The 144,179-nt window shown below is 39.9% G+C and overlaps 4 protein-coding genes and 1 pseudogene across 10 annotated transcripts; 1 reads left to right on the forward strand and 4 right to left on the reverse strand.

Moving 5' to 3' along the window:
* Positions 1 to 19,203: 19,203 nt before the first annotated feature.
* On the reverse strand, positions 19,204 to 21,779 carry PIGM (phosphatidylinositol glycan anchor biosynthesis class M). The gene has a single exon (XM_003767876.4). The coding sequence runs from the start codon at positions 21,693 to 21,695 to the stop codon at positions 20,433 to 20,435; it is 1,263 nt and encodes a 420-aa protein (XP_003767924.2). The 5' UTR covers positions 21,696 to 21,779; the 3' UTR covers positions 19,204 to 20,432.
* Positions 21,780 to 31,492: 9,713 nt separating this feature from the next.
* On the reverse strand, positions 31,493 to 56,833 carry KCNJ10 (potassium inwardly rectifying channel subfamily J member 10). Of its 5 annotated transcripts, none has more exons than XM_031966846.1 (3): positions 56,550 to 56,833; positions 42,781 to 42,837; positions 31,493 to 35,586 (listed from the first exon to the last, which is right to left on the reverse strand). In XM_031966846.1, exon 3 carries the CDS (start codon positions 35,584 to 35,586, stop codon positions 34,447 to 34,449), a length of 1,140 nt encoding a protein of 379 aa, XP_031822706.1. In that variant the 5' UTR covers positions 42,781 to 42,837; positions 56,550 to 56,833; the 3' UTR covers positions 31,493 to 34,446. The 5 variants fall into 5 exon arrangements, with proteins under 5 accessions (XP_031822706.1, XP_031822707.1, XP_003767911.1 ...); XM_031966847.1 differs by lacking the exon at positions 56,550 to 56,833 and adding an exon at positions 55,792 to 55,925; XM_003767863.2 differs by lacking the exon at positions 42,781 to 42,837.
* A 16,031-nt stretch (positions 56,834 to 72,864) lies between these two features.
* On the reverse strand, positions 72,865 to 73,186 carry LOC100915247 (annotated as a pseudogene).
* Positions 73,187 to 93,215: 20,029 nt separating this feature from the next.
* On the forward strand, positions 93,216 to 109,615 carry KCNJ9 (potassium inwardly rectifying channel subfamily J member 9). 2 transcript variants are annotated; one of them, XM_031966851.1, is made up of 4 exons: positions 93,216 to 93,408; positions 94,028 to 94,099; positions 96,328 to 97,261; positions 106,333 to 109,615. In XM_031966851.1, the coding sequence occupies exons 3-4, from the start codon at positions 96,352 to 96,354 to the stop codon at positions 106,662 to 106,664; spliced, it is 1,242 nt and encodes a 413-aa protein (XP_031822711.1). In that variant the 5' UTR covers positions 93,216 to 93,408; positions 94,028 to 94,099; positions 96,328 to 96,351; the 3' UTR covers positions 106,665 to 109,615. The 2 variants fall into 2 exon arrangements, with proteins under 2 accessions (XP_031822711.1, XP_031822709.1); XM_031966849.1 differs by lacking the exon at positions 94,028 to 94,099.
* Positions 109,616 to 125,551: 15,936 nt separating this feature from the next.
* On the reverse strand, positions 125,552 to 133,761 carry IGSF8 (immunoglobulin superfamily member 8). Of its 2 annotated transcripts, none has more exons than XM_003767861.4 (7): positions 133,507 to 133,761; positions 129,461 to 129,835; positions 128,533 to 128,994; positions 127,666 to 128,073; positions 126,556 to 126,969; positions 126,194 to 126,323; positions 125,552 to 125,897 (listed from the first exon to the last, which is right to left on the reverse strand). In XM_003767861.4, exons 1-6 carry the CDS (start codon positions 133,556 to 133,558, stop codon positions 126,208 to 126,210), a joined length of 1,827 nt encoding a protein of 608 aa, XP_003767909.1. In that variant the 5' UTR covers positions 133,559 to 133,761; the 3' UTR covers positions 125,552 to 125,897; positions 126,194 to 126,207. The 2 variants fall into 2 exon arrangements, with proteins under 2 accessions (XP_003767909.1, XP_031822712.1); XM_031966852.1 differs by lacking the exon at positions 133,507 to 133,761 and adding an exon at positions 129,945 to 130,106.
* Between the last annotated feature and the right edge of the window lie 10,418 nt (positions 133,762 to 144,179).

Below are 144,179 nucleotides of genomic sequence, written 5' to 3' on the forward strand. Positions count from 1 at the left end.
TTTAGACCATGGGATTCTATATGTTCTCCCCTTGAACCTTTTAAAATCTGTTCTTCCCAAATCAATTAATCAATTTTAACGAGGGCTTACAAGATGCCATTCTTAATTACAATGATCACATGGGAACTATGGTGTTGGCCTCTTGCCACATATGATTCAAGGCTAAAGGGCTTTTAAAAACTCTGATATGACAGAGTCCCCTGCTCAGTGGACCTTTACAAAGAGGAGACATTTTCTAACTAGGACTCTGTTTTAAAGGGTTCACCAATTTAAATCTACCTAGTTTATCTACATTCTGCATGGGAAATAGCAGTGGCCTAACCAGGATACCAGAAAAGAGGAGGATCTAAGTTTCCTATTAATTACTGAAGTCCACCTGAAGAATCACAATTAAGAGGGACCCAATCAAAATAAGCTTCTTTTAAAAGATCCACTGAGCTACTAACCCCCACTTCCCGAGTTCAGCAGCCAAAAGGAGACTTTTTTGTCAACTCAGAATGTGATGTTTTGCCCTGAATTGTGCATAGTATCAAAACTTCCATCTGTTCAACTCCAACCAACAAGAGCAGTTCTGTGAAAGGAACAGAACCTAGAAAACATTGTACACAGTAACAGCAATATTGTTGGATGATGGACTGTGAATGACTTAGTTATTCTCAGCATTAAAATGATCCAAAGGACTAATGATGATGAATACTATCTGTCTCCAGAGAAATGACTGGTATTGATTTGAATACAGACTAAAGCAGGCTATTTTTTATCTCTATTTTTCCTTTTTTGAGTTTTCTTGTATAAAATCACTAATATGGAAATATTTTACATAATTGCATATGTATAACCAATATCTGCTTACTATGGGGGGGGATATAATAAAGGGAGGAAGGGAAGGATAGAATTTTAAACTCAAAACTTTAAACAAAAATGTTTAAAAATTGGGGAAAAAAAGAGGGAGAGAAGTAAGGGAGGAAGGAAAGAAGAGAGGAAATGAAGGAAGGAAGGAAGGGGAGAGGGGAGGAAGAAATAGCCACAGCCATCCTAACCTTCAGCAACCCTCATCCTGATCAATCAGCAATCATCAACTTGGAGGCAAGACACTCCACCAGCAAAAAGATTATGACTTACTTCAGGTTTGGACAGTGGTTATCATTTTTTAAAAGCAATAAAGTATTTTTAAATTTTAAAAATGAATGCTAAAAAGAGGGGGAGCTCTGAGTCCTTGTTACAAAGTCAATCAAATAGGCATTGCTAAACACTATGCTGAGTAATGGAAATAAAAGAAAAAGAAAAAAAAACAGACCTTGTCCTCAAGGAGTTTACATTCTAGTTGGGGAAATAACATTTATATAATTAAGTAGGTACAAAATACATAGAGAGTATTGAAGGCACTGGGAAAGATTCATGGAAGGAATTGGGAAAGCCTTCTGTAGAAGGTACCATTTGAGCTGAATCTTGAAGCAAATCAGGATTCAAAGAAATGGAGGTAAGGAGGGAGAGCATTCCAGGATTAGACAGTCAGAGCAAACCTAGGGCACAGGAATTTCTCTAGATCTCCTAGATTAAAAAATGAACAAAAATCATTAGAATGCAAAAGTTTTAGAAATATCTAAAGTGTAATAGCAAATGCTACTTTTTGACTGAAAGTGGGTCTTAATCCATTTTATTCCCAGAGGCAACTAGGTGACACAGTGGAAAAGTACAGGGTTTGGGATTAGGAAAATTCATTTTCCTAAATTCAAATCCAGCCTCAGACACTAACTCTGTGATCCTGGGCAAGTTACTTAACCCTGTTTGCCTCAGTTTCTAAATCTGTCAAAAAAGCTGGAGAAACAAATGGCAAATCTGTATCTTTGCCAAGAAAACTCTTAAAGTAGAATCATAAAGAATTAAACATAATAAAGAACTCAACATCAAATCCTCCTCCCACCCCCATTCCCAGCTAAGGACTCCCAGAAAGATCAAACTTAGGCAGCATCTATGGTAGGTTAGAATATGGAAAGACCTGTATAATCTAGAATCAATCAAATATTTGCCAGTCTTATGCAGTCACCTTGTCCTTCCCAACTTCTACAGGTCCTAGCAGTTTGAGTTCCTAGAAAGGGATGATTTAGTGAATATATTACTAACCCTTAGAGGCTGGTGTTTACATTATTGTTACTTATGAGTCACCATTCAGTATGCTCTCCATGACAATCAACCAGAAGAAATGTATTAACCTTTAGAGAAGGGATTTGTTGAGAGAGTGTAGCAACAACAGATGCTATAAAATACTTTTCTCAAACTTTTTCTTTCAAACTGGAGGTCTATACCTCCCCTTCTATATACAAGGGCTCCAGGACTCAAACTTAGATATCCCATTTGACCAAAGGGTAAACTCATAGCTCCTAGTTCCCCAGAGATTCTTTCTCCCTTTGAGAAATCCTCATCAAGTTACTCTTAGATATAGGTGTAGCTTTTTGCAGGGCTCTGCCAATCAGTATCTTTAAATAGTCCCAAAGCTTCCCTTTTTTATGTTGTTCTCAGTATCTCAGTACTTAATATAGATACTATCAGCTAAGCTCTAAATCTTTCACAAGGTCATCCATCATCTTTTTTTTTTTTAATTTTTATTTTTATTTAATAGCCTTTTATTTACAGGATATATACATGGGTAACTTTACAGCATTAACAATTGCCAAACCTCTTGTTCCAATTTTTCACCTCTTACCCCCACCCCCTCCCCTAGATGGCAGGATGACCAGTAGATGTTAAATATATTAAAATATAACTTAGATACACAATAAGTATACATGACCAAAACATTATTTTGCTGTACAAAAAGAATCAGACTCTGAATTATTGTACAATTAGCTTGTTTTTTTTTTTTTTTTTTTTTTTTATTTAATAGCCTTTTATTTACAGGATATATACATGGGTAACTTTACAGCATTAACAATTGCCAAACCTCTTGTTCCAATTTTTCACCTCTTACCCCCACCCTCCCTAAATGGCAGGATGACCAGTAGATGTTAAATATATTAAAATATAACTTAGATACATAATAAGTATACATGACAAAACATTATTTTGCTGTACAAAAGAATCAGACTCTGAATTATTGTACAATTAGCTTGTGAAGGAAATCAAAATGCAGGTATGCATAAATATAGGGATTGGGAATTCAATGTAATGGTTTTAGTCATCCCCAGAGTTCTTTTTCTGGGTATAGCTGGTTCAGTTCATTACTGCTCCATTAGAAATGATTTGGTTGATCTTGTTGCTGAGGATGGCCTGATCCATCAGAACTGGTCATCATCTAGTATTGTTGTTGAAGTATATAATGATCTCCTGGTCCTGCTCATTTCACTCAGCATCAGTTCGTGTAAGTCTCTCCAGGCCTTTCTGAAATCATCCTGTTGGTCATTTCTTACAGAACAGTAATATTCCATAATTTTCATATACCACAATTTATTCAGCCATTCTCCAACTGATGGACATCCATTCAGTTTCCAGTTTCTAGCCACTACAAAAGGGCTGCCACAAACATTCGTGCACATACAGGTCCCTTTCCTTCTTTATAATCTCTTTGGGATATAATCCCAGTAGTAACACTGCTGGATCAAAGGGTATGCACAGTTTGATAACTTTTGAGCATAGTTCAAACTACTCTCCAAAATGGTTGGATTCGTTCACAACTCCACCAACAATGAATCAATGTCCCAGTTTTCCCACATCCCCTCCAACAATCATCATTATTTTTTCCTGTCATTTTAGCCAATCTGACAGGTGTGTAGTGGTATCTTAGAGTTGTCTTAATTTGCATTTCTCTGATTAATAATGACTTGGAGCATCTTTTCATATGACTAGAAATAGTTTCAATTTCTTCATCTGAGAATTGTCTGTTCATATCCTTTGACCATTTTTCAATTGGAGAATGGCTTGATTTTTTATAAATTAGAGTTAATTCTCTATATATTTTGGAAATGAGGCCTTTATCAGAACCTTTGACTGTAAAAATATTTTCCCAGTTTATTGCTTCCCTTCTAATCTTGTCTGCATTAGATTTGTTTGTACAAAAACTTTTCAGTTTGGTATAATCAAAATTTTCTATTTTGTGGTCAGTAATGATCTCTAGTTCTGCTTTGGTCATAAAGACCTTCCCCTTCCACAGGTCTGAGATGTAAACTATCCTATGTTCCTCTAATTTATTAATGATTTCATTCTTTATGCCTAGGTCATGAACCCATTTTGACCTTATCTTGGTGTCTGCGTTAAGTATGGATCAATGCCTAGTTTCTGCCATATTAGTTTCCAATTTTCCCAGCAATTTTTATCAAACAGTAAGTTCTTATCCCAAAAGCTGGGATCTTTGGGTTTGTCAAAGACTAGGTTGCTATATTTGTTGACTGTTTTATCCCTTGAACCTACTCTATTCCACTGATCAACTAATCTATTCCTTAGCCAATACCAAATAGTTTTGGTAACTGCTGCTCTATAATATAATTTTAGATCTGGTACAGCTAAGCCACCATCATTTGATTTTTTTTCATTAATTCCTTGAAATTCTTGACCTTTTGTTTTTCCATATGAACTTTGTTGTTATTTTTTCTAGGTCATTAAAATAGTTTTTTGGGAGTCTGATTGGTATAGCGCTAAATAAATAGATTAGTTTAGGTAATATTGTCATCTTTATTATATTTGCTCGCCCTATCCAAGAGCATTTAATATTTTTCCAATTGGTTAGATCAGACTTAATTTGTGTGAAAATGTACAATTAGCTTGTGAAGGAAATCAAAAATGCAGGTGTGCATAAATATAGGGATTGGGAATTTAATGTAATGGTTTTTAGTCATCTCCCAGAGTTATTTTTCTGGGCATAGCTAGTTCAGTTCATTACTGCTCCATTAGAAATGATTTGGTTGATCTCGTTGCTGAGGGGTCATCCATCATCTGATCAATGGAGGGAAAGAAGGAGAGAAAGAGAGAACTTCATCTTCCAATTCCTTTTTGACTACCTTTTGACTACCACTTATCTGGCCTGATGATGAAATGTTTATTGTGTTATATATGGGTCCAGAAGTATATTTGATTATTTCAACTAATCACAAGATAGTCCTTGAGTAGCATCATATGCTTATATCCAGTAATCCCAAAGCATCTAGGATCTTCACAAATTGATAAAAGATTTATTCATATGTAGCTTTTTATTGATTACATTAATTGAGGTGGGGATAAAAGCCTTTGCCTTTACATATATCATAGGTATGTTCAACTAGGTATCCTTTTGTGGGCAGATCCATGTCTTATGTACTACTATGGAGAGAAGCAGAAGAATAAGACATTGTCTCTGACCTCTGGAATTCTTATTGTATGCATTTGAATATAAGGCAATGGAAAACAAAATTTATAATCAATCATAGTCAAACAAAGATGTACACATGAATTCACAATAATGAGAAAACTGACTTCTCTAGTCTCAACTGGGACTCGATTGGGTCAAGGTAATATTAGGGCATCACGAGAAACGGTTGGAACATCAATCTTCACATTGGAGTGAGAAAAGAAAGATGGCCTATAAAAAATCTTCAACTCTGGAAATTTTACTTCCAGACAAATTAAAAAGCAAAATAAAATGTGCTGAGACTGAGCTAGAAGCATTTACATCCATTTTCACCTTCCCCCCTCTGTACAGATCACAACAGGCTGGAAATGAAGGTGAAAAGAGGAAGGTTATTACTGAAGTTGTCAGTTTACACCAGTCCTTTCCCCGATATGCCATTCATGCCTTCCTTCAGTATCACCAGGAACATGTAGCATATCCATACAAAAACTATTCAACATAAGTGAAGTCAATGGGGCATAAGCTACACAAGTTCAGGATACTTTGTGGGTCCACAGCCACACAAAAATCTTAATTCAAATGTTTCCACTGGGGCTTTGCTTTTTTTAAGTCAAAAGGCACACTTTTTAAAGGCATTTAATGTAATAGCATAAGAAAATAGAATAAGAATATTCCTTCTCTAGAACTCCAGATTTTTTCAGGGGATGTCATTGTGCTGTTCTCTGAGCAAATGAGTTAGAAAAAGAAAAGGTAAATTACTCCAGTATCTTTGCCAAGAAAACTTCAACTGAAACAACTAAACAACAAGAGCAATAGAGATATACCATAAACATATCCTCTAGATTACTGTAAGCTACCTATAAATAGAAAAGCATTTTTAAAAAAAAAAAAGCTGTACAGTGCAGAGCCATGGTAAAATGAAAAAAGGCTTTTTAGCAAACTGTATCATGTTTAAATATTTTAATAATCTATTTAAAATTTCAATCAATGTATACTTGTGTGTTAAGCATTTCTTATGCATAGAAGAACTAAAAAGCTGTCCTATACCTGAACACTGTGTGTTGCGTACCTTTTTATTTCTCTCTTTGAGGAGTTCCTAGACATGTCTAGGACATGAAACAAAAACTAAGCTTAAATAATTTTTAACTCGAAGCATTGGGATAGTGTTAAGAGCCAAGAGTATGAAAGAGAGACTACCCTCACTCTCCCAGTGGAGTGAGGGTGAATGCTTAACAACAGCTCTCTATAAAGAACTGTATCCTCTGAGCAGAACATTCTTTGAAGTTTAATCTGCATTACTGATATTTTTTTCATTACTTTTTTCAATAGAGACAATCAACAAAACAATAAATCAAACCCTAATTTGTAGCATTTGCCAATTTCCAAGTTAAATATGTTTACAACTAAAAAAATTTAACAATTGGTTCTCACAGGCAAATTCAAACAAGTGCCAGCATACCCCTCAGCTATCTCCTCTCATCAAAGACCAGAACTAAGTTCCCCCAAAGTTAGAAATTGATGAACCAACAAACTAAACAAAAAAGACTTTTAATAAATTTTTTAATAAACTGATGCATGGGTCCAGAGTATAAGACACTTTAAAGAACAAAGTCAATCACCCTTATCCCTCTAAATCTAGATGCTGTATATAACTGTCAGATATACAAAGTAAATGCAAGTTAGGTAGCTCGGTAACAGTAGATAGAACACAAGAAATCTAGAGTTCAAATTCAGCTGTATGATATGGAGAAAATGACTTAATCTCTGTTTCCTCAAATGTAGGATGGAAATCTTAATAGTACTTATTTCTCAAAGTTGTTTCAAGGATCCAATGAGATAATATTTGTAAAGGACTTAGCACACACTGCCTGATACATAATGGCTACTATAAAATGCCATTATTATTATTATATTTATATTATATAGCTTTATTGAAGGAATTGCCAGCAGCAAAAGATTGATGGGGGGAGAGAGAAAAGATAAAAGAAAAGTCTTAAGCAGCAGTCAACCTTAAAAGGAACTTAGGAATTCTAAGAGATTGGAGAATCTAAAGATGTAAAATCCAATAATGTGGGATAGCTTATGCAAAGATGTGCAAAGATGTGGCAAATAGGTGGCACAGTGGACACTTCCTAGGTATGTGAACCTAGGCAAGTCACTTGACCCCAGTGGCCTCAGAGGGAAAAAAAGATGTGCAAAGATGCAAAGAGGATGCATGAAAAATAAAAAGAAAATAAGCTATGATTTTTTAGCTTTATCTCAGAAGTTTTGAAATATGATTCATTTGTGAGTTCAATCCCAAAGAAATTTCTTCTGAAGATAATGAAAGAATTCACTAATTGAACAGTTAAGCAAATGATAATCATGTTTAAAGATTATGGAGAATACAAAACATATCCAAAGATTTGAAGCTGGTAATTGTCACAGTTTTTAAGAAAGGATGCCATGTTGCCCAATACCCAAGGTTACTCTGAACTTCTTTGACTGGGCAATACTTAACTAAATAGCAAAGAATAAGAGGGAATTCAAAATTCAGATATTCCAGAATTTTATCTTCCCATCTTTCATCATAGTTTACTCTTTGCTAATTTGTGCTATGTAAGGGTTTGAGGGTAGGGTGGGAAGAGGAGGGGGAGATACTAGCAACCAAGTTATAAGCCTACAGAGCTCTCTTCTCGCTCCATTATCCTTCTTGGGCCAGTTATGAAATGTAATAGTTATTCAAATTTTCAGCTACACTCATACTCTTTTAGATCACTACCTCACTCTTATCAAGTTCCAAATAAGCTGCAATTTCTAAGCTTTTTATTTCCCTTCATTCTTCCTTTCTAATCTCACTTTCCAATATCCAACACAGCAGAAAACAGAGGCTAGAAAACTTCTGTGATGAAATATCCCTCTGTTTCCCTCAGTCCAACAATGTCTCAAAACTCTGAAAAGAAGTTTAAAGGCTGATGAGACTAACTTCAATTTCTGGCAACATTTTAGAATTTATTAAGTGATGGTAATTTGTAACCTTACAGAAAGGAAAAAGGCAATAAGTAGACTAATAGATGAGAAGAATATTTACATTTTAGCAAACCACTTGATAGTATCTTGTGATATCTTTTATGAAAAAGATGAATATATGTGTATAGATTATAGTGTTACTAGGTAGAGTTGGAAACAGGTGAACCAATAAACTCAATTTTTTCAAACAGATTGATATCAGCCTCGAGATAGCTCTCTAATACAATACCTCAGGGATCTTTAATTTATGCTGTTTGACATTCTTATCAATGACATGGATGAAGGCACATATGACATGATCATCAAATCTGCAAGTAAAGCAAAGATGAGAACAATAATATATTATAAAATACACAATCTATTTGAATCCCCAAAAGTTTTTAGAGGAGAGTCTGATGGTCTAAATTTAATAAGAGGAAATACCTACCCTTCCATTTAAAAAATAGATTGCAAAAGCAAAAGAAAAGGGAAAAAATGATCAGACAATTTGTGTGAAAAAGATCTGTGAGTTTTAGTGAATTATAAGTTCAATAAAAGCTAATAAAGTGGTATTTTAAAAAAATCTTAATCTTAAAAACCTTTTTAATTGAAGCATAATGTTCAGAATGAGAGAATTTATAACCTACTGTTTTCTTTCCTGGTCAAAGTGAAACATAGGGTAGATTAGTCGAGCTTTGCTCCAGAGCACCAGAATATAAAGAGTTCAAAAACTGAATAATTGTGCAACTGAAAGAGTACCATTTGCATTTTGGCAGTACTTTCACCCTGTCAGCCACATAAAAACTAGTAAGAATAGTTCACTAAACTTGGAAGCTCTCAGGTTGTGAGCTATGGCCTCACCATCAGGTGAGTTCCATCCTGATAGTGGCCCTGACAGTGGGACTGAACTGCTTGGAGAGCCAAAGTATTTTCACCTTTTCAGTCTCCCACAATCTTTTTTTCTTTGTGGTTAACTGAATTTACTTGAGCTGTTTTTTATTCTTATCCCAGATGCCAAAATTCCAAATGACAGTATCAATCCCCATCAGACCACTTCTGCTGCATTCTGTTCATCTTCATGAGCTAAACTAAGAAAGAATTTTGACAAATTAGTATCTATCTATCCAAGGATGGGGGTGGGGTGTAGCAGGGGATAGTAACTAGTATAGTGAGAGGACTAGAAACTGTTCTGTAATAAATTATTTGAAAGAATCTAGAGTTGTTTAGCCTGAAGATAATAAGAACAACAATAAATGACATTTATATAATGCTTTAAAGTTTACAAACTTCTTTCCAAGGGCACGATTGCTTTCTTTCAGTATTTCTGGATCTGCCTTATAGAAAAAAACTATTGTTCTTCTTGGCTCCAGAATTAACATGGGAGTGAATGAGTAGGAATTTCAGAAAGGTAGATTTTAGCCTGATAAAAAGTAAAAAGCTCCCTAATAATTAGTGTTGTCCATAAGTTGAATGAGCTACCTTGAGAAGTAGTGAGTTGCTCCTAATTGGAGGTCTTCCAGCAAAGACTGGGTGAGTACTTACTTCTCTGCTATATTGTAAGAGATATTTTTTTTTGTTCTACTATAGACTGGATTAGATGGCCCCCAACTCTTACCATTTCTGAAATTTTATGACTTAATAGGGAGGTAAAAACAGGAGGTTTACATCTTTAAGTAAAGAACAAAGTGTAGCAGGAAAAGCACAGTATTTGGAGACAGGAGACTTAGGTTTGTATGCTATTGTATATTCTATCCTCAGCTTCAGTTTCCTCAAATGCAGACCTAGCCAAGAATATTCTAAAACATTCCTCCACCTGGTCACATGAAAATCTAATGAGTAACTAGGCCATACAATTAGTCAATCCATATCTCCTAACATTAGTATTTGTTGGGTAGATTGTGACCATCCTGAGTTACTTAAAATAGGGACATTTTGGTGGCAGTGTGGTAGGATTTTGGGGCGTTCTCTTTGTATCTCCGGTATTTATATTGTGTTAAATTAAAATATTTTGTCCATTGTTCTCCATAAGGACTACGACATCAGGGAGGGGATACCATGACAATGCAAGTGAATTGGATTTAAGTAAGAGCCGGCTCACTTTCCCCTCCAGTGGCCAGTAATAGGCACTTAATAAATGCTTGTTAAATGATTGTTATCCAGAAGGTCCCCTGTGGTCTGCCTAGCAACACATCCCTTTCCTCTCCATCCCCCCCCAAAATCCTAACAAGTTGGGGTGAAAGACAGAGGGACCTTATAATAAGCCTAGAGAGGAAAAAACTGGAGGGGAGCAGGAAGGGGCACCCATCCTTGGAGGGCAAGATAGGACTGTGTTCCTGTGCTCAGAGTACTGCTTGGTTATAAAGGGGCAGGAAAGTGTCAGTGTTTAACTGGTGCCCATGAGAGAAAAGAGAGATCTAGGCCACAGCTTAGTTCCCTGAGCTCTTCCCATCCTGCTCAGGGAAATTCACCATTTATCAACAAACTTGTATGAATCGCTTATTATGTGCAAAGTATTGTGCTAGTCCCAGAGAGAAATAAAGAAATTTTTAAAAGATAGGTCCCTGTCCTTTATCATTCTATGGGAAAATGGCCCAACACAAAAAACCTTAAATATGTATTATTACATGGTAAGTGTGCTGGAGATTTGTAAAATGAAGTCCCTGAGAAGTGATCTGGGACCACCTCATGAAGAAGGGTTTTGGGGTGTTTTTTAAAGAGGTAGTTAAGTGGAATAGTGGGAAGACCTAAATTCAAGCCCAGCTTCAGACACACCTCTTAGCTGTGTGCCCCTGAGCAAATTACTTGATCTCTGTCTGATGCTGATTCTTCAACTATAAGAAGTAATACTAATTCACATTATTTATAATATCTATAAATTTTATTGAAAGTAAATTTTTTAAATTTTGTTTTGAATTTATTATTACTATTATATTATTAAAAAGCTTTTTTTCAAAATATGTAGTTTTCAACATTCACCATTACAAAACTTTGTATTCTAAATTTTTTTTCTCCCTCCCTTCCCCCCCAGACAGCAAGTAATCCAATTTATGTTAAACATGTGCAATTTTTCTATATTTTCACAATTATTATGCTGCACAAAAAAAGCAGATCAAAAAGGGAAAAACATGAGAAAGAAAACAAAAAGCAAACCATAAAAAAGGTGAATGCTATTAAACTGGCCTGGATCACCTCCTTGTTGAAAAGAGCCATGTCCACCAGAATTGATCATCACATAATCTTGTTGCTATGTACAATGTTCTCCTGATTCTGCTCACTTCACTCAGCATCAGTTCATGTAAATTTCTCCAGGCCTCTCTGAAATCATCCTGTGGTTTATTTCTTATAGAACAATAATACTGATGGTAAATTCTTCCATTGAAAAGGCTACAAGCCAAGACTAAAGTGGAGGAAGTGTTGGTGCATGATTTTTTTAGTTTGCAGATGATTGTGCACAAAATGCAGTCTCACTCTTGCATAGTCATCACTGTCCAGCAGAAGGACAGAGTCAAGACAACTGATGATGGCTCAAGATGCAGTGAATGAATTTAGCATCCTTGATGTCTAACCCAAAGTACTCCACAGCACCTTCTTAGTCATTGGAACAAATTGTTTTCATCCAACCATTCCACCAGGGAAAGTCACCATATGCTTGGGGTAAACTAACCGATAGGCTTGAGACCCCTTGGTTATCTTCAACCTAATTTAGTCCATCTGCCAAAATGGTTTACCAGAGTGTGGCCTCTGTGCATGCTACAGCTTCTTAGAGCCACAGGTGAGAGGATCAGATGATCGGTTGGACACCAAAGGTAGAAAGCAGCCCTTGAAAAGGGCTTAGCAACAGTCACACCAGGGGTATTTGTTTTCCCTGAACATACCCTACATCCCAAATAATACATTTAGTACATGAATAAAAGGTAATATTTTCTCATAAGGAATGACAAATATGAGAAGTACATTTAAACATGGAAGACTTAGAAGATAATGAAATGTCAACTGTAGTTTCTTAAGGAAAACAACTGAGTTAAAACTGTCATTTTCGAGAAGATTAAGAGACAGTTTAGCAGTTATTCTTGTGAAAGATTAAACTGTTTCTTAATCTTAGAAAGAGTTAGCTGTTATCTTGTGAATGAATCTGAAGAAACACTGTGAGAGAAATGCATTTAATTCTTATTTTGTGAAGAGATATTTTGAAAAGAATTTCTGAAAAATGTGAATTACAATTCTAGGTGACCTCTATTTAATGAATTGAGGAGGATTCAGTCAATGTGTACACAAGAATATTGTATTCCATTTCGCCTGCTCTTTAAGAGCACAAAGGTGACTCTAGCTGTGAACATTACTTACTGCCAATACACTAAAAATATTTATCTGTATTCTTTTCTTCTGTATTAAATTACACAAGCAATACATGAATGTTGAGATCTATGAATATATATATATATGTATATACATATATATATATATATATATATGAGATCAAGAAAGTTTGAGAGAACAAAAGGTTTTGGAAACAGATTTCTCTGTTTTATCTATAAACTGGGGTAGAGGTTCAGAGAAAACTGATTAATAAGAGATATATCTTATTTATGAAGAAATATCAGAACAGACTGACTTGGAATCTGAATAGACAATTAATATGGATATGAAACTGATAGCAGGAATAAAAAGATAAAGGATTAATGTGGTTGTCGACTTATGTACATATACTCACAGCAAAATCTGTTATGTCTATGTAAAATATTCAGTCATATTTTAGTTATATTTGATCTTTCATGACTCCATTTCGGGATTGGTTTTTTTTGGCAAAGATACTGGATTAGTTTGCCATTTTTTTCTCCTGCTAATTTTCAGATAAGAAAACTGAGAGAAACAGGGTTAACTTACTTGCCTAGGATCATACAAGCTATTAAGTGGCTGAGGCCAGATTTTAACTCAGTAAGGGTTCCTGACACCTACAAAACAATCTGATGTAGTTACCTATCCTCTAACTAGGAGTTTCCCTATATAGACAAACTATACAGATTAGATGAATTGAATAAAACCTCATTACAGTTTAGGTCTGGGTTCATTTTGTTCTTCCTAGACAGTGTGTTTAATCTGTCCCTTTCTCCAACATGTTATTTGTCAATTATTTCAGGATCTTTGGTCACCGAAAAAACGATTAAAATGATTTTTAAAAAATTGGGTTCCAAGCCACTTTTCAGCTTCAAGTTAGATCTTGGATTTTTCCTCCTTGCCACTCAAATCCTGATTAAACAATATCTGACTTAAGTGGTTTCTTTTTGCCATATAGAGCTTGTCTGAAAAAGCTTCTTCTTCGAGATTAGACTTGTCACTCATTATGTCATGTTCTTCACATACTCCCCTAACAGAACAGCTATGAGTAACCCTTTTTATGATTGTTCCTGTCCCTTTCATATAGGATTATGCAGAAAATAGCATTTTCAGAAGCTGCATTTGACATGCTGAAAAAGGAAGTACTTTGGTTAAAGAAAAATATCACAGATGCTAGGAAAATGGGAATAGAATCTTGTTACCTTCAGCTACAAAAATAAAAAAGAACAAATTATCTCAGATATAAATGCAAACAAACATCCTTTCCATTGATAGGTCCTATGATAAGTTTGCAAACTTCCTCCAAATCTAGTTTGTAGAAAACCTGAATGCAGCTAATCACTGGTATTTTTTAACGTGAACTCATGGATAGCAGATTTAGTTTAATTGTTGTTGCTCTAAATGCCATCTTCCAGTCCAATAATGAACTGGAGAGTTAAACTGGAACCCTAAATTTGAAGAAATCCATGGAAGATGATGAAAAATGAAGTAATGTGAGTTGGATTAAGGCACAGGGAGTGAAAAAGAGAGAAAAGGGAAAAAAGGAGAGCAGAAAGAGGAATGGAGGAAAGAAAGGAGGGAGAAAAAGGGTAGAATGGAGGAAAGGACAAAAGATAGGATGGAAAGAGGGAAGGAGGGAGGGAAGGAAGGAGAGAAGGCTGGCTTTAAGTATTTTGGGGTGGGTTGTTCGTCCATTATTTTTGAATCCAGAGCGATGTCTTACATATGATTTGGATTTAAGTGAGGCAGAGTTGTAGAGTTGTCAGACTCACTCTCTTTTGCAGTCATTGAAGTCTAGTGGCAAGACAAAAGTCAGGATGACTGGTGATGGCCTGGGATGCAGTGGATGACTGGCATATTCGACATCTGATCAAGCTCTAAATTCTCCACAATGCCTGCTTCAGCTGCCTTCATGGCCACTGGAACAAATTCTTCTCATCTGCTCATTCCATTAAAGAATGTCTTCACAAGCTTGGGGGAGGTCTGCCTCCCACTCCCCCTGCTTCACTGATAGGTTTGAGACTCCTCAGTTCCCCTGAACCTGGTTTGGCCAATTTTCTGAGACAATTTTATAGCAGTGGGGCTAACTGTGTGTGCTACAATTTCTTGGAGGCACAAGTGAGAGTTGGGAGACAAGTGGACGCCAAAGTTGGATAAGCAGCTCTGAAAGGAGCTTGGCAAGCCCTCCCATCGATGATGCTAGTCCTTCATTGTTACTGGGGGGTGGGGAACTTATTTAGAGTGTTTCCCCTTTTAAAGGTGGACATTTAATTTGCTGAAAGTGGCAAAAAAAAAAAAAAAAAAAAGGAAACATCCCTATGACAAAAGCAGTTTGAGACAGCTCTAAGGACAGGAGAGAAGACCACCCCTCAGATAAGTGTACTGAAAGGACCTGTTTGAAAGCAGCTTAAAGGCATAAATAGTGACTGAAGGGAAAATGGTTACAGGGCATTATTGTCCATCAGTTAATTTACATATGACAATTTTTCTAGTTTTGAAATATAGCTGAGAAATTATAATTCAAATTTGTGTTGAGACTTATGAAAAAATCATGTATTATTTACTTTTTTATATATGATTCAACTGTGAATTTGGGACTTATCAACTTGAGTTAGAGCTAGATTATTATTGAGGAGGTCATGCTTTAGGTCATTAGAAACCCCAAAATAAAAAAATGAGAAAGCCAATGAATGATCAGAGGAACAAGACACAATTGCTGTGTGGAGAGCGCTGACTAGTGAATGATTTTGCAATTCTCTGCAATACAATGGGTCCAAGAGTACTCTGAAGTACTCTGAAAGATGCTATACACACTCAAGAGAAAAAAAAGAGAGAGAGAAGATAGAGACAGGAAAGAAGAGAGGGAAAGATAGGGGAGGAGGGAAAGAGAGAGATGATACTCCAGCAAGTAAGGAATAAATGTGGCTGGGCTTATTGACCTCTAGCACCATCTACAGGCTGAGAGAGGGAAAACACATCAGAAGGCCTACTGCATTGCCTTCTTACTGCCCTTTCTGACTTGAGAATGACCAATTCCTCAGAGGTCCAAAGAGCAAACGTGAAGAGCTTTGCAGTTCTATAGTTTAAGGGGGTCTATTTGTCCCTGAAAAAGATTAACACTTTTTCAGTGCCCAACCAAAGATACATATTTGGAAAGCTGAAAACTTGAAGCTTCAGGCTACTGCCTCACTGAAAGAATATCAGGCTTCTGCTTGAAACATACATACACACACCTTCATTGGCCTGACAGTGGCAAGCAGACAAGTGACTTTATCCATTTGTTCCCTAAAAAGGACCCCAACATCAAGCCTTCAGTCTAACAGTCCAAAGTCATGGGTTATTCTGAGCACATGGAATTTCCTTCTCATGCCTCATTGCTAGATTTCTGAATACTTACACGCTTATATCCACTCTATCCTTATTTTCTCCCCTTGCACACACACTTCATGCTTAGGTGATAGAAACTCAGTTTTTTAGGTAGACTTATGGCTTGATCATTTTTGATCATCTTTTGGATAAATGTTTTGGTTACTGTTTTTATCTGATCATTTAACAAATGTTTCATGTTTCAAAATCAATGGTGTCATTGAGACTAATTTTGTATAAATGGAAAGCACACTGGTGAGACTCATGAGCTATATGCAGAAATGAATAGTTAGTCCTGGGACTCTGGAAGTAAATAATAACCCTCTGAGGAACTTTAGGATGAGGGGCCACCAAGCAAGGCCCACCCAGCCCAGGGAAATAAAAAGCCTGAAGGTTTTGGTAAGAGCCACATCTGGAGTTCATCTGGGATTTATTATGCACTTTTTTACATTGACAGAGATCTACTGGAGGGATGATTTATTAGTTTCCTAGGAATTTTCTAGAGAAATGAAATGATGGAATTTTTTGAAGTTTTTCTCTATAGGATAAACCAATTTTTTGATATAATTTTGATTATTTAATACATCTTTTGATTTTATGAACTTATCAAATATGAAGGCTCATATCAGTAATAATGTAATACATCTACAGAATTGGCATTAAGCAATGCAGGTAGTCCTCTCTCAAAGGAATGCTATCTAAAAAAAAAAGATATTTACAAGCTGCTATTAAAAATGCAAAGAAAAGTGAGTTGATATGAGAAAGACAAACCTTTCCTTTCCATATTTAAATTATCTGAGAATGTAAACATTTCTAAAATTCTTCATAAGACAGGTTTCAATATTGCAAGTGCTTACTGATGGATCTGCCTGCCTCAATTCTATCCCTATTCAGCTAGCAAAGTGATTTTCCTAAAGTCCAGATCTAACCATATTATCACCCTACCTTTCCCATTCAATAAATTTCAATGGCTTTTTATCACAACTGCCTGTCTGGAATTCTAAACCCTTTATACCTGAGCCCCCTCCTACCTTTCCAGTCTTCTTACACTGTACTCCCTGTCACCACCATTTTCTCTGGCTGTCCCCCATGCTTAGAATGTTCTCCATCTCTGAAGTCCCTGATTTCCTTCAAGTTCCAGTTAAAACCCCATCATTTGCAGAAAGCCTTTCTCAAGTTTTTCTGCTGCTGGAACCAAAGAGAACAATATAAATCTTAATATATATAACATATTTGCATATATAATATAAACATTTAATATAATTCTTCTAACTATAAATCTTTTAACAAAGTGAATGAGCTCAAGGATGAAATATGTCTACAATTAAGAAAGTCAGAGGCCAGAATTTAGACACTAGGCTTCTCTCTTCTGTGAGATTCTGAGGTGGTTTTATAGATTTCAAAGAAAACAAAGACTATTTACCACCATTAACAAAGAAAAACTAGCAAAACACAAGGGAGTTCAAAGATGCAGCACCCTTAACTTCTCTGATTTATATCCTTGCTGATAATCAGGACATTGCATTCTGTTAAAACAAAGTTATATTTTCAATTAAAAATAGCATTTCAAATTGAAGTCATTCTGCTGACTTTTCAAGCTAATACCTGATGCTTAATTCAGAAGTCTTCAACATCTTTATCATTCCTATTTCCCATGACAACATTCAAACATATGAAGACAATCATTTTCTCTTCCCAAAAATTCTCCAAGAAACATCTGCAGTTCCTTCAATTGGGTCTTTATTACATTGCATCCATCCATTATCTTGACTATCCTTTTCTCAATGTTTTCCAATTTTAAGGCTCTTCTTAAAATATGGTGGCCAGTACTGAACACGATTCCTAGGTATGGGGAACTACATTATCATCCTTGTTTTAAGTGCAATGACCTTTCTAAGTAAGACTGAAATTTGCTTTTATGGATGCTATGTCACCTTGGTGGCTAATATTACACTTGTAGCTATTATCCATAGTTTTAGCTCTGCCACTTTCTCTATAGGTCTTTCCCATCATCTAGAAGAGGGTTAGACTGGAGGTTTCAAAGATCTGTTGTAGCTCCAAACCCTAGAATTTTTAGTGAATTTTAATGGCATCATGATACTACAAATTTCTAATAACGTCTCATTCCAAAGTTGTTCCAAGGACCAACTATTGTGATTTTGAACTTCAATTTGAAATCATAGTTATTTATCCAATTCAACAAATATTTACTGCACTTAGCATATCTAAGGCACACATGTGAGTGTCATTTCTAATAACAACACTCAGGTACACTCACTTTATTAGCTTCCAATTTGCCACTAATCTCCTAATCCTCAACCTCAAAGGAACCAATGAAACCATGAAAATTAAATCTTTAGTGATGTTTTTCATCCATAATATTATACATTCAAATCAGTAGCTTAAAAGCCTAAATAAATTAGGTTGGGTCCAAAGTCTCTTGAATTGTTGGTAAGAATTTTATTATAAATTGAAAATCCGACTCCATGTGGGTTCTCCTTTAGATTCTTCATGTTGACTGTGAATAGATGTATTATAATGATGTAATACATGAGATTTAGGAATATTTGGCAGACTGACAGAATAATTTTAAGGGGAGTAAGGTTGAAAATCCTTTTGTGGATGAAATGAGCTTTAAATACTTCTTAGTAATGCTACAAGGCATTTTTAAAATTAACATCATAAGAAGTGTGGCTTCTTTTATGTAAAGGGCATGGTAATTAGAGAGCCTAGACTTTTAGCTATGTTCATATATAGCCTGATTATATTCAAGGAAATGAATAGGCTTGCCTGTTGCACCAAGTTCACAGCTTAGTGTTGAAATATGTGCCATCCTGAGCTCTTACTATTAGAGCAAAAATTATCTATACTATGGCTTCAATAGGCTTTTAATTCATTGACTTGGAACTCAACTATTTGTAAGATAATTTAAATGTGGAAATGAATTTCTGGCACTCAATAAAAAGGTTAACAAGGGAGCTCAGGAAATACTTTCCACTCTGTAGATGCCAGCCCTCTACTGGCCAGTCAATTCATTTCAATCATATAAACTAAAAAAAGGAAGTGAGATTTGTGCTCATGTTATCTGTAAAGAACATTTAAAATTATTATTTTTACCACTCAAACTATAAACATTTTAAGAGATTAACTTTCTTTTAAACTAAAAAATTTTTTTTAACAATTAAGAACTAAAAATGTATGATAGACACATAGTTTATTTACCACTTCCCTGTTCCAGAAACAAACACAAGCCTGAAGAACAAGTATATTTGAATTTATAAAGACATATCTCAAAAATATAAGTTTCTTTCAATTTTAAAAATGCAATAATTTTTATTTATTGAAAATCAATTGCATGTCAATAACATTAGTGTTAAAGTGCAGAAATGACGGAGCTTGGCAAACCAAACCAAACCAAATAAGGAATGAAAAGGCACGATTTAACAAATGAAAAAACACTCATTAAGCACTTAAAACTATGCTAACTTCTGAGACACAGACAAAAAAAAGTAAAAACAGTGCTAGTTCTCAAGGGGCTCACATTTGAAGGTGTCAAATAGGTTTTAGCAGTTCAGCTTCAAGTCATACGGAGAAGTCCAAGATAAACAATTAACATTTGTTTTATTCATTACTTGTGCCCTGAAAACTCCCATTCTATTTTATTTAAAAGAAAAAAGTATTGTGCCTAACCAAATAGTGTTTATTTAGCACTTGTTATCACAACTTTGTAGGGCTAGTGATTACTAATTCCGTTTTATAAACAAGAATACTTGGAGGTTAAACTATTTGTAAGAATATAAACTCTCTGGGTTTATTAAATCTAGTCTATTGGGGCCAAAATCCAGTTGGCACGAATATTGCAGCAAGTGATTCCTATTCTTTCTTCAGAAAATGTCTTTGTTCAATATGTATGGGACTTCACCTGCCATCTAGGGGAGGGGGGAAGAGGGAAGGAGGGGAAAAGTTGAACATTAGTTTTTTCAAGGGTCCATGTTGAGAAATTACCCATGCATGTTTTGTTAATAAAAAGCTATAATTAAAAAAAAAAAAGTCTTTGGTGACTGAAAACACACTTATTCCTTTACAATATAGGATATATTCCAAAAGGCTCAGTATAATGGCTAATATAATCTATTCAAGTTTAACACTGCACTAAGACTTTGGAGACATCTATAGTCAAATTTGTAACTTTCCTTTACTAGTGTTCTTCAATGGAATTGCATCCACAAGAAGCAATAATAGCCTCCAAGTTTTTCCCTACATTCTACTTGAGATTCCTAGCGTAAACTGAGTTTTGTGCACCTCTTTCTTTTCTTTGGGGGGTGGGGGGGGTGATTAAAATGCTCAAAGTGTAAATTACTTTTTTAAAGCACTTTGGTGGCCCATACGATGGGCATGAAACACAGAAACTTACTAATATTATCCATTACTGCGGTTTGATTTTCTCGGTCAACTGTCTCAACTGATAATGAGAAATAATCTGAACCAATATGTAACAGTTAATAAAAAGAAATAACAAACCAGCTAACCAGATGAGCAAAAAGGTGTTTTTCCCTTGGAACTCAAGGAAATAAGCAGGAGCCAACCATAAAGCCTGTCCCATAAACCACAGCCCAAGGAGGAAACCGGCTCTCTTCCAGGACATCCTTATCCGTGGCATCACAAGAGGTAGCAAGCAGAGGTACCACAAAAAATACTGGGAAGTGCAGACCTTATTAAAACTCACAAAAATGGCAGTGTGAAGGAAACAACAGAAAGCAAGGTCCCTATAAAAAGCAAAAGACACAGCGACGAGTAACACCGCCTGGGGCACAAACGCTGCTAGCCCCAGGGGAAAACTCCACTCGCTCTCTGCTGTCAGATAGAGCATGTAGAAGTAAGGGGAAAAATTGTGTCGGATGTCGCGTCTGGTGAGGTGATAGAGGTAAGTGTGCTCCAAAAATTCCCAGCCGTATTTGTAATAAAACCCTAAGCCCAGGGCAAAGAACGTGAGCCCTGCCCCGGCTCCGAAGAGCACCACCTCCGGGCCACAGAACCCGCGGGCCAGCGCCCAGAGCCGCGCCCGGAGGCGTGGCGGGGAGCCCGCCGCCGCCGCCGCCCGCCCCGGCGCCGCCGCCGCCCGCAGGTAGAGGGCTATGGGGAAGCTGTAGGTGGCCGGGTACACTTTCAGGTGCACCGCCAAGCCGTGGAGCAGCGCGGCGCCCGCCACCTTCCTCCGCTCCAAGAGGTACAAGGCCGTTAGCACCAGGGCGGCGAGGACCGACTCGGCATTGCCCCGGCTGGACACCACCAGGGGCAGCGGGTTGAGCAGCCACCAGGCGCAAGAGGCGCGGGCTCGGCGGAGGCTCAGGCCGGACAGCCGCAGGAGGCGCAGCATCACGAGCCCGGCCAGCAGGTCGCAGCCGACGAAGAGAAACTTGCCGAAGAGCTCCGAGAGGCGGACGTTGGGGGTGAGGAGCCAGGCTAGCAGCGGCGTGTAGCGGTAAGTGGCTCGCCGATAGGGGGAGCGGCCCTCCGTCACCAAGCGCGCCGCGTCCGTGAACACCCGGTAGTCGATGTCCGTGAACTTCACCACCAAGGTACGGTCCTGGTAGAGGCCGTAGAAAACCAAGACGATGCGGGCCGCCAGGGCAACGCCGAACACTCCGGCGGCCCCGCCCCGGGACTCGGCTGAGCGCTCAGCCTTCATCCTCGGCTGCCCCTCACCGCCCCGTTGCACCGCTCTCTCTTCCAGGCATACTCATCCGCCCGACCGAACCCAGCGGAGCGGAACTACTGCAGCCGCTTCCGGGAAAATGGTCCCGCCCCTAGAACCCACTTCCTGTTCTGCCTTGCGCTTTTGATTGGTTCATATGCTGTCGAGCTCGGCCCTCTTTCCAACGGAAGGGTAAGACTTCCCGTGTCGTAAGCGTCCCGCGTTCCCTTTCAAAGGAGACCGGTGGGAAGCTTTCTCTCCAGCCCTCAGAAACCAGAGGGGGCGTGGCTACGTTTGGGCGGGGTAAGGGCAAGAGAAACCAGAGGGGGCGTGGCTACGTTTGGGCGGGGTAAGGGCAAGAGGAAACGTGCATTCCCCCCCTCGTGGTAGGGCCCCTCTGAAGGGCGTTCTCGTGACGTTGTTGAGCTCTGGTTGTGAAAGAAGATGAAGAACTCCACTGAGGGAGGGCGGACGATGTGGGGGAAGTGGCGTTTTAAAGCTTGCAAGGCTTTTTGCAACTATCTCATTTGACCTTCCGGTTCCGAGTTTACTACACCGGAAAGGTGGGAGCGTGTTGCAGCTAACAGATTACCTGCTGTCGGTAGAAGCTTAGATTTGGACCTTGGAGGTCCTTTTTTTTTTTTTTTTTTTTTTTTTTTTTGGAGGTCCTTCTTTGTATCGCAGGCTCCTCTGGCAGCTTGATGGAGCCCATGGACCCCTCCTCATAATAATGTTTTAAATGCACAAAATAAAATAAGGAGGGTTACAAAGAAAACCAACTACATTGAAATAATTATCAAAATACATTTTTAAAAAAAATTCTTGGGTCCCAGGGCTAATCCCCCTGAAAAAAACAATCCCTTTATCTTACTGGTAAGGGAACTGAAGCTCAAGTGTTAAGTGATTTCCCAGGGTCTCACAAGTAGAACGTGTAAGAAACAGAATTCGAACCCAGCCTCTCCGGCTCTGGATCTAATATTCTTTCTACTACTGCCAACTAGCTCCCTTTTGCAAGTCACTGGATAAAAAAAGTATCACGTTATTTTTGTGCATAATAATGGGAAAAAAAAAAAAAAGTGAGCACTTAGTACTTGCATTTTCCCTGCGCCAGATAGCTCCTGATCTTCCCTTTCCCTTTAGGAATAGGAGGATTTGAGGATTCACTCACTGTTTCCTGGTTCTTCAAGGTTCAAATAGATACAAAAATTGAAACATCTTTGGTTCTAGAAAGTTTTTCTTTGAGCCTCAATGGGCCTCCCTGTTACTTCTATTCATGTTCCTAGTTCTGCCCTGGGGGGCAAATAGCCATATTCCACATAACGGGCTTCAATTAGGCCATCCTTATCTTTCCCCTTATTCTTTTCTAAATTAAACATCCTAGCTATTGTCCCACCAAATTATCACAATCTCTTATTTGCTGTATTCTCTACTTCCAGTATTTCCTAGTTGTAGCCTCCCCAGAGCTATCAAAATTCTCCCTATCTGAAATGTCTAGCCTCTTCAAAGCATCCTCCACAAAGCTATCATATGGTTATTCAGAAAACCCATGTCTTATTATGTCATTCCAGAGCTCAAGAAGTTTCTGTGGCTCCTAGGTAGCCAGGTGGCTGAAATCAGGAAAACTGGAGTTCTAAGCTGACCTCAAGCCCTTAATAACTAAGTGACTCTGCAGAAGTCACTTAACTTGTTTGCCTCAATTTCCTCACTTGCACAATGGGGATAATAATACCATCTACCTCCCAGGGTTCTTCCTTGTAAATCTCTTAGCATTGTGCCTGGTACATATAAATATATGCACATTTAAATGAGTATCCTATGAGATAAGCACTATATAAATGCTACCTATTATTATTAACTCCAGATTGCTTCTAGATAAAATACAAGTTCCTTTTTTGGTGTTTAAAAAAAAAAAAAACAACACAAAATAAAACAAAAATCTGTCACAGTCTAATTTCCAATCTATTTTCCTTGATTGTTTCTACATACCCTACATACCAGTTAAGTTGTCCCTTTTACTGTTTTCTATGCATGCAGGGGGGAGGCTGGAGCCAACTCTAACCAACCTGCAATAACCCATTGTTAAATTTTCAGTTGAGCATCAATACCTCAAAATTATTAGTTGTTACAAATCAGTTTTTGATTTATTGTTGTGTTGATTTCTAGATTTAAGAAAGTGATGGGGAAAATGTGGTAACAATGAAGATTAATGTAAAAGTATTTATGCATACTCCCCCCCCTCCTTGAGCCCAGTTGTTAAACATTTACCATCTTATGGCTGTATTACTCTATAAATATCGCTTGATCTCAAGAAAAATGCAGTAAAGACTCAGGGAATGAAGTCAGGTGACTGTAAGCTAACAACAAAACAATAACTGGTGTTTATAAGGTGCTCTGAGATTTGGGAAGTGTTTTCCATCTCTTATTTCATTTGAGCCTTACTACACCCCTACATGCATGATATTGCATTTCCTACCTCCGTGTTAGACATATGTCTTCTGTGCTGTCCCTCTATACCTCCAACTCCAGGAATCAACTCCCTCCAATGTGCAGTTCAAGTGTCATCTCCCACAAGAAACTTTTCATGATTTTTCTAATATTAGTACTCCTCTTTCCCCCTTGAAATAACTTTGTATTTATTTCTCAGTCATCTCACAGGATACTCATCTAACCTGCATTCATTTTGAGTTTGATTCCCTCTCAAAACAGGTCTACCACTTCAAGTTCTAGGATTAGAAAATTCTGTGAATTTTCATTTCAAAAACCATAAATCTTAAGTCACCACTTGGTTGTGGTATGCTTCCCATTAACAACTGGTCAATATACATGGTTGGCTTTTAACAAAAACTTTTATTTACTAAGACTGAATAATATAAATAGTGGCTACAAAACATTTTCATTACCTCAGGAACATAATCTCCCAGAAGTACACACAGTGTATGTGAAAGAGTGGACATGAACAGAGTATACTGGTAATGTGCCAAATGGGTACTGAATATGTGGCCAGAATAATCGACACCTTCGGCAGGACCTGGAAGTTCTCACAGAGCTCCCCTGGATGCATTGTCTGCTGGTTAAAGAGTTTAAATGTGCTTTTGGGATCAGCTTTTCTCCACGTATCAACCCTCAAATGTTCCCCTCAAAACCCTCAAAACTCCATATATGCTTCTCTTTTCTGCTTCCTGGAGTCCATTTCCTCAATCCTGCTAACTGCTTCAGTGCACTTTCAAGATTTATTTCTGTCCAAAGTGTATGGCTCTGCTCCCTCTACTATGCATTGAATTCTCCTGAACTAATTCTCCTATTACATTACTGGATGAATCTTTTTGGACAAGTAGCTCTGAGGCTAAACTCCTTAGCCAATAGAATGGGATAGTTTGAAAAGTTTTCCCCAAATAGGGGATCTCTGCAAAAGTAACATCTAGTCTGCATTCAACTAAACTAGTCAACTTTTTTAGTTATTTAAAGTTCCCTCAGGCATGTAGCTCATTTTCAGCCCTGAAAATCATGTGGCTTTATCTGATTAATTCAGAAAAGGATGCTCAGATTTTCAAAAGGTCATTGAGTTAGCCATCAAATCCTCTTTATGTCTGTTATCTACAAATTGCTTGCTGAGATTGTATCAGCTAGAACAATAGAAGGGAAGGACCAACTATATTCCCCTTACATTATTTGTCCTTAAACGTGTTTTTTTCCAGTTGAATTTAAGCTCCATGAGAGCTCCAGAGACTTTTTTTTTTTTTTTTTTTTATCACTGTAGGTCCAGTAACTTGCATAGTGGCTGATACATAATAATTGGTACTTAATTAACCCAGGTCTGATCATGTCAAATCCCCTATTCCACCTCCCTCCTCCCCACTTAATAAGTTCCAGTGGTTTTCTATTGTTTCCAAGACTAAATACAAAATATTTGTTTGGTATCCAAAGCTCTTCATAGCTTTTCTATTCCCCTCCTGCTTTTCTAGTCTTTTTAAACTTTACTTCCTGATTCAGTAACAGTGGTCTGCTGAATGTTGCACCCATAAGACATTCTATCTTTCCACATATTTTTTCTGGCTGTCCCATGATCTTGGAATGCTCTCTCTCCCTGCCTCTGACTATTGGCCTCCCTAACTTGTTTTAAGTCCCAAGTAAAATTCTACTTGCTACAGGAAGCTTCCCCCAAACTCTTATTTCCAAGGCCTTCTCTCTTTAATGATTTTCTATTTGTCCTATACATAGTTTTGTTTTGTGTGAGTCTGTGTATGTGTGCATTTATTATCTGGGGATCCCTTGCCCCTGTCAGCAACTTATTACCAAAGACTTTTGATTCTTCTTTCAAAATGTCTCAAAAGCTGCCTCTCCTTTTAGTTGGTTTATCTATCCCTGGGCCTTGGGCCCCCTTGTAGAACCCATTCAGCTAAAATTATGCAAGGAATCTTCGTCTTTAGCTCCAGTACTGTCATATTTTTATTACTGTCTAAGCCTTCTCTGATCACTAAACCTAAATGGAACACTGCATCTCCTGCCTGCCTTTAGCTTGACTGTAGTGATATGACTCAAACCATAGTGATTCTATTCTGCTTCTGCCATATGTAACACCATATGCATTTTGGTGCTCAATCCTAGCACCCATTTTCTACTTTTCCTTCCTTCTACTTCCTTTCTCCATTCCACATACAGTGTCCACCATTGCCCACAACCCTCTAAAGTGTACAACTAGATGAAAATATAATCGGGATGTACTTAGCTAAATAAAAATGTAATAAAACATAAATAATATTAATATGTGGACTCATAGGGATCCTTATTATGGTTCAGTGAACCTTCCATTTCTATTTGAGTTTGGCACCAGTGTGCCAAATACGACCATAAGAGCATATTTTATAAGGTTTGCTTACAAGGCAAAGGTTCCTACTGCCACCAATTGTTCAGCAGGGCTAAGCATATATGGCCAGAGGACAATGCATGACTCTGAAAAAGCTTACTCTCAGATCACGGTGTTTCCCACCAGTTAAGTCTTTTTCGGATGCCTCTTGTTGTGGAAATGATCCTGGATTCTTGGAAGCTATGCCAGTACAGCATGCAAGGCTTTGAAGGTGACAAGTGTCTATCTGGTTTCAAAGAATAGCCTTGTTAACTTTGTGGGGCTCATCACCAGGTTGGCAGCAAAGCGATGGATTTTTTTTAATACAAGAACTCTCAAAAATAACCAAAAAACTTAAAGAGGAGTTGGGATCTGCAGATTTAGAGAGAGAATTATCAACAAAATCACAAAATCTTGAAACATAAAAGTAAAATGGAAGTGCAGTATATGTGTGTGCATATGAATGTAAATATATTCAAAAATAATTGCCAAGCTGTTAGTATGAAATGTAAATAAAAAGAGAAATCTACATAGTCTCACAGACTTGGGAGTTTCTATTAAGCTAATAAATGGAACTAGTGTTCTGTGTGTTTTAATTGTTCTTCACTTGTTTCTGACTCTCTATGAGCCCCATTGAAGCAATTACAGTGGTTAGAGCACTGGGTTAGAGTCAGGAAATTATTGTTGCTGTTCAGTTGTTTTAGTGTCGACTCTTCTTGATCCCACTTGGGGTTTCCTGGGGTAGCTTGCCATTATCTTCTCCAGCTCATTTAACAGATGAGGAAACTGAGACAAATGGGGTTAAGTGAAATCACAAAGTCAAACAGTAAAGGTCTGAAGCCAGATTCGAACTCAGGAAAATGAGGCTTCCTGACCCTGCAGGCTTTGCACTCTACCCACTACCATCTAGATGTTCCAAGGTTCTCTAGCCTTTGACAAAATTATCTCCCAGAAGCCATGACAATGTTATATACTCTAAATCTCATACTTGGAAAGATATCATTTCTCTTAATCTGAAATGTCTAATCATTTTTGGGGCTTAGATGAAAAGGGCAAAGCAGGAACTGGAAACCAGGTATCCTAACTCCCAGGCTAATACTTTTTCTACAATACCACTACTTCATTTAAAAAAATTTTTTAAAGAAATTTTATTTTATTTTCAGATTCACATTCTCTGATTTTTATCCACTTCCCACCCTCAATTAATAAAGGAAGAAAACCAGTACCCCTGTTGTAAGCATATATAGTTAAAAGAAATAAATTCCTGCACTGGCTATGTCTCCGTCTGATGTTCTGGCAGCCGGTCTCATCACAACTCCTCTGGAATTGTAGTTGATCTTTGTTATATCACTAATTGTATATCATTTATAATCTGGATCATCCACAAAACCCTTATTATATAATGTGTTGTATTCTTCTCTATTAGAGAATAAGATATTGAGGCAGAAGCTGCATCTAAAATAATCTTGATGGACCTAGTATAGTGCCTTGTACCTAATAGATTTTAATAAATTTTTATTTACTGAATTTATCCCAAAGTGTCAGAATCACTGGGGATAACCTGTCACAGAGAAATCTTTGGTTAGAGCAAGAAAAGACCAAGTTTTGTGCCTACAAATGGAAATCCCAACCTAAGGAGATATTTAGAGGTTTGCTAGTAGACTTTGATTTCTTGTTTAAAGATCCTTGGTCTATGAAATAAAATCCAAATTCCTTAAGAATCACTGGATCTTTCCCTCTGACTTGAAGCTGAAATCTGCTTTCCCCTATCAGAAAATAAATTCTTTGAGATCTAGGACTATGATGTTTTTCTATTTGTAACTTCAGCACACGACTTTGCACAGTGTTGCATAAATTACTTTTTTCCCCCCATTCATTCATTAACTGAGCATTCAATATTCAGGGTTCTTTATACTCTCAAATTTTTCTTTAGGCTTATATTCTGCTCCTCCCTTCCAAAAAACTCTCTGCTCTAGCCAAATTCATCTTTTTAGTGACTCCTAAATATTTCTGTTGTGGTATAGAGGTATAGTCACTTTTCAGTCATATCTGAGTCTTGGTTACCCCATTTAAGGTTTTCTTGGCAAAGATACTAGAGCAGTTTGCCATTTCTTTCTCCAGCTCGTTTTATAGATAGGGAAACTGAGACCAGGAGGTTGATGTGGTTTGCCCAGGGTCCCGCAGCTAGTAAGTATCTGAGGTCAGACTTGAACTCAGGAAGAGTAGTCTTGCTGATTTCAGGCCTGACACTCCATCTACTGTACCATTTAGGTGGCCATTCTTAAATATACCTTGTGCATTTTTATCCTCTAGTCTTTGTTCATGCTATTTTCCCACTCAGAATGTGCTCCTAATTCCTTTCCCTTATCTAAATTCTATTCATTTTTCAAAGACCTGCTCAAGAATCACCTGATTTCTGAAGCCTTTTCCAAAGTGACATCTCTGTCCTTGAGACTTCTTGAGCATAATTATCTACCCATGGAAAGAACAAAGACTTGGAGTCAGAAGACTTGGGGCTTGGCTCCAGTATGTCCTACCTTAATCATTTGGACAAATCACTTCACTTTGTCGAGCCTCAGTTTTCCCATCTGTAAAACAGGGGTGATAATGCTTTCTCTGTCTCACAAGGTTGTTGTGAGTAAAATACTTTGTGAACCTTAAAGCACAATAGAAATGGGAGTAATTATTTATTTGGTACTTAATTTTAACTACTTACTATTTATTATTTTACCTACATCTCCTTTCCCCCCCCCCCCCCACTACTTTATAAGGGCAGAGACAGATTTTATATATTTGTAACATCAGTCTTTATGCAGACATAATAGGTACTCAATAAATGTTTATTGTTATTGTTAAATATTTATGAGACTTCACTTTCTCTTTCTTCCTTACCTGTTATCTGAAACAGGCTTTTGAATCTGTTTCCTTTCTTGGTTAAAAAAAACAAAACAAAAAGCCCTGTTTGGCAGGATGGGAATATACAGATCTCTCTCAGAAGTTCAATAATGAAAGGCAGAAGAGATTAATTTCTCTGAGATCTAAGGCAGATTCTGTGCCTAAGCCAGGGAAATAGGACCATGGACTTTTGATGTCCTTTCCAACTCTGTGATTTTGTGAAGATTTATCCACAAATAGAGGCAACAGGCCAACCAATTGTTTCAAAAGAGGGAAAAAAATAGTTTTGTGCTACTTACTAGATTGAAAGTGTCTAGTATCAAAGACAAAGTGACCTTTAAGGAGCATATTTTCAAATAAGACTTCAAAGGGGGTAGCAAATACTTCTTTTATCCTTTCTGAGAAAATCAGTGACCTCCCCTTTTTCCCACCCAAGGTATATGAGGCATATTGAGAAATTGTTGAAAGGGTTAAAAGCAGGTGGAAGGATGAGTTGCTTTAAACAAATACTTAATGGAAATGAAAGGAGAAAGGTCAGACCAAGAACCAGAAAACTATTCACTTGGTCAAAACCTCCAGATCTCTCTATCTCTTGTCTCCTCTTCTTGCCCATCCAACTTCCCCTATTAATAATACTTTATTATTGCTAAGATGGTTGTTTTTTCTCCAAGAATAGCCTGGATACAAATCATGGTGATGAAACATTTTATTTAGTAGCTTATTCTGTACAGAAAAAAAAAAATACTCAAGCATCTTTTTCCTGGATAAATCTGACCTGGTTTAGTTTTTAGCGCAAAGAATGGAAACACCTTTTCCTAGATAGTTCTGGTTCAGTACAATGGGCCATTACTCAGCCAAAGGCCCAAGCTAGCTTTACAGTGAAGGCAGCATATGTTACTTTATAAACAAACTAGATAAACCAAGTGAGGAAGGATTAGGGTAGCAGGCAGGGGAAGAGAATAGTATTCCTGCCATGCAGGATGGGGGAGTTGTAGGTAACCTCTTCCTTTTCTTCAGGCCACATATGAAATCCCCATGTGGTCTCATTAGATTTGGGAGACACTGAGGGGAATAATTGGAATGTGAAGGATACAACTGGCTATCCTTTAGAACAATTCTGTCCTCTCATCCTAGCTATACAGAAATGAAGCATCATCACTCATGATAGGATGATCTACTCATGATAGGCAGGTCTACTTGCCCTTGGGGACATTCTTCTCCTAAGTGCTGCTTTTAACCAGCATTTAGACAGATACCTAAGCATTTATCTTAGGAGTACCATTGGAACTACCAGCCCATTGACCCTGCATTGGAGAATTAGAATGAGGGACTCAGGGAGATGAGTCAGAATCCTCTTACCACAGCTCCTCTGCTCCCCTACTATCCCCCCCTCATATTATATGACAAGGAGGCCAAGGTGGAATCTCAGTGGTAGGGTTCCAATATGATAGTCATTATTCCTAACAGCTCAGGCTATAGTTGCCATCACCCTGTGAATTTAAAAGAATAAAGACTACCGAGAGGGACAAATTGAATTGAATTGTACTTTAAAAAAAGAAAGAGGAGGAGGATATGTGGTCTAGAAGCCAAAAGCTAGGATTCAGAAACAGAGCTAAGAAGTTTTCCACCAGACTGAGCTTCTATACTGAGAATAAGAACCAAAAAAACCCCTCTTCCTGAAGAGTCCTTTCTTATTTTCTCTGCTTCTTCCCCTACCCACCAGTAGACCCCATATGCGTTCTAGCAGCAGTGCTAGGCTGTAGGGAATGATTAGTTTTCTGAATATCACAAACACACAACAAATGCCTCTTTATTTCCAACAAGATCTAACCTTTCTCAGTCTCCACAGACCTCAGAGCAAATCTCCCAATTCTAGAATGTGACCAGAACCAGTGACCATCATGAGACAGAGTCTGGGCATCCGAACCACCCCTCCCCCCAGTCCCACCCTTTATCAGTTCCTCACTGTATGTTCTCCGTGCACTTTTCTGTACACATATTTACAATACATTTATGTATATATTATATATATATATTATTTTTTCTATCTCTCTTTCATAGGTAAATCTTCTATACATGTCATGTGACCTCTCCCCCCAAATCCTGCCTACACCTTTTTCACTTACCTAAGGTGTTTAGTGATGTAATTAGGTGAATGGTAATGCATAAAGGTTTTGTGGATTTCTGTGGGTTCCCTCCATACCACCATTTTCTTCTGTCTTCTTCCCCAGACACTTCAAGGACACCCCCCACCATGGGTTACCAGGCCATTCTCAGAAACATCCCCTTTCCACACTCTTAACTTTCTTTCTCCCTTTCCCCCCACATTCTTGGATGATGGTTAGTAGAGATGTGGTCCATTTCCTTAAGAACTGTCCATATTTATAGGCACATCTCATAGTTTAGAAGATAAATGTCTCATCTGGGGACAGAGACAGCCCTTTGTTGAAGGCATTTAGGGTTGGGGAGGAGAATGGGATCCTTGGCATATGGGTTCCAGACCAGAACAAAGGAGAACATGTCATATAAAGTGCAATATACAGGGAGATCTGGACTTGGGGGCAGGACACAAATAGGGAAAGTAGGGAAGTCAGTGAATTGGGTTCCAGGCAATTTCTCTTAAGTTTGCTAGTTGTCCAAAGAGTCTGGAAGTCTGAGAAATTAAGACTAAGGGAGTGGAGGGAGGGAGGAGAAATGACTCATATAAGGAGGTGGCAGCTATGTGCAGAAGAAACCAGATGGATGGGGACTGATTAGGTATAACATATAGATATGGACATTATATGTCAGTGTGTATGAGTCCTGTTCTGTATATAGATATATACAGAAGAAATCAGGGAAGTCGATTCCAAGAAGGAAAAATCTAGCAGATGGCTCTTTCCCTTCTGGTCCCTGTGGAAGGCTTTCAAGTATCTGTAAGCTTCATCTCTGTCTAAACTCCACCTAGGCCAGGGGCCTCTAGTTGGGTTTATTATGAGCAGAGATTGATGGGGAAGTGGTAGCAATCTCCACTTGGCAGGTGGGATTAGCCAAGGTCAAAAGGCTCTTCTTGGGTGGAACTTCACACAGATGTGGTCAGTTTGTGATTCTGAGGCCAACCTGGAGATGTTTTGAGCCTGTTTACAAGGCTATAGAATGAGCATATACATATAGGAACATTTAAATGCAAACACATTTTAGATTGGAATGTGATTTGCTGACCATAGGCTTATTATATAAACAACAGAGAGTTGCTTTCTCTCAATTACCTCATTTAATGATACTCCACAAGAATCCTGCAAAATGTGTCCCTGTTACCTGCCGATAAGGCTATCCTCCATGGATATGGAGGCTTTCTTCAGGCGAAAAATCTCACTGTCTATCCAACTTGGTCTCTGCCAGAGAATGGATCATATTTGGAGCTAAAAGAGACTTTAGAGGTCAGTTAGTTCACACGATTTGCAGATGAGGGAACTGAGACCCAGAGAGTTTAAATGATTTGCTCCAGATCACAAAGGCAATAAGGGGCAGAATCAGAATTTGAACCCAGGTCCTTGACTCCAAATCTCACATTCTTTCTACTGCATTATACTGCTTTCCTTGGATCCCATCCAAGTAATCCAGTCTTGTTCCTTTGAGAATACTTGCTCACTGAGCATTTGGGACTGAGTTCTGGGCAAACAGTGGAGTTAGGACAAGGGAGAGTCTCTTTCATTTTCTTCTGGCCCCCGGGAATGTCATGTTCTTCTTCCCACAAGCATTCAGGTATTTACCTAATGGTCTGGGAACTTGTACTTTTCAAAGGAGTACAGGGTGACTGAGAGTGGTAATAGTGACTTCCCATCATAGATGTGAGTTTCTGTCCAGTCCTCAATAGCAAATAACCAGTTCCTTGAAGGCAGCATACCCTAGAAGCTCAACCCAAAAGCCTGACTTATAGAAAACTTCCCACATGGTGGGATTTTTGTCCAATTCTACTAGAGCTTTTGGACCCTGAGAACTGGTCCTCGGTGTAGCAAAGAATAAAGAAAAGTCCTCTTTACATCCTATTCATTTTGGGAAATAGAGCCAGTATAGTAAAGGGAAAAGGGACATTGAACAAACTCATTAGAAGAGGGTACCAACTGATTAGAAGAGGGTACCTAGGTACAGCTTCTGTCTGAAACATCATCTTAGACACTTTCCTAAGGGTTCAGACACTTGAACCTTTCTTTGTAGAATGTAGTGACCAGGGTCAGACCTCTCACAGAAAACCTTGAGTAACCTAGGGAGATAAGCACCTGAAATTTGGACAATTTTTCTTTCCCAGTGATCCTCAATTTAAAGAATTTTAAACTCTTATGAGTATATGATTGTGGTAGGGCTACATGTTGTGGTCATTTATTATGAATTCCAATCTCTGGGGACAAAGGTATTAAAAGAGGGACAAGTCGGATCTGGGACATAGGGAGAAGGTCCACTTGGGGAATTGTGAAGAGAAAGTAGTACTCTGTTGGGGTTTAGCAGAGATACCATGATAGGTTGATGCTTTATCCACTGCCAGGTCCCAGTATCAGACAGATCTAAGAGTGTAATTCCCAGAGTGACCAGAAGAGGGAGCTTGATCTCAGGGAACTAGCTGTGGTGGGAAGGTAGAAAAGGAAAGTCCTCCATCCTTAAGGCACCAAGCTTCATAAATGGAGCAGAGTTTATCCATCCATCCAACTGCAAAGTTCTCTTATGGAGTCTCCAGTAATAGCTGAGAATTCCTATTCTTCCTCAGCCCAGTCTGCTGTGTCCCAAATACCCCAAACCTTGGCTCAGAGGTGGGACTCAGACTCCAAAGGGGGACCGTTCCCTCAGGCTGGCCTAAGCAAATGACAGGCCACTGGGGTGGAAGGAGATGGGATTAGGAGAAGGGTGATCCTGGGACTCTCTCCAAGGAGCCTGGGAGCTGAGAGAGAGAGAACAGGCATGAGACAGGGGGAAGGTAGAACCAGAGAATATCTCCTCTGGCCAGAAGGGTGAGGGAAGTGGGAGTCAAATCAGTCAGACATTGCTGATTCGTACACTGAGGGCACTGCCCTCCTTTCCTTCCTGTTCCCGGAATGATTCCTCTAGTTTGAGCTTCTCAGGATCCCCATAACGGACAGTGGTATCTCGGAGGCAGCCGGGAGGGGTCACTTTTACAACCTGGTCAAAGAGGCTGAAGTCAGCCACATACTTGCCACTGGCTGAGAGTGAGATGGCAGGTGTGAATTCGTAGCCCCAGAGGATCTCCTCTGGCAAGTAGGATGTACGCACTTGGCAGGTGGCACTGGTAGATTCCACTGTCCCACTCAGGATCAGAACCAGCTCAAAGTCCCCCTCACCACTGCGCAGGGGCAAGTCACGTAGAGGGCTGGATTCGTCCACCACATGGTAGAATGTAAGGGGCAGGATGAGGAATGGGCTGTCAGAGGCTGTATCCACCTGGAAGGCCACATTGACTTGATTGAGTCGGATGCTCTCCCCTTCCTTGGTTAAATGGGTCTGGAGCAGCTTACCTGTCACCTGGCAGCCAATGAGGAGGCTTTTGCGCATGTTGGCAACACGGATCATGAGGCAGGGTTTGCCATCATGGGTGGCCACCACAGCGTGCTGACTGAAGCGGATGGTCTCAGCCCTCTTCTTGGGCCGGGCAATTTTGGCCAGGAAGGTGCCAGTGATAAAGATCTCCAAGATGGTGGTAAGCACCAGCTGGGTAATGAGGAGGACAATGGCCAGTGGACACTCTTCACTAATGTAGCGGAACCCATAGCCAATGGTGGTCTGTGACTCAAGGGAGAAGAGGAAGGCACCTGTGAGCGTGTGCACCTGCACTACACAGGGCGTGTGGTTAGCGGGAGGCCCTAGCTCCAGCAGGTCTCCATGGGCCACAGCCACCAGGTACCACACCACACCAAAGAGAAACCAGGTGCCTGCAAAGGTGGCCGAGAATAATAACAACTTGTAGCGCCACTGCATGTCAATGAAGGTGGTCCATAGGTCCTTGAGATAGAGGAAGCGCTTGTCAGCAATGTGTTCCATGCGAATGTTGCTGCGGCCATCCTTAGTCAGTACCCGCCGGCGACGCAGCCCCGGGCCCATCAAGGGCCGGCTCTCTGTCTGGGTGGTCTGGCTGTAGTACACCTTGGCAACCGAAGTCATCTGGAGAGGGAGACAGCATGGCAGAGATTTATACAAGACCCTTGCCTTCCTCTGGCAGCTATCCCTAGAGGATGTCTGAATATCCTCTACTTTCTGATGGTGATGCGACCATCAACCTGGTCTCAGATTTGATCATAGTCTCACCCTAAGATCCCTTGAGATGAGAATGAAGAGAGCCTGAAATGGGACCCACTGCTCCTAACTAGCCCCAATCTCCATTAGACTCCATAACAAATTATCTGGAGCCTTTTGAATCCAAAGTAAAATTTTCCTGATACTAGTATATTTCATCATAAAGAGTGCAGAGAACCCTGATTTTACGGCAGAGCACCCAGGTGTAAATTCTGCCCCTGCCACTACCGGCACGACTTGGGGCATGTCAAACTTCTCTGGACCTCAGTCTCCTCACCTGTCAAATGAGATTCTCTAAGATCCCTTACAGCTTTCAGTCCATGACTCGGATTGTCCCCATTCCTAAAACCCAGCAAAAACACAATAGATATAATAACTGACATTTATATAGTACTTTAAAGCCCACCTCTAACACAGGCTGGATGTGTTCATCCAGAAGTCACTTGACCTCTCTGTGCTACAGGCAGTTTTTTTTTGTTTTTTTGTTTTTTTTTTTTTAATTGGATGAGTTTTCTAGGATATTTTGAGGTCTATCTTTATTTATTTATTTATTTTTTTATTTAATAGCCTTTTATTTACAGGATATATACATGGGTAACTTTACAGCATTAACAATTGCCAAACCTCTTGTTCCAATTTTTCACCTCTTACCCCCCACCCCACCCCCTCCCCTAGATGGCAGGATGACCAGTAGATGTTAAATATATTAAAATATAACTTAGATACACAATAAGTATACATGACCAAAACATTATTTTGCTGTACAAAAAGAATCAGACTCTGAATTATTGTACAATTAGCTTGCTACAGGCAGTTTTAAAAAAATGTAAATTGTAGAGAAGGTACTGATCTATATTGATGGATGGAATTTTTTCATCCAGGAGTTCTCTATATATCAGTGCAATTATTAGGCCTTATTCTTATATATTTTTGTACATTTTGCCACTTGATCTTTATAAAAATCCTGTGAAGCAGGTACTGCAAATTTTATTTTTTCTATTTGACCATTGAAGAAACAAGTGCAGAAGTAGTATATTTAAACCCAAGTTTCTCCTGACTTAAAATCCAGAACTTTGTCTATTATACCACAACATCTCAGAAACTTCTCCCTTTCCTCTGATCCCTTTGTCTCCAAACAATGCTTGGCGGTTGATCTCATACTTGAAGGATCCTATATCACAGATAAAGGTAAAGGCAGGGGCTCATACATGGAGATAGAACAAAGGAAGCTACGGTGAAAGAAGGAGCTCTCCCAAAGGTGGTGGGGCATTTTTTTGATAAGTCCTTGAGTAAGACTGGCAGATTTCAAGCTGGCCCAGGGAAGAAGGTACAAGAGGGATTGAGTGCTAATCATTGGCTGTGTCTGACTAGGCTTATATTCAGTTCTGCTGTGCATTCTGCTAGTAGAAAAGCAAACAAAGCATTGAAATAGGAGGAGAGAGTCTCCTCTAGATTGGACATCTGGCACCCCTGCCTGCCTGGGGAGTAACTTGTACTTTTCCAGAAGTAAAACATTGGTGAACCAAGCTTTTGCATTTGGCCTAAGGGCCTGACCTCCTAAGATGTCCTGGACCTGCCCTGGGAAGGTAATTTCATCTTGAGGAGCGGGGGTTAAATGAGCCCACAAAGGCCTAACACTCCCTGAAAGCCAGGCCACTAAAGCTTTCAGAGCATCCAGGGGTCTAGACAGCTGCTGCTGCCTTTTCTTTTCCTTATGATTTGAAATTTTTTTTTTAAAAAAAGAGAGCATAGAGGTGATTACCTCTGGAACATATCAACATAAAAACAACTGTGTTAGAACTTTCTAGCAGAGTTTTCCTCATTGCTCTCAAACTTTCAAGGGAAAATATTTCTGCTGCATTTGTAGTGACGCTAGAAAAAAAACAGGGCAGACACAGCCTCAATGTCCCATCTCACTCAGCTCCATCTCCATGAGTAGCAGGGCCCTTGGCTTCTAGCTGGCCAGTTTGCCACCTCCGCCTGTTGTGTCTGCCACCTCCAGTTGTTGTATCTGCTGGTGCCAGCTGTTTTATCTGCCTCCTTCATCTGTTATCTGATGCCCCCAGCTGTTGTGTCTGCCACCTCCCACACCCAAGTGAATTGGCTCCTGATGGAGAACCAGGGCCAGGAGTGGCTGGGAAAGGATCTCCCTCTCATCCCCTCCACCTCCAAACTGGACCCAGATGTGGGAAGGCAGGCAGGCCAAAGCTCCAGCACGTAAGGCTGTGTCCCCACTTTGCCCCCACTTCTGCCACCAGAGGGTGATATTGTCCTAGTCTCCAGGACTTAGACCAAAGGCAAACTCAGAAGGCCAACAGAGATCATGATCAGAATCACAGAATTTTAGACCCGGGAAGGGAACAGCGAGATGACAGGGTCACAGATTTAGAGCTGAAGGAGACCAGATATCATATATTCTAACTCCTCTTGTTTCACAGATGAGGAATGATTGAAGAGCTAGCGTAAGATCACCCAAGTAGTAAGTGAGAGAGTTGAATGTAGGGCAGCTGACTCTTGTCCGAGGGTCCAGCAAGTGGTCCTAACCAGGTTCAGAGCAGGTACTCTTCCCTACTCCTTGCCCCGTTTCCTTCATGTGAAATGGGATAAAACAGCTAGTCAACCACAACTTTTTAACTTTTTCCACTCAGGACCCCTTTTTGCCTGAGAAATTTTTATGTGATCCCAGGTGTATATGTATATAAAATAGGTACAAATCAAACATTTATGTGACCCCCCCCCCCCCATATTCAATTACATTTCTCACAGTTTAAGAAGCTTTGTTCTAATTTACCCAGATATCTTAATGCCCTGGTTCAAAGTGGTAAAATAATTTCCCTCCCTGGATCATTCAGAAAAATTTTAAATCCATTTTTGTCTCCATTTTACAAAAGAGGAAACAGAATCAGAGGGGTAAGATAACTTTATTTTTGTCACTTAGCTATCAAGTCAGTGCAATAAATGTGTCTTGTGCCTTTCTGCAAAGACAAAAATCAAATTAGTCACAACCTTGCAATAGCTAATCTATTGGAAATCATGCAATTTGAAATCATGATCTGCACCTAGTTTTCCTGACTCTTTTTCACTAAACCTTGGGGCTTTTTAAAGTGATTGGACAAGATTAAGGAAGCAATCTGTACCTGTGAACCAATTTCATATACCTCCACACCTTCAGCTAATCCACAGGGGAATCAAACACAAGATCAAGAACTTAGAAGTTTGTGTTCTAACCAGCTAAGCAAGCCAGTCTGCATTTATCACAATTTTATTTTTTAGCAATGGATTTGCCTTCTTAATTGAAGCTCCTATTAAAAGTAGGTTGCTTCTTCTTCCCACCCTGATTGACAACCAGGGGAGGTCTTAACCAAGTATGTTGGGAGGCAGGTAGAAGCCAGGTTGGGAGGAAGACTTTTCTCAGGGATAACAATCAGGACGAATGACATGAGAGGAATTAGAGGTGATAGCATTCTTTTTTGTTTCCTCTATTCATTGTTCCCAAGCTTTCTTCTATTGGCTTTTTAGACTATTTCTTTATTCTTTTCACTTTTCTTCTATTGATCCACTTCCCACTTACCCACCTCATTTTCTGATTTTGTGTGGTATCCTTTGTTTATTATTCATTCTGCTATTTTATCTCTCTCCTCTTTTGTCTCTATCTTCCCCTCCCTTTCTTCATGGGATTCCTCAGTTTCTTGTGGTGGATTTGGAGTCAGGAACACCTGAATTCAAATACCATCTTAGTTCAATTCAGCAAGCACTTAAGAAGTACTTACTAACTAACAGGAATATGTTAGGCACTGGAAAACAATAATTAAAATGAAATAATTCTTGCTCTATAGCAATTTATATAATTTCTTTCTTGTTTCCCTCTCTTTCTTGCTCTCCCTCTTTCTGTCTCTCTGTCTCTGTCTCTGTCTCTCTCTGTCACATAAACACACACATACATATATACACATACACATATATATCTATGTGAGGGTATGATTATAGTTATTGTGAAGATCACAGGAGATAATCTATGCAAAGTTCTTTGTAAATATTAATGTACTATGTAGATGACAATTAATAATTTTTTTGGTTGGATCTGTGATTTCTTTGGTGAAGGAAATTCATTATGATGGAACTAACTCCCTCATGCAATACAGACTGGCAGTTATTCAGCACTTAGGGTTTTAGAAAATTCATTGGGCACCAAGAGGTTAAATAATCACAAAGTCAGTGTATGTCAAAGCTATTCTTGAACTTGGATCTTCCTGACTTTGAGGCCAGCTTTCTGTCCATTACCCCTACAATGTCTTTATAAGAAAGAGATCATTTCAGAAACTTTGGAAAAACTGAATGGCAGAGCCCATTCCACTTTTGTAAATTTCTCATTATGAAAGTTTCCCCCTATTTGGGGCTAAAATTTGTCTCTCTTTAGGTTCTACCTTTTCTTCCTATTTATTTCCTCCGAAGCCAATCAGAACAAATCTGGTCCCTCTTCCATGTGACAGCCCATCAAATATTTGAAAACAATTAGATTATGTCTCCCCACTTCATCCCTTGTCTTTTCTTTTCCAGGCTAACCACCCTAAGTTTGTTTAGTAGATCTTAGAAATGTTATGCTGCCTTCTAGTCTTTTTGTTATCCTGGTCACTCTGCTCTGAACTCAGAATTTTTCCTTTCTGAAATGTGTCCCCACTTCTCCACAGGTGAGCTGAACAGACCAGAGATCGGGGAAACTATCCTGTCTAGTGCAATTTTAGTTCATTCTCATTTGTTTTGCCATTCAGGGAAATGAGAAATTACTCCACAATCTCCTTTTGAAGAGTTTGGCTTTAGATCTTTAATGGATTACCAATTCCAACTCAAACATCAGTCTGGCCTTATAAACTCTCCAAAGTGAATTAAGTACAGTGGAATGAAGAGAGATGAGAGAGAGAGACAGAGAGAGAGACAGAGACAAACAGAGACAGAGACAGACAGACAGAGATAGAGAAAAGGGAAGGGGTGGAAGTTGGTGTAAACCTCAGGACAAAGAAGAAAGCATTGTGGCTTAGGTTAACCTTTGAGTAAGAACAGGGTTGGATGTGGGATTTATTTCTTGAAGCAGCTTCATTTTTCATTAATTTCTAGAAAGATAGAGAAGTAAAAATGGAATCATATGATCAACAAACTTGGAGTGGAGGGGGTGGAGGAGGTGGGATGAAGGCTGTGTGTATTTGTATATATGTTCATGCTCATTTCTGGCTGAGTCAAAATTGTCTCCATCCCCATCCTCTGCCCTTCTTCCTTTTCCCTCCCATCCCTTGGCCCCAGTCTGGCACACAGGCCCTGGGCCCATAGCAGAAGAATAGGCTTTTCTTCCCTTGTGTCAATGTTTGGAAAGTTTTCATTCCCCGAACAAAAAAAAGAGAAAAAGCTTCAAAGTGTTTCCTGGGAGCCAGAGACCTCTGCCTGGCCCCTTTGGTTCTCCCATGTGCTTTCCGGTTAGGGGAAGGAGGGAAGGAGAGATGGGACCATATTAGGGGCCCTTCTCTAACCATCCAGCTCCTCTGTCTCATGGGCTGATCTTAGCCGCTCCCTCTTTTTCCCTTCCCCCCTCCATCCTAAGCTCAGTAATTCCCAATTTTTAGGCCATGCCCTCTGTCCTCTGGAAAGAGGGCATAATGTTCCTGCAGAGAGTTGCCCGGAGCTTGGCACTGCAGGACTTCCCTTTCCCAATTTGTAAATTGAGGGCACTAGGAGGGCAGGCTCCCTAGGGGACTCAACACATGGATATTGATTCTATGCACCTCCTTTCCACCCTTCAGAATCACCAGGCCACAGTGGGGACCACACCAAGGAATCCACTTAGGCTGGCAGTGCTAGTGTCCTGGCAACAGCTGGGGTTCTTTTTGTGGAACTGGCCTTAAAGGGTGACTGAGGACTCAGTTTAGTTGCCCAGGAGGAAGAGTTAGGAACAAAAATTTCTCAACTCTGAGACCCAGTATTCATTCTCCTCAAAGACAGGGCTGAAGTCAAGTACAACCCAGAAAATGGTATTCCATGGCTTGCCACCTTCCACCTTTCTAATTCATCTCTATTGAGGAATCAGAGGAAATGAGATTAATCCAAAACCGAAGAGATTGAAGTTAGTTATTGGGGATAACTACATAACAGGCAGTATGAAGGACCTTAGAGTAGTGGGTACTTAAGTACTTGTTGAATTGAATTGGATAAAGGAAGATTATAGAGTCCTTTTTGTGGAGGAATCTGAGCTGGGTAAGATTGAAGCAAAGGAATAGTTGAAATGACCTCTTCTTTCTCAGCCTTACTCTGACATATGGCAAATCTCTAAACTTCAGCATATCCCTCTCTATGTTTCAGATTTTCTCCATAGGGGAAACCACATGAAGTAGCCTTTATGAGAAATGGTCAAAGAATATTTATAAGGAGAGAAGAGTTCCTATGCATAGGACAGGGACACTACAATAACTAACATGTAAATGCCACTCTAAGGTTTACAAAACACTTTATAAATATCTCCACAGCATGTACTATTATCTCCATTTTCATTATGATCTCCATTTAATTATCTCCATTTTTAGTAGGAACTATTATTATTTCCATTTTACAGATGAGAAAACTAAGGTAGCCAGAAGTTAAGTAACTTGCCCAGATTCTGTCACATAGCCAGGAAATGTCTCGGGCCAAATTTGAACTCAGATCTTCCTGATTCCAGGTCCAGCCCTCTCCCTCGAAGCTCTATCTAATGGCTTCCTTACAGTCTCAGCTCCCTGGCAGAGATCTGAGAGCCTGGGCTGGAGAATAAAACTGGAAGAAGATACCTTAATCTTAATCCACCTGAAGTCCTTGCTGGAAAAATCAGTATCCAGCCACCAGAGGGCAGAGCTCTCTGGATTTTGGGGGTGGGATAGGGAGGGAGAGATTCATCGTTAATGTTCTTTGGATTGTCATTTGCCACAAGGACAATTCTTTTCCTTTTCTGAACTCTTCCCATAACAACTACTGATAAAATTTCTAGATTCCCTCCGAAGAAATTCAGGGCCACGCCAATACCTTGTTTCTCTGTCCTCTACTCACCAATCTCCAAGTCCAAGAAGGAGCCACTGGGCAGGGAGGCTGGGAGACCAAGGTATACTGAAAACAATATAGATGAACAAAGATGGAGAAAGTCAGGGCTCTCCAATCTACTTTTACCTCATCCTCACTTCCCTGGGCTCCTCCTCCCATATAACTCCCTAGGCAAGAGAGGGTCCTGCAGTGGGGGTCATTGGAGAAGTATCTTAGTTATTAAGATGCTAAATAGAGCTAAACTTCCCAGTTTTTGTCACTATCACCACCACCCCCAATCAGGGCATGCACCCTTCACCTTGTCCAGGCTTATGGCTCCAAGAAGCTGGCAGGCCCTGAATGCTGGTCTGTGGCATGGAGATGGCCAGGCCCCAGGAGATAAGGCCTAGGGGAGTGGAGGCCAAAGCTCTATTGAGCTGTCACCAGATCTGCAACCAGCATCTTGGGCCATGGCCCTATGGAGGAGCCAGGAAACCGGAGAGGGACCAAAGCTTGTCGGACCGGCTCCTCAGGGGCTCCTGGCCCCCTGGGCCCAGAATGAGGCCATACTGTCCTCCAGCAGGGAGAAGGGAAGAAGGGCAGGGGCACTGGCCTGTGTCTCATCCTTATTGTCCTCATTCTGTGCCTCAGTTTCTCTACCTGCAGGGTAACTACCCTCCAGATTATGAGGAAATAGTAAGACAAAAAGGCTTAGAAATCCTTGGTGGGGAGTTTTAGAGGAGGAAGAAAAGATTGAAGGAAAATCTTAAGAGTGATTCTGGGTGGCAGAAAGGATCGCATGCCAGTAGAAGAATACATAGGATCAGGTCCTTTATTTTATTAGGATTCTTTTTAGAACTGTCTGAGACTTCTAGAGACTTCATTTCATTCGTCCTCCTGCTTTACCTCTTTCAAACAAAAAAATTTCTTCTTTATTAAAAGAGGTCATGAGAGAACAAATGATTCCATATATGCTCCTGATCCATATTCAATTACCCATTCTAGGATCTGATACTCCCCATTGTTTGGATGTTCTTCCTTCTGTCTGACCTCAATTCCCCTTATTGCAGCTGCAGTTTAATCATCCAAGGACTTGGGGATTCTAACTTAAGTCTCTCCTCAATTCTCTTTCCTTCAGACTGAATTTAACACTTGCTTCCTGGCTTTCTCCTTTTCTCTGTATCTGTTCCTAGTGGTTCCTTTCCAATACACTTGGGAGTCCAGGTTTCTGGAGGAGTCACAGTCCTACAGGCAAAACTGAAGATCAGAAAGTGACAAAGATGGAGCCAAGAGATCCAGTATTAAGACTCCTGGTTTCCTCTAACAGGACTTTTCTCATGTAATGTTGGGAATTCAGGACTGGAGACCAAAGCCAGAGAGCTCTGGAGCCAAAAGATGTCCTCTAGACCCAGCAGGCATCTCCTCCCCCTCCTTGCTGCCCACAATCCCATGATACAGATTCCTCGATATAGCTGAGAGGCAGTAAAGGTCCAAGTTCCACCTGCCTCTGCCATTACCTATGTGACCTCAGGCAATTCCCTTAACCTCTAACCCCCCATTTTCTGATCCGTAAAACTAGAGAGTTAGACTAGGTAATCTCTAAGATTTCTTTAAATTCTAAATATATAATCCTAGTCCTTTATCAATAGAAAGGGAAACTGAGGCCCAGGAAGAAAGATTGGAAAGCTGAGAGAGACAGAAAAGGACCCAGCCCTTAGTTTCCTGGAATTCCCTGGAAGTTTTTACATTTTTTTCTCCCTCCAGATGTATACATAAGTGGACTTTAAGGAAGAGAAAATTTTTCCATAGGCAAATTAGGGGAGAGAAAGGAAAATAAGGCAGAAGCACAGATTGATTGGTTGTGGGAAAAGCACACGATAGATAATAATGTCTGACTTGGCTAGATTGTATGTGTCAAGAAACTAGGTCAGAAGGGGTCTGTCTGAAAACTACAAAATGGAATTCCATGGCTTCTTTTCCTAGATTGAGTCAACCTAATGGAACAATTCAACAAATGACCACTTTTCAATTCAGTTGCTTCATTTTTAACATAAAAAAGTCACAGGAATGCCTCTACTTTCCCCCAAAGCTACCACTTCTCTTTCTTGTTCTTCCCACAGGCCCCTGTCCTTGGGGATGCTCCCGGTTCCTGTAGAGTTCAGTTGTGCTGTCCAACTTATAAAAACATCTGGTTGGATTCATCTTATGTTTTCTTTCAGGTAAGTGGAATATGAGAAAGAGTTAAGAATCTGATTTTGATTGATAGGAAAGATAAAAACAGATGGAGCTAGGGATGTTGTGAAACAGGGCAGGCAAGGACAATTATAATTACAACTGTACACTGGATTGAAAAAAAGGGGAAGTCCAATATCACTATCCTTCCACCTCAACCTGAATTTGATCTTTTTGGTGACAGGGTAGGTGGCAGGAGTAAGGGGAAAGGGGCAAAATGATCTCATAACAGGACATATTGAAAATGCGGCAGAAAATCCCATAGCCAAAGGTTTCTGGAGAGCTTGCCTTAGCTTCTAGACACAATTGTCACTTCCCCATCATCCTGTCTGGGTCTATGCTCTTCACTAACATTTCAAGTAAGAAAAGAGAATTTCTCATCTCCTCCATGCCTGGGTGACCTGTGATCATTGGGAAGACTTTTTTCCCTTTTGAATTTTAACCTAAATCCCTTGTAGTGCTATCTAAGCAGATTCTTCCAGGTTTTTACAGTTGGCAGAAATAGAGACTAAGAGTAATCTTAAAACTCCCCCTGTTTTCATCCAACACACAGATCTGGGATCATACTCCCATTTCTCTCTCAGGTTACAGACCACCTTCAAAAAGAAATCCCATTCCCCCAGCCTGAAAATTTCCATTTAACTTTTTCCTCCATATTCCTCATATTGAGAGTGTCAGAAAGAGAAAACCCAAATACAAAAGCAGAATCCTGGAAGAAGCAAGGGAAAGCTCTGCCTAGAAAGCGGTGGGAGCAAGAATACCATCTTCTCACTATACCCAGTGGGTATGGACTGAAAAAATGATGAGATTTTCTCGGGGAAGACCCAGCCTGAGAGAAAACGGCAGGAGAAGAAAGGGAGGGAGAAAGGTACTGAGGCTGGGGGGTCAGTGAAGGAGAGATAAGGATTGAGGACAGGAGGAGAGGGGCAGAGGGCCTGGAGGACACTGGGGAAGGGGCTGGGACTTTCCATGCATTCTTCATTTTACCACAGGAAACATTGACAGTGAATAAAATATGCAAACAAGCAATGAACCCAGTTCTGGTGCTGCTGTCACTGATGGTTTAGAAGGTATTGCTCCAAGTCAGAATCCCTTCCCTGATCTCTGGCTTTAGTCCCTAGGGCTCTCTTCTTAGAGGCGATGGGGGAATTGTCCCTGTCCTTCTAGGGTCAAACTCTCAGAACCTTGATACCAAGCGGTACTTCATCCTTGAGGGATTATGAAACCTAGCTCTGGGTCTACATATATGAGCTCCATCATCAGAAGGGATTGAGATTGGATATGAGAAAAGACCCCTAACATAAAAGCATCTGGGGTCCTGGGATGGACCCCCTGGGGGTTGTGGGGTCTCCAGGAAGAACAACGGGCAGATGACCTTTCCAGGGTTCTCAGATAGGCAACCTCCATCATTGCCTTCCCTCTCACACCCTCCTGGAGCGGCGAGCCACGTGAGGGAGAGGGGCATCCTCAGCCCAACCTCAGCTTGGCGACAGTGACCACACAGCGGGACGTTGCCGAGCCCTCTCTAGGGGTGGAGGGAGGCTGGCGCCCTTTTGGGGGGGAGGGGGAGAAGGAGCCTGGAAGGGGCTGCTGTGCCTCGCTCCGAGCCCCAGGGAGTGTGCTCTGGTTAAAGTTTAAGCCACTGCTGGAATAGTGGGACATTCCCAGCCCCAGGGCCACATTCTCGAGGTCACAACAAGTGCAAACTTGTTACAACCTGTGTCAGAGCAGCAGGGGGCGGCAAGGGCACGAGGTGGGGGGGGGGCCTGAGGTGCCGGGGGACGGGAGTGGGGTGCGCAGGCGTCCAAACGCAAGAACGAGGTGGAGGAGGCAGGGGACACGTGTGCATCCTCAGAGCACAGGGGAAGACATCCACGACGGCCGGAGGTGAACCTCAGTGTGCCTCTAGGTGGGGTCATCCGTGTACCCGCAGATGCCTGTGTATGTATGAGCAGACACAGATAAAAAGAACTCACATTTCTATAGTGACTTACTGAGGGCTTTCCTCCGCACAACCCCAGGAGCTGGGGAGGGCCGATATTATTATTCCCATTTGACGTATGGGGAAACTGAGGCTCAGAGCATCTAAGTCCCGTGCCCAGGGTCACACAGCTAAGATGTTTCATAACTAGGATTCCTGCTCAGGCCTTCTAACTCCACATTCGGGGTCTTTATACTACACCCTGCTGCGTTTCAGTGAGCGTGTCTCTGTGTGTGTGTGTCTGCATATATGAGAATGTCTATGTGTATGTGGGCAAATGTGTGTGCATGTGTGAGTGTGCGCCAGTGTGTGTGCGTGCATATATAAGTGACTGAATGGAAGTGGGCAGGGGGAGGTGTGTCTGTCTCCATTCTAACTCAGGAGTTTGGGAGAAGAGAAGAATGATAGTTATGAGACCCTGCTGGGTATTTGTGACCATGTAGGTGGGCACCTCTGGAAGTGTCTCCTTCCTCCAGCCCGATAGAACCCACATTCCAAGCAGGAGCGGCCGCCCCCCAATCCAACTCCCACTGGGAATTCAGTGCTCGGCCTGCATCTGTATCCAATGAGGTCTGGCCTTGCCAACTACCCATCTTTCAAGCCTGACCCAGGGGTGGCAGTGCCCCCTGCCCATTCTCCCCCACCCCCAACGCCCCTGGCCCAGAGCCCATTCCCCCACTCTCCCCAACCCCTCCGGACACTGTTGGGGGGGGAGGAGAGGCTCTGAAAGCAGGTGACTGTTTGGGGGGAACTCAGGGACAGAGCCCCCATTGTGCCTGCTTCAGAGCCGCCTCAATGGAGAGCTGGGGCACAAAGCCGCTTTGACAATGGGCCCTGCATTAGTATGCAGGGCTGGCCCCTCCTCTGGCTCCCTGTCCCACAGTCTGGGAGGGTATGTGTGTGTGTGTATAGTTGCGGGGGAGTTAAGGGGGGAAGAGGATGCAGAGTCTTGGTGGGGGAGGTCTGGGTTGGAGCTAAGGAGGGAGATGGGGAGCCTCAGACCTGAGTCCCCTTAACGATACTAAACAGGAAAGAAAGAGGAAAGGATTGAACCCCTTGAGAGAATCTGTCATTCATGCTCCAAACTCAAAAAATCCCAAGAAAGGATTTTCCAAGAAAAAAAAAAAAGCCACAGAAATCCCTTAGAGATGAGAGAGGGAGGAGAGAATAGGCTTGGAAATATGGCATCCAGACATGCCTCCTAGAATAGGAGAGGGAATGGGGCAGAGGGGCTGGGACCATCCACTAGAAAGTTCTGCCTTAGTTTCCCAGACTGTTTTTAAAGGGGTTCTAGAAACTGGAGAAACAGAGCTCCAGAACTGTCAGAACTTGGTCCAAGGATGGGATTCTGAAGAAAGGGCCAAGAAGCTATTCCCACAGAAGTCTCCCTTCCCATGCTCCCCACCCCAATGGGCCTTTCTCATATGCTTCATGAGGACAGACCAAGGTAGAGAAAATACCTGAGTCCAGCCTTTAAGCCAGAGGGATCTGGGTTTAAAAGAACAATCTATTTGTGCTCATACTCTGTGGCTGTCTCTTTTTCTGTCTCCATCACAACCACTCTATGTGAGCGGCAAGCAGTGTCAGTGTCCAAGCCTGTCCCCATTCACCCATTCAACAAGCCCCTTCATCCCCAACCCCGCCTCCAGCTCCATCCCTGACCCAGGCTCCAGGACACAAAGCAGGGAGGGAATCCAGGAGGTAGTTACTGAGGACAGCTGGCATGGGGCAAGGCGCAGTAAGGGGTGAGACAGCTTGAAGGCCAGGAACAGAATGAAGGAAAACTATCTGGGAAAAGGTGAGAGGCAAGGGGAACAGGAACAGCATTGAGTCAGAGATGGACAACTGAGTGGGTAGTTGTGTTGCTAGAAACACAAACTCCTTCCTATCACTCCTAGCCCTACAATACCACCCAGACCAAGAGGTCAAGAAAAAGCAGGGATGCTGTGTTTAGCATATATTGGACTACTGACCATCTAGGGTAGGGCATGAGGGAAGGAAGGGAGAATTGGAACACAAGGTTTTGCAAGGGCTAATGTTGAAGAATTGTTCACATATATATTTTGAAAAATAAAAAACTTTATTAAAAAAAAAAAAAGAAAAGTTTTTGCACAAACAAACAAACAAGAAAGAGCAGGGGTTTTGGAAGTTAATAGAAGAATATCAGTTAGGGATCAGACCAGTCAAATATCAGGTTGGCTATTTTTCAGTTCTGTGTGGAAAGAATATTAGAATGGGAGGCAAAAGACTTGCATTCACTTGATTTCCAGTTATGCTCCTTACTAGCTATGTGGTATATGGCAAGTTATTTAATGTATCTAAACCTCAGTTTCCTGTGCTTTAAAATGAGAAAATAGGATACAAACCTCATAAGGCTACTTGAAGGATTAAATAAGGTAATATACATGGAGATACTTTGTATTTTGCAAAGCACTAGAAAAATGTAAGTTATTAAAAGTTTCCAAATTGTCATTCTGAAGTGCTCTGGGAAAATCATATTACCCTCCTATGAGTTCAGGCACATCATCATTCTGAGAGGACCTGCTTCAAAGTGACTCCATTTTAGTGTTCAACTTGTCCCTATGTGAGTCCTGAACTTCAAGGTCAGTTTAGAGCCAGACCAGTTTTGGTCAAGGACATACAGAATTTTGACTCAACATGACAAAAGCACCAGGATCCCCATGGCATATCCCCACATTAAAACAGTATAGGAGTGTGGGTAGAAGAGGGGAGAAGAGAAAGATTTACTTTGGAGGTTCTGAGAGACTGGTTCCTCCTCTATCTATGACCATTCAGATGCCCCAGAACGTTGACATTACTTTCTGGGATTAGTCAGAAGAGATTCTCACCTCCATTTGGATTTGAAACAGTTCAGATCTTTAGTCTTTTACTGGCTGTATGACCTTGGACAAATCACTTTTGTCCACATGACCTCTCTGTATCATACTGTACTTATCTATAAGGCAAAAGATTATTATTAATTATTAATTGCTTCCATGGTCCCTCTCAGATTTAAATTTGGATTCAGAAGAGAAGGGACCTTAGAGATTATCTAGTCTCCTCCCCCTCCTTTTTTTTAAAGACAAAAGCAGCAGTGAACATTTATTTACATGTCACTTTGAAGTCTGAAAACACTTTATCTATGTTATCTCACTTGATCTTCACAACAGCCCTGAGAAGTAAATGATATTACTCCCATTTTGCCACTAAGGAAATTGAAGCTAAAAGATGACCTTGTCCAAAATTATACAGTTAGTATTTGAGGTAGTATTGAAACTCCTCCTGACAAAGTCCAAGACTTTTTCCATGCAACACCTACTTTCCTCTGATGAGGAAACTGAGAGAAAGGGAAATATCATACCCAATTTGCAGAAGTGCTCTTCAAACCCACATTTTCATGCATTTAGTATAGCTTCTTCTATTAAATTATTAGCAAGCTGCGCATAAGGAAACACACTTTATAGATCTTTGTGTCTTCTCTACTGCTCTGTATAATGTCTTGCACGGATGAGACACTTAATCAATCTTTGTTCAATGAATGAATGATAAACAGTGAAAATGATCTGAAGTTCAACCCTTTCTCCACATTATAACTTATATTGTAGTTCAGTCATGTCTGACTCTGTGATCCCATTTGGGGTTTTCTGGACAAACAAACTGATTTGCCATTTTTTTCTCCAGCTCGTTTGACAGATGAAGAAACTGAGGTAAACAGTGTTAACTGACTTGCCCAGGGTCACACAGCTAGTAAGTGTGACTTACTAGGCCGAATTTTAATTTAGACGTCTTCCTGACTCCAGGCCCATCTCCTTGATACAACCTATAACTTTCTGCTTATTTACTCTCTGTCTTGGAGCTGGACACTCAGAGATGATCTCAGATAATAAGTTATACACAGGTAACTCCATGCCTGAGGAAGGAAAATGGGGATATATACCTAATATAAATAATTTAAAATGTTAACACCATAATTAAATCATAGGCCATCCTAAATGATAGTTGAGCCTGAGTATGAAGAAGAATGCTATAGAGATTCAGAAGCTTGGATGGAAATAATCTGGGAAGTCTTCATGGATAAGGTGGGTCAGGAATAGAAGGTCAGAGATGAAGGAGAGGAGAAAGTGAATCCTAACCTGGAAAGGGTGGGGAAGTGGTGATGGAATCTGTGTCATGTTTTAGGGTAGGAGAAGGTAAGTATGGGTGAACAATGAAAAGGTCTAGTTTGTCTGCCTAGAAAAGTCTCTATATGAAGGAAACTCTAATAAATCAGGATAGCGAAGGGTCCCAAGTACACAGGAACAGCTTCTATTAATTTAATATTCCTTTGCAATTTGCGAAGCTCTTCCATATACATTATTACATGTGATCTTCACAATAACTCCATCACAAAAGTGGGGGCAAACATTATAAAATAGAATTCCATTTTATAGTTCAGGAAATAGAGGCTCAAAGAATGATTCCCTCATCTCTGAAAGAAGGGGATTAGATTAATGCTCAATAAATTCCCTTCAGCTCTCAAATGCTATGATTATAAACTCTAGGCTAGACCCTGGGGCAATGGATCTGATTCTGAAAAGTCAGATGACCTGGGTTCAAATCCCAGTTTGTACCTGTTGCCTGTATGACTTTGGGCAAGTAATTGACTTCCCTGATTTTCAGTTTCTTTATCTGTGAAATGAAGAGGTTGAACTAGTAGCATCCTCCACTCCCTAGGGTCCTCCAACTCTATAATCTCAAGTCTCAAGGTAGAAGAATCAGGATTTGAACCAAATCTCTTGGCTCCAAATGCAATACTTTTTTTCCCCCCCTGTACATTGCCTTCAGTGGAAAAATCTATAATTAAAAAGTTTTCATTGAGTATAAGATTGTGCCGCTATGATGATCTAAATAGGAAAGGACCAGCATTCAGAAAAGGAATAAGAAAAGAGTGTGAAGCATCTATGACTGAATAGTGAAGGTGACTAGGTGAAGGCTGTTTGAGGTGTCCAAGCAGAATGGAAATCTGAGCATGTTCAGGAAGAACAGAGTGATGGACAAATTTTGGTAAGGACAGGAAAGGGAGGACACAAAAGTTCCATGATGACCAGTGTAGAGAGATGAACCAAGGAGGCTGGGGTTTGAATCTGAAATCTGCCACTTATTATCTGTGTGACTTTGGAAAAGTCAATTAATTTCTTGAGCAATATCTCATCTGGCAAGTGAGGAGATTTGAACTAGACAATTGCTTAAGTATTTTCTACTGGTCTCTTCTAGCACTGGTAAATTCAGGGATTAATGTTATTGGCAAAAAATGCAGATGGTGAAATATGGGAGTCTGGTGGTGGGGGGGGGGGGAGTGAAGAACTTAATTTTGGACATACAACATTTCCCTGTGGGTAAAAAGAGAATTGAAACCAGAGATGTGGAAAAAGTGGTAAAAAGATCTATGGAAATGAGGTATGAAATATCTTTATATATCAAACATACATTTAGCACACAGTATATGCTCACTGAATAGTTGATGATTGAATTATATAAAGTTTATTATGTGCTCATTGGTTGCAAGGCATTGTGCTCTCTGAGAAGTAAAACCCACTATAAGAACTTAGGAGGAAGAGATGCAGGAGCTATTGCTCAAGAGACTGATGAAGAACCCAGAAACACAAAGGAGAAAGGATGTCTAGAATACCCCTGTGAAACATTAATCTCTAAGAAAATTCTAGACTTCCATGGGTCATATCTATCCCTTTGTCTCTGAGCCAGGGCCAAATTGTATGACTTCTCCACAGGGATGTTCCCTGGGACAAAGAGATCATAGCTTCCCTCTTCTTTTCTCTTCTTGAACTCTATAGTTCAGATGTCTTTCATTTATGTTTCATGCTCCCATTTTCTCTATTGTCTTTAATGGGAAAAGGAAAGTTTAGGTCCTATATATGAACTTATTTTATGCATTGTATACACATGTATATCATACATATAACCTTGAAGATCACAATTCAGTCTTTCTGTTCAAGTTTTTCAACTTTTTACTTTCCAAACTAAGCAACCCTATAACCCCTTATTTCTCACCAGTAGAGAAAAATTTAAAGAAATCATTTTACCTTTCTGAGCCTCAGTCTCCTTATCTCTAAAATATAGGTCTTGTGTTAAATTATCTCTAAGGCCCTTTGTGGATCTGATATTGTTTTAAATATTTGCTTCCTTTCCCCAGTCCCTTGCAATTTACAGCCTAAATTTGGGATTTGACATGAAGAAAGAAGGAAGGAAGGGAGAGAGGGAGGGAGGGAGGGAGGGAAAGAAAAAGAGGGAGGGAGAGAGGAAAAAAACAATCTTTTTTTTACTAACCATTTGCTTTGTGTTATGCACAGCTCTAAGCACTGAGAATACAAATACAGGCAAAGAGAAAGAGCCTTTGCTCCTGAGGAGCTTCCATTTTAAAGTTTAAGATGACACCCAAAGGAAGCTAAAAAGCAGGATTAGTTGGGGAGAGAGGGTGGTTTTGAAACCCAGAGAAAGTCAAGACCAGAACAAAGGGGAAGGAAGGCAAATTGGCTTGAATTCCTCCATAAAATAGAGGCTCCTGGAGGAACTCACCAATGGGAATAGGTTTTCTCCACAGTTTTTTCCCTGTACCTTTTAAAGACTCCAAGAAGGGATTAGGCAGAGGGGAGGGCATCCTAGGACAGAGATACTTCAGAGGGAGGGTTGGTTAAAGACTTCCACCTAAATAACAAATGCTATCTGGCAAAAATTGGTATCTCTAACTTGCAGAAATCATCCCCCTTTCCTGTGATCCCCCAATCTGTGCTAGCTAAGAGAGGAGCTATAGTGTTGGTCCAGAGACAGGAAACAGACAAGAACTTGTCAAGAGAACCTAATCAACTCTAGGTCCAACTTTAGGAGGACTCCCTCCTTCACATCCATCTGAAGTCCAGGTGAATACATCTTTCTTCTCTCTGTCTATACACCTCTCATTATTGGAGAGTTAGATATCCCCATTCCTCAACCATCTCACCTGTCTTCCTGCCTCCAGCCTCACCTCACTCTGTCTTCTTAACCATTTGCCCTTATCTTGGCAGAACCACAGACCAATCAGGCAGAATGAGAATCTAGGCCGGGGGTGGAGTGGGTTCCAAAAGCTGTGTTTTTTTTCCCCTTCTGTCCTAAATAACCTTTGGCAATAAGCTTTGGGGGCTCCACTGCCCAGCTCTATTCTCTCCAGCCTCACAACTATTGCCAAAGGGTTACTGCCCTGCTTCTTCTTGTGTCAAATATCCAGACATTTTCCCAACCTGATTCTGGAGGGTCCCTCTATAGTTAGGTTACGCTGCATTACCTTAACTTCATCTCCCCTCCAAAGATCAACAATCTCAAATAACTGCATAAAATTGAGAGAGATTGAAGGAGAGACCTGATGTATCCCTGACCCTCAAATATTAGATTATTTGAGCCCAAGGAATAAATAGAAAAGTAATACTGGCATCTTGGACATCTGAATTAATTTACCAACCTCTTCTCTCTCCCACTTCCAACCTCTTAAATTTAAATTGATAATAAAACTGTCCCATGAAGTAAGGGGGCAATGCAAGAGGGTATATGGTAATTGGAGGGGGAGCAGAGGAAGATAACTTTGCTCCTCCACACCAAATATACACTCCCATGTTCATGGTGCAGGTAGGATCATATCACAGCAAGGGAGCAGATGGGATTCAGAAAGGGGGAGACAGAGCAGGATATAAATGGCAAAACAGTAGTGGCTTTTGCTCAGGGTAAGGAGTGGGGGGTCAGGCTTTGTGCCAAAGCTACTATAAGGAATCTGGACCATTCCCTCCTCTCCCCATTAGTGGAGTCATTGCTATTTGATACTCACAGAGACAAGCTGGCTGCTGGGGGGGGGGGGGGAGGGAGGAGGGATGATTCTGAAAACAGCAGCTCCTTTCAGGGCCCAGGTTGGCAGGGGCTTCTGGAGGCCAGACAGTCCTAGAACCCCCCTTCCCCCTTCCCACCTCCTCCTTGGCCACCAAAGAGGCTAGGGAGAGGACATGGGAGAAGAGAAACTAACATCATTCAAAGCTATGCCTCCTGCCTCTGCAGATCTTCCCTGGCCCCTCTTCCCATCATGATACCTCCCCTGACTACCATTCTGAAGAATTTTCAGGAAGCTACAACACCTGTTTTCTCCCAGTTCCCCTTGAGCTTCAGCCCTATCCAGCTCCCAGCCTAAACCCAGAGATCATCATGCTGACCTCTGAATGAAAATACAACATAGTGACCACAGTTAGGCTGAGAATGTGCTTTAAAGTTCCTTTACCAGCTGCTTTTTCTGGAACATCCAGAATACCTAGGTCCTAGGGTTGAGATTTCTTTGGCTAATCTTGATCTTGGTTGGAACTGGGAAGCCCACCCTCTGCAACAGTCTCCCTTCAGCCCCTCCTGAGTAATTCCTCTATCGACTTCCTAGGAAGACACCTTCCCAGAGAAGTATGATGTGGGAAAGGTCAGGAAAACTGGATCCTTAAGCTGACTCCGATATTCACTAACACATAGTGAATATTGCCACAGATAATGGATATCGGAGTCAGCATTAGGAATCAGCTCCTCATCTATGATGCTATGATCATCCTTCTTTCCAAATCTGGAAAGAACACTTTCTCCCCAGACTGCATCTGGGCTGAAAACTAAACCAAAGAATGAGTAGAAATAATCAATTCATTCCCCCCTACTCCAGCCTGCAAGTTCTGATCTTTATGACTGAAGCATTACCCAAAGGGTCTTTGGTCAGTCCCTGGCAAGGAGTGGAGGTGAGGAAAGAGGAGAATAATGGAGAAGGGGAAGAAATTACCCCCTACCTTTTCTCCTTCAGTGTATCATTTTTTCCCAGCTTGTTTTTGGAGTCTTCAATGGTCCTACTGCCATTGTGAAGGGGCTCACACATACAGCTGCCTGCAGTTGCCGGTGGGGAGATCAGTCCTAAGCATCTGGGGGGTGGGAGGGTGGAGTGGGTGGAGTAGAGGAGGTCACAGGGGAGTGGGTGCACATGCTAGGGGGGGAAAAACCCTAGCTAGGGAAAGGGAATGGGACTGGGCAGAGATGGTCCTCAGTTTAACTCATCCGCTAACAAGAGAGCCGTGTTTCTCTTAATGTGTGGTTCAGAACCAGTGCATGTCACTATTCGAATTGTACTACTTTGGTTGCTGGACAAGGGCTTCTGAGTGTTTCTGGGAGGAGGGAGGCACCGTCTTTGCCGTTAAGGGAGCACGTCTGAGTTCTACATTTGGGAGTCACTATGTCACGGACTGAAGAACTGTGTTGTCAGTATGTAACTACTTGAAGCTCCTTTGGAGGTAGTGGGGTAGGGAGAAAGGAAGCAAGGGGCCACTGGTTCCCCCACCTCAGCCCTAGATAGTGGGGTAGCCAATCGACCTCAACTACTTCTTAGTGGTCCCTGCAGGGATTTCTATGGAGAGCGAAGCAGGACAACGGAACGCCGAAGTCCGCTGGCTGAAAAAGTTCGGGGTGAAAAGTCCTCCACGATTCCTTGTTAGAAACACTAGCTTCAGTTCATCACCCCCCAATACCCCAGAGGCACATTCGCCGCATCCCTTACCTTAGGTCCTAGGCAGGGAGACACCTCGGACCGGGTGGCCGAGAGGACGCACAGAAGGCTTGACTGACGGGGCGGGCTGGAGAGAGGAGAGGAGCGGAGCTCTGTGACGGGCGGGGCCCGGCTCTTAAACTAGACGAGTAGATCAGATAAACCCAGATAAGGGTTGGGCCGGGACCGGGGGCCGGAGCCAGGGCCGGGCCGGGCCGGGGGCAGAGCTGGGCCGGACCGGGCCGCCCCCTCCCTCTGCTGCGATGGAGCCAAACTTTGTGTGAATGGAGGGGCCAGGGGGTGAGAGGGGGGGGGCGGCTGAAGGATGGGGGGGCGGGAGAGATGACTGGGCGGAGGCAAGGGGGGGTTGTTCCCCAGTGACCAATAAGAGAGGCGAGCGCTGAGAACCTGTTGCCGGGATTGGAGGGGGATAATTTGGGGGTGGGATGAGTGGATCAGAAGTGGGGGAAACAGACTTGGAGAGACACAGACAGAATAGGGAGACAAGAGAAGGGAGAGGGAGATGAACACAGACGGCAGGGAGTCACAGGCAGACCTCCAGACACAGGGAAATACAGAGGGAGCAAGAGGCGGAAAGATGAAGTGACAAAGAGGTAGAGAGAATCAAAGCAAAGAGAAAGAGGAAGCAAGAATATCGGGAGGGAGTGAAGCCAGAACTGGCCCCTAGGGGAAGGGGGGGAAAGGGGGAATGTGGGTGGGGAGGAGCGGAATTGAGGTAGAGTTAATGAGGTGGAAATAAATTCAGGAAGGGCCCAAGCTGGAGGCTGCCCTGAGAACAGCTCTTGGGAGTGAAGTTGGGCTTAGGCTTCTGCCTGGCCTTGGGAATATGACAGAATGACATGCATCCATTCATTGAGCACCTACTATGCACTAGCCTCTGTGAAGATTTAAAAAAAAAATAATTATTGGGCCAGGATCCCTGACCTGGCGGGTTTAAACCATTAGTCCGGGATGTTGTTAAGCAACTGGGTAGTGTTGTCATCCACTAACAACTGATGTCTCTAGGATTTTGTGATTCATTCTTATAGGAAGGATAAGAGGTGGCACAAATATATACTGCTCAGGGCGTATTTAATAAATGTCATAAGGCTGATGTAAACTAAAAAGTGGTTTTTGTAACTCCTCCATTTGAAAATTTTTAATGGCATTCAAGGCCCTCCACATTAATATCACCCTATTTTCCTAACTTTATCCCATACTCATATTCACTTCAATCAAATTGTACTCTTAGCTCTTGCCTCTCTCACAGGGCTAAATGTATACTGAATTCTTTCATCCTGTATCTTGCTCAGAGCATTTCCAAGCTTAGAATGTCCTCCCTGACCCTTTTAACACGCTGAACTCTTACAAATACCACATCTACCTGGTTGTCTTCTCTGACATTTCCTATTGTGGAGACCTTCTCCTTTACTTTACCAAATCTCTTGTGTAGCCTCTCTGTGGCACACATTTTATAAAAGCATTTGTGTCTCTTTTATACCTTAAACTTTACTAGCAAAGAGTAGTAGAAAGCATTAGAATTGGAATGGATTTGAATTCTGGCTGTTTCTTGCTATCTATCTATGACTTTGGACATTTTACTTCTCTACTTAGTTTTCTTCTTTATAAGGAATGTTTTGGGGATTGCATCTCTCTAAGGTCCCTTCTAACTCAAAATCTATGATACTGAATCAATCAATTTTGTCTCTCCATACCAATGGCACATAATGTTTGTTGAATCAATAATAATCAAGTAAAGGAAGAGAATACTTGTGGCTGGAAGACAGGCAGAGAATGCATCCTGGAGAAAGTGAAATTCAAGTGCAATCTTGAAACATGGATAGGTTTTCCAGAAGCAAAAAATGAAAGAAATGGGGGCAAGTCAGTGGAGGTAATACAGAAAAGCATGAAATGGGCAAAGAACAGAAAATTGTCCCACTTGGCTGGACTTTTCATGTTGGAAAGCTGGGAAACTAGGAAGTATTATGCGATAAAGCTGGAGCAGAAGGTTGAAGCCAAGACATGAAAGAATATCTTGAATGCCATGTTAAGGAGTTTGGACTTTATTTTGGGGAGTCATTGCTAGGATTATTTTTTAAGGATGTGTGACAAGGTTCAAGAGAAAGTCCTGAGGAGGAGTGCTGAGGGTCTGGAGGCAGAGAAAATAGGAAGCTATTGAACTTGTCCAGCAAAAAGGTAATGAAGACCTGAACTAAGTTATTGGGAATAAAGAAATTAAAGACTAGAGTCAGGAGACAATGAAAGAGAAAATCAAGACAATGTTAGGATGGAGGAAGGAAGATTAAAAAGTCACAACTTCTCAAGTCACAAGTGTCAGAGTTAGTTAGAAAGGAGCCTAAACCTCTCATTTTGCCTATGAGAAAACTAAGCCCCAAAGAAGAAAAGGAATTGCCCAAGATTAGGTAACTAATTAATTAGAATACCCTGGTTTGAGGATTACCATATCATGCTCTTTCTACTACACTGTAGACCAGAGCTTCTTAAACTTTTTCCACTTGTGACCCCTTTCATCAGAGAAATTTTTACTTGACCTATAAATTAGGTATTTAAATAAAACATTTACTCATAATAAATCATAATTTCACAACACCATATGGGGACTTAAATCACAGTTTAAGGTCCTAAATTATTACAAAAATAATGGTGCTACTAACATTTCCACAAGGACATCTATCTGATAATATCTTCTTATAAATATGACATGATCTGGAAGATAGTGTATACTGAATTGGTTATCCTAAAGAGTAATATTTAATGAATCTGTGTCAAAGTCTGGTGGGATGTCTGTAATGGAATACCACAGAGATTTATTTTAGCCCCATTTTGTTTAATATTTTTATCAGTGACTTAGTTGAAAGCTTAGATGACATGTTTATCAATTTTTTTTTGAAAAAGAAAACAGAGAAGGACACAGAAGATTAAATGGCAGAATAAGGATTTTTAAAAGTATTGGACAAAACTAATATAAAATATATCAGACATATATAAATTCATAGTACTTAGATGAAGGGATCTTAAGTACCACCTAATTCAGCCATCTCAATCCATAATGCAGTACACTAAGACCCAAGCCAAAAATGATGAAGTCATTTGCTGAAGGTTACACAGTCAGAAGAGCAGGTTTTGAATCTCTGCTTTCAAATCCAATTCTCTTTCTATTATGCTATGGGAGCAGTTAGGTAGAACAGTGAATGGTGCCCTGGGCTTGGAATGAGGAAGTATCATTTTCCTGAGTTCAAATATAGTCCCAGAATAGCTGTGTGACCCTGGGTAAGTCACTTAATCCTGTGCCTCATTTTCCTTATCTGTAAAATGAGCTGGAGAAGGAAATAGTAGACTACTCTCATGTTTTTGCCAAGAAAATCCCAAAATGGGGTACAAAGATTTGAACATAACTGAACAACAAAATTATGCTACAATGTAAAATTTTTAAAAATCAGCTACAAAGTATAAGATGTTAAAAGAATGAATAAGAAACAAAAAAAAAAAAAAAAAAGAAAAGAAAAAAATCTATCAAGTAGCAGTTATAAGCCCTTACTATAAGTCAGAAACTCCTGGAAGGAAAAGAAGATACACAGAAGAAAATGAAATCCCTGCCCTCACATCTTTTATATGTTCAGAGGAATCACCATATACATCTACATATACATATAAAATAAAATCAAAATAATTGTGGGTAGAGAAGACATTAACAATTAAGGAGGATATTAGCGGGGAAATGCTTCATATACCAGGTAGCACTTGAAATAAGTCTTGTAGGAAATGAGGGATTCTAAGACATCAAGGTGAGAAGGGAGTGGATTTCAGGCACAGAGAATAACAATGCAAAGATATGGGCACATGGAATGTATGAGGAGTAGTAAAATTGCTATTTTTGTTAGATTATGAAATTAGATTATAAAGAGGAATAATGCATAATTAAGATTGGAAAGTCTTATATAAGACTTTACATGTCAAACAGAAATTTTATCCTAGTATTCAAATAGTATTTTATCTTAGAAGAAACAAGGAATCACTGGTGTTTAATGAGTAGGGAAGTGACATGGTCAGACTATGGCAGCTGTTAGGAGGGTGAATTGGAATGGGGAGAAACTTGAGAGAGAGAGACAGACAGAGAGAGAGAGAGAGAGAGAGAGAGAGAGACAGAGAGAGAGAAGAAAGAGAGAGAAAAGAAGAAGGAGGAGGAAGAAGAGGAGAGAGGAGGAGGAGAAGGAGGAGGAAGAGGAAGAAGAGGAAGAGAAAGGAGGAATTATCTGAGGAAGAGGGTGATCAACAGTTTCAAATGCTCCAAAGAGATTAAGAATGATGAAAACTGAGGAAAGACTATCAGATCAATGGTAATTTTGGGAAGGGTAGTTTTAACTAGGTAATGAAGTTTGAAGCCAAATTACAAAGAGTTGATTGAGAATCAAGAGAGAAGAGAAGTAGAGGAGTGAATGTGGATTGTTGGATTTTAGCTCAAAAGGATAGCAGTGTTAAGATAATATTTATAAAATGCTTAGTATAGTACCTGATACATAGGAAGCACTTTAAAATGTTTTTTCTCTCTCTCTTTTCTCTCTCTCAGTTCTCTCAGGGACTGAACAAGCACATAGGAAGATGAAGATTAGGAAGAGAAGGAATGATTGAGGGAGAGGGCAATTTATTGAAGACAAAATTTGATGGTATATATTTACAAGTAAAGGGTTGGCTTAGTGAAAAGAATGACTACCTCTTCATCAGAAACTAAAATGAAGGAATAGGGAATAGTGGTGGGATCAGGAGGTTGTGAAGTATAGTGGAGAAAAAAGGAAATCGCATTGAATGACTTAAATTTTCTCAGTAAGTATAAGAGGAAGTCATTGGCTGAAAGGGTTTGTAGGAGGAGGTGATTTTTAGTCTTGAGAAGAAAAAGTTTGTCACAACTGCTATGGAGCTTTAGATAGAGAATCATTCTCATGATTTAATAACAAAACAAAATAAAACTAGAAGATACCATGATATAATGGAAAGAGTCTTGGAGTCTTGGAGAATGGGTATCAAAATTTATATTGAACACTTTTTAGCTTACTAAACCTCTATGGACTTGTTTCTTTACCTGTAAAATTAAGCTACACTTTCTGCCTTATGGGGTTGTTGTGACAAAAAAAAAAAAAAAAAGATGTGCTCTGGAAACTCTAAAGCATGCTTGATATGTGAGCTACTGTTATAATAGTTAACATTTATGCAACACTTCCTAGTTTGCAAAGCACTTTATGTGTTTTATATCAGTTGATAATCACAAGAAATCTATGGAGTAGATGTTCTTATTCTCATTTTATACATAAAGTAGAATTCAGAATCATAAATTTAATACATATCTGAGGAAGAATTTGAACCCAGATCTTTCTGACTTTAAGTGCAACTCTCTATGCCCTTGAGCCATCTAGCTCCAAGCTCACCATAAAGTAACAGTATGACATAGTAGCTAAAAATTTTATTTGATCTTGAGTTGCATTGAAAAATACACTGCAAAAAACAGGGGAAGTCATCATCCCCTGGTCTGGTCACATCTTAAAATATTTTGTTTAATTGAGAATGGAGAAAATCCAGAGATTTGTCTCCCTGGCCAGACCACCTCTAGAATATTTAGAATTTCACTGACAAACTAACGTTTAGCCAAAGGAGGGTGACCAGGATAGTGAAGTGTCAAGACTAGTTCACCATATAAGCTTCAGTTGTAGGAATTAAGGATGGCTAATCTAAGGAATAAATAATTTGAGGTTAAGCACTGGTGGCACAGTAGCAACTGTTTTCAGGCATTACGTAGCCTTTCACCTTCAGTAAAAATTGGACTAACTCTGCCTAGTCCCAAAGGGTAGAAATCAAAGCAACATGTTGAAATTCCAAAGGGGCAGATTTCTGTTTACTATGCTGAAAAACTTCCTAACAAGTTTTCATTTCCAAAAATGGGATGAGTTTTGTTGAGAGGTAGCAATTTTCCTCAATCAGATCTTTAAGAAGAGAATAAATAATCTCTTGTTAGGTTCACTGTTGAGGACTCTTGTTTTGATGATCTCTAAAGTCTCGGCTAGTTCTAAGATTCTGTAATATTTTTTGGAATTAGAAGCCAGATTGAGATCTAGAAGAAGGGAAAAGAAAAGGCATTGTCCCAGAAGACAAGGAAGAAAAATGTTTCAGGATGTAGAAAGTGATCAATTCTGTCAAGTGATGCAGACATGCTAAAAAGAATAAAGCTATTGTTGGTCATTAAGTGGTCTTTAGTGAAATTTGAATGGCTAGGTAGGCAGCTAGGAGGCACAGTGGATAGGTTGCTAGGCCTGGAGGTAGGAGGACCTGAAATCAAATCTGGCCTCAGATATTTCCTAGCTATGTAACCCAGGCCAAGTCACTGAATTCGTTTTACCTCAGTTTCCCCATCTATAAAATGAGCTGGGGAAGGAAAAAGCAAGCTACTCCAGTATCTCTGCCAAGAAAACCCCAAATGGGGTCATGAGGAATTGGACACGATTAAAATGACTGAACAACAACAAAGTGATCTTTGAGAGATTAATTTCAACAGAGTTCTATAGGCAGAAACCAGATTACAAGGGGTTGAGGATTGATTGAATGGGTGATGATGCAATGGAATCAGCGAAAGTAGGTTACTCTTACAAGAAGTTTGATAAAAATAGGAAAGTCAGAAAAAGAGGAGAGGCTTTGAAATGAAAAGTGAGTAGCACAGTAGTTTGAGAGATTAGCAAGGAGGTAGAGAAAGTTTATGTTATCTGGGGTTTATTTTGTTATTAGGAGAGAGAAAACATGAATATTTATAGGAAGAGGAAGAGAACAAATGAAAGAGAGATTGGAAAAGAGAGAGAGAAACAGAGAGACAGAGACAAAGATAGAGACAGAGGTGGAGGATAATTGACTGATTGACAGCATAAGGTCCTGAAGAAAGTGGATTCAAGAGCATAAGTAGAAGGACTGATGCAAAGGAAAAGAAGAGAAGATTGATAAAGATATAGATATGATTTAGCAATTGATTGGATATGGATGGGGAGCAATTAAAGAGACAGGAGAGTTGAGGATATGGTTTAGAAGCTGGATAACTGGTAGGATGGTGATGGTATCAATCTCAAAAACTCAGGAAAATAGGAAGAGAGACAGATTTTGAAGGGAAGATGGGTTCACTTTGGGTCACATTAATCTGGACCCAGAATCAAATTTAAAAAAGAAGGCTGGGCTACATTTGGGAAACTACATAGCATTTTCAGTAACTCCAGATTATTGATTTACACACACATTTTAAAACATATTCTTCCAGTGATGCTGTAGGGACTCAGTTCATGGAATGTCATAATCTAATTAATAATCTACCAATCAAAATTACAGGTGATCCAAAGGTAATGAGGAGACCCATGATGGGTCTAAGCAGGGTATGGCTTTATACCAAAACTGGTTTTTAATGCAAAAAGCAGTACAAAAGATAGCAGTCAGGAAATATGAAATGGACTGGTCATGTAGCAAGAGGAAAGATACTAAATGGATAGCCTTCGGGCTACACCAATATCCAATAAATGTTAAAAGATCTAGATAAAACTAGTATTTTGGGATAGCTTATACTCGACTGTTCCCCTGAACTTTGCTTCCTACCTCCCACTTCTGTGCCTTTATACAAGCTGTTGCTCATGTTTGGAATGCACTGTCTCTTTACCAAATTCTCTAATAATCCTTAACTTCCTTCAAGGTTCACTTCCCTTTTTTCTTATTCTGTTATTATTAATGCTCTCTTTCTCCTCAGAATGTCATATGTGTTTGCATGTCATCTCCTCTGAAAGAATGTAAATTCCTTACTAGTCTGCAAGTAAATTTTTAACATCTGGCTATCTGAGAAATAAATGTACAAAGGTAGATGGATATCCTAATTTATGAAATAAAATATGCATTGACATATTGAAATAGGAATTTGTTCTATTGATAGGAAAACCAGCTAAAGATTTCCAGCAGGAACTAGAGAAGCAAGTCTAGGTAGCACTTGAGGGGGATGGGAAGACTGGGAGTGGAAATATAGATCTAAGACTCATATTTATTATTATAGATCAGTAGAAGTGAAAATTGAAGCCACAGGAGTATATCAGATCACCAAGGAAGAAAAAGGTGATAAATCTTAAAGAAGAGAAATTAATATTTAGGGTTCATAAAAAAGAATAGGAAGAGCAAGTTGATTTGAAGTAGTCAGAGTAGTCAATAAGTAGAGAGGTAGTCAGAGAGGTAGAAAGAGAAACAGAAATCCAGGAGCTCTCAGGGGAATTAGGGACTTAAGAAAGTCAATGGATTGGGTAATGAGGTCAATAATGACCTTTGGGAAAATTTCTAGAGTGGTGGGGAAAGAAACCAGAGGCTGAAGAGAGAGTTCATGATGTGAAACTTGAGGAACAAGAGAGTTGAAGTGGACCTTAGAAGGCAATATGAAAATGGGAGAGAATGTTATAAGGATATGTTAGAAAGTGATATGGTTCCATAACATAGATATAACATTAGAAAGCAAGGGGCAAGTGTTTAACCTCTGCTCTTCACCAATGGCAATTGGGTCAAAAAGGCAAAAAGATAAGAAGGTAAATGTGGGTACATTATAAGAGGACACTGCAATAGCCTAATGGTGGGTCAATCTAATTTATCCTCCATTCACTTATCACTGATTTTTCTACAGCATAGGTTTGACTATGTCACTCCTCTACTTAATAAACTTCATCCCCAGGACCAAATACACAATTCTGTGGCATTCAAAGTCCTTTATAATTGACTCCTCCCCCATCTTTCCAGTCTTTTTTTTTTTTTTTTTTTTTTTTAACATATTATATCTTCCCAGTCATTCTTCAATCAAGTGTTATTTTATTTCAGTCAAGTGGCATCCTTGCTATTCCTGAATAAGGCCATTCCATTCCTCTGCTCTGGAGCATTTTCTTTATCTGTCCCCCATATCTAGAATGCATTCTTCCTGGCTTCCCTGTCTTACTTCAAGTGTCAGCTAAAATCCTTTCTTCTACGGAAGCCTTTTCCAATCCCTCTCAATTTTAATGCCTTCCCTCACTTAATTATTTCCTATTTATCCTGTAAATAGCTGTTTATACTATGTTGTCTCCTCCACTAAATTGAGAGTTACTTGAGGACAGGGACAGTCTTACCTTTTTTTTTTTTTTTTTGTCTCCCTAGTACTTGCTTACCACAATTAGTAGACACTTAATAAAGTTGTTTAGCCTTGTTTACTAATTGACTGACATACCAATACCTAGAGAAAACCAGGTTTCCATTAAGAATAAGAACACTCACTGTATACAATCTTACTGTATACCAAAATAAGGTCAAAATGGGTGTATGATCTAGGCATAAAGAATGATATTATAAAAAAATTAGAAGAACATAGAATAGTTTACCTCTCAGACCTGTGGAGGAGGAAGGAATTTGTGACCAAAGAAGAACTAGAGATCATTATTGATCATAAAATAAATAATTTTGATTATATTAAGTTTAAAAGTTTTGTACAAACAAATCTAATATAGACAAGATTAGGAGGGAAGCAATAAACTGTGAAAACATTTTTACATTCAAAGGTTCTGATAAAGGCCTCATTTCCAAAATATGTAGAGAATTGACTCAAATTTATAAGAAATCAAGCCATTTTCTAATTGATAAATGGTCAAAGATATGAACAGACAATTTTCAACGAAACTATTTCTAGTCATATGAAAAGGTACTCCAAATCACTATTGATCAGAGAAATGCAAATTAATACAACTCTGAGATACCACCACACACCTCTCAGATTGGCTAAGATGACAGGAAAAGATAATGACAAATGTTGGAGACGATGTAGGGAAACTGGGACACTGATACATTTGTTTGTGGAACCATGAATGAATCCAACCACTCTGGAGAGCAATTTGAAACTATGCTCAAAAAGTTATCAAAATGTGCATACCCTTTGACCCAGCAATGTTTCTACTGGGATTATATCCCAAAGAGATCTTAAAGGAGGGAAAGGGACCTGTATGTGCCAAAATGTTTGTGGCAGCCCTTTTTGTAGTGGCAAGAAATCGGAAACTGAGTGGATGCCCATCAGTTGGAGAATGGCTGAATGAACTATGACATATGAACGCTATGGAATACTGTTGTTCTGCAAGAAACAACCAGCAAGATGATTTCAGAGAAACCTGGAGAGACTTACATGAACTGATGCTAAGTGAAATGAGCAGAACCAGGAGATCATTGTACATGGCAACAAGAAGACCATACGATGATCAATTCTGATGGAAGTTCATTCAACAATGAGTTGATTCAAATCATTTCCAATTGTCCAGTAATGAAGAGAGCCATTTACATCCAGAGAGAGGACTATGGGAACTGAGTGTGGAACACAACATAACATTTTCACTCTGTCTGTTATTGTTTGCTTGATTTTTGTTTTCCTTCTCAGGTTTTTTTTTTTTTTTCTTTCTAGATCTGATTTTTCTTGTGCAGCAAGGTAACTATAAATATCTATACATATATTGGATTTAACATATAATTTAACATATTTAACATGTATTGGACTACCTGCCATCTAGGGAGGGGGTGGGGAGGAAGTAGGGGAAAATTTGGAACAGAAGGTTTTGTAAGAGTCAATGTTGAAAAAAAACCATAAATATATTTTATAAATAAAAAGATACTTAAAAAGAATAAGAACAATCTGCACTATGATCCCAGCTCTGCAAAGCTCACGGTGCCATCTACAGTAAAACACTTTTCTCTCTGGGATTCACTTTCCCAACTATGAAATGAGAAAGTTGGCTTAAATGAAGAGTTCTTAGCTTTTGAGTTTTCATTGGCCCTTTTGGCAGTCGAATAAAGTCTATAAATCTTATGTAAATGTCTAGAATAAAACATATTTAGAGAATTCTAAAAAATGAACTAAAATGAGTTGAAATAATGAGCAACATCCAGGTGAATTTTTTCATTATTTTTTTCCAACTCTATAAAATAATACTTTGGTAATTTGATTAGCATGGCACCAAATAAGTAAATTAGCTTCAGTAGAATTATCTTTTTTATTATTATTATTTTGGCAGCCTAATCATGAACAATCAGTTCTTTACCAATTGTTTAGATCTTGATTTGTGTGAAAAAGTGTCTTGTAATTGTGTTTATGTAGTCCCTGGATTTGTCTTGGCAAGTATATTCCTAAGTATTTTATATGGTCTGCAGTTATTTTAAATGGAATTAATTGTACCTTTAATGTTTGGCAAAATTCACTTGTAAATCCATGTGATCCTGGAGATTTTTCCTTAAGAAGCTCATTGATAACTTAGTCAGTTTATTTTTTCTAAGATAGGGTTAAGTATTCTACTTCTGTTAATCTGGCAAGTTTATATTTTCATAAATATTCATTCATTTCCCTTAAATTGTCAATTTTACTAGCATATAATTAATCAAAAATAACTCCTAATAATTGCTTTATTTTCATCTTCATTGGTGATGTACTTGTTCCTTTCCATTTTTAATATTAGTAATTTGGTTTTCTTCTTTTTTAAATCAAATCAACCAATGGTTTATCCATTTTATTATTTTAATATAATTAAATATAAAATAAATAATAAAATATAATTCTATAAAACATTATTAACAGGCTGATTTTAGAAAAGCCTGGAAAGATTTACATGAATTGATGCTGAGTGAAGCAAGCAGAACTAGGAAAACATTGTACACATTAACAAGATTGTGTAATAATCAACTATGATAGATTTAATTCTTCTCAGCAATTCAGTGATCCAAGACAATATCAATATACTTTGGATGGAAATTATCATCTGAAACTAGAGAGAAATCTATGGAGACTGAATGTAGATCAATGTACACTATTTTCACCTTTATTTTTCTTTTTTGTGGTTTTTCCTTTTTGTTCTGATTTTTCTCTCCCAACTGACCCATATGGAAAGATGTAAAAAAATGAATGTATATATATAATCTTAAAAAAAAATGAAACCAGTTCCTAATTTTATTTATTGGTTTAATTTTTTCTTTTCAATTAGCAATTTTCTATTTTAATACTATAATTTGGAATTTGAGGAGACAAGTGGTCAAACAGTTGGAGAATGGGCTTGAGTTAGGGACTGAGAATACATAGAAGAATCTTAAAAGTAGAAAATAGGGTGCCTTTTTAAAAAAAACCTTTTTATCATATGTAAGTATGGAAAAGCAGTTCAGAATGCTATGGAAAGGAAAAAATATACATATAAATGCAGAGTATAGTGCTTTGCACTAAGGAATTGGTATAAAGGGAGGTTTTTTCTCAGAACCAGAGTTTGAGGGTCTAAAAATACAAAGAAAGTAGTTATTATATAAAGCTGAACCAAGAACTGGCAGCCCCTGGAGAACTAGCTAAAGAAGAGGAGGATGTGGACAGCTAGATGGTATAATGGATAGAAAGTTGGCCTTAAAGCCAGGTAGGACCTGAATTCAAATCCAGTCTTAAATACCTTCTAGCTATGTGACTCTGGGCAAGTCACTTAACCCTGATTGTCTCCCCCCTAAAAAAATTAATAAAAAAAAAAAAAAAGAAAGAAAGGGAAAATATAAAGGAAAATAGGGGAGCTATTGAGGAAGCTCATCAGCTCATCAGGCATCTTAGAACAGAAGACCCAGATTGATACCATTAAAATACTCATATATGCAAGTATGACTTTTGAGGGAAACACTGAGAAAAGTTTTGTTCTTTCTCCAATTCTTTCTCCAGATCCCTATCTCTTCATAGATACACAATATAATCTGTTGTTTTGTTTCCAGCAGCCTGAATTTTTCCTCAAATAAAAAGAAGCCAGGGGTTAACTAGAGAAAGATATAAATGTAAATCTAGGAAAAGTCTAACTTTTGCCTAAATCAGTAGTTCTTAACCTTTGTCTGATGTACCCCCTAAGAAGTCTGGTGAAATCAATGGACTCCTTCTCACACTGTTACAAAAACAAACAAAAAAACACATGCACAATTTTGGAAAATGCTAAATTTCAGTTAAAGATTAATTAAAATAAAGATGTAATTTTTATTGCATCAAATTTCATAGATATCTTCATCCCCCCAAATCTATCCATTTTAGATCTCAGGCTAAGAATTTTTTGAGTTCTGATGATTACAATTGAATTCATAACTTTTTGTTCAAAAATCTCCTTAAAACAGCCTAGGAGCTGTTTTATGTATGTATGTATATATGTACCTAAGGGACCATTTTATTGACCTGAGGTTTAAATAAGTAGATATTAAGTTAACAACAGCTGGGTAACTCCGTGGATAGAGGATTGGCCTGGAGTCAGGAAGATCTGAGTTCAAATTTTACCTCAGACACTTTCTAGTTATATGACCTTGGGGAAGTCATCTAATCCTGTTTGCCTCAGTTTGTCTCATCTATAAAATAAGTTGGAGCAGGAAATGGCAAACTATTCCAGGATTTTTGCCAAGAAAATGCCAAGTGGAATCCCGAGTTAGATACACTGAGCAACAACAAATTAACACATTTTAAAATAATTGAATCCTTAAAAAAACAATTTGGGAGGGGCTAATCTCAGAATTTTAGTAGAGTATTCTGCATTTAGGAACAGGCTTGATAAATGGTTGTTGAATTGAAAACTGGATTGAATTAAGGTCAAATGAGATAGTGGAAAGAACAATAGCCAGCAGACCTGAATGCTTGTCCTGGCTCTGCTATTATATAACTTTGCAGAGTTCACATCACCTTGCTGGGACTTATTTTCCCTATCTGTATGGTGAAGGAACTGGAATAGATAATTACTAACATTACTTCCCTCTCTAAAAACTCTGTGATAGACCACCATACACATATGCACTGTTTTAGGTAAAATAAATGTTAAGGCTCTAAACTTTTTTTTTTTTTAATTTAATAGCCTTTTATTTACAGGATATATACATGGGTAACTTTACAGCATTAACAATTGCCAAACCTCTTGTTCCAATTTTTCACCTCTTACCCCCCCACCCCCTCCCCTAGATGGCAGGATGACCAGTAGATGTTAAATATATTAAAATATAACTTAGATACACAATAAGTATACATGACCAAAACATTATTTTGCTGTACAAAAAGAATCAGACTCTGAATTATTGTACAATTAGCTTGTGAAGGAAATAAAAAATGCAGGTGTGCATAAATATAGGGATTGGGAATTCAATGTAATGGTTTTTAGTCATCTCCGGCTCTAAATTTTCAAATAAAATAAATTATAGAATGGTTCAAAGATTTGCCATGAACTTTCTTTAAATGTTGTGCATTTTAAAAAATATAATGTGGCACAGTAAAGTGGTATCCAACTCAGATAGAAACAGAAGTCTCTATACTATCCATAAGAATCCCCTCTGTTGAAAGCTCCTTATTAACATTATTTAAGTTTTATTATATCTTTATTTGTGCTGTTAAATATTTCCCAATTACAGTTTATTCTGTTTGAAGCCACATTCAGGGAGTAGAAGCTGCATGTTGGACATCTCTGGCCTAGTGGAAAGAAGGTTTATGTGAAACTGAGGAGGTTTGGGCTCCAATCCAGGCTTGCAGTTTACTACTCTCCCTCTCTAGATATTGGTCTTCTCTTATTAAGAGAGTGGTCTTTGAAAGCCCAAGATCTAATCACCAAAAAGGAGCCCACAAAGAGCTGTTAAGCTAACTGTAAAAGGTTATGGTAGTTTCTTTATGAGGTGCAAATTATTTTCTTGAATGAATCATCAAGAAAACAACAGAATGGGAACAAGAATAAAAGGCCTCTAGATTATCTTTGAAAATCAATTCACTGAGTGGACTGTTGGAAAACTTAAAGAGGAGCTCAAAAGCTGACTGGAGGAGCAGAAGAAGCATTAAACTGAAGAAATGAGTGTCCTAAGAAGCAACATGAGATAGCAAAAGTGCAGTAAAGGGCACCATGAGGAAAAGTACCTAAAGAAAAGTTGCTTGAGCCATGGGGTTAAAGTATGTTAGGAAAAAAACTTTATTATTGAAATCCCTACTATAGATTCCCAAGACTATAATACTGAACCTTTTGTTTCTCCTTCAGTTACATCTAGGAAGCCTGAATTCTTTTCTTCCAGGCATGGGCTTTGGAGGGATTTTTTATTTAAAATGTCTATTTTGCCTTTATAAACAGTGGCAACCACCAGAAATTATCATTAGAAATTGCTAATACTTATTGTGATTAGAGTTGGGAAGAAGCAACTGGAAAAGAACCCTAAGGAAGAGATAAGAGTTAGATTTAGTAGTAAGATGTTTTGCCAGAAACACATTCTCTGTTGGAGGCTCAAAACTAACAAAACAGGTAAAAGAGACTTGTAGATCCTTTCATATAATATGGAAAAAGAAGGATTTATGTCCAAAATAAGGAGCAGAAAGAGTGACTGAACCATCCTTGATCATCATAAAAAGACATACTGCCTGGCTTTCTATCCCTCATTTGATCTTTGGTAAATCACTTCATCTTTATGATGCAGGTTCCCCATATAGAAAACTTGACTGAACTAGATAATTTTATAAGTCCATTCCTGTTCAAATTTCTGGAGTTTGATATTATTTACAAAAGTCTTATTTTTTTTTCTTTACGAAAATATATTTGTTGTGTGAAGTAAAGCATACCTGTAGAGAAAGTGTTCTCACTGACTTTGTTGAGAACAGAGGAAAAGGAGTGAGGTCCATAAACTGTTGGGGTCCTTCTGTGCTCTGTTAGTCTCAGACTGACAATTCATTTCATAGTTCTATCTTCATTTGTACCTCTAGCCTCTTCCCACATATCCCTTCTGATTCTCCCCATTTCAGAGCACTCTGAAGGAGTGCTGCTATTTCCACAAATATCTTACCTCCAAGGGCCCCATTATGCCTGAATTTTATTAAGATTGTCAATGTCACTCTCAACTTGACCACTCTTATTCTTTATTTTAGCCCTATCTCTTCCCCTCCTCAGACCTTCTACTCACTCTAGGTTTTTGCCCAAATTATCCCAAACTTTTCTGCATGGTAAAGCAGATTTAGGAGCCAGGTAATCTTGATTAAATGACTTCTCTGACATTCCCTTAACTACAAACTAGGAATAAAAATAGTATCCATACCTACACTTCTCTTCAACCATATACACAATATAGTCACATCTTTGATCTCATCATCAGCCACAAAATATTTTACGTCCATGATCAAAGAAGTGATTCTTAATCTGGTCATAACCATCTGTTTTTAAATTGTTCATGTGCCTCATTTCTGCCTTATCTCTTTTCTTACTTTTTTATATTTGAAAAAAAGTGTAATTTTTATTTAATCAGTTTTCATATTCTAGATCCTTGAAAGATAGAATATCACTTGGATCTTGTGTCCAATGGCCTTGGCAAGAAGATTGCTTCTGAACTTGGCTCAAACCATTCCACCATTTTGAGTAATTTTTCCACAGATCACTCTTGTTCTGTTGGATTTCCCACCAGGAGTCACTGTTGTCTTTTGTTTGTATACATAAGCATATCTCTTGCCTAAATAGAATTCGGTTTCATCCTGACCATAGACTCCTTCAGTTTTCAGAAGAGCTATTATGTTCCCTCTGGTTTCATCGACCTTATTTGTAGCTAGAGAGAATGGCCTTGGATCACAGCCTTCCAGACATTTTGTTCTTCTAAAAGTCTTGTTTCTAACAGGCCTCCCAGGCTCCAAGATGGATGAAAACCTCTTTTCGTTCTCACACAGCTTCTAACTCTGCTATCACTCAATGTTTTTCCCAGATTATCATCTCTGCTGCACCGAGCACATAGTAGGCACTATATAAATGTTTTTTCTTCTCCTCTCCCCCCCTTATAGGAACTTGACTAAGAAAGGCAGGAGGGAGATAGGGAATAATACTTTCAATGAATGGTCCAATAATGTAGGAGCTATATGCCAGAGGAGATGGAAGGAAATGGGTTAAAGGATACAAGAAGAGAAACTGACTTTGTTGAAAAGTGCTACCTCTTCATCAGAAACTGGAGTAAAGGAGAAGAGAATAGAAGATGATATTTTTTAAGAAGACAGAGTAGGGGAAAAGGACACAGTTACCCCTTCTCAATCAGCCATAATGTCAACAATTCAACTTTATTCTGTTTTCTACTTTTGAATGCTATTGCCTTGTTAGACCTGAACACTGGATGATAGTGAGAATACCCATTATCTTTTTTTCTGCATCTACTTGCATTTAGCTGAATAGTTCTGGAAGATATCACACAACTGTGTGACTAGAAATTTATATTATAAAATGGCAACCAGAAAAGTTAGCGTTGGGTAATGAGTGGAGAACCCCTGCTGGAATTAAGGAGATTTGGGTTCAGTTCTTGTGTCCAATTCATACTAGTATGTGACCCTGGGCAAATCATCTCTTAGCTCTCCCAGGAAACTGCCCCAAACTACAAATTATAGAGCAGGTGCTGATCTAAACTGGTAGTGAGAATTTCCTCATACAGAGACCCTATTAATGAAATCTGATACCCAATACAAAATTTCAACTGGATCTTTTCACAAGGAAATTCTTTTACTCTTCCCTTCTTATTGCATTTCTTATTGCATTCTCCTGTTCTGAACTTTCTATTTTCTCTCCTTGTTGCTCAATCGTGTCAGCTGTATCTGACTCTTTATGATCCCATTTGGGGTTTTCTTGGCAGATGTACTGGAAGGGTTTGTCATGTCTTCTTACAGTTCATTTGATAGAGGAGGAAACTGAGGCAAATGAGGTTAAGTAACTTACCAGTTAAGAAGGATTTGAACTGGATTTGAACTCATGAAAATGAAGATTCCCCTCTTCAGGCTTTCATAACTATCTTCATTCTCCCTCTTGGCAGACTAGACTCTTGTCTTCCTGAGAAAATAGTTCTCTATTAGCTTCCATCCATACTTCCTCCATTCCCCTGTTCCATATCCCAGAACCCCTTGACATCATTCTCCATTCTCTCCTCCTTTACTCCAGTCTTCGATGAACACGTGGCACTTCTCACCAAGGTCAATTCCTCTACTTCCAACTTCTAACGTATCTTTTGCCATCTCCTCCAACTAAGTTCCTTTCATAATCACTGGACCACATAATTCCCTGCAATAATCATTCTACATCTCTCTCTTGCCTTTCTCACTCAAGCTTCTAGCAGAAAGGAAGGAGAGAGAAATAAGCACTTACATAGTACCAATATGTGCCAGAAATTAGATGATCAGTTTTTACTAACATCTCTTTTGATTCTCACAACAATCTTGAAAGGTAGGTATTTTATCCCCATCGAGAAAATTGAGACAGAGGTTAAGTGACTGTCCAACAGCTACTACTAATAATAGCATTTATATAGCACTTACTATGTGCCGGGTATTTATAAATATTTTTTTCATTTGATCCATACAACAACCTTGTAAGGTAGATTTTATTATTAATCTCATTTTACAGATAAGAATCTGAGGCAAACAGGGTTAAGTGACCTGCCCAGAGACACACAGTTAATAAGTGTTTGAGGCCAAATTTCAACTGAGGCCTGATGCGCTATCCATGGTACCATCTAGTCACTTCTAGAAAAAGCTGTCTATACTGTTGCCTCCACTTCTATTTTCTCTCCTTATTCTTTTGTAATTTGGTTTCTGACTTCATCACTCAATAAAAATTTCTTTCTACAAAGTTGTTAGTTGTGGTGCTCCTTCCTCAGACTTATCCTTCTTACCTTTGCAATGATCTCTGCCTTTCAGGAAAAATGTTATATACTGAGTTTATTATATGTACATAATTATGTATTTATATTTATCTCACATTATACATATACATACATATATACACATATACATATACGCACATATATATATATATATATATAAATATAAATAAAGCACAAGTAATATATTATAGGGAGTTGTAGTTTCCTGCATGATCTATTCTGTTACAGTGAGATGTGTGTGTGTGTGTTTTATATTTAACACCATTGATCTCACATACTATTCCTATACATGTTCTACTCTCTTAGTTTTTAAGACATGGGTATACTCTCCTGATTCCTCTATTTGACCACTTTTCACATTCCTTTGCTAGTCTATTATTCATGTAATGTATCCTAACCATGGGTGTTCCTCAGAGTTCTATCCTGGACTCTTTTTCTATTATGATTCTATATTCTCTTTATTTCCTAACTTGTTTGCCAAATTACCACCCCATGAAGTCAATGATTTTCATATAAATGACATAGATATAGATATATATGTATACACAATTGTGTGTGTGTGTGTGTGTATATATAATATATCATAGGATCATAAATTTAGAGTTAGAAAGGACCTCAGAGAAATTATCCATCACTGTCTTAATTCTCTCCACAATATCTCTTGCATTAGCTTCTTTTTCTTTATTCATACAGCCTCATTTTAATTTATGGTCTTGTCATTTGTCTTCTGGATTATTGCAATAACCCCCAAATGTTCTCCTAGCTTTCTGTCTTTTCATCCACACCCCACACCCACTCCATCCATCCTCCACATAACTACCAGTGTTATTCCTAAAGTACAGGTCTGATGATGTCATTCTTATGCTCAGAAAGTTCCAATGATTTTCTATTACTCTTTGATCAAATATAAATTTTTCTGTTGAGCACTTAAAGCCTTTCACACTCTGACTCTGGTCTCCCTTTCCAGGCTTGTTGAAAATAATTATTTTTCACACACTCTATGTTTCAGCCAAATTAGCTTACTTGTTTTTCATAAATGATGTTGCATCTCTATTCTCCAAGCATGTGTACATTCTATCCCTGAAATACACTCCCTTCTCACTTTTATCTCCTAGAATCCTTTAAAGCTACCTTTTTCAAAATTCTGCTTATGGGCTGCTTCCTTCTTGAGGCCTTTCCTGACCTACCATGGGCTGGTTCCTTTCTGACCTAATGATTTCTTATATATAATTTGTATTTACTTATATAACAAAGACCTGGGACATGCTCAGATATGTCAGTATTTGTGAGTTACATAGAGCAGGCACAGAAAATCTCTGACTTTCAGGAAAAAAGTTATATACTGAATTTATTATATGTACATAATTATGCATTTATATTTATCTCACATTATACATACACAAATATTCATATATAAATAAAGCACAAGTAATATGTTATAGAGAACTGCAGTTTCCTGCATGATCTCTTCTGTTATATATATGTATGTGTGTGTATGTGCACACACATACACATACACACACACACACACACATAAATATATATACCTCATGTAGGAGGTAGCCTTTGAACTAAGTTTTGAAGAAGGCACAGAAAATTTTGTGGGATTTGCTTTCTAAGCATATATGTTTGATGGGCTTGTTAACTGCTCAAGGTTGAAGGAACTTTGTGCATCTACAAAAGGGTCACCTGTCCAGCTTCTGTCCAGCTCTAAAAAGGGCTACACTACTTTGGGCTGCCTCCCAAGCCAGGTGGGGGAAGGGACTCTGCCCTGTGGCTCTTTCTCACCTAGCCATGGTGGTTGTTAACACATGAATGCTTCTGTCTCTTTGTATTTGCTCTTTTCAAATAATAAGTGAATGAGTATCCAGAAAGGGAATTATTTAGATTATAATAGTATGAGGTTCCTTTTTTTAAAAAATGTTTTTTCATCCATATTTATGATCTTGCAAAAATTTTATTTAATTTTTTTCTGGATTTAGACACAATAAAATGGGTATTTTATTTACATTTGCATAATAATAATAACTAACTTTTATATAGCATTTATTGCATGTCAGATGTTTTACAATTATTATCTCATTTTATCCTCACAACAATCTTGGGAAGTAGGTGCTATTATCATTCCTATTTTATAGTTAAGGAAACAAACAAGGATCAAATGTCTAAATTCTTCCTGATACTAAGACTGGTACTTTACCCATTGTGTCACTTAGATGCATAATATATAACAGAAGATATCATGCAGGAAACTGCTACTCTCTATAATATACGGCTTGTGCTTTATTTATATTTATATATTTATATATATGTGGATGTATGTGTATATGTGTATAATGTACAATAAATATAAATACATAATTATGTGCATATACTAAATATAAATGCATAATTTTTAAATTGTCCTACTTGTATTTGTATAATCACCCTTTTATCTAAGTCATATAGCTGTGATTTATTGCTGGCCTTCTTTCTACTATCTTCTGTGCTTTTTTTAAAAAGGTGCTTCAATGACCATTCTTTGTTTTTCCTATCCCTTTCACCCATCTCTTTGCACTCCTCCTACCTCCAACCCATTAGAAAATAAACAAAAATAAAGCATTTGTAATGAATATGGATAGTCATGCAAAATAAATTCCCACACTGGATGACTCAAAAATGTTTTTTTCATCTGTATTATTGATGCATTCTGCATCTGCATTTATCATATCTCACTGCAAGTGAATAAAAAGCCTCAGCAACTAAACTCTTGAATAGTGAATTGTACTGAGGATTTCTTGGGTCCTTTGGAGTTTTTTTTTTTAAATAATGTTATTGTATGTATTTCTGGTTCTGCTTATTTTGCTTTGCATCAGTTAATAAGGTTCCTCACAGGCTTCAAACTTTCCCTTTTGTTATTTATTATAGTGCAATAATATTCCATTATACAGATGATAATTTTTAAAGTTCCTTTCTAATTGAAGGGACTTCCCTTATTTTTCAGTTCTTTGCTACAACAAAGATATTGGCTACATATAATATTAATATTTTGTACATAGGAGTACATTTCCTTTTTTAAAAAAAAAGGAGGGTAAGGACTTATTAATGGTATCTCTGGGTCAAATGATATGTATAATTTAGTGACATCTTGAGGGTGGTTCCAAATTGCTTTTTGGATCAGCTGAGCTAATTCTCAATTCCACCAATAATGCAATAACGTGCCTGTTTTCCTATAGCCCCTCCAACATTTATCATTTTCTGATTTTGTAATCTTTGCAAATCTGATGGATGTAAGGTAAAAGCTTAGAATTTCTTTAATTTGCACATCTCTTATCATTGATGATTTGGAGTATTTTTTTTAAATATATGGTTGTTGATAGCTTAGATTTCTTTCTTTGAAAACTGACTATTCATATCCTTTTACCATATATCTATTGGGAAAGACTTTTGTTTTTATAAATTTGAATTTGTGCTTTATATAATTCCAATATGAGAATTTTATCAGAGAAACTTGCTGCAAAGATATTTTCCCCACCTATTTCTTCTTATTTTAGCTGCATTTGTTTTGTTTGTGCAACAACTTTAATATTTTTTTGATCAAAAATGTCCTTTTAAAAATATAGGCCAATTTCCCTAATGAATATTGATACAAAAATCTTAAATAAAATATTAGCAAAGAGATTACAGCAAGTTATCACCAGGATAATACAGCATGACCAAGTAAAATTTATACCAGAAATGCAGGACTGATTCAATATTAGAAAAACTATTAGCATAATTTACTGTATCAATAACCAAACTTACAAATCATAAGATTATCTAAATAGATACAGAAAAAGCATTTGACAAAATCCAACTTCCATTCTTATTAAAAACATAAAGAGTATAGAAATTAATAGAGTTTTCCTTAAAATGATCAGTATCAACTATTTAAAACCATCAGTAAGCATCATATGTAATGAGGATAAATTAGAATTTATCCCAATAAGATCAGGGATAAAACAAGGTTGCCCACTATCACCATTACTATTCAATATTGTATTAGAAATGTTAGTTTTGGCAATAAGAGAAGGAAAAGAAATTAAAGGAATTAGGACAGGTTATGAGGAAACCGAATTATCACTCTTTGCAGATGATATAATGGTATACTTAGACAAATCTGGAGAATCAGCTAAGAAACTACTAGAATCAATTCACAATTTTAGCAGTTGCAGGATGCAAAATAAATCCACAGAGATTATCGATATTTCTATATGTTACTAACAAAGTCCAGCAGCAAGAGAAACAAAGAGAAATTCCATTTTAAATTGCCATAGATAATATAAAATAATATAATAAAAATGACAATTCTACCTAACTTAATCATTCAGTGCTATATCAATCAAACTCCCAAGAAACTATTTTACAGAGCTAAAAAAAATAATAACCAAATTCATCTGAAAGAACAAAAGGTCAAAAAGAGAATTAATTTTTAAAAATGCAAATGAAGGTGACCTAGCTGTCCTAGATCTAAAACTATATTATAAAGCAGCAGTCATCAAAACCATCAAAACTATATAGAAATATAGTCATCCAAGATTAGAAGGGAAGCAATAAACTGGGAAAATATCTGTATAGTTAAAGGTTCTGATAAAAGCCTCATTTCCAAAATATATAGAGAATTGACTCAAATTTATAAGAAAAAAAAGCCATTCTCCAATTGATAAATGGTCAAAGGATATGGATAGACAATTTTCAGATGATGAAATTGAAACTATTTCTACCCATATGAAAAGGTGCTCCAAATCATTATTGATCACAGAAATGAATTAAGATAACTCTGAGACATCACTACACACCTCTCAGATTGTCTGTTGACAGGAAAAGACAGTGATGAATGTTGGAGGGGATCTGGGGAAACTGGGACACTGGTGCATTGTTGGAGGAGTTGTAAATGGATCCAACTATTCTGGGGAGCAATTTGGAACTATGCTCAAAAAGTTATCAAACTGTGCATACCCTTTGACCCAGCAATGTTTCTACTGGGCTTGTATCCCAAAGAGATATTAAAGAAGGGAAAGAGATCTATATGTGCAAAAATATTTGTGGCAGCCTTTTTTGTAGTGGCTAGAAACTGGAAATTGAATGGATGCCCATCAATTGGAGAATGGCTGGGTAAATTGTGGTATATGAATGTTATGGAATATTATTGTTCTGTAAGAAATGACCAGGAGGATGAATTCAGAGAGGCTTGGAGAGACTACATGAACTGATGCTGAGTGAAATGAACAGAACCAGGAGTTCATTATACACTTCAATAACAATACTATATGAGGATCAATTCTGATGGAAGTAGCTATCTTCAATAATGAGAGGATCCAAATTAGTTCCAATTGATCAGTAATGAACAAAACAACCAGCAAAAGAACACTGGGGAAATGAGTATGGATCACAACATTGCATTTATACCCTGTCTGTTATTGTTTGCTTGTATTTTTGTCTTTCTTCCCAGGTTATTTTTACTTTCTTTCTAAATCTGATTTTTCTTTTATAGCAAGACAACTATATAAATATATATACATATATTGTATTTAACATATACTTTAACATATTTAACATGTATGGGACTACCTGCCATCTAGGGGAGGGGATGGAGGGAAGGAGGGGAAAAGTTGGAACAGAAGTTTTTGCAAGGATCAATGGTGAAAAATTACACATGCATATGTTTTTTCAATAAAAAACTATAATAATAAAAAAAGAATATTAAAAAAAAGAAATATAGTTATCGATCATTGTAATGGGTTAGGTTCACAAGACACAATAATCAATGACTAGTGTTTGATAAACCCAAAGACCCCAGTTTCTGGGATAAGAACTCACTATTTGTCAAAAATTGCTGGGAAAATTGGAAATTAGTATGGTAGAAAATAGGCATTGACCAACATCTAATATCCTATAAGTAACAAGGTTCAAATGGGTTCATGATTTAGAGATAAAGAACAATACTATAAGCAAATCAGAAGATCAAAGGATAGTCTACCTCTCAGATGTGTGGAGAAGGAAGGAATTTGTGGCTAGAGAAGAACTGAAGTAATTATGAAATGCAAAATAGATAATTTTGATTATATTAAGCTTAAAAAGTTTTTGTACAAACAAAACCAATGCAGATAAGATTATAAGGGAAGCAGTAAAGTGGGAAAACATTTTACATCCAAATGTAACCCCTTGTTACATCCAAGGGTTCTAATAAAGGCCTCATTTCTAACATTTATGGAGAATTGATTCAAATTTCTAAGAATATAAGCCATTCCCCAATTGATAAATGTTCAAAGGATATTAACAGACAATTTTCAGATGAAGAAATTAAAACCATTTCGGATCATATGAAAAAATGCTCTAAATCACTTTATCAGAAAAATGAAAATTAAGACATTCTGAGGTAACACTATACACATCTCTGATTGGCTAAGATGACAGGAAAAGATAATGATGAAGTTGGAGGAGATATGGAAAATCTGGGACACTAATACATTGTTAATGGAATTGTGAATGGCTCCAACCATTCTGGAGAACAATATAGAATTATGACTAAAGGGTTATCAAACTATGCATATCCTTTGATCTAGCAATATCTCTATTGGGCCTATATCCCAAAGAGACCTTAAAAAAGGGAAGAGAATCTATATATGCAATGATGTTTTATGTGATAGAAAGGAACTGGAAAGTGAGTGGATGCCCATCAGTTGGAGAGTGGCTGAATAAATTATGATATATGAACTATTGTTCTGTAAGGAATGATCAACAGGATGATTTCAGAGAGGCCTGGAGAGACTTACATGAATTGATGCTGGGTGAAGTCAGTAGAACCAAGAGAAAATTGTACACAGCAACAGCTAGACTATATGATGATCAATTCTGACAGATGTGGCTCTTTTTGGACACTAATACATTGTTGGTGGAACTGTGAATACATCCAACCATTCTGGAGAGCAATTTGGAACTATGCTCAAAAGTTTTTTTTTTTTATTAATAGCCTTTTATTTACAGGATATATACAGTAACTTTACAATACACTGTAACCTCTTGTTCCAATTTTCACTCTATTCACCCCTTCTAGATGTAGATACAGTAGATTAAATATATTAAAATATTAGATGCACAATAAGATACATGAAAACATATTTGTTTACAAGAATCAGACTCTATTATTGTACAATTAGCTAGTAAGAAATCAAAAATGCATGTTGCATAAATATAGGATTGAGGATGTTATGTAATGAGTTTTAGTCATCTCCCAGAGTTTTTGGCATAGTTCAGTTCATTACTGCTCCATTAGAAATGATTTGTGATCTCGTTGCTGAGGATATCCTGATCCACAGAACTGGTCATATCTAGCATTGTTGAAGTATAATGATCTCTGCCTATTTCACCAGCATCAGTTGTAATCTCTCAGGCCTTTCTGAAATATCGTTGGTCATTTCACAGAACAGTAACCATATTCATATAGTATTCAGCCATTTCAATCGATGGATCATTCGTTCAGTAACAAAGGTCACAAACATGTGACTCTTTCCTTCTCTTATAATCTCTTTGGGATATAATCCCAGTAGTAACACTGCTGGATCAAAGGGTATGCACAGTTTGATAACTTTTTGAGCATAGTTCCAAACTACTCTCCAAAATGGTTGGATTTGTTCACAACTCCACCAACAATTATGCTCAAAAAGTTATCAAACTGTGCATACCCTTCGATCCAGCAGTGTTACTACTGGGCTTATATCCTCAAAGAGATCATAAAGAAGGGAAAGGGACCTGTATGTGCACGAATGTTTGTGGCAGCCCTCTTTGTAGTGGCCAGAAACTGGAAACTGAGTGGATGCCCAACAATTGGAGAATGGCTGAATAAATTGTGGTATATGAATATTATGGAATATTATTGTTCTGTAAGAAATGACCAACAGGATGATTTCAGAAAGTCCTGGAGAGACTTACATGAACTGATGCTGAGTGAAATGAGCAGGGCCAAGAGATCATTATATACTTCAACAATAATACTATATGATGACCAATTCTGATGGACCTGGCCATCCTCAGCAATGAGATCTACCAAATCAGTTCCAATGGAGCAGTAATGAACTGAACAACTATGCCCAGAGAAAGAATTCTGGGAGATGACTAAAAACCATTACATTGAATTCTCAATCCCTATATTTTTGCCCACCTGCATTTTTGATTTCCTTCACAGGCTAATTGTACAATATTTCAGAGTCCGATTCTTTTTGTACAGCAAAATAACAGTTGGGCATTTATACTTATTGTGTATCTAATTTATATTTTAATATATTTAATATCTACTGGTCATCCTGCCATCTGGGGGAGGGGGTGGAGGGAAGGAGGGGAAAAATTGAAACAAGAGGTTTGGCAATTGTCAATGCTGTAAAGTTACCCATACATATAACCTGTAAATAAAAGGCTATTAAATTTAAAAAAAATAAATAAAAAGATGTGGCTCTTTTCAGCAGTGAGGTGATTCAGGCCAGTTCCAATGGTCTCGTGATGAAGAGAGCCATCTGCACCCAGGAAGGAGACTATGGGGACTGAGTGTGCATCACAACATAGTATTTTCACTTTTTTGCTGTAGTTTCTTTGCATTTTATTGTCTTTCTCATTTTTTTCCCTTTTTGATCTTATTTTTCTGGTGCAACATGATAATTGTGGAAATATGTATAGAAGAATTGTACTTGCTTAACATATATTGGATTACTTGACATCTATGGAAAAAGGTGGGGGGAAAGTAAGGAAGAAAAAAAATTGGAACACAAGGTTTTGCAAGGGTGAATGCTGAAAATCATCTATGCATGTTTTGAAAATAAAAATATTTAATAAAAAAAGAAAGATTGGCAAAAACGATAATAGCACTACAGAGAGTAATCTTGTGTTCAGTTTATCTTTGGATTTTTTGCAAATATATTAAAAGCATAAATATGATTAAAAAAAAAACTGTCCTTTTACTTTCTGTGATCAGATTTATCCATTGTTTGGTAATGAACTCTTCCCCTTTCCATAAATATGCAAAATAATTTTGTTCTTGCTCCTTAATTTGTTTATGTCTTTATCATATATCTTTATGTCTATATCATATATCATTTTGGAGCTTAATACTTAATACTTAATTTATGTCAGACTGCTTTCCAGTTCTCTCAGTAATTTTTGTTGACCTTAATCCAATTGTTATCGCCTTTGTGTTTACTGACTATTATGCTACTGTGTTTGTTTGCTTTTGGATATTATATACCCAATCTGTTCTATTGAATAATCTCTCTAGTTTTTTAAACATACCAAATAGTTTTAATGATTGTTCTTTTGTACTATAATTTGGTTTTTGTGACTGCTGGAATGCTTTTTCTTCACACATTTTCCTCACTATTTCTCCTAAGATTTTTGTTTTGTTCCTACAGATCAATTTTGTTTTTTCTAATTCTACAAAATAATCATTTGAAATGAAAGAAACCAACATTTTCTAAATACCTGCTGTGTGTCAGATGCTTTATAAATATTATCTCATTTTATCTTGCAATAAACATAGAAGGCAGGTGCTATTATTATCATTCCCATTTTACAGATGAGGAAACTGAGGAAGCCAGAGGTTAAGTAGTTTGACAGTGTCACACAACTAGTAAGTGTCTGAGGTCAGATTGGAACTCAAATATTCTTGATTCTAAGTCTAGTACTCAATCCACTGTGCCTTTTAGTTAGCTCTAGGTGTTTTAATTAGTATGACACTAAATATGCTAATTAATTTAAGTAGTGTTGCCATAGTTTTCCCTGGAGTAATTAATAGTTTTCCAGTTATTTGTCTATCTTTTTTTCTGTAATGAGAATTTTCTACTTCTATTCAAGTAAACTCCCAAATATTTTGTACATTTTGTTATTATTTTTAATAGGATTTCTCTTCCTATATCTTCTATCTGGGTTTTGTTGAGCATATACAGATTTATGTTCAGATTTATTCTATAACCCGCAACTTTACTGAAATCATTATTTCAATTAATTTTAAGTGACTCTAAAAAGCTAAATAATTTTATTACTTTGATTTCTTTTTCTTGTCTAACTGCTGTAGAACATATAGAAGGTAAATAGTGGTAGAGATAATGTACATTTTCACTTTACCTTTGGTCCTCCTGGAAAGGCCTCCATCCTTTCTCCATTCTATATTAGGTTTGATTTTTCTATTAAGTCCATTCCAGAAAGGTCCATTTATCCCTACTTTTTAGTGTTTTCAACAAAAATGAATTTTGTAAAAAAAAAAAAAAGTCTTTTTTCAGTATTTATTGATGAAATCATGTATAAAGGTTTGATTTTTTACTTTTGTTTTTTGCTATTTATATTTAATATTAACATGGTGTGTATAATTTTCATTCTATAAATCAAACTTTGATTCTTGAAATAACTGTTCAGTGCACAATTTTTGAATATGTTGTATGTTTTTGGCTAACATTGTAATAAATACTTTTGTGTTAATATTCATCAAGGATATTGGCTATGAATTTTGTGCTCTGCTTTGTCTCTCCCTGTTCCTCCCTATATTTGTATCATAGAGTTTGGAAGAAATCCTTCTTTTCTTATTTTTTGCAGTTCATATAGTAATTGAATTAATTGTTTCCATTTACTAGTCATCTATCATTCCTCTATTCAAGCCTTCAATTTATTTGTTTTTCTTTATGTAAGATTTATCTAGATCTAAAAGAGATAAACTGGGGTTCTTTTTGATTACAGTTTTATTTTAATTTTTCCCTGTGATTTGATTAACTTTTCCTCTAAGAATTTATATACTACATTCAATAGATATACATACTAACAACATGTATATATGCATATATAGATACATAGATGCACATGTCTCTATAGTATATATCTATATACACTCATGTACCATAAATATATTTATGTATATATGTGATTATATATACACAAAATACATATGGATACATTTATATACACAAATAAATTTATATACAACATATAGAGATATACACCTATGTCTATAGTAAATATACATGTTTATGTGTGTGTCTGTTTATATAGATATATATTATTGATATAGATATAGAAATACAGTATTGATATTGGGTCATTGTCTATATTTTGATATAGTTTCTCTGCTTATTTCTTTTAAAAATATATTTTGTTACACTATGTGAAAGAATAATAGGTATGTATAATACCAAAAAAAAAAATATATATATATACACACACACACACACACACACACACACACACCCCTTGCTATGTTTCTCTTAATTCTATGTTTATATTTCAATCATTCTGCTAATTATTCTGATCTTTTCATCAGGGATATTTAGAAGTCCTCTATTTCATTAAACATCTATTTTTTACTCCTTGTAGGATTATAGTGTTTTGCTAGAAATCTTATTTTTAGTTGTAAACCTTTATTATTTGTCTTTTGGAATGGTATATCCCCTTTCTTTTTTTTTTTTTTTTTTTTGAGGCAATTGGGGTTAAATTACTTGCCCAGGGTCACACAGCTAAGATATGTTAAGAGTCTGAGGCCAGAACTGAACTCAGGTCTTCCTGACTTCAGGGCTGGTGCTCTACCACTGCACCATCTACCTACTCCTATATCCCCTTTCTTATAAGTGATAAGTACCAAGTCTTGTGTGATATTAACTATAGCTCCTTTGTACTTGAACTCTGTCTTTTTGACTATTTACAGTATTTTTTTTCTTTGACCTGGAAACTCTGGATTTTGTTTCCTGGGAGTTTTCATCTTGGGATGTCTTTCACACAATGACTGATATTATACTTTCTATTTTTTGCTTTGGTCTTTGTTTCTAATTGATTTGAGTAGTTTGCAGGATTTCTTGAAATATGGTATCTGGACTTTTTGTTCTAGTAATGATTTTCAGATAGTTCAATGATTCTAAGATTATCTCTCCTTGACCTGTTTTCTAAATCAATTTTTTTGGTAGCCATATGCCTTATATTTCAGACTTTTGATTTTACTTGTCTGCATCTTATTATCTCATGGACTCATTGCTTTGTGCTCTGTCCATTCTAAATTTCAGAATGACAAATTCTTGTGTAATGTTCTAAGCTATGAATTTTCCTTACCATTCTTTTCTCCCTGGCTATTGTTTTCTATATCATTTCATTTGTTATTTCTTCTTTCATCTCTTCTACTTACCCTTATACTTCTCATAGGTCATTCTTTTTTCTGAGATTTTATTTGGATTTGTAGAGTTAATGTTCTCTTCTGGAATTATTTCCTGGATTTTTCTCAGCTCAAGACAGTTCTTCATTGTGTTAAGCACTTTCTTTTCTTTACTCATATCTCTAGCCTCACTTTCTGAACCAAGGCTTTGTGTTTGAGTGAGCTCCCTTTTAGGCTGTTAGATGGTGTGGGCAAATCTTATTTAGTGGTGCCTACAACTAGGCCCCATCTTCTGTAGAAATTACTAGTTTTGGTTTGAGTTTGTTAGGGATTCACATTGGTTCTTTGCTTATTTCTTTCTTACACAGTTTGAATCTGGATTTAGTTCTGTCCCTTGCTGTGAATTTAATAGATTCTAACAGATATCAATGGTGCCAGTACTCCTGGCAGACTCTAGGTGTTCTGCTTCCCAGGTTCTGCTTTGGTCCTTTCTCCTGCTGTGGCTCAAGAATGGACTACCTGGCCTTGAGATGGTTATGTGCTGAGTTGTCCCTAGTCCTACTGTACCTTGGGAAGGACTGCCCAGATATTGAGCCGCTTGAGCCTCTTGAATCCCAGGATGTTGTGAACTATTGCCTGGGAGCTTAGCTGGTCCAGTCCCCGTTTGTGCCCGTCCTGGGGTTGTCTGGTTGCTGAGAGTGGGGCCACCTGTGCTCTGTGCTGTGCTACCTGTGAGGTATTGATTGGCACTGCCCTCAGCTATGCTTGCTTTAAGGCCTACTGGTCCCTGGGTGCTGAGCTGCCTGGGCACAATGCCTGGGCACTGATCTGGCCTCATCTCGGGCTGTTCCTCTGGCAGATTGCCTGTGTGCTGAGCTATTTGGGAGCTGGCCTCATCTTACTTCTTGGTGCTGGTTTATGATTGCCCGGACCTGTTTCTGCTCTGAGGTTCTGTAGAATTTTTTGGTTGGTTGTTTTGCTATATTTTGTTTTTGCTGCACTCTTGGACTGGAGGGAAGAGCTTACAAATGTTTCTCTTTGATTTTCTTTATCATTGTTCCTTACGGTGCATTTCAAGAACTCCCTTAGGTCCTTTCACACAGGTCTTCTCACTGACATCGTGTCTGTGTCTGTAGTCCATGACAGAAGTAGTGGCCCCCAGCTGTGGAAGGACAGCAAGGTGACACAGTGGTTAAGAACTCCAGGTCTGAACTCAAATGTGGCCTCAGACATTACTAGCTGCATGATTCTGGGCAAGTCACTTAACCCTGCTTGCCTCAGCTTCCTCCTCTGTAAAATGATTTGGAGGCGGAAATGGTAAACCCCTCCAGCATCTCTGCCAAGAAAGCCCCAAATGGGGTCACAAAGAGTCATCCATGACTAAAATGAATGAACAACAGCAGCAGCAGCAGCAGCAGCTGTGGAAGTGCCTGTATCAGGAGAGGATTGATACACTGAGGACAGACAGATGTGGAGGTCCTGGAACATGACAGCAGCTTCAGGGAACAAGACTCTTGGTGGTGGAGAGAAGTTCCAGCTATGGGCTCAAGAAGGGCTTGGATTCTGGGAGCCCAGCTGAGCAGCGAATTGAACATAAGGGAAACATGCTACAGATTCAATGAAGAGAGACAAGGATTTCCAGGACCAGGATCTGGGAAGTATTCTATTGTATAGAAGCTGCTCTTGGCATGTGGCTCACTAACATTATACTGGGAATCCAAAGTCACTCTCCTCTGAATGTTGTATTTGTGGGAAAGTGTACCCCAGGTTTAGGGGGAAGTGTTTTATATAAAGCATTCTTATAGTACCATGGAAGTTATTGCATAATTATTAATGGAGAGCTCTGCCTGAAATTTAGAAGCTACAGAGAAAGATGCATAACCCCTTAGGAGTTTTCTCAGAACTCCAAGACAAAGAGGAGTAGACATTCACTTTCCCTTGAGACCCAACTTCCCAATATTAGTTCCATTGTGGGGAATCCTAAAGAAGAGGTTCCAAGTAAAGTATATCTGTCTTTTCTACCTCACCCCCTCAAAAAAATTTGTCAAGCTCCTGAGCTTCAGGAGCTATTGTCTTTTATCACATATATGTTTTTATTTTTGCTGAGGCAATTGGGGGTTAAGTGACTTTCTCAGGATCACACAGTTAAGAAATGTTAAGTATCTGAGACCAGATTTGAACTCAGATCCTCCTGATTTCAGGGCTGTTGCTCTATCCACTGCACCACTTAGATGCTCCTGTTGTTGTCTTTCATATCCCTGATGCTTAGCATAGTCTTTAGCACTTAGTAGGTGATTGATACAAAGTTTGTTAGTTCATTGAGTGGTGGATTGACTACCTGAAATACCTATCTCACAGAGTTGTGACAATAGCATGTTTAAACTCTTAAAGCACTATATAAACGAGGTTTACTTTCTGCTTTTTACAATTGTAGCTCAAGGCTTCCTCCTTCAGGAGGTCTCCTTGAATTCATACTTCTCTATTCTACAAATGACCAGTGCTATCTCTGATCTTGTCCCATTTCCTCAACACAACTACTTTATGTACTTCTACTGATGTTCTAAATGTCAGCTTTTTCTCCCTCATTAAATCCTGAGCTCCCTAAAAGCCAAAAGCCATGCCCCATCTTGATTCTATGTACTAATGCTAGAATGTTATTATATTCTCTGTGATCATTCAAAAAAAAATTGATGATTATTGAACAAGTGAGGTTAGACCACAGGAAGGACTTCCCAACTATCATTAGGGAAACTAGAATGGGGGAGTTATTTAAATAGTAGAATATACATTCTCGAGAGCTGTAAGAGCAGGAGAGACCTTCCTTAATAAATGTCTTGAGTTGAATTGAATATGACATCTCAAGAGCACAGTGTGTTTTTCCTTTCTCTAGGAAATGGGGCCAGGTCCATGCAAATGTGGCCTTGTGAGGAGTTTGATTTCCTTTGCCCCAAGCCCCTGGCACAGTGGTACCAACTTGAGCTGCCCCTTGGCAAGACAGATAGGGGTAGGGGAGCAACTCCAGGCTCAGATGACAGGGCTGTGGCCAGGAGGCGTGGATGATGAGTAAGGCTTTAATAGCCTCCCTGATGCCAATCTTGGGCTGAAAACCCGATATTTCCACTTAGAACAACAAGAAACATGAAGAAGGGGGGGCACTGATTTGAGTAATAAGGTGGGGGGGACGTATCTGGAGTGCCCCCTGCAGATCACAGGATGCAGGATGGAGGCAGAAGATAATTCATTCAAATTCATTATTAAATGCCTAGTGTGTGAAGGGCCTCAGCCATGTGCCAGGGAAGAGTATTTCCTGCCCTCAAGGATCTTGTAATTCCCTTGACAGAGCTGGTTATAATATAGAATATGCTAGGCACATAACCTAATAGAAGTCATATATTATGGGAGACAATAGGATCAGGGTTTGGATAATCCTGTTTTAACCTTCATTTGACAGATGAAGAAATAAAAGACCAATGACTTGCTTAGCAAGGGCTAATAACCTGAGTAATTGAGTTGGGACTAAAACTGAAACCCTCTGATTTCTCAATCCGGTGCTACCGTATCTCTTCTTCAGAAAAAGAAATCCTAACCTTGTCCAATGTTCATTCCTCGATGACCCTGTACAAAGACTATGCTACTTCGAGGACTTCTCATTTCATCTATGTGGATATCCTCCATATTGCTATAGATTATGGTCTTTCCATGATTTGGTGAATAGGCTTCAAGACACATTATGAAAAGTTTATTATCATAGTCTCTCTAGTGATGAGGCAGATAGGAGAAAGGGAAAGAAAAAAGGATTTCTATTGTGCTTACTATATGATAAGCACTTTACAAATATTATCTCATTTGTTTATCATAACTCGGCAAGGTAGATGTTGTTATTATACCCATTTTATAGTTGAGGAAACTGAGGTAAGCAGAGATTACGTGATTTACCCAGGATCACAAAGCATGTAAGTATCCAAGGTCAGATTTGATATCAAATGTTCCTGACTCCAGGTTCAGCTCTCTATCCACCATACCACCCAGCTACTGGATAGAATTCAAGAAGACATGAATTTCAAATCAGAGCTCTCACATTAGCTGTGTGAGGCTGGACAAGTCATTTAATTGCTCTATGCTTCAGTTTCTTCATCTGCAAAATCAAGAAGATTAAATGAATTAATATATGTAAAGGGCTTTTCAACCTTAAAGCACTATATAAATATTGGTGGTGATGATGATGAAGAAGAATTTCCTTGCAGATATCTAATTAAGAGGGTCATTAAGAAATAGAAATTCAGCCCATTACAAAATCATATGATAGGATCTTCCACCTCTTACATTTTGCTAGCATAGCCTTCAAGAAGGCAGGGTTTGATCTCCATGCTATGTTGAGGAATCAAAAAGGGACATTACAAGGAGAAACAATAAGGGTGAATAATAACAATAATCTTAATGGCATCTTGTATTGACATGGTATCATATGTTAAAAGGCTCTTTTGATTCTTCACTGCAGTGTGACTGTGGAGCTATTCAGGGAAAATACAACTTCTGCTGGACCCTACCAAACCGGAAAGACTTTGAGTATGGATCTTGTGAGAGTGTATATTTATCATCAAAGAAGATAAAGAGGAAAGGAAACAAGCATTTATTAAACACCTACTAAGTGTCAGGCACAGTGCTAAGAGCTTTATAAATATTATCTCATTTGATCCTTATAACAACCCAAGGGAAGTAGGTGCTATTATTGTTATTATTATCTCAATTTTACAGATGAGGAAATTGAGGAAGACTGACTAAACTGGTGGTTAATTTTGGAGGGGAGGGACATACAAAAATTCATTAAATACACACAAGGGTAATAATAAAAGCTAGCATTTAATCTAGTGCCTACTATGTGCTAGGTAATATGTGCTAGGTGCTTTACAAATATTATCTCATTTGATCCTCACAACCCTTTGAGGTGGATGCTGTTATTATCCCCATTTTACAGGTGAATAAAGTGAGACAAACTGTAACTTACCCAAAATCACAAGACTAGTAGGTATCTGAGGTCATTTTAAAACTCACCTCTTTTTGACTTCAGGTCCAGTACTCCATCCATTCTACCACCTCTGTGGTGAATAAGTGAAGGTATTATCCACATAGATGGAATCATGACTTTTTTAAAGTTCTGCAGTGAATATTTCTATAGCTTTATGTATTTTAAAAATGTTTTCAGATTATTTCAAGGTTATACAATAAGTAGTAAATCTATACAGATAAGAAAACAGCTGAGGTCCAAGGAATTTAAGATTATTTGTAAGGCTCCCTTTAGGTTTTGCATTTAATTAATGAGAAAGCTGAGACTAGAACCCCAGACCCCCGAATTTTCTGCCAGCCTGTACTTCTCCAATGCTTGTTCCACACACCTTTCAGTTACTCCCAGGCTCCCTTTCTCAATCTCCTCTGAACCTGATTCAGGATAAAAGCTGGACTAATACGACCTGAAGAATCTCATAGTTGGTTGGTTTCAGTCAGGGAATAGCTTATTTCACTCATATCCTTGTGAAGTAGGATCCTACACCTTCACCTGTTAAGGGATATCTCTGGATATCTTGGGAAGCCCAGCCCTGTCCCTATCTCCAAACCTATGAGAGCCCTCAATTTCAAAAAAGGAAAAGGAGCTTCAGTAGAATGAGCTGACTTCCTTGGTGGTAGAGGGGGGAGGTCTAGTGCAAGGAGTGAAGAGGCGTGTGGTAAATATTAGCTAAAAATAACTATAGTGTGTTGATCAGCCTCTAGTGGTACCCAAGATTGGGGGAGAGTACGGGGAGGGCGGGAGCCGTCGCCTAGGAGGCCACCAGACTGGTTACCGTGGAAACAGGCAGGAGCAGGGGAGCCTGGGAAGTTAGGATGACACAGATAGCGAGTCCTGGTCGGAGCTGCCGCTAAATTTAGGAAAAACAGTGGTGTCCTCGACTTCCAATCTCCTGGGGGGGCAGCCCTGGGGGGGAGGTGTCAGGGGCATGGACGCCACCTCCTGGGGGGCCCTGCTGCTATCTCCTCTGCTCCCCATGCACTGTGAGTTGAGTTGTGGAGGGGGGATTCAGGGTCTGGGGGCCCCGATTTCTGTGGCAGTAGGGAGGATGGGATGAGGGAAGGAGAGGGAGGGCTGAATCTCTTTAATTCTTTTCAGACTATCTTGTGAATGACTACTTCCCCAATACTCTTAAATATTCCATTCCCTATAATGGTTTTAGAAAGAGGGAGTGATACCATGGGGACTAAAAGACTGAGGACCTTTGGGAATGGGGAAGAGAATACACAGAGGATAAGGTTGGGGGGTGGGGAGGAATGCAAGGAGAGGCTGGACAGATCCTGGAATGGAAAGTGTCATTTGAGAACTTTCCACCCCTACAAGGAAAAGGATAGTCCCTCTTCACTTTAACTGGAAGAAAGGGGTTGGGATGGGGGTTAAAATAGGAGGGTCAGCCTTAGTTTTGAAATAATGGGTGAGGGGAGAAGGTTATTAAAGAGGGAGCTGAATGCTTGGATTTCCTTTGTTGACCTGAGCAGGAGAGTCATCTAGCAGACAGAATGAGAGAAATATCACTTGGGATCTTAGTAAAGCTGGACCACTTTGGGGGGGGGGTACCAGGGGACTGTGAGCTAGCTAGATTGTTTTTTTTGAGTGACCTAGGGCCTCTGAGTTGGAAAATGCTTAGAAATCTCTCCAGGAGGACAACTCCAGCCGCAGTGGAGGAAAAAGGAGGTCAGTGATGGGAGGGGGGGAGAGGGAAGAAATTGTTTGTTACCATCCTATTCAAAGTTAGGGTAATACTATACTCTGTGATTACAATGGTGTTCCTTGAGCTTTCCTGGAGAATCTATATAGGGTTTACTCTGCCCCCTAAGTTTTGAAGCCTTTTTCAGGTTTTCCTCTGACAGAGAATATGGCTGCAGTGACTCTAGGGCCTGGAGTTACAAATCCAGGCAATTTTTCTGTAGGTCTTGGCCAGACTCTAAAACCAATAGAGACCTTCTTCAATCCCTGTCCCCCAACTCTTCCTTCCACTCCATCATATCTCTCTTTCCTGTTATGGCCATCCTATTTCATTCTGCTCTCCATATTCTCCAATTATCAGCTTAATTTGGGAACTCCAGATTGATTTGGGGTTGGAGTACAGACAAATTTTAGGTGCTAATTGCTAGGAGAGGTCTTTTATGATGGAAAAAAGGAAAGAAAGGGGTAGCAGAACTAATAAGGGTGATAATAAAACTAAGAGTTGGTTTTATGAAAAAAAATAACAAAATTGATAAAACTTTAGTTAATTTGATTAGAAAAAGGAAAGGAAAACCAAATTATTTGTATCAAAAATGAAAGGGGTGAATTTACCTCCAATGAACAGAAAATTAAACCAATAGTTAAGAGCTATTTTGCCCAGCGGTATGCCAATAATCTGACAATCTAATTGACATGGATGAATATTTACAAAAATATAAATTGTTAAGATTAATAGAAGAGAAAATACAACATTTAAAGAATAAATAAGAATGAGCTTCCCCAAAAAGACCAAATTTAGGTAAAGAGGAAGGGTAGGTCAGTAAGTGTGAGATGAGCTATATCAGGTGCTAGGAGAAATAAGGAAGAAGGGATTGAAGAGTTTGAGATGTGGACTAGAGCTTCATTTAATCTGATCTAAATTTTTTCCTAATGCAGAAATTGAGGCACATTGACAGACAAAACCCACCACCAACTCTCCTGAAGTACCTCAGTTCTATTTGCCTCTGCTCTCTTTCTTCCTGTCTTCTCTCTTCTTTGTCTTTCAATGATTTCTGAAAACAGAACCTAGAGAAAAGTGGGCTGACCTTGCAGCAGAGAGGATGTTGGTTAGACCTCTTTAGAATTTCTAAGTGGGCTTCCTAATATAAAAAAGCCTCCACTCATTTTTGCCTTCCCAGAGAGTCAAAATAGTATTAGTGTAGAGAGCCCTAGATTTAAAGTCAGAAGATGAGATTGAACCTAAATTAGCTATCTCACCTCCCTGACCTTCAATTTCATCATCTTTAAAAGAGGGATAAAAAAATTTGCATCACGTTCCCTGCAAGCTTATTGTAAGGAAAGAACTTTGTAAACCATAAAAGTACCAAACAAATAAGAGCTATTATTATCTCCCTGTGGGGGTAAAGAAGAATAGGGGAACTGAGGTGAGAAGGATGGAAAGACTCATTTTTTAGTTATTTACAGAAAGGAAAGGAAAATTGGAAAAGCAATAATGACAGTAGGGTGGGGACAAGAGTGGTCTGAAATTGTTCATAGAGGAGTATGCCATGGGCTCTGGACAGGATAAAATGGCAGTTGAGTAATTCATAATAGAGAGAAAATAGAGGTTATTAGTGAAGTGAAATGCATAGAGCTTTGGGTTAGGATGCAGATGCCTTGAGTTCCCGCGAGACTAAAGCGTGTTGGAACGCATTTAATTCAAACCCACAAATATTTATTTTAAATAAAAATAACTGGCATGCCCATCACTTTAGGGTTGGCAAAGTGCTTTGCATGTTATTTTCTATCTCATTTGATCTTCACGACTCTGTGACGCGGGTAGATCCTCATTTGATCTACTACATCTGAGGTGTAGGGAGTAGAAAGGCAAAAAATAAAAATAAAAAATTGAATAGTCTTTGTCCTCAAAGATTCTATTCTTAGAGCTGGAAGGGACTTTGGAGATCGTGTAGTCAAAGCCATTATCTGACAGATGAGGAAGCAAGGTCCAGAGAGGTGAAGGCAGTCGTCCAAGGTGACCGAGGCAAGAGTGGGCAGGACGGCGTCGGAAGCCTGGTCTTCCAATTCTAGGTCCAAATTCATTCGGGCTTCCAGGGCGCTAGGCAGACAGGGCCGCTGGAGCGGTGATGGGGTAGCACAGGTGGAGGGGGAACAGGGCTGTCTCGCAGCTTCAGGCTCCCAGGACCTTGCTCTAACTGTCCCTTCCATATCCACAGCCTCCGAGGGGCGTCGCTGCTGACATGGCTCAGGAAAACTCGGCCTTCTCCCCTGGGCCAGAGGAACCTCCCGGGGGTCTCCCCCGCACCCTGGCTGCGCGCCCCGAACCCCGGGAGCCTCCGGAGAGGCCGCCCCGACGGGGCCGCCAGCGCTACGTGGAAAAGGACGGCAAGTGCAACGTGCAGCAGGGCAACGTACGGGAGACGTACCGCTACCTGACGGACATCTTCACCACACTGGTGGACCTGCAGTGGCGGCTCAGCCTCCTCTTCTTCGTGCTCGCCTATGCGCTCACCTGGCTCTTTTTCGGCGCCATCTGGTGGCTAATCGCCTACGGCCGAGGGGACCTGGAGCACCTAGAGGATACGACGTGGACGCCGTGCGTAAACAACCTCAACGGTTTCGTGGCCGCCTTCCTCTTCTCCATCGAAACCGAGACCACCATCGGCTACGGGCACCGCGTCATCACGGACCAGTGCCCCGAGGGCATCGCGCTGCTGCTGCTGCAGGCTATCCTGGGTTCCATGGTCAACGCCTTCATGGTGGGCTGCATGTTCGTCAAGATCTCTCAGCCCAACAAGCGCGCCGCCACGCTCGTCTTCTCTTCGCACGCCGTGGTGTCTCTGCGAGACGGGCGCCTGTGCCTCATGTTCCGCGTGGGTGACCTGCGCTCGTCTCACATCGTGGAAGCTTCCATCCGAGCCAAACTCATCCGTTCGCGCCAGACCCTCGAGGGCGAGTTCATCCCCTTGCACCAGACCGACCTTAGCGTGGGCTTCGACACGGGCGACGACCGCCTCTTTCTCGTCTCGCCACTAGTCATCAGCCACGAGATAGATGCCTCCAGCCCATTCTGGGAGGCGTCACGCCGTGCCCTCGAGAGGGATGACTTCGAGATCGTGGTGATCCTTGAGGGCATGGTGGAGGCCACTGGTGCGGGGACAGGGGCATGGAAGAAGGGGACCGGGTGGGAGTGGGGGCCACGAGGACGGAAACAGGGAGAGGGGGAAAGGGGACCGGCACTCCTAGTGGGAGAGGAGAGGTTTTTTAGGGAGATCTTAAAGGGGTTAATACGCATTCTTATGATGCTAGAAAGGAAGGCAGCTTGGACGGTGAGATCAAGGAGTGGGGTAATGGGCAAGGAGACAAGAGGCCGTAGACCTAAAGAACTGGTGGAAGATGTTCACAGGTAGAGGAGGAAATGGGGAGAGCTGAGAAATACGAGGGAAGCTGAGCGTGCTGTAGAACAGCTTGAGTGGGAGACTTACGGTTGGGGAGAGGGACACAAAATCTTAAGAATTGGAAGGGACTGGAAAGGTTGTGTTACACTTGAACAGGAATCTTCTCTACAACCAGCCTGGTGGGGAAAAATAAGCAAGCAAACCTCACTACCTCCTGAGGCAGCCCACTTCACTTTTGGACAGCTCAAATTATTAGGGATTTTTTGCCTTATTTGGACCTGAAATTTATCTCTTCTCTCCTTCTACCTTTTGTTCCTAATTTTGGCCTCTGGAATCAAGTAGAAAAGTCTAATCCTTTTTTCTTGTATAACCTCTCAGATATTTGAAGAAAAAAAGTTCTTTCTAAAGTTTTCTTTTTTTCCAAGCTAAACATTCCCAGATCCCAAGAAGGCAATCTCCAGGCTCTTTACCACCTTTTAGACACTTTCAAGCTTCTCAATAGCCTTCTTAAATTATGGCACCCAATATTAAACACAATATCCCAAATGCAGTCTGATAAGTTAAGAGGTACAAGCAGAATTATCACCTTTACACTGGATTCTTTGCCTAAGAATTCATTTGATTTTTTTTTTTTTTAAGCTGCAGACAACAGACAGGTGTCTGGGAGATAGGGAAAGTTTAAAGCTAAAGGAATGGATGAACAGAGTCACAGGACAAAAAGAGTAATTGAGTATGATAGATGGGGAGGGGGGAGGTTAAGTTGACTCACCTTGAGGTTGGGAAGCTCAGGGAAAATTAGAGCCAGGTAGCTGGGGAAGGAAACATAAGAGCAGAGAGCTAAAATAAAAGTGCAGGGACTGAAGGCCCCTTTGGCCCCTTAATGGGCCAAAAATAATTTGGTGATCTGAGGTGGTGTAAGACAGGGATAAGGAAATAAGATCTTGGAGCAGGGGACGAGTGACTGGGGGATCAGATGTGGGGAAGATATGGAGATGGAGGTATTTTTACAGCAAAGAAATGCTTTGTTTCTCTTAGTACTTTTACATGGTCCTAACAGCCAACCCTCCAGCTGTTTCTAATTCTCCCTCCCAGTTTGCCAGAGATTGGGGGCTGTTGGAAAAAGAAGCTTAAGGTCAACAGAGAATGGTACTCAGTCATTGAAGAATCTGTAGGCTGAGATACGTCCCACATCCAAGACAGGGTACACTGAAATTGCTATGGAGTAGTCTCAGAGTTCCTGCTGCCCCCTGGCGGTCCTTTTCTGATAAACAGCTGTGTAAGAATCAACCTCTTTGGCATTTCAGGATTTTTAAGCCCATTTCTCCCAGTATTTCTGATAACCCCAACCCTGTTCTTTTACTATCTTCCCATCATCCCTGGTATTCCTAGTAAGCACTCCACTCTTTTCCCTTCTCTTCCTACAGCTTCTTAAGACCTTCCTTGTTTCTCATCATTATCTTCCAAAAGCCTATCTTTCCCACACTGCCCCAACCCATTTTCAATAGTATTTCATATTCTAGCATCCATCATGGTAAAAATAAAATCTTATCACACCCAAAGATGTCTCCGTCAATGGGTTCACAATGTGGAGAGGGAAACTGGCCTTCTGAGGCAGATCTATAGGGAGAGAGGTCTAGCTCTCCTGACTTTACTTACTAAAACCAAAGTATTGTGGTCAGTTCTAGGCACCATACTCCAAAAAGAATGTTAGCAAAGTAAAGTATGTCCAAAGGATCATAGTGATGTTGCTGAAGTTTTAAAACCTTGTCACAGGAAAAATAATTAAAGAAATGGGGCTTATTGATATGGAAATTACTTAAATCTATGTATGACTGCAGAAGAAAATAGAATCATTCTCTGCTTCTCTAGGAGTTAGAACTAGAGAAAGTAAACAGGTAAGAAATGAGGAAAAACCACCTTGGCTCAACAAACTATGGATTAACCAGCAATTAGAGTTGTCCAACAATGAAACAGGTTGTTTCTCAAATGACTGTAATCCTCATCACTGAGATGAGATTAAATTAGATTAAAGATTAAATGTTTCACATCTTCCTGCTAAAAAGTACTTGAAAAGCTAATCACTGCATTTTAAGAACTAAAAGTTGAAGAATATTTCAAAAGCTGTTTAGTCTACCCCATACCTGACCAAGAATTTCCTTAACAATATGATTTGCAAATAGTTGTTCAGTTTTCATGAGACTTTCAGTAATGGAGAGCTCAACTAGCCAATCAAAATGCATTTATTAAGCATAAGAGAGGCAATTTGAGAGGCAGTGTAGCATAGTAGAGTTTTACCTAGCCTTGATCATTGAATGCATTGCCTTAATCAAAATGGGCCCTCTTAAAAACCTTAGATTAAAATGACCAAGATCCCCACTGCATTCAGGGCCGTCTCCAGCTATCCTGATCTATATCTTGCCACTATCCCAGATGTATTTGGAGGAGAAAGACAAATGACTTTGCACAGCCCTCCCTCATGTAAATCCAACTCAGCTGCATTTTGAGACATCACTTTCCTGATGTCATGGTTCTCTTCAAGAATGAAAGACAAACAACAGCATAATGGATAGATAAAATTATTGGAGTCAAGAAGACCTGAATTCAAGTCCCATCAGCTGTGTGACTGTGGGCAAATCATTCAATATTTCAGTGTTTTAAGCTTTTAAGATTATAACTGCCAGACCACTTCCGAAATATGGTTCCTGTGTTCTGCCCATCTTCCTTGTACCTGGACTCTGCTGCTGGGTCCCTAAGCACTAATAAGTAAACTTTTGCTTTACCTTTGCCTCTACATCATTTTTCAGTCATTTAAAAACCATGCTACAACTCACATTTCCTGTCCCCTTTTTTTCTTCCCTTTAAATGTTGTCTTTCCTCATTAAAATGTACCCTCCTTAAACTTATTCTCTCTTGCCCTGTAGAGCAAATGTGGATCATTGGGTGAAAGTTGCAAATAGGCAAATAGTTGCTACTTTATTAGTTAGTGTATTCCCCTTTATTTGAAATCTTCAAGCAAAGATTGGGTGACCACTTATGAGTTATGTTATATAGGGAATTCCTATTCAAGAATTAATTGAACAAAATGGACCCTGAGATTCCTCCCAACTCTGAAATTCTGAGATTATATTGTGACATTCATAATAAAAACAAAGAACAGATTTAGGGACTGGAGGGAGTGATGGGAAAAAAAGAAAATGAACAACAAAGGGGATTTCAGAGTTCAAAATCATGAAGATTTTGAATGATTGTGAATTTGGTGTATGTAGCTGTCATGGTAGCTGAGGTAAAGGAAAGATATAGTCATAGAAGTTGAGGATGATGATGAACTGAAGCCAGATTTTTTAAGGAAGCATTAACTTAAATACTGGAGTCCCCATTAGGAGGGGGAGGAGTGTTAAGGTAGAAAAGAATGCTTACAAACTATCCTTTTAGTAAAGTATTTGAGTAATTCTGTAATTTTGCCAGTAATAGAAGTCAAGTGAATTCATTTTATCTTCTTTTGTAAATCAAGATATTTGTTCTTCTCTAACCCACAGCACCTTTCCCCTTCTTCTTTAAGATCCTTCAAATATTTCCATGGCACAGTAGGCCCATCTGTCAGTTGTGTCAGTAGCCTGGATGTAGGGGCCAAGAGTCAAGCCATCAGAGTGTATTGACTTGTTGTTTCTCCTTTGTTTCAAAGAGAAATGTCTTGACTTGCAGGTGAATTGGATTTCAGTGAGGCAGAGTTGCACAAAATTGCTTGAACCCATGGGGACAGCCAAATATTGTATTGTCAACTCCTCAACTACCTTGGCTTTTTATTTGCTGTGAATTCTTTTTATTCTGTCTTTCTTAGTCTAAGGTTCCTTCCTAATGGAAGATTAAACAGAAACAATATGAGTGGAGCACTTTAGCCTATCATCAATTCTAATACTTTCATCAAGGATAGTTCCATCCTTTCTTGGATCTTCCTCATAGCCTCTCCCCCACAATTTAGAGAAAACAAAAACAAACCAAAAAATCCTTGACAGGCAGCATAACATTATAATTAGAATACCAGATCTGGGGTCAGGAATCTTCTGGTTCTGTTTCCTTTACTCTGCAACAGTTCATTTAAGTAATCCCAGGCTTGACTCAAAAACCTCTCTCTTCCTTTCTTATGATGCAATAGTATTCCAGTTTGGCCAGTCATGCCCCAGTTAATGGCATCCTCTTACCTTCTAAATCTTTGCTTCTACAAAAAAGAACTGCTACAATTATTTCTGTGCATATGGAGCCTTGTCCTTTTCCCTTATCTCTCTGCTATCTCTTTGCTAGGCTTAACTAGTGGAGTTACTGGGTCAAAGAGTATATGCAGTTTAACTGCTTTGGGGACATAGTTTCAAATTGCATTTCCGAATGGCTGGAATAATTCACAGCTTCGTCAGTAGGGAATTAATGTCCCTATTTTCTTGCAAGTCCTCCAACATTTGTCAGTCTGATATGAGTGAGATACAAGTCCACATTGTTTTAATTTACATTTCCCTAATCATGACTTGAATTATGTTTCCATATGGCTATGGATAGCTTGAATTTCATCCTTTGAAAACTATCTGTTTATAGCCTTTGACTATTTATCAATGGTGATACATCTTCTTTAATGCAATTTCCAACAATAAAATCACATTTCTGATACTGAACCATTTCATGGTGCCAAAGACTTTCTGATGAGAACTTTCTTTTTCTCATCTTCAATAACTGTGCCTGCTAAAGGAGGCAGAGCTCCATTATTTGCAGAAGCAGTTGCCAGGATTCTTCCCCAGAGAGATGGCTTCCCAGAATGATGACTTCAGGGGGTAAGCTACTAGTTCAGCAGGTGCTCTTATTCCTGTGCTCTTGGGTTTATCTAAGTATTGAGGATAGTTGGTTGCAGTTGGTAAAGAAGGTGAGCCAGTTCTTCATAGTGAGTGCTCACCTCAATGATGGCTGTAAGGTTCTGACTGGAAGCAAAGTCTAGGGACACTACCATTCCCAAAGTTTCTAGGTTCAGAAGTCTGGGGTATCTCCTTTAGGGTTGGAGGGAAGATGATGGTTAGGATGGTGATAGTATTTTGACTTGCCTAGCACATACTGCTTCCTGTCTTTCTCTCAGGGTGTCTTGCTGCTTCAGTAGGCTAGCTTGCCTGCTTGTTAATGGCAGTTGGTAGGGTTGTCCCCTTTTCCACGAGAGCTATTTCCTCTTATAATAATTTCAAGAGCTGGGTTGGAACAGAGCCATTGATCTGGGGGATGCTGCTATTCCCAGAACTCTTGGACCTATTTGCCCATTGGTGGCAGATGGTATTAGTAGTGGTAGGGAAGTGATTGCTCCTCTCAATAACAAAAGCTCATAAGCTGTTAAAGCACTCTCCTCCTAACTCTGAGATATAAGTAGTACAGGTATTATTATATCTATTTATTTTTCTATCTGACCTTTTATACAGTTCCCAGTGGGGGAACTTTCTCTACTTTTTTTTTTTATTTCTCTTCCTCCTATTTTCATCTTTATTTTTAAAATTCAATAGTTTTTTTTCAATTATATGTAAAGATAGTTTTCAACAGTCATCTTTATAAGATTTTGAGTTGCAAATTTTTTCTCCCTCCTTATATTATCTCCCCCCTCCCAAGACAGCAAGAAATCTGATATAGGTTATACATATACAATCACTTTAAAAATATTTCTATATTACTCATGTTGGGAAAGAAAAATCATAACAAAAGGGAAAAACTATATGAAAGAAAAAGCCAACAAAAAAAAGATGAAAATAATCTGCTTCGATCCATATTCTATTTCCATAGTTCCTCTCTCTGGATGAAGATGACAATTTCCCAAAGTCGATTGAAATTGTCTTGGATCAATGTATTGTTAAGAAGAGTCAAGTCTATCATAATCTTCCTGTTACTATATACAATATTTCCTGTTTCTGCTCACTTTATTCAGCATTAGTTTATGTAAGTCTTCTCAGGCTTTTTTGAAATCAGCCTGCTCATTATTTCTTATAGAACAATAATATTCCATTACATTCATATACCTTAACTTATTTAACCATTCCCCAGTTGCTGGGCATCCACTCAATTTCCAGTTACTTACCACTATAAAAAGAGCTGCTATAAACATTTTGCACATATGGGTCCTTTCTCCTCTTTTGGGATACAGACCCAATAATGCCACTGCTGGATCAGAGTGTATGCACAGTTTTAGAGCCTTTTGGGCATAGGGAAATTTTCTCTATTAATGCAGATTGCAACCTATAATCTAAGTAAATTACTTAGGGATACTAAGAATATAAATAGATTATCCAGGATTATCCAGTCAGTATGTTTGTAGAGATGGGACTTGGAAAACATATCTGAGGCTTTACCCTGATACTCCCTCTTCACTATATTCTGCTACGTTCCTATCCCCCTTTTACAGATCAACAAACTAAAACTGAGTGGCAAAGTGATGTATCAGACAATTATTATCCATTGTCTCCAGAACCAAACCTGTGCCATTTTCTCTACAAACAGACAATGGGGTCAAATGGCTGCAGTACTGGGGAAAACCTCTGAATCCTACCTAGACATTCACAACCTGGTTACCTTGGCTCACCTCCTAACCTTCACCCTTTAGGGCTTCAGTATTTTCATTTATAATATAGGCATAATAATAGCACTTAGTATCATAGGGTTCTTGTGAGGTTCAACATTTGTAAGATACTTTGTAAACCGTAGAGCATTATATTAATGTAAACTATTATTACTGTAATTACCTGAGGTCTAATTTGCTTCCTTGAAATTAGTATCTGCCTCTGATTATTACCCATTCTTTGTACATTCTTCTGTATTTAGACAACTAAGGTCATGAGTTTGAAGATTTGTCTCTTTTAGGATACAGTCTCCCATGAATGAATGCTGGTCAATCAATCAAGTAGCAAGCGTTCATTAAGTGACTGTGATGTTCCAGGTAGTATTCTGGGCACTCAGGACACAAAGATAAAAATATAAACAGTTCCTGTCCCCAAAAAGCAAATTCTAATGGGGGAGACAATATATATGTGCATAAATTTATACAAGACAAATACAAGGTGATTGAGGGTATGGAAGTAGCTGTTATGATGAACAAAAGCTTCACATAATAGGTTATCCTTGCTATGAGCCTTGAAGGCAAATGGGAATTCTAAGAGATGAGAGAGAATGAGGAAGGCATTCGAGGCAAGGGGGATAGTCAATGCAAAAACATGGAAATAAGAGATGAGGATCAGGTAAGTAAGAACTCCAGTTTGGCTGGACTGCAAGGAGTTATGTCTAATAAGTCTGAAGAGATAGTCTGGGATCAGCTTGTAAAGAGCTTTAAAGGCTCAACAGAAGGAAGGGAAAAGCATTTATTAAGTGCTTATCATATGCTGGCCACTATGCTAAGCATTTTATTATTATTCCATCATTTGACCTTCACAAGAAGCCTTAGAGGTAAATATCATTATCCCCATTTTACAGTTAAGGAAACTGAAGCAAACAAAGGTTAATTGACTTGCCCAGGGTCACACAGCTACTGTAGCTATATACAGCTGTGACTGGAGATCCAGTGTTCTATCTGCCATGCTACCTAACTATTTTGACATAACTAGAGGAGATTATACTTGATCCTAGAGTCAATAGGGAACCAATGAAATTTCTTAATTAGGTGAGTGACATTGTCAGATCCAGTGGATATAGAACTAGACCTAGAATCAGGAAGATCTGAGTTCAGATCAAGACTCAAAACACTTAGTAGCTGTATGATTCTGGGCAAGTTACTTAACCCTGTCTGCCTCAATTTCCTCATCTGTAAAATGAGCTGGAGAAGGAATGGTAAGCCGCTGCAGTATTTTTGCCAAGAAAATTTCAAATGGGATCACAAAAGTAAGGCAAGACCAAAAAACAACAAAGTTTTAGGAAAATACCTTTGTTAACTGTGTTGAGGATGGAGAGACCCATGGACCACTTAGGAGTCAGTCCAGTAGTCCAAGTGAGAAGTGATGCAATCCTGGCCTAAAGTGGTGGCTATGTGAATGAGGGAGAGACAGATACAAAGAATTGTAGCTATGATGAGATGTAAGACTTTTTCCCCTTTGTTTCATCTGTTACAATTATAGGTATCCACAATACCAGGTTTGTATTATTTTTGTGTATAGTATTCTCCTTTTCCTTCCCTTTTCATTTTAAAACCCACTCAATTATATTCCCAAGTATATATGTTTTACCTGCCCTCATCAGGCATATTTTATCCCTACCTAAGGACCAAATATTCCTCTATTTTAGGTAGTAGTCTCTCTTTCTCTCTCTCTCTTTTACTATTAAAAAGCTGAGGCAGTGAGAAGTTAAGTGACTTGACTGCAAAGAATAAAATCCAGATCTCCTATATCTGAAGTGAGATGAAGTCTAGCGGATAACATTGTTGTTGAAAAGGTAACTGTATTGGGAGAGGTGGTGGACTAGATGACTTAGAGGGCCCCTTCCATAGGATTTTAATAACAAATAGACATATTCCTAGACATCATTTCTAGAGAGATGGAAAACTATGGAGAGGTATGGTGGTTAGAAACATGAGAATATGAATCAAAATTTTGTCAAATCTGAAGGGTAGGGAAAAGATGAGGAAAAGGTATCCATAGTAAGGTGGGAAAGAAACAAAGGCTTTCTTTGTAAGACTAGAATGAAGATCCTAAGTGCATGTGGAAATGTCTCTCGGGTACTAAGAACAATCAAAGAGGCCTTGAGATGAAATAATGTGTTTGGGGATGTTAGCGGGAATGATGGTGTAGGAGAGCTGCTTCTTGACTCCTTCTCCTCTCTAATTCCCAGGGATGACTTGCCAAGCCAGAAGCTCATATCTGGTGGATGAGGTGCTGTGGGGTCACCGCTTCATGTCTGTCCTGAGCCTAGAGGACGGTTTTTATGAGGTGGACTACGCCAGCTTCCATGAGACCTTTGAGGTGCCCACCCCCTCCTGCAGTGCCCGAGAACTGGCTGAGGCTGCTGCTCGGCTTGATGCTCATCTCTACTGGTCCATCCCCAGCCGGCTGGACGAGAAGGTGGAGGAGGAAGGGGCGGGAGAGGGGCCAGGCTGGGGGAATGAAGGAGACAAGGAGAAGAATGGCCGCCTGCCCCCCCCAGAGAGTGAGTCCAAGGTGTAGTTATATCCAGAGGAGGTAGGAAAACCCCTCCCCCTACTACCTCCCAACCCCCAGCGTCAGACAGATGGCTAGGATCAGGACAGACAGGACAAATGGTAGCAGAGAGGCCTAGACATAAAAAAGAAAAAAACTTAAGTACCTGGAAGGAGCTTGAAATTCAATGGGGCCTTGAGAACCTCAGTTCTAGGATTCCCTCTTGGGGAGAGAGCTAGTATGGGTGTTAGGGGTGGAATTGAGAAACCATTTGCCATGGAGTTAGGGGTGGGATAGTGGTTATGGATCATTGCATTTATGTTTGTTATTAAATCTATTTAAAGATGGACACACATTTGAGTAGTAGAGGGTCAGATCGGTCAGTATTTGGGTAAGAAGGTAAAAGGAGAGAGAAATGATCTAATGAATATGACAGGATCGGAAACTGAGAGCTTTATGAGAAGATGGATAGAGAAATGGAGGAAATGATAGGATTAGGATTAGATTGGATTAAAGTGTTGAGTCCATTGGAGAGAGGGAGTTGTGTAGGAATCTGAGTGGATGGATGGATGCATAGATGAATGGAAAGATGGATAGGACAGAGAGAAAAATACATGGAAATTGTTGAATGGGTAGGGAAGAATGGCAGAATGTTGATAAATGGGAAAATAGAAAAGAGATAGGGGGAATTAGGAACTGTTCCTGCCCCATTCCATGAAGGCAGAGAGCTCTGAGTTGAGGTTAGAGGAGAGAGAACTTGTGCCTGGGGGGAAGAAAGAGTAAGTCATGGGTAGCTGGCTCTTCAGATGGGCTTTTAAAAAGCTTCTATACTAAGAATTATATGCATATATAAATCTATTTTTAACTGTGGGGTTGGAAGGGGTGGTAAGAGTTTGGGAGCAATCCTAATATCAACAGGTAGCTCCAATGCAGTTGGGGATCAAAAGAAGCTCTTCCTGGAGAGGAGAGGGAATTTGAGCAGTGGTGTTCATTCAAACAGGGGTTATGTGAGCCAGAACTGAAGAAAGAGAGTCTTCTATCACTTTTGTCACTGTTGAGCAAAATGGGAGATGGAAAAAAGAGAGAATCAATCGATGCTATTGACTGGGTATTAACGATGTGTGGAGCACTGACCTGGGTACCATATGAGAAACAAGAGAACATGAGAAGAACGGCCCCTATCTTGGTTATGTATCTGGTAAGAAATAATACACATGTGAAAAAAAACTGAATAAACAATATACAAATCCAGGAAAATCAGTATAACTGAGACTGAGAGCAAATACTAAAAAGCACCAAATAATGAACAAACAAATTGGGAAAGGGCAATAGCATCCTTTGAGCTAAATTCTAAGGCATTTAAGGATCCGTGCCAGTGGGCAAAGAGAGGATAGCATGATTACTGTGGATAGAAGGAATTTATAGAGGTCTGAAGGTAAAAATGGAAGCAGACCAACTGGGCAGAGCCAAGTGAAATGGAGAGCCTGAACATTGTGGGGAGAAGAAGGCCTTGAATCTCAGGATTAAGAATCTGGATTCTTCTGAGCTGATATCAGAGAACCATTGATGCTTTTTCAACAAGTCAATGAGCACTGAGTAAATTCTTGCTAACCCCAGGCACTGGGGTTACAAAGGCAAAATGAAACAGTTATCCCCTCAGTGAGTTTATAGGAGAAAGACAATACATGTGCACAGAGAAGTAAATAAAAATATAAGAATAAGGACCAGAGCAGTGATTTCACTAGAAAAGGAAACTGCGGGGCTGAGAAACTCCTTTTACAATTCCTTTTACCACTGTAATAGTTGGTACTTTCTCTGAAATTCATAATCTTAGCAAGATCTCCAAAAAGATCAAATGTCTTGCCTAAAGCCACTTAGCCAGTATATGCCAGAGACAGAACTTGACCTGTCTGCCTAGATTCAAGGCCAGCTCTCTAACCATTGTGCTTATATATGGTAAAGGTGAACAGAGAAGCACAAAACAGCATGGGAATCATGGAAAGTATCCTCTAGGATTGGCACTTGAGCTGAGGCTTGTGGGGAGTTAGAGATAACAAGAGGTAAGGAAGAAGAACATTTCAGGAAGAAAGTATGGGGGAGGGAAGAGCAGCAGGAAGTGGGGAAGGAGGAGAGGATAATGGAGAGCAGCCTTTGCAAAGGCGGAGAGATGAGAGCAGGATATGCATAGGAAACAGCAGGGGAGTGACCTTGGATTATGAGGGACATGTGCTTTAGGAAGATTTGTCTGATGATGATTGTGGGATGGATTGAAAGGAAGAGACAAAGGGGGTAGAGATCTCAGGAGGCAATTTAGGAAGCAATTGAAGTAATCCATCCATGAAGGCCTAGAGGAAATGGCATTTAACATTTAAAGATTGGGTTTGAGTTTAGGTCAATTCCCTGAGACTGAGTACTCTGAGGAGAGAGGACCTGAATTAGCATGGTGGCTACAGAAATAAAGCCAATCTCTTACAGGAGAAGGATGACCAGGATATAGCAATGGATCCAAAAAAAATAAAAAAAAAGTAATAAAGCAGAGAAAAGACTCATAGGTGACTTTGACTGGGACTGTGGCCTGCTGTCTGTCTGTGCTGCTCTGACTGGGAGCCCCCCTACCCCAAAAGAATCTCCCTTTCATATCCTCTCATGCCCTGCCTGTCCTTTCCATCCTTCTGACCCAGTAATTTAAAAGCAGAGGCCTATGGTACCAGATCATGAGGGATAAGGGTGGGGGCAAAGCCCAGAGGGTAAGGTGTGATGAGAGGGAGGCAAACTTCTGTGGCCATTCTTCTTGAAAGGAAGTGAAAGAAAATATGGTCACTGCCCAAGTGCACCCACACTCTAGTCCTGTCTGCCCTCAAGAAGGAAGGAGGACATATATGGCAGTGCTAGCTTAGTGAGGGCCCTTTGTTTCACAACTGTGACTTCATACTCACTCCTGCTCTTTAATAAACTTACAGCCCCTCTGGGGGGAAGAACCCTAGCCCCATGTCTGGTCTGTTCCAAGTGAGTGTGTGTGTGTGTGTGTGTGTGTGTGTGTGTGTAGGGGGAGTGGGTAGGGATGGAAGTGAGTGTCCAACAACAGGATGCTCAATGATGGGAGATGCTCAAGAGCCAAGCTTCTTTCAGAGAAGGAATTACTGACATTTAGGGTAGTGCTTAAGGTTCATACCATAATTTTTTTTTATTGTTTTCATACCATAACAAACTACATGGTGTAGGTGCTATAGGCATTTTTATCTCCATTTTATAGATAAGAAAACTGAGGCTGAGAAGCAAAGTGATTTTGCCATGGTCATCCATCTAATAAGTGTGAGAGGTAGAGTGCTTGTTTGCCAAATGTGCAGGAAACAGAAGATTGAAAAGTAAATGTAAAGGTATCTGCACACCTGGATGATAGAGGCAGCATCCCAAAAGATCCCAACCAACTGTATGATGGCATCAGTCTATGTATTTTAATACTGCAGAGACCTCTGGCTTCATCTGCCTGGGCAGTTTTCTGCTGGCGTAGATCACAGCTCCTTTGTATCTGAATGATGGATTTGGAGAGTCATTCCACATTCATAGAACTTCTGTAACCTTGTGATTCTCCTGGTAATAACCTCCCTGTTCCTTAGCTGGGCTGGTTCTCAGACAGAAGCCGTCACCAGGCAGCCAAGCCATGGAGTGGAAATAGTACCAGGTCTAGAATAAGAAAGAACTGCCTTCAAACCTTGCCAGTACTTCCATTCCTTGATGTCATCAAGAACTAAGTCTCACCTCCATTCCATGATGAAGCATTGGAATAAGACTTTGGGAGGTAGGGGTGAGGATCTAATAAGATGGAATTCAACTGGAATAAATGTAAATTCCTATGTAAATTTGTCTTCCCCAAAAAAATCATAGGGGATGGGGTGGGGTGGGGAAAATCCAATTCCTGTGAAAACATGTAGGTTTCAGTAGATTGCAAATTCAGTCTATCAGTGGTATCATGGCAGTCAAAACAAAAATGCATTCCTATACTGCATTGAATAGTCTTCAGAACAAGGGAAAAGATAGTATACTGCCCTCTATTCTAGTCAAGTCCCATCTGAAAAACTACTTTCCTTTCTGAGTATCATATTGTAGAAAAACATTACAAATGAGGATGCCTCCAAAGGATAACTAAGATGATGAGAAAACTGGAGACCATGGTGTGTAAGGACCATTTGAAAGAAATGAGATATTTAGTTCCCCCACCCTCCCCAAAAAAGTTAAGGCAGACACAATAACTGTTCTCAGGTGTTTGAAGTATTATCACATAGATGAATAGATATGGCTAAGAACAATGGGTGAACATCATAGAGAGGCAAATTTCAGTACAATATAAGGAAAAACTTCCTAACATTTCAAGTTGTCCAAAAATGGAGCTGTTCTACCTTCAGAAGTATTTAGTTTCCTAGAAGTCTTCAAGCAGAGGCTAGATGACTCCTTGATGGGGATATCGTAGAAGTATTCTTGCTCAGATTAGAACCATAGTGTGAAGACCGCGTTAGCACCCTGGATACCTTAGAATCAGCCAGAGTCAGGATAAGCAAAAGTCTTTATTCTTGGTCTTTAGAGGTAGGATTGAATTGGATGGAGGCAGAATCTCTGCCACCTTCTTTCTCCCTCATCTACCACCAAAGTGACTCTGGCTAGTCTTACTTATCCCCTAGTCCCTCCTACAATCCTCTGTATACACCAATCATTGAGCCAGCACAGGATAGTGGGAAGGGCCATTTTCCAAGCATATGCCCATAGAGTATTGTCCAATCAGTAGTTAGCCTTAAGTGCTTGGCTGTCCTGACCTCAGTGCATCACCTCAGAGTTTCAGCCCTTTACATCTCCCTCTTTCTTTTGTTTTAGAACACAGGTGGTCACGCCATCCCTGACTTCTCAGGGAGGTGAGAGCCCCCAAAAGGAAATGATCATGCCCCCCCAACTTCTCAGGAAGGGAGGTGAAAGCACTAAAAAGGAGATGATCACACACACACCCAACTTCTCAGGAAGGGAGATGAAAAGCACCAAAGGGAAGTGGGGATTGCTACCAGGTTTCTGGGCTGAAGGGTCTTATTCAAAACAGGTATGCACAAACCCATTAGCATGGGAGGTATTACACAAGCACATAGCAATAATGCACAGGCTATTAGTGATGACTCTTCTCACAATCAGTGCAGGTTCGATGTGGTGTAACAAACATGAATTGTAAATGCAAGTAGTGATATAACAAACAACATAAATCAACATGGTATTGTAAAAGATTTCCAGAAGTCCTAGAAGGAGGGTATGTAAACAACAGTCACACATACGCCTTCTTCAGCAGCCAAGAGATAATCCAAAACCTATCTATTGTTCATTGTTTCACGTGTCAATGATCCCCACAAGTTTTTGAAGTGCTGCAACAGTCTTTTTATGTGTCAGGGAATTCAACGATTCTAACAGATTTTGAAGTCCTGTAACAGTCTTATCATTTCTCAGAAAATCCAATGATTCCTGAGGGTTTTGAGGTCCTACAACAGTCTTATCGTGTCTCAGAGAATGCAAGGATTCCTGAGGGTTTTGAGGTCCTACAACAGTCTTATCGTGTCTCAGAGAATGCAAGGATTCCTGAGGGTTTTGAGGTCCTACAACAGTCTTATCGTGTCTCAGAGAATGTAAGGATTCCTGAGGGTTTTGAGGTCCTACAACAGTCTTATCGTGTCTCAGAGAATCCAATGATTCCTGAGGGTTTTGAGGTCCTACAACAGTCTTATCGTGTCTCAGAGAATCCAATGATTCCTGAGGGTTTTGAGGTCCTACAACAGTCTTATCGTGTCTCAGAGAATCCAATTATTCCTGAAGGGTTTTCAAGTCCAACAATTTTTTATGTCCATGAGTCAAACTCCAAAACTGCCAGGCTTTTTCAGCGGTGAGCACAGTCAGCAATAGAACCATCTGATGTTTCTTGGGCCTTCTCCTTCGTTTCAAGGGTCTGTTCCGTCTCTCTCCAATGAACAAGGCAAATATGGCTCATTGGCACCCATATGATTGCTTCTCCATCTCTGGAGATACAAGCAAATCCTCTCCCCCAGGCAGTTAACCTATCTGGTCCCTTCCATTCACCACTTTCTGGGTCTCTCCACATCACCTGGTGATTATCTAAAGATAGTGTAGCTGCTCGCACTGGACACTGCCCTTCTGGTGAGTTATAAAACCTGTTTGCCGGAGCCAGTGCATCTTTGTCAAAAATCAAGAAGTTGATAGTATAAAGAACTAGATTTAGAAATTCTCTAGGGCTACCTGTGGCTCCCCCTTTCTTTTGTTTTTGGAGGAGTGTCTTAATGTCTGTTTCTCGTCTCTACTATTGCCTTCCTTGAGGATTAAAAGGGATGCCAGTAGTGTGTAAAATCTTATATTGTGGGGTACAAAATGTTTAGAGGTATATGCAGGTCCGTTATCTGTTTTTAGTGCTTGTGGCACACCCATAACTGCAAATGCTTGTATAAGGAATTCAGTGACCACTCAGGCTGTCTCTTTTGCTGCTAGTATTGCAAAAGTGAATCCTGAAAAAATATCTACCACAACATGGATAAAAGATAGATGATCAAAAGATGTGTAATGGGTTGCATCCATTTGCTAAATTTCACTGGGTCTCAAATCACGAGGGTTCTTCTCTGAAGGCAGTATAGGAGCGTGGAAAGGAAGGCAAGCTGTACAGGCTTTTATTATGCTCCTAGCTTCCTCTCTTGTTATTCCAAATTGTAAATGTAAAGCTCAAGTATCCTGATGATATTTAGAATGAGATTCCTGGGCTTCTTGAAATAAAGGAGCATTGACCAACATAGTCAGAAGGCTATCTGCCTTTGAATTATCATCAAAAATAGGACCTGGAAGTCCACTATAAGAGTGGACATGCAACATATAAATCTTACCTGAATGCTTTCTCACTTGCTCTTGAAGTTCCTTAAAGAGCTGATATATATTAGAGGCTACAAATTTTATTTGGGCTGTGGCAACTCTTTGTACAACACCTACTGAATAGGCCAAATCAGATATTATATTTATATTTCCTGGATAATAAGTAAGAGCTAGAATGATTGCATACAATTCATTCTGCTGAATGGACTGAAAAGTTCTGATTACTCTCTTTATAGTTAAGTCCCGAGAGTATACAGCACAAAAATTATGTTTGGATGCATCTGTAAAGATAGTTGGTCCTTTAAGAGGAACTTTAGAAATCTTTTCTTCAAGAATCCATCGCCAATTATGTAATAGTCTGGTTATCTTTAATGGAGACCTGTGTGTAAAATTTGAAGCTGTAGCTAATAAAATTTGCCACTCTGGGATGGTTTCACAGTATACATTAATTTGTGCATTAGTATAAAAGGTGTATATCTTGTCAGGTCTTATCCCAGATAATTGTACTGCTCGCTTAATGGCCTTTAATAAAATTCTAGCCACAAGCACTGGATAAGGAGTAAGGCTTTGTTCTGGTTATGCTGGGAGGTTCACCCACTCTATCACACTGTCTCCTTGATGAAGGACTGCTGTGGGTGTCTCATGTAGCAAAAACTGATATTTCCAAGGGTTTTTGAGTGACTCTTTCAAACACATTGAATAAAGCCAGTTCAACTTCTCTCAAAGCCTCTTGAACTTGTTTTGTAATCTGGCGTGGGAGTTTAAAAGCACTGTCTCCTCTTAAAATGTCATATAATGGTTGTAATTGATAGGTAGTCAAGCCTAACACTGGAAGCATCCATTGGATATCTCCTATCAATTTCTGAAAGTCATTTAAGGTGTTTAGCTTCTCTGTTCTTAAGAAAAGTTTTTGTACTGTAAGCACCTTAGGATATACTTCATATCCTAAATATTGAAAAGGAGCATGTCTTTGAATTTTTTGGAGCTATGTGCAATTTGTATTTCCTTAGTGTTTCATGGTCTTTTGTAGACATGCTTCTAACATTTGTTCCTTGGGTATACACCCGAAAATATCATCCATATAATGTAATAACATAACTTTTGGAAATGTTTTTCTTACTGGAGTAAGAGCAGCAGCAACATACATTTGACACATAGTAGGGCTATTTTTTAGTCCCTGTGGCAAAGCTGTCCATTCATATCTTTTATAAGGCTCAGCTAAGTTAATGCTGGGCACTAAAAAGGCAAATCTTTTCATATCCTCCTTATCTAGAGGGATAGAATAGAAACAATCCTTAATGTCTATAATCCAAAGAGGCCATTCTCTAAGCAATTGAGTAGGAGATGGAAGTCCAGGCTGAAGAGTTCCCATAGTTTCCATCTGTTCATTTACCTTTCTTAAACCAAATATCCTCCATTTTCCAGATTTCTTTCTTACAACAAATACTGGGGAATTCCAAGGACTTAGACAAGGTTGTAAGTGTCTTTGGTCAAGTTGCTCTTGTACTATATCTAATAAGGCCTGAATTTTATCGCTACCTAAGGGCCACTGTTCCATCCACACTGGTGTATCAGTTTCCCATTGGAGAGGAACAGGTGAGAGTGTTGGCAGGCCTTCAACAGCAGCCCTGCCTAAAAAACCGAAATACTCATTTTTAATCCTAATTGTTGTAAAATGTCTCTTCCCCATAGATTGATGGGTATTTTTTCAACTATAAAAGGAGTAAAAACTCCTGTTTCACTTTCAAATATCTATCTCAAAGGGGTAGCACTAACTTCAGCTGCTATTGATCCTCCTACACCAGACATGTAGGTGTCTGTCTTAATCTTTGGCCAGTGACTGGGCCAGTTGGCACCTCTAATGACTGTATGATTTGCACCTGTGTCTACCAATCTTTCTAATGGTATGCCTTTTATATAGATAGTGAGCATAGGTCGGTCAGCTGTCACAGCTGCTGTCTAGTATATTCCTGGATTTTGTTGCTGGGAGTCAGAATCTGGGCGACTATTATCTACACATTCCCCAGTTTCCCACATCAGTGTATGGATGGACACTGTTTTGTAAGTAAATGGTCAAGCCTACTGTGCCTGGAGACAAGGGATCCATAGGCTGGAGAGGAACAGATTTCACCTCTCCAGGGGGTATCTCAGTTGTCCCAGCTGCGTATAATTCTATTCTCCCCAATTTTAATCCCTTTCTCCCATCAGGTTGCTTCCTGGCTGGTTGATTGTGTAATCCCCTTCTCCCATCAGGTGGCTTCCTGACTGATTGGTCATGTCTGGGTACTGGACTTCTAAGCATTCTCTGGGTGTGTGTCAGCTGCCATCATGCCCCAAGTATTTTTTGTCTTGGGCCATGGGGCTAGGCCTCTCATCCTGTTTCCCTGAATCAGTCTACATTCTGATGCCCAATAGAAGACTCTGTTGCATTTTGGACATGAGGTACTGGGTCTTGTTCTCCCACCCTGTTTTCTCACTCTGTCTCTATGCCAACATTGAGCTTTCAGTTGCTCCACTTTACCACACTGAAAGTATTGACGAGTCTCTCTGGAAGTCCCTTGCCAGAAGGGACCCTGTCTTCCCATGTTGGGATCTTGGGAAGTCTGCATCATAGCCTGTCTATAAAAGGCATTTGTGCCCACTGTGGCACAGTATCTTATGATCTCCTCTAAAAGAACATCCTTGCGTGGTCCTAGTATAATTCTTCTACAAACTTCATTAACATTTTCTTTAGCAAGTTGCCTTATCATAATGTCTGTTACTGTATTTTCATCATTAGTTCGTATGACATCTATCTGCAAATGCCCCACAAAATCAGCAAAGAGTTCATTTGGCCCTTGTGTTATTTTTGTGAAGGCTTCACCCTTGTCATTTTCATTGGGGAGAGAAGCCCATGCTTTGATAGCAGCAGCAGCAATTTTCTCATGTGCTGCTATGGGGTAATTAATCTGTACTAAAATTTCTACATAAGAACCTACATCTGTTAGTTTATTACAAGTGATTGGAGGATTAACTCTACTATGACTATTTTGTTAGGCTTGTATCCTACAGAGCTCATTATATTCAGAAAGCCACAACAAGTTTTGTCCAGGTTCTAAGCATGTCCTTGCTATAGATTTCCAGTCCCTAGGGGTTAAGATTTCATAAGCCAAATTCTGTAATAACATCTTAACATAAGCTGATGTTACCCTATAAAGAGTGCAAGCCTTTTTCAGGTCTTTGAGGATTTCTATATCAAAAGGAGCATATTTTGTACTTTCTTGACCTGAAGAGTTAAACTGTTTAATCACAGGATAAATTTGTAGTCTTAGCTCAGTTACATCTTTCCCTTTCTCAGTGGTTTTCAGTAGTGCCTTTTGCAATCTAGTCATAGGAGGGGATGATTGCTGGGGGGGAAATACTGGTGGTGTCACTGCCCCTCCCACTACTCCTCCTCCCTCCATCCTGGAAGGTGAAGTTGATGGGAGAGGGTCAAGAACCAGTTCCAGTTTAGGTGGGGTTGAATCACCACGCCCTTCACTACACCCTTCACCACACCCTTCATCCTCACTTAACTCCCCATGTCCCCTGGTGATATCACTTTTAATCTGTTCTTTGTCCTCCTCATTTTCCTCACACTTCCTCATCTGGCTATTCTTAGAATGTTTCTTTTTTCTGTAACTTGCAGGATTCTTTAAGGCCAATTGTATTATGTTGTATGTATAGAATGTTTCCTTGGAAATTGAACAAGGACCTTTATCATTGTAGTATTCACATAGTTGCTCTCCTACCAGCTTCCAATTATCTAGTGCTATCTCTTCTTCCTTTAAGAACCAAGGGGACATGCATTCTAATGTACCCAAGAGTTTAGCAATCTGCAACCAAGTTACAATCAAGCCTTGTCCCTTGATTAACTTAAGTATGCTTTCTATAGTGCCCCCTTGGGGCGGGGGAGTGGGGGGCTGGAGCTGGGGGAGAATCTTTTCCTAATATCTGCCCCATTTCAGCTAGTTTAGCCCTTAACAAAGTAAGTTCCCTATTCATCTATTAAAATACTCACTCTATTTTCTGGTCACCAGGGACTTCTTCAGTGAAATTAGGGTCCTTGGTCCACACATTAGGTACCAAATGTGAAGACCACATTAGCACCCTGGATACCTTAGAATCAGCTGGAGTCAGGATAAGCAAAAGTCCTTGGTCTTTATTCTTGGTCTTTAGAGGTAGGATTGAATTGGATGGAAGCAGAATCTCCGCCACCTTCCTTCTCCTTCATCTATCACCAAAATGACTCTGGCTAGTCTTACCCCACCCCCTAGTTCCTACTACAATTCTCTGTATACACCAATCATGAAGCCAGCACAGGATAGTGGGAAGGACCATTTCCCAAGCATATGCCCATAGAGTATTGTCCAATCGGTAGGTTGCCTTAAGTGCTCAATTATCTGACCTCAGTGCGTCAATTCAAGAATTTCAAATCCATTACACCACAGGATTCTGAGCTGGAAAGAGCATTTGGGGGCATCTGATTCAAATTCATATTTTTTCTGCTTGGCACCAGAGGGCAGATGTAGAACCACTGGGTGGGAAGCTACCCAGTTAAGCTCCTTGAGAGTAGGGCATATCTACCACACTTTGCATGGTGCCTGGTACATAGGAGGTGCTTAATAAATTCTTATTGCTTGATAATAGAAAAACAAGAGAAAAGCAAGTAAGATTGACTTCAGGAAATTGTATATCTCCTTCAATGACCATAAACTTCTACTAAAAACAAAAGCCATCTTTCTAACACCAATATTCTGTTAGTTTCATGAGTTAATCAATACGTCAAGATCATTCAGGATTACTTGGAAGATACCACAAGAGAAATAACTCAATTCAAAAATCCTGACAATAAATATGAGTCAAAGCATAAACCAGAGAAATGGATTGTATGCTTGCCAAAAGTGTTTGCCACTGAGATGGAGGAGATCAAATGCAAAGCTGAAGTTGAAGAGGGATTTCATGTGGATGCAGAAATCCTTCAGATGCTCCCATTTGTATATAACATTGTTCTGATTGTATGAAGTTCAAGGATGATACAAAGTTTAATGATAGAGATTTGCAAGCACTCAAAGGAGTTTGGCCTGTCTGTCCACACAAGGAAGACTAACAGAATAAAGGATGTCTATTATCTATATGTTGACATATGGTTGGATAGATATCCTATAGAGCAGTGGTTTTTAACTTTTTTCTATCATGACAGTCATAAAACCTATAGATTACTTCTCAGAATAATATTCTTAAATTTAAATTAAATATTAGTTTTCATTTTAGATACAAAAAAAAAAAAAACAAAATACATAGGATTACCAAGGAAATAAATTATATTGAATTGCTTTCAGGAAATTACAGAACTCTTTTACTGACCCCAAGCTTCCCAGGAAAGTAAAGGTCCTTTTTGTTTTTACCAATAATATTTTATTGGTGTTGCTATAGGAAGTAAGGAAGTAAGACATAAAACACAGATTAGTATCACCCAAAAAGCAATGGAGAAAAACATGGTAGAGATGCATAGGTTGCAATATATAAACAATGAACAACTGCAAACAGGAATAAAAGACATGATCAAAGAATTGTATGACAGGAAGAGAAGTTGGACTAGTCCTGTGGCAACAGAAAGGGATAGCCCATGTGCTATACCTGTATCTTCATCACTTCAGAAGAAAGCAAGGAAGACCCCCAGTATATTGGACAGACCCCCACTGGCAAAGTAATGAGAAGTGGATGAACTGTGACCTATGTTGTTGGAGGGAAAATCCCCACTGATGAGATTATAAATCTTTAAGTACAAGGGAAAAAAAAGTCTTTAGAGCTATCCAAAAGTAGAATGGCTTGCCTTCATAAGATGTGATATCTCCATCCCTGGAAAGCTTCAAAAGACAAGTAAACGACCCTTTGTAGCAATATCATGTAAGGAATTCCCACTTAAGTTAAGGGATATATATCTACTGTCCCTCCCAACTCAAAAACTCTGTTATTCTTAGTTTGGTCTTTGAGCTGAGAGTCATAGTTGTGGAAAGGACACCAAATTGGGGATTAGGAAAGCAGTCCTGTTTCTGACATTAACTAGTTCTGTGACCTTAACTAAGTTATTTAACTTGTCTGTGCTTTGGTTTCCTTGTCTCTAACAAGAGGAATTGGATTGGGGAGCTCTTCTAGCTGTGACTTTTGATGCCATGATCAGGGAAGTGAATGAAAATTCACTCTTCAGAAAAGTAGAGACTCAGAGGACTCTCTGTATTGCTTGGAAACAGGAAAATCCACTTGAGCTATGAAGTGGGACCATCTGTAAAATTTCCTCAAGAGCTGGAGGCAGAACTAAGTAGTTGTGTGTCTGGGTATGCATAGCAGAAGTAGAAATACTCACACTCATACCTAGTGGGGATTCTAGTTCTCTTTTTTTCATCACCCAGGTAACTATCAGTGACTTCTTTCTGACTGTTACCACAGGCAGAATGAAAGTCATGAAGGAATACAGTTAGAAGGCCCTACATCTGGTTCAGGGTGCAGGAGATGGGAATTATGGGTTAGAAAAGGCAAAACTGGGAAGCATATAACAATAGGGGAGCTGCATCAAGGCTTTTCTGTCCCAAAAGACTAAAGGAAGAAGTCAGCAGAATTGGATCAGTTCCTTGATCTTCACTCCCACCTATATTTGGAACCCAGTTATATTTGAAACCCAGTTAAAACTCACCTGAGCAATAATAGTTCATACAACAGATATGATCAAGGGATCTTGGCAGGAGGCAGGAGAATGAAGTCAGATGGTATGTGTAATGAAAGGGGGTTTAAATTACCCAGAGGATTTCAAAGAATTTAAAGACCATCAACTTAAATGGAAAAATATAAATTCTTTTTTAAACAACATCTCTAATCGATGTTCATACAATCTCCACTTTTACATCTCTATTGTACAGGAACCCATAACTTCTTTTTTTTTTTTTTCCTCAGTTATAAATTTTAATCGAATAATTATAATTATAATGAATTTCTTGAGTTTAGTAAATAATAAAAGGAAAACTGATTACATCCAGTAGTCATCCAGTCATGTCCTACATAGCATTGCTCTAACCAGTGTTATTTTCTTTTTTTTTTTTTTTAATAGCCTTTTATTTACAGGATATATACATGGGTAACTTTACAGGATTAACAATTGCCAAACCTCTTGAGGAACCCATAACTTCTTGAGGCAATTTATGCTGGGTTTCTTCAGCTATTTTATTTATTTTTTAAACAGATTTACTTTTCCCTAATTACAAGTAAAAACAACTTTTAACATTTTTTTTTTACAATTTTGAGTTCTACTAGAGATCATTATGGATCACAAAATAGATAATGTTGATTATATTAAGTTTAAAAATTTTTGTACAAACAAAACTAATGCAGACAAGATTAGAAGATAAGCAATAAACTGGGAAAACATTTTTACATTCAAAGATTCTGATAAAGGCCTAATTTATAAAATATATAGAGAATTAACTGAAATTTATAAGTATTTAAGCCATTCTCCAATTGATAAATGGTCAAAGGATATGAAGAAAATGAAACTATTTGTAGTCCTATGAAAAGGTGCTCCAAATCAATGCAAATTAAGACAATTCTTAGATATCACTACATACCTGTCAGATTGGCTAAGATGACAGGAAAAGATAATGATGACTGTTGGAGGCAATGTGGGAAAACTAGAACTCAGACATTGTAGGTGGAACTGTGAATGGATCCAACCATTCTGGAGAGCAGATTGGAACTATGCTCAAAAAGTTATCCAACTGTGCATACCTTTGATCCATCAGTGTTACTACTAAGCTTATATCCCAAAAAGACCTTAGAGGAGGGAAAGGAATCTGTATGTGCAAAAATGTTTGTGGCAGCCTTTCTTGTAGTGGCAAGAAACTGAAAACTGAGTGGATGCCCATCAGTTGGGGAATGACTAAATAAATTATGGTATATGAATGTTATGGAATATTATTGTTCTGTAAGAAATGACCAGCAGGATGATTCCAGAGAGGCCTAGAGAGACTTACATGAATTGGTGCTAAATGAAATGAGCAGCACCAGGAGATCAGTATACAAGGAAACAACAAGACTATAGGACGGTTCGTTCCGACCCAATATGGCTCTCTTTAACAAGGACATGATTCAAAGCAGTTCAGTTGTTCAATGATGAAGAGAGCCATCTACACCCAAAGAAGACTGTGGCAAGTGAGTGTGGACCACAAAGCATTTTCATGCTTTCTGTTGATGTTTACTTGCATTTTGTTTTCCTTCTCAGGTTTTTTTTTTTTTAGATCTGATTTTTCTTGTGCATCAAGATAATTGTGTAAATATGTATACATATATTGGATTTAACATATATTTTTAACATATTTAACATGAATTAGACTACCTGCCATCTAGGGGAGAGGGTGGAGGATGGAGGGGAAAATTTGGAACAAAAAGTTTCTCAAGGGTCAGTGTTGAAAAATTACCCATGAACACGTTTTGTAAATAAAAAGCTTTAATTAAAAAAAACAATTTTGAGTTCTAAATTTTTCCCTCCCTCTGTCCCTACCTCCTCCCCCACCATTGAGGAGGCAAGCAATTTGATATAGGTTATGCAAGTGTAGTCATACAAGACATATTTCTGTATTAGTCATGTTGTAAAAGAAAACAGACCAAAAAATCCCAAGAGAAGTAAAGAAAAATGTTTGAAATATGCTTTGATCTACATTCAGAATTAATCATTCTTTGATGAATGACATTTTCATCAAAGGTCCTTTGGAACTATCTGGGATTATTTTATCACTGAGAATAGCTAAGTTATTTACAACTGATCATTGTAAAATATACTATGTTATCTTGGTTCTGCTCATTTCACTTTGCATCAGTCCATGTTTTTCCAAGTTCTTCTGAAAATATCCTGTTTGTCATTTTTTATAGTACAATAGTACTTCATCACAATCATATACTACAACTTGTTCAGCCATTCCCCAATTGATGGGCATCCTCCTAATTTCCAATTCTTTGCCACCACTAAAAGAATTGCTATAATAATATGTGTATATATAGACCTTTTCCTTTTTGTTTTTTTATCTCTTTGGGATATAGACTTAGTAGTGCACACACTTCACAAGGATACGCACAGTTTCAGAGTCCTTTGGGCACTGTTGCAAATTGCTCTTCAGAATAGTTGAATCTGTTCACAACTCCACCAACAAAGTGTCTCAATTTTCCCATCTCTCTCCAACATTTATCATTTTTCCTTTTCTGTTATGTTAGCCAATCTGAAAGGTATAAAGAGGTACCTCAGAATTGTTTTAATTTGCATTTCTCTAACCAATAATGATTTAGAGCATTTTTTCATGTGATTTTAGATGACTTTATTACATCAGAAAACTGACCATTTATTGATTGGAGAATAGCCCTTATTTTCATAAATTTGACTCAGTTCTCTATATATTTGAGAAACAAGGCCTTTATCAGAGAAACTCACTGTAAAAAAATTTTTCACAATTATGATTACTGTGTATTTTCCTCTACCCTATTTTCCCTGTTTATTTCACTGTCTCTCTTTTCACCCTGTACATGCTCAAAAGTGTTTTGTTCCTAATACTACCTTCTATCACCTCACACTCCCTTCTATCAGTCTCCCCACCTCCTATATCACCACTCCTTCTCATCTCCTTCTCCTCCTACTTTCCTAGAAAATAATATAGCTTTATATACTATATATGTTATTCCCTCTTTGAGCCACTTCCAAGTAGAGTAAGGTTCAAATGCTCTCTCCTATCTCCCCCATCATCCCTTACACTGTAAAAGATCCTTCATGTCTCTTTTATGTGAGAGAATTGACCCCATCCTACCTCTTTTTTCCCTTCTCTAAGTGCATTCCTCTTCCTTACCCCTGAATTTTATTCTTTAAGATACCTTCATATCATATTATATGTGTTATCTTACTATGTAGAGATATAGTTTAACCTTATTGAATCCTTTATGATTTCTCTTTCCTATTTATGTTTTTCTTGATTCTTGTATTTGGAAGTCAGATTTTTAAAATTCAACTCTAGTTTGTTTCTCAGTAATGTTTGAAAGTCCTCTATCCCATTGAATATTTCTGTTCCCCTCCCCAAAGGATTATAATTCATTTTTTGCTGGATAAGTAATTCTTGATTGTAACCCTAGCTTCTTTGCCCTCCAGAATGTAGTGTTCTAAGCCCTCCACTCCTTTAATATAGAAGCGGCTAAATCTTGTATTATTCTGCTCCACAATATTTGGTTTCTTTCTGGCTGTCTGCTAGTTTCTCCTTGACCTGGAAGCTCTGGAATTTGGCTATAATGTTCAGTTTTCATTTGGGAATTTCTTTCAGGAGGTAACTGCTAGATTCTTTCAATTTCTCTTTTTCCCCTCTGGTTCTAAAATATCAGGGTCAATTCATGCCATTTTGAATAAATGCATTTACTAGAAAGATTTGTTTTACATTGAACAGATATCTATCTCCCCGTAACTTCCACCCATTGACAGCAATTTTGCCTTCTGAGTCCAATTCTAATAGTAGCTCATATTTCTATCTTTACTTTATGTCTTGCAAAATGTTCATTTGCTCCTTATGACAGCCCTTTGGGTTAAGTGCTAGAGAAGTTATTATGCTCATTTATAAAGAAGCGGAGGTTTAGAGAAGTCAATAGACTTTTCTACAAACCCACAGCTAATGTTTGAGTCGGAATTTAAATACAGGTGTCTACTCACTCCAAGTCCAAACACTCTTTCCATCACACTACATATCTTATTGCAGCAAGCTAAACATTCTTTCAAATGACAACCCTTCAGATACTTGAGCACGGCAACCCTGTTCTTCCCAAGCCTTCTCTTCTCTAGGATAAATAATGCCAGTTTCCTCAATCTATCCTTTATGCTATGATGTTAGGTTCTCATCATTCTTCATACTCCTTAGGGCATCCTTGATTTTTGCTAGTCAATGTCTGCAGTAAAATAGGGCTCACTAAACTAACCACCCTTATTGGTCAGGAAAGATTTCATGTAGAAAGTGGGCACAAATTGAACCTAAGGAATTTAGGGATTTTAAAAGGCAGAGAGGACCTGGTGACAGCTAATATAATGGTATGAGATGGAGTGTGGCATATGAGAACAATAAAAAGGCATCTTAAAAGACAAAAAAATAATAATGATAAAAATTTATTAATTAGCCATCTTATTCCAGATGGATCTGATCCAAGCAGAGTACAATGAGATTCTAACCTCCCTCTTCTCTCTGTTCTCAAGGTAGTCTAAGTATTTTAGCTTTATCATCACAATGCTGACTCTATATTGAACTTGAATCACCTGGAATTTCCAGATGTTTCCCATATAAACTTCCCTATCTCCCCCTTTCTACTCTGATGCAGTTGATTTTTTTTTCTGAGGCATTTGGAGTCAAGTAACTTGCCCAAGGTCACACAGCTATGAAGTATTAAGTGTCTGGGGTCAGATTTGAACTCAGGTCCTCATGACTTCAGGCTGATGCTCTATCTATCCAGTGTGCCACCTAGTTGCCGCTACAGTTGACTTTTTTGAATCCAAAGGTAGAATTTTATATTTATCCTTATTAAAATTCATCTTGTTACTGTCAATCCATTTCAGTCTGTAGAGATTTTGTGGTCTTTGATTGTGGCCAACCAAGATATTTGCTTCTTTCCAGCTTTATGCTATGCCAAAATTGTACCTGGACACAAGTCATAAAAATGATGAACAGAATAGGGCCAAACAGAGTAACGGAGAACTCCACTGGAAACTCCCTTGAGGTTGATATTGATCCATTAACTTATAAGCTTATCAGTCTTTACTATCTCCCCTCTTTGACTCCCTTCTCTCTCTCTCTCTCTCTCTCTCTCTCTCTCTCTCTCTCTCTCTCTCTCTCTATTATATATATATATATATATATATATATATATATATATATATATATATATAAACTAATTGTTTCTAACTCCTTAGGAATGAAAAAGAAGAAGGATATGATTTTAGATTTTATTAAAAAAAACTTTATTCACATTTTAGAAAAAAAAAGTTTTGGGATTAGGGGAAAGGACATGCCTATGGAAAAGGGAAAAGGTCAGAAAAGAGAGCCAGGATTTGGGGGGCACTGAGGAAAAGGGCACTGATCTCTACTTGAGGTAAGTAGAAAAATTGGGGCCGAGCCTGCGGCTTCGGAAAACCTCCCAGCCTAGCAGAGCTGAGGGAGATATCCTGGTCCCCCCAAATAAAATAAATAAAAAGAGTAGGAGACAGAAGGACCAGATTGAGGATAAAAGAAGAAGTTTAGGCAACAATGATGTTGGGCTGGGAGTTGGAAGGAAGACAGCTTGTACCTGCAGAAACAAGAGAAGGAGTTGAGGAGGATGTCAAAGGTGAGCTTGGGCTTCTTCTCCCACCTAACTTCATTATGTTACCCACCCTGATACCCCAAAGGAAAACCATCTTAAAGGGACATATGGGGTAAAGGGACATAAAGGGATCCTGGGGTAAGAACATAGGGTAGAATTGAGGTATCCAGTGTCATAGCCTCTCTTCCAAGAGAGAGGTTCCAAGAGGAGAAGTTCAGGAGGGTATTTTTACTCTGGGATAAACTAAGGATAGAAGAAATTCATGCGTCCCAGGACCTTACCATAGGGTAAGGGTTCACCGCTTTCTCAGTCTTTTCATGAAGCAACAAGTGACGGTGCTAAGGATGGTGATACCTGTGACCAGGGCAGCCCCTGCACCCACCAATAGGGGCACAAACAGGGTGTCCAGGGCTGAAAAGAGAGAAAAGAAAGAGGATCTGTTAGTGACATTCCTGCCCTTTCCTCCCCCTTTTTGTAGCTGGATCTTCCCCAGATCCATTCCTCTGACTTAGATTTCCAAAAATTCTCCAAGGTTTGACCAAGTGTTTTTTTCACAGTTTCCCTCACAGGTGAGGGGATCAGGGGGCAGGGAGCTGAACACACAGGGGTTGTGGTATTAGAATTTTTGAGGGGGGCTACTCACGAAGAGTGTAGGGGTAGACGGTGATGGGCTCGGAGCGAGCGCTGCCTGCTTGGTACCAACTGTAGTCGGCATGCTGTATCCAGGCACTGGGAGCACAGTGGTATACCCCCTCATCCTGCGGCCCCAGCTCATGGAGCCTCAGTCGGTGGCTTCGGGGCCCCACCTGCTCCACGCTGACAGCACCTCCACCTGGCCGGATCCCTAGCTCTGCCACGCCATCCCGGCCCATGCCGCCAACCAGCTGGGGAGGGGGTGGAACTAGACCTGGCTCCCCTAGCCGCTCCACCCACCAGCTGTTGGCCAGTCGTAGTCCGGGAGGGCCCCCTGTCACAGAGATGTTGCAAAACAGGGACGCCGTCTCTCCCCGGTACACTGTGCCCCCTGCCAGCCACGCCACAGCTTCCAGCATCACACCTGTGAGGCACAAGAGCATGAGGTCAGAGGTGCTGGCCCAGGAAATGCCCAGGGGATCTGGGGGAGGAGCAGGAAATTGTGGAATATTAACCTTTCCCTACTTTATCCATTATTTTGCATAAACCTGAGTTTGGACAAGGAGGAAACTACTTTGGCAGAAGGATGAACTGTGGAGACAAAGGCATTACTTGAACAGAGGAAGAAGGGAGGGTTTCCTCAGAAATCTCTGGGAGGAACACTAAGAAATGAATGTAAACTGCTGGCATTTTTGTTTTTCCTCCTGGGTTAGTTCTACCTTCTGAATCCAATTCTCCCTGAGCAACAAGAGAACTGTTCAGTTCTGCACACATATATTGTATCTAAGATATACTGTGACCTCTTTAACATGTATGGGACTGCTTGCCATCTGGGGGAGGGGGTGGAGGGAGGGAGGGGAAAAATCGGAACAGAAGTGAGTGCAAGGGATAATGTTGTAAAACATTACCCTGGCATGGGTTCTGGCAATAAAAAGTTATTAAAAATAATAATAATAAAAAAATAAAAAAGCTAATGAAATGCTAAAAAAAAAAAAATCTCTGGGAGGGAAATACACTACTTTCTCAGGGTATTTTCCAGTTGATTCCACCCCCCCCCCCCTCTTTAGGAACCTTCTTCATGCTAATGTAGATTTTACTCCCTCAGGCTCCACCCTCTTACCTTCTTCCCTCACATGCACAGGGAGGGGCCGAGAACGAACACGGGCAGCCTCCCGAAGCCGGGCCCCAGGTCCCCGAACGTAGGCTCGTGCCAGGCAGCGGTATGTGCCCGCATCTCCAGGCCTTGCTGCCTCCAGCCGCAGACGGTAGGTAATAGGGGCTACTTTTTCCATGGAGATGTGTCGGTCCTCATAGCCTGGGCCCAGGCTGCCTATGCCCTCTGTGTCCAGCTGGGCTACCAGGCGCTCAGGCCCAGGGGCCCCTGCAGGTGCCATCTCCCAGCCCACAGAGTAGGCAGCATGGGGTCCTGGTGGGGGCAGTGCCCCTGATACATTACACAGCAGCTCTAGGGGCTCTCCCGGGCCTACCCGCCGCTCCCCAGGGCCCACAACTACGGCCAACTGGCTGGCTGAAACAGAGAATGGGGTAGGGGGTCAGAGAAGAAAGGCAATTACTAAGCAGTCAAGGCACAAGACTTTCCAGTCTCACAATCATGACTTGAATTTTTCATCACAAATAATACCCTTAATACAGATTTCACTCCTTTGGCCTTTTTGTGGTGTTGAGGAAAAGGGAAACAGGACAGATTACATCAGACAACTCTGTCTTCATCCTTAAGCCTCTGCCCAGGCCTGACCACTCCCAATTTTAGCCACCAGAGTAGAGGAAGGCCCAGAAGCAGGCAGCTAGGGCATCAATGCCAACCCACTTTGCCCTCCCCCCAAAAATGGGTTTGTGGGACCAGCCCAGGCTTACTTTGCTCACTTTAGCCTCTGAAACACAGTGGGTACCTCTCCCTGCTCCAGTTCTTGCTATGCCCACTTTAATGCCAGGCCAGATGCCTACCCTGGTGGCTAAGAACACTCACCCAGGGTCTGCACATCCACATGGGCCAGCACTGCCCGCTTCTCTCCAATCTGGGCCCAGCTGCCATCGGGGTCTTGGATCCATTCAGCAGCAGTACAGTGATAAGTGCCAGCATCCTCTGGCTGGGCACCCCCCAGCACTAGCCGGTACCGCTCAGCCCCCTCTTTGCTCAGCCGCAACTCGCCTGCGGTCAGTCGCTCCGCATAGGGTGCCCCAGCCTCCACGGCCAAATCAGGCCGCAGCCCGGCCACCTCTTGTAGCGTTGCCCTCCCCACAGGGGCCTCAGGCACTGCCCGCCCAAAGGACACTGCTAGGTGTGTGTGTTCCTGTGTGCTCGTCCGCGCCACACAGCCAAGGGCCAGTTCTTGCCCCTCAGGCACTACCAGGCGTGGAGGCGAAGCTGAGCCCTGGCGGCCTCGGGGCCCTGGAGGAGCAGCAGACACCTGCAGTACATCTGGAAGGACTAAGAAAGAGCAGCAATAATGAGGACCACGGTAATGCACATCAGGAAGAAGAGATCTCAGGTTGCCCATATACATACATTCACACAGAGACACATATACGTATGTGCATATTTATATATATATGTGTACGTTCTATTTTCCAAACATAAGAAAAAACTGAAGAGGATTGAAATAGTTCCCCCTTCTCCAACCAATCTAAGCAGAGAGCTCCAGTTGGCAGAGAAACGACAATAATCTTCCCACTAGGCTTCCCAACCAGTCAGAAAGGGACAGAGATGGTCAAGGAGACTTCTTTTGGAGGGCAGTGTGGTGCTGAGGGAGGAATCCTGGCCTGGGAGACAAGGGTCTGGACTTGGGCCAAAGCTCTGAGAAATGGCTGGACTAGGTCTCTAAGGTCCCATCCCCATCCGTGATTCTTTTGTGGAGAGAACGCTCCCCCCTCCCGCGCCCCAGCAGCCCCGGTACCTCTCAGTTCCACCTTGCCACTGTAGCTGCCCAGGTATCGAGCATCAGTGGAGGGGGTGTAGCACTCATAGACCCCAGCATCCTGGGTCTGCAGGCGTGAGATGCGAAGTACCACAGCATCGCCTTGGAGCCGCTGCACCTGAATGTCTCCGGATGCCACACGGGGCCCAAAGACGGCGTAGGGGAAGCGGTTGTCCCGGGTGCTGATGATGCCCAGGGCTGACTCGGGTGCCTCCGGTCGGTAGAGAAACCACTCAAAGTCCTGCTGTGAGGGACCTTCATAGTTGCTGACGTTGCAGGAGATGGAGATAGCAGTGCCAGCCACACGGTACAGGGGTCCCTTAGGCATCACCACCTCCCGGGCACCACACACACCTGCAGTGGACACGGGTCATGTCAAAGACCAGAGTCCCTGCTCTGAAAGTCCAGCAAGGGAAGAGAGGGACAGGGGTATTGGGAGAGAGAGTTTCTGAGTCTTAATCACCAGTGAATCACATTGTGTAGAAGAGACTCGTTCCCTCCTTCCTTCCTGCTAGGTCCCTTTGCTCTATGTGCCATCATGGTGCCCGCCTCCTTCAGAGATGGCACTGTGAGGGTGGGGAGGGTTTCCTTGATTGTGGGGTTTGCAGGATGGCATTTCCTATCACGCACTCCCCTGTCACCAGCTTGCCCCTCTGCCCTTAAAGGATGGATACGGAGAGGTCTGGTTCAGAAGGGCCCATTGTCTCAGCTGCTCCTATTAGTAGGGGCTGGGCCACCTGGGGCCATGGAACAATGGAGCCAGTAGCCCCGAGCTGGGCAGGGCCTGGACGCAGATGGAGTCATTTCTCCTCCGGGGACAAAGCGCTGTCCCCCACTACTAACCTCTCCAGCTGTGGACGGTGAGCTCACTGATTTCTCCACCTCAATAGACAGATACCCCTGCAGCTGAGACCATCACTGCCAAAGCCGGCCCCCATGAGAGCCATTATGCTGCCCTCCCCTCCCACAGAATCTTGACGTCTCTTCCCAGACCCTCTGCCAGCCTCCCCAACTTATCTGAGGCTGTTGGCCCCTTCTGTCTCCCAAGGGCCTAAACAATAGAGAATGACTTGTCTGGTGATTTGCATCTGATTTACATATTCATTTCATGTCAAGCTTCATGTCAACTCTTTCCTTTCCCCCTCTCCAAAGTTCTCATAGGCTGAGCACCTCCCCCGTGAGAGAAGAGGATCAGAAGGGATCCCCACAGATTGCCCAACCCCCCAAGTCATTCCTTGTTGAGCTCTGCTTATTTTTTCCACAGTGCCTTCTGTTCCAGGGTAGCCTCTCTGTCCAGCATTTCTCTAGTTGTCTTTATCTTTCAAGATTCCTAAGGGAGCCTCCCTGAGGTATAAAGTTGGAGGGAAATAGAGAGGCTGGTGAAATCTCAGGGAGAACTGTCAGAGCTTGAACTCCCCATTCCCCCCTACCAGAAAAACCTGGGCTCTATTACTCTCAGTCATCTAGTGCTCCAGTCCCCTTCAGCCTGGAATTCTGAAGCCACTTCTTATTCATCTCATTCTAATGGGACCAGAGACTGATGAGGGGGACTGGAGAACCCTTGGTTAACTTTCCCTTAACCATCTTTAACATTCTCTAATATTCACAGCTTCTTCCTGACTTGATCCCCCAAAAGTGGAAAGAATAGGAGGAGCCTTAGATAGAAGCCCCAAGAACTTAACTCAGTGCCAGGCACATAGGAAATACTTAATAGATGCTTGCTGACTGATTGATAGTAGATGTAATAATAATAATAATAATAATAATAATAATACCTCAGCCTTTACAGTTAAATATGTCTACATGAATTTTTCAGCTGCCCAGCAGGAGAGGTTCATGTATTATCCTCATTTTGCAGGAGAACTAGGGCTTAGATAATTTAAATAATTTGCCTAAGGCTAGTAAAGCTTAATAAATCTCTTTGCACTTTATCCTGCTGTTTCTATTCCATTATAACATATTAACAGTTCCATAAGCATGGGCAAGTTATCCCACCACTCTAGGACTCAATTTCCTCATCTGTAGAATATAAAGTTTAGAAGAGATTATTTCTAAAGCTTCTTTAGGTTCTAGAATTTTATGAGTCTGTGAGTCAGACAAGCCCAGTTTGCAGCTGGTTTCATAACCAGGGAGACAATAAAGAGACAGAACCACTTCCAAGTTACCCAATTGCACCAGGTCTGACCTTCTGTTTATGAGGGGTTCTTTCCACCTCCAGATTCCACCTGCATGTAAGGCTCCAAGATCCCCATGGGAAAGCACCCCTTATCTTTGGAATTAACCACTACAAGGTTTCCTACTTCCTGTCTCTCGTCAGAAAAAAAAAAAAAAAAAAAACCCTTAGGACTCTCCTGCCTTCGAATCATACTGCCAATTGGGAAAAGCTGCTTTGTGCTAAGCAACCAGTTCCTGTGGGTCCCAACTTCCCCAAGTGCCTAGCCCCCAGGGACAGATGAGGAGAAAAAAGTCATCCTCTCCCAACCACCATGATCCAGGAGTCCACTTAGCCAAGCAGAGGATAAGGCTGAGGAGTTTGAGAACATCATGAAGCATCAGCAAATCTCTGGCCTAAAAATAGATGACCAGGACAATTACTGACACTCTACCAGTTCAATCTCAAATACCCAAATAAATTCTGGGAAATGAAACGGGGCATCAGCTTTCCCAAGGTTTCAATACAGTCCAATCCTTCCATCGTCTTACTTATCCCAACTCACTGCCTTCTCCAAGAAGCCCTCATGTGCAGGCCAAACAAACCTGAACTAGCTATTGACTGGCATCACAGCTTGCTGTACCATGTTCCCACAGCAGTCTTTCAACCATGATTGGGTGTAAGAAGGCACAAGGGCCAAATTTCCTGCCTGCACTGGGTAGCTCTCCTACTCTCTGCAATGCCAGGGGCAAATGGTGCTTGGAGATTTTAGGATTAAAGACTTCACAGAGACCAGGCTGATGTTATCAGAGAATGACTTCCAAACATCTCTTCTTGCCAACATATTCTGAGTCCCAGATCTGGGTAAGATTGGAGGATAGGGTGGGTTAGAGCAAGGCTTTGTGTTAGTGAGACAGTCCCCACAACCCACAGCTCATAGCCTAGCCACTTAATTGCAACTATTAACGGAGTGGACAAATGGTCCAGGAGGGGTAATAAAGGTTAGAACTCTACAATAGTGTGGACAGTAGGGAGGGAGATGAGAGAACTGGCTAGATTAGGGGTGGATAGAGAAAGAGAGTAAAGAGGGAATAGAGACCTGAAAAGGAGTAGAGGTCTAGAAGGCTGGGACCGTAAAGGGAGCAGTGAGACAATTCAGAGTTGAGGGAGGGAAGGACGAGCAGGGGGTCACTGTCCCTGAGGAAATAATCTGGAGAAGTCAAGGGGGCAATTAGGGGAGACTTCAAAGATTCAGGGCAAAGCCAACCCCCTGGCCTCCTGCCAACTCCGGGGCAATTACGAGGGCGGGCACTGCCCACGCCTAGGCCAGGCATGGAAGCTGCAGTGCTCCTAGGGTCTGGCTCTGCTGGTAGAGAAGTGCACCCGGGATGGGGTGGGGGGAAGGGAGAGAGGTTGGGCATGACATTCCAGAGATTGGCCATGGCGTTATAGTTCGGTGGGGTAGCGTCTTTGGTAGCTTCTCACCCTGTCCTCACCAAACAGCTGGAGAGGAGGAGCCTGGAGCTGGGAAACCCCTTTCCCTCCCATTACACCCTCTTCCTAATCGGCTCAGCTGGAGGCCACAGAAGCCAGCTGGGCACGGTCCTGCGCGCACCCTACCCTGGGTCTGGAAGAGCCTCCCGGGACTGTCAGTGCGGGGCCAAAGGCCCGAAGCAACCCGGGTAGAAACGAACTCCTATCCCCGCAGGTCCTGGCGGAAGCTGAAGATGCTCAGGTCCTCGCCAAGATTTCCAGCCCGAAAGAGGCGCAGGGAAAGAGGAGGGGGCGAGGTTATAGTGGGAGGGGGATGAGCCGGGCTGGCGGGACGCGGGACAGGAAGAGCTAGGGGAGTTCCGCGGCTCCTCTTTCTTACCCAGCATTAGCGGCAGCAGCAGTCGCCACGGCGTGCGCCCGAAGGCTCCCATGCTGCGAGCTGCAGAATCCGGGGAGGATCCGGGGGGCGGCTCGGGCTCTGGGGGGCCAAGGGTTCGGGGGGCGCATGCCCGGCTGGAGGGAGCAAGGTACACCAAGCCGGAGCGGCCGCGTCCCCTCCTTCCTCTTCCTCCTCCTCCTCCTCCCCCTCCTCTTCCCGCTTTCCCTCTCCCTCCCTCCCTTCGGGCTTCTGGGCCTGGTTGGTCCCACCTCCGCCCGGCAGGGTTCCGCCCAGACCCCGCCTCTGCCCAGCCTCTTTCCCTCCCCTTCTCCGGGGGCGAATGCTTGGCACTTCTCTCCAGTCGCGATTCACAGTACCCTGTCCCAGGGCCCTGATCCTCGCCCCTCCAGTTTGTCCCAAGATCCTCACTGGTCAGGAGAGGGTGGACCCCTCTCTAGGGAGGAAGATACCGAGAGCAAGTGGCGTCATCGAAGAGTTGGGGGCCAGCACGGAGTCCAGCTGTTTCCTTCTGGGTCTTTAGGCCTTCCCAGCTGGCTGGGAGAACCTAGGTGGGGTGAGGGCTAAGACAAGTGGGTCTGGGGTAAGTGAATGAACAGGCTCAGCAAGGGTGACAGCTCACTGACAAAGAGAGGGAGGGAAGGAGAGCCAGAGACAGCTGGAGCCAAAGAGACAGCGACAGAGAAATAGAAAGAGAGAAAGAGACACACATAGAAAGATAGAAAGAGAGAGATAGAGACAAAGAAAGAGAAAGAATCGCACAGAGAGACACAGAGATAGACAGAAAGAGAGAACTTCTGCAACAGTGGGAATTTAGTATGCAGGTGGAAGAACTTTGTCAGGGGTGGGGCGGGCAGAGTGCTGCCTGAAGGCTAAGGCTGGGTGAGAAGCTCTATGTAGGTTCTTCCTGTCTGGCACGTGTGATTCATAGAATCATAGGATTTAGAAATTGAAAAGAGGAGCCTGAGATAGATATCATCTAATGCAATTCTTCACTTTACTGGAAAAAAACAAAACAAAACCCCGAAGCTCTGAGCTGGGCAATGTTCAGGAGAGCAGAGCTAGGATTCAAACTGATGCCTTTTAACTCCTAAATCAGTGTGGGGGATCCTTGGTTTCCTTCAGGTGCCCCCTTCTTCATGAAGCCTTTCCTGATCAAGTCCCTCACCCCACCCCAACTGTTAGGCTTCTTCTCTCCGAACTCCCTGCTATTCCTATTGCATGAATTCCGAATATATTGGTATGTATATTTTGTCACCCTTATTAGAATGTAATCTCCTTGAGAACAGGGACTGTTTTGCTGTAACCCCAGTGCTTAGCACCGTACTTGGCATATAGTTAAAGATCCATAAATGTGGATTCATTGGTTCCTTGTTTCTTCTTACTAATAATAGCCTGGCCCCTTATCATTAGCATCTAAGGGAGGCACCTAGACAACCAGCTCCTGCTCTAAGCAGTTGTGGAGCTCAGGAATATTGGCAGAAAAAAAGAGGTGACTTTGTAAGAGGAACTGGAAGGAAGCAAAGGAAGCACCAAGCATCGTGTCTCTGAGAAATATGTCCCTAACCGCCGAGAACAAAGGGCCTTTGAGAAGGATCTTGAGACCTCAGAACCAGTCCTTTTCTCTTTCTAGCTCCTCTAGGACCCAGCCAGGTTTGAGGGGACAGAAAGAGTAGAGTCCTCATTTTTTACTGACATTCTGGTATAGAATTTGAGAAATGAATGCAGCACTTTTAAGGAACCTAATATGCAGCCTGCTGCAAAAACTCATCTTTTTTAATATCAATATTCTGATAAATTATTACATGATGAATGTTGAATTAAATTGAATTTTGTGATGGTGACTCATGAAATGCCATTTTAGAAAAGCCAAAATGGTGATCTTCCCCTAAGGTCAATGAAAAAGGACATAGTATGTAAAAGTGTATAGGCTATAACCACTGACTTTTTAATGAGAAAGTAGCATAATAGAACTAGAGACTTTTTCTTATTGGATAATCCAAACAAAACTGACCCACTTGAGGTTTCTGTACTTGGCATTCTCTCTCCCATCTCAATGCATGTTTTATGTGCTCTTCCATCTCACTTCTGTCTCTTGGAATTTCTAATTCTCTTCAAGACTCAACTCTTAGCCAAGTTTTTTTTTTTTTTTTTTTTTTTTTTCTGATCCTCCCTTAGTTAGAACTTTCTCATCCCCTGATGGAAAAATAGTTTATTTACTTTGTTTACTTTGTATGTAATTTTTATTTACTTATCCATGTACATGCTGTACCTCTCTCCCCCCCCCCCCCCGTACAATATAAGCTTCTTGAAGGTAGGAACTATTTCTTTTTTATCTTTGTACCCTCAGCATCCAGCACAATACCGGGCACTTTGGACATATCAGTTTAATTGAATTGAATTAGGATCAGAAAAAGGTAGGCTGACCATGTAGTGAGAATGAAAGATGATAGATAAAAAGAACTGCACTGATTTGAAATAATATTAAAAGAACAAGAGACAGCATGGTGTGATGGATGGAGAACTAGTCCTGTGTTAGTAAGATCTGGCTCTTTGTCCTACCGATGACACAGATAAGTTTTGTGACTCTGAGCAAGTCACTTAACCTGTCAGTGGCCCAGACAACTTTCTAAGACTGGGGTCCTTACCCTTTTTAAAGTAATCTGATGAAGCTTATGGACCCCTTCTCAAGTCAAGCCAACAAGATCAAAGTATTTATAACATGCCAGGCACTGTGAATGTTTTCAAATATGTAAAATAAAATTTATGAGATTACAAAGGAAACTAATTATAATGAAATACAATCATCAATAAACAGTGACTATGAAAGACTTAGCTATTCTGATCAATGTGATGATCCGAGACAATTCCAAATGACTCATAATGAAAAATGTTATCCACCTCCAGAGAGAAAGCTGGTGAACTCTGAGTACAGATGAAAGCATATTGGTTTTCACTTTATTTTTTTTTCCTTTTTCTCCTCCCAACATGGCTAATATAGAAATGTTTTGCATGACTTCACATATATAATGGGGTATCTTGTTGCAAGCCTTTTCAATGAGTGGGGGAGGGTCTAGGGAGGAGAGAATTTGGAACTCAATTTTTTTTTAAATGAATGTTAAATAATATGATCAAATTATATTTAAAGCAAATTCACAGATGTGTCCCCTCCCCCCTCAATCAAATCAAGAGTCCTTGTGCTATCTTACAAAGCAATATACACTGGTAATGAGAGTTCCAACACCCAGTTCTCTATGCCAGTAGAATTACCATTCTGGCTCTTACACTGTCCCTCCCCAAAAGGAAAGTCTCTGTTATGTTGGGTGGATGGATCTTCTATGAACAAGAATCATTAATGACAAAAAACAAGGTTTTTGGGGGGTTCTGCCTCCTTTTTCCTGCTCTCTTTAATGGATGGAAAATCTATCCTTATTTCTCCTCTAACTCCTTTTCTTCTGTCCCTCAGAAAATCAAATACACAATCGTGAGACTCATGGCTTAGGAACGGAGCTATGGGATAGCAGTAAGGGAAGAATTAAAGACTGGAAAGAGTGTCTGTTTAGGGTTCCTGAAAGAAAGGTGCACTCTGCCTCTTCTATCCCCAGTCTGTGAGTTCTAAAGTCTGTCACCAGGGGGCACCCACAGTTCAATCCTGGCATAGCCCATCAGACACTTATGTAACTTAAGAAAAACAAGACTGGGAGGGGGAGACAAGGAGGGAACATGTGAGCATACACACAGAGATACACACTCCGTCAGGAGATACATTATATATACAGACAGAATACACAACATACATATTGTAACATCACAATCCAGCACTTCATAGGAATATTAGAAACCCAGACACCCAGAGAAAGCAAGAAAGGGTTGTGGGAAAAGAAATTTTATTTGAAATCAAAAGTTATGGGTTTGAATCCTGACTGCTAATCCTACTTGCTCTGTGTGTTTGAACAAATAACACCTCCTTAGTCATCAATGTCTACTGTTTAAAAAACAAAAACAAAAGGCTTAACTGATGATCTTTAAAGTCCTTTCTAGCAATAAAATCTCACAATTCTGTAAGACAAGATCTTGGAATAGCTGGAGCATCTTGCATCTAGCCCCCAGCACCAGGTCCAGGGCTAGTTAGGTAAGACCACGCCCTGCAGGGGTGGAGGAGCAGAAGGCAGCTCTGGAGGACTGCCAGCGCCAACTCTAGGTGACTGTGCCATGGGTTAGTTAGCAACTGAGCCTGGCGCTGAGATGTAGACACAGATGTGTGGGGTGCGGTGGGTGGGTGTTGGGCACAGCAGTGCATGCAGAAGCTACAGAAGCCCTTTTGGTTTCTGGGTTTGCTGCCCATCACCAATCTGCCACCCACTCCCCATCTGCTGCTTGATGTCGGTACACACTCTGCACAGGGGCTGAGGCATCCTAACATCACATGTACCCAGAGGCAGAGTCACGTGTCACTCACCCACCTACTGATGAAGACTCATATAGGATATAACAGACACACACCAGGATCTACAAAAACAAGTGCAGATACGCTGACACAAATATATGCGCTCAGCCACAGGCCCAGACCCACTGAGAGACACCCACAGCAACTAATATCCAGAGAGATTTCAATAGATATGATTTCATCCGTGTGTATACTCCCTCCACCCACACAGATAGAAATAATAGGGAGCATTTAGATATCACTCTACTTACAATGCATTTGACCTCTCTGGATTTGTAAAACAAACCTGTGAGGTAGATAGTGTGCTTATTATCTCTATTTTATAGAGTAAGCAATTGAGGTTCAGAGAGTTATAACTTGCTCAAGAGCATGTGGCTTGGAAATGGCATTAAATCTTAGTCTTCTTACTCTAAACAGTGTTCAGGTCCACTTTATAATTGCATAGAACCTCCAAATCTTAGGTATGGGATTTTGGAGTACTCTGGTGGCTAAACTCCTTATCCTGGTAATGAGCTTCTTTATGGATTTATATAGGCTAGTCCTTAGACTAGTCATCTTTGGGCCTTCTTTTGCCATCTTGGGGCAGCTAAGTGGCTCAGAGCACTAGGCCTGAAGTCTGGAGTTCAAATTTGACCTCAGACATTAGGTATGTGACTTTGAACAAGTTGCTTAGCTTCTATCTGCCTCAGTTTCCTTAATTGTAAAATGAAGATAATGATAGCATCTACCACCCAGAGTCAAATAAGATAATATTTGCAAAACAGATGGCGTGGCATCTGGCACATAGTAAAAACTTAAGTAGGTTTGGTTTTGTCCTTGAAGCCTTTCCATTTTGTTAGGGCCTGCCACAGCTAGAACTCTGGGTCTTCCCCCTGTTTTGTAAGCTCCTTGAGAGTAAGATTGTTTTGTTCTTTGCATTTGTATCCCCAGCACTTAGACTAATACCTGACCCACAGTAGATACCCAATGTAATGGATCCTAAAGCCCACTTGTATGGGAGTCTCTAGTCACTGATGGAGATCAATGCCCTACACCTGTGTGGGTAATGCAGGAAAGACATAGGCTATTCAGTCTCTGGGCATTTTTAGCTTCTAGAGAGAAGATGGATGGTGTTAATCCAATTTCAGGTTGCTAAAATAAAAACAAGACTCTGCAAAGAAGCCTACATGAAAATTAGCAGTCACCTTCACCTGCCTATCCCCAATCTACTACATTAGTCACTACAAAGAATATTCCTTTTGGGTGAGGGTTGAGGCTTGCTTGTTGAGTTATCTTACTCCCAATGGGAGAACTCCCTTTCTTTGTAGTGTCTGCTATCTTCTTTTCATGTGTGTGTGTGTGTGTGTGTGTGTGTGTGTGTGTGTTTAATTTTTATACATCTACACATACATATAGGTGTGTATATATTCTTTATCTGATTTTTGTTTTTCTAAATGGATTTCTTTGCCATTTGCTATGTGTGCTCATTATGTAACTAGTATTTGGTAGGGAAAGAATTAGATATAAAGCTTGGGCCCTCCTTTCCTCCTGATAACTGCACATTAATCAGAAGTTTAGTTTGAATATGAAACCACATCCCTTAGACTAAAAAGATTTAAGGAGCAAATAGAAATAATTATAACCCAGAATCCTTCTATCAGAAGAGCGGTCGCCAACTTCTTCTGGGTCCCAACCTCTTGCTTTTCCTCCTGGCAGGAATTAAAGTCTTCCTTAGAGAAGGAGAGGATAGTGGGGAGAAGAAGTTAGTGATATCTTTTCTGCCTCCCTGTGAGCCACACTCTGACACCCTTGTGGTATATGTAGGGGATAGCCTTACTACACTACTAAATGCTTGTTGATTGATTGCTATCATGGTGACTCCTGGGAGAAGTACTTTAGAAAAGGACAAATAGATTAGAGATATAAATATACATATATATGTACATAACATATGATTCAGGCTCCAAGATACATAAGACACATGTATCAAAATAAAGAAATTTATAAAAATAGATAACATAGAATATCTCCATAAAGACCAAAAATATTTATAGAAATATTTATAACTGCTCTTTTAGACATAGCAAAGAACTAGAAACAAAGTAAATGCCCATCAGTTGGGGAATTGTTAAACAAATTGTAGTATAATGGAATATTATTGTGCTATAAGAAATGTTGAACATTATGAACATAGAAAAGCTTGGAAAAATTTATACAAACTGAGACAGAATGGATTAAGCAGGGCCAAGAAAAAAACTTACGCAATTATTGCGACAACATGAATGGAAAGAACAGCCATCACAAAATAATTGAAAATGAATGCTGCAAAATTACAAAGAACAAGCATAGCCTCAAAGAAGATATAGAAGAAGACATTTTACTTTTCCTCTCCCATTCTCTCACCCCTTTGCAGAGTTGTAGAAATATGGGGTCCATGGGTAAGGAACATTGCCTATATTATCAGGGGCGGGGAGCTAGGGAATTAATGGTTTTGTTGATTTTTTTCTCTTCTTACTTTTTTTTTCTTTTTTCCTTTAAAATATTTTTTGCTAACTGGAGCAGCTTTCTGAGAAGGGAAAGGGAGGAATACTGAAGGAAATTCAGGTGATATAAAAAAATTAAATGTTCTTTAACTTATACTTTAACATATTTAACATGTATTGGTCAACCTGCCATCTGGGGGAAGAGGTGGGGGGAAGGAGGGAAAAAGTTGGAACAAAAGGATTTGCAACTGTCAATGCTGAAAAATTACAATATCTTGTAAATAAAAAGCTATAATAAAAAATAAAAAAACTAAAGGTTCAATAAAAATTAATTTTAAAAAAGAAATAGATACACAGTCATAAATCACATTGTGGTGCACATTTGATTCTTTCTTACAAATATGTGTAAATTTAGCATCCTGGTGCTGTGGTGGGAACCAAGATGACAGACGTTAGAATATCCAGTGATGGAATAAGTTTATCGACCTTTGCCCCTTGAAGTCCTAAAGAGCTTTGCTTTCATTCTAAACAGAGATAATTCTCTCACTATGGACCCACTGAGATAGACACAGGCACATCACATACTCCTTATATGTACAATTTCTCCTCTCTCTACCCTTTCTCTGACCTTGATGTAAGCCATTGAAGTAGACTGGATAAATGTGCTCTTTGACTGGATCCCCCTATATTGCTTTGGCTAAGATCCCTCCCACATTATTCTCTACCCCCACCCCCACCTCCCACAATTCCTAAATCCTCCATTAGGGGAATCAAAAAGACAGTCTCAAGAGAGGAAAGAGAGAGGGGAGGGAAGTGGTATGTAGTTGCTGGGCTTGGCATTTTCCAATTCTTGAGCCTTGGAGGGGGGTATTGCCCTTTCTCTGCCCTGGCTCATTCCTGCTAACGCCCACTCCGGAATGTCACTTATGGATCCCTCTCTCAGCTGGAATCCCCCTCAACCCTCCCTCCTCTAGTAAAGTTCTTTGCTCTATTGAGCATGGCTCTAACCCTTTCCTGCCCCTTACTCTCAGTTCTCCAAACCTTTGCCAGATGAGGAGGATCAAAGATTCATAGATTTTACAACTAAAATAAACTTTCATCATTCACTTTAAACCCCCTCATTTTACAGATGTGGAAACTAAGGCCTAGAGTGGGAAAATAAGTTCCCAAAATCCTACCAGGGAAATTGGGAAATTGAAGTCCCTGAAGGGAACTAATGGGGGAAAGAAGAGAACCCCTAAGGGGAAATGGAATTTAGGACAATATGTCTCCTATTCCCCCACCCTACTTATTTGTAGTGTGTTGGGGTTTGGGCTTCTTATTTCAACAGAAAACTTCCTGAATGATAGCTCAGCAACTTAGCAGAAATTTATAGTCATAAGGAATTGCCCAGGGTAGTGGGAGGTTAAATAATTTGCCATAGGGTCACATAGCTTCTACCTGTCAGAGAAAGGACTTGAAAATATACTTTTATCCACTGTTCTTCACTCTCTCCTTAACCCAACTATTTTAATTAACATGAAATTAGGTTGAAAAGAACATAAAGGGCTTTTAGAGGGAAAAAGAGGTTGCTTAGGAGTTGTTTCTTTCTGTCACTGGAGTCTGGACCTGGATTGCTTATACCCAACACTCGCTGACCTCTGGCTCCTCCCCAAGCTGTCACAAAGCTTTGCCCTAAAATACAAGCACAGATTGATGTCCAAGAAGTGCTTGGGAGCCCAAGAAAAGAGAGGGTATCCAGAAAAAGGGACCCATTTACAAGATAAGTTTGAAGGCCTGGAATTGAAACTTCTGGCACTACATGCCCAGAGACACATACAACATGGCCATATCCATATCTACTCATAGACCAGCCTGTAATAAAGCTGCGAAGTTCAAGACCTGTAATGAAAAGGATTGCCTTTTGGGAATGTTGGGAGGGAACTGGGTATCCATTCAATTATTTCCTTTTCTGGGGAAGACAGAATGAATGAATGAAGCATTAAGAGGTTACTATGCACAAAGCCCTATGGGAAACACTGGGGACACAAATAAAAAAGCAAGACAATCCCTTCTCTTGAGTAGTTCACATTCTAATGGGGGAGAAAACGTATAGGGAAGGTTTCAGTTGCAAATTAGATGGCTAAGTCCCATGATCCTTAGGGTGTAAAAGAGATGTTTCCGTTCTCTTTTCTAATGCTTTTTAGGCTGCTAGAGTCACATCAGATTTTTGATGTTAAACTCCTTAATATTGCTAAGTACTTTGGTGGCAAGAACTTTTTTAGGGGGCCTTCAGTAGCTGTAATAGTAGCTCCTGCAGGATACCCAGGCTACATCTCTTCAGAGGTTGCAGTATGTGATAGTCCCTATTCTGCTTTCCTTTCCATATTTGGGGTGGGGGTGTATAGAGAAGAGACAATTTCTAGTTAGATAAGAATATAGATGAAATCCCCTAAAAACTTCTAGCACCTAAGAGACTTTCTGATTGGCCGAAAGTGATCCTAACATTGTAAATTAATGAAAGAGCTTGATATACTGAACCCATCTGGGCCAAGGCCAAATGGCAGGTCGGTCCGGGTCACCCAACCTCTTTTTGTTTTTGTTTTTTGGGGTATGTGTGACAAAAGAGCAACATACTATGTGTTTCAATCTAGAAAGGATCAGGGGACCAATCTGGACCTGCTAAACTACAAAGATTAAATTAGCTACTTTTTGTCTAGACTAGAATCTTGCATATGTATTTTTGTTGTCTTTAATACTGATTTTAGGATGGTTAGATGACACAGTAGATAAAGTGTTGGGTGTGGAGTCAGGAAGATCAGAGTTCAAATGAGAGGCCTCAGATACTTACTAGCTGTGTGATCCTGGGCAAGTCATTTAATCTTCTTTGCTTCATCTGTAAAATTATTTGGAGATGGAAATAGCAGACCACTCCAGTATCTCTGCTAAAAAAACAAATAAACCAAAAATTCAAATGGACACCATTGAAATGACTGAACAATAACAATACTAGTCATCATTTCTGGATACTTTTTTCCCTTTGTGAACAAGTCACAGTCTTATGGTGACAGAAAGAGTAAGACCAGAGGGAGTGTATGATTGGATGGAACATTTCATTAAAATAGCAATAGCAGAATATGGGGCTTGGATGTGACAAATCTCTGAGACCACAAAACCCAGTAACATGTTCAGATCTAGGGAACCAAGGAAACTGTAAAGATTCAGGGAACAGAGGAATATGTTAGGGCCCCAAGACCTGATCTAGGTATACCTAGCTCAGAAAGTATTATCAAAGAAGTAGTTGTCACTGATCCCCAAACACCTTTGTTCCCACTGCCCAAGTTTGTGCCTAGTTTCTTGCTCCCAGAACAGCTCAATGCAAAAACAAACAAACAAACAAAAACCAAATTAATATAAAACCCATTCTTCAGGGAGCACCTGGACCATAGAAACCTGCCCAGATTTACAAGTGAAAAGTATCCAGGTGACCAGACTTTCCCACACTGCACTGCTGTGTTCTTTCCAACAACATCCATTTTCTAACCAAGGACTAAGGACCAATTTAAAGACTACCACTCCAGATCTGGGGCCTTCATGCATTGCCTACAGCCACCTCCAGAGTGGGAGAGAGGTTGGTGTCCTTATTAGGACTATTGGCAGTGATTCCTGCCTTCCTCTCCAAATGCTCTGCTGCCTTCCTGATTGGAGAAAACAATGCCGCCACAGAAAGCTCCACCACGCTAGCCAAGTGTAAAAGATCTGGGATG

Source organism: Sarcophilus harrisii, chromosome 4 (genome assembly GCF_902635505.1).
Source record: "Sarcophilus harrisii chromosome 4, mSarHar1.11, whole genome shotgun sequence".
NCBI lineage: Eukaryota > Metazoa > Chordata > Mammalia > Dasyuromorphia > Dasyuridae > Sarcophilus > Sarcophilus harrisii.

Bases quoted from the DNA above. Each gene is read 5' to 3' on its own strand.
- PIGM (XM_003767876.4), bottom strand. From the start codon at position 21,695: ATGAAGGCTGAGCGCTCAGCCGAGTCCCGGGGCGGGGCCGCCGGAGTG.
- KCNJ10 (XM_003767863.2), bottom strand. From the start codon at position 35,586: ATGACTTCGGTTGCCAAGGTGTACTACAGCCAGACCACCCAGACAGAG.
- KCNJ9 (XM_031966851.1), top strand. From the start codon at position 96,352: ATGGCTCAGGAAAACTCGGCCTTCTCCCCTGGGCCAGAGGAACCTCCC. The intron at 97,262-106,332 runs GTGCGGGGACAG...TCTAATTCCCAG, and splicing joins GGGCATGGTGGAGGCCACTG to GGATGACTTGCCAAGCCAGA.
- IGSF8 (XM_003767861.4), bottom strand. From the start codon at position 133,558: ATGGGAGCCTTCGGGCGCACGCCGTGGCGACTGCTGCTGCCGCTAATG. The intron at 129,836-133,506 runs GTAAGAAAGAGG...TGTCCACTGCAG, and splicing joins GCTGCTGCCGCTAATGCTGG to GTGTGTGTGGTGCCCGGGAG. The intron at 128,995-129,460 runs GTACCGGGGCTG...GCTCTTTCTTAG, and splicing joins TGGCAAGGTGGAACTGAGAG to TCCTTCCAGATGTACTGCAG.